This window comes from Nelumbo nucifera, chromosome 1, assembly GCF_055504915.1.
Source record: "Nelumbo nucifera cultivar China Antique chromosome 1, China Antique-T2T, whole genome shotgun sequence".
Taxonomy (NCBI): Eukaryota; Viridiplantae; Streptophyta; class Magnoliopsida; order Proteales; family Nelumbonaceae; genus Nelumbo; species Nelumbo nucifera.
The window spans coordinates 3061478-3169711 of record NC_142649.1 but is presented as its reverse complement, the minus strand read 5'-3'; the positions used below and the strand labels follow the sequence as shown (position 1 = coordinate 3169711).

Genomic DNA, 108234 nt, shown 5'->3' with positions numbered 1-108234 from the left:
GGAGAAATAAAAAAATTAATGGTACCGGTTCGATTTGCAAAAATTGCCCATAGTTCGGTTAACCGAACTGTGGACACCCCTACTTGGGAGTAGTATGTCCGAGGCACAGGGGTAGGGGTGCAAGCCAGGTTTTAGCTCAATCCAGGCTCAACACTAAGAATTGAGCCTAAAACCCTCGCCCGATGAGAGGTGGACTTCATCCCAAAGCTCCCGAGTGGTAACCTGTTTGGCCAACTAATAAGTAATAATCCCACCAACCTGAACTAAGCTTGTTCATCTTTGAAGCACCATTCAAGAGCTTGGCCATTTCCGTTGCTTGTACCCCAGGCAAGGGGCAAGTCACCCATTAAAATTTTCCAACAATGAATGAAAACAGTGTTTTGTAGAAATTCGCTGGTTGAGTTCAAAGGTATCTATCTAGGGTAAAGGCTTTGAAACCTTATCCCCATTCGATGTTTTTAATACCTACTTTTCTCTTCCTTCACCTAATCAACGTTTCGTCCAATAAGAAAACCCTCGCCGATCTCAAAAAATTAAGTGGAGTGCACTATGTTGAGAGGTATAAAGGAATAAGGAGTGTGACCTTGAGACTGTTCTCTAGGACATCCATAGTAGCCTAGACAGTTACATTTGAGCCTTCTATTCCCCCTTTTTTCCTTACCCTCTGAACCAAAGGCCCCATTTTGTCCTATACCAAAGTCCTTGGGTTCCTACAAAACTAGGCCCCCATCCTAAGGTGTGAAGCAACAGTAAGGTTCTCCCTCATCCTCTTTTAACCCTTAAAATAGCTTTGCTCATTGACCCTTTTGCCCCAAGATGGCCTTCTGGGCACATTGGAACATGTATTGATTCATACAGATGTATTCACCTCTAAACTATGTTGACTTGATCCCGAGGCAACATTTGGTACGAGTACAAACAACAAACTAGTGCGCATTCTCCGGTTCGGGTCTGTAGTTGTTTAGTAACACAGTAAATATACATAAAAAAATGAGTGAAGATTTACAAACTAATTGTACTTTGCATTGAAAAAGAGAGCAAAGTGTTCTTCCTAAAAAATCAACATAACACTTGCATTCATTTCCGATCGAGATAAACAATCCTAACTTTTTGCTCTCTTTAGCAGAACTCGAGATTTCACATTGAGTCCTAGCATAATGGTGGCTTCCAATATTGCACTACAATTTATGATCTCCTTTATTGCTCATTAAATATGCCCATTAATCTCACATTGAAGCCATTGTTGGGTAACTAGTTGCTTTACTCTAGGGCTTGAGAGACAAGCTTGTTGGTCATGGTAACTTCCGATCTAGTCATTGACTCATTGTAGCCAATGACAACACCTCTGATCTACTTAACTCCTTGCTCACGTCATTCTCTGATCTCGCTTTATGAAGGGTACTGCCGCTACTGGAGTTCCACCCTCCCACCTTTCTTGCAAAGTTCAAAATATTGATACATTCGTATGGGCGAATCGATACACATTTTAGTTGTTTTTTTATTTTTTATTTTTTTTGCAACCGGTTCAGGGGGGGTCGGTTTAGATCTTCTCTACCCCCTGAACCGGTCAGACCTCTGATACACTCACTGTAGTGGTGTATCGGAGAGGTCCCGGAACGATACGTATTGGTCGATATGGGCCAATACGTATTGATACTTTGAACCTTGCTTTCTTGAGACTAGCTTCTACTAATGAAGGGAGGTTTGCAAACTCAAAGACAAATGAACCCCATAAACCTCATTCTTATATCGGTTAGAGTAAAAACAAAGAAAATATATGGACAAGTTAATATGTTCAAGTAGCAACCAAATAGAGATAGGGAGTAGGGTTTCATCATCTTGCTCAAATCATCCCTCTCCAAGTTGGACCCAATGAGCATGGTGGCATCAGGGTTCCAACCCTCACACCTCTCTTCGGACCAGCCTCCTACATACGAGGAGAAGAGACACAGACCCATGGATGACGTAGACCAGTTTTTGTTGCTCCAATTAGTATAAACAAAGTTATAGACAAGAAGGGAAAACCAACGCTGGAGATTACTGTCTAGAAGGGCTCTAGGAAACACTCCTTGGAGCTCCAAGCTGTTTGGAGCTTATAGCTTCTGATGGTCAGGGATAGAAGACGACACCGATCGAGTGAGGCATTCTCCAACCTAAATCCTTAACACTGGATCAAATGAAAATTGGGGAAAAACACAAAAAGAAGTGAGGATAAATAGGGGTAATGGATGGGAAACGCAAAGAGGGGATGAGGGCGGATCTGCGTTCAATAGCACATATCGAATCCGAATCTGATCCAATAGCACATATCGAAGATCCAATCCGATCTGAAGATCTGATCAAATCTCACAAATGGTGATTTGAATCTAAATCCGTTAAAGGATGTTGGATAACTTAATATGATCTGATCCAATTTAACTTCTGAAAATTTTAATAAATTATTAAAAGAAAAAATATAACAATTTATATAAAGAAAAATAAAAAATATAAGTATTTTTTCAACTACCTTCTTATAAAAGTTTACAAAAGATACAATATAAACATATTTGTAAATAAATATATTAGCAAATATATTAATATATACATGTTTTTTATCCGACCCGAAATTTTGACATAAGCAAATCTGGCAAAAATAGATGATCCGATCCATTTGCACCCTTAATAAAAGGCTTGATGTTCAAGTGTTCACTTTTTTGCTTTTTGTGCAAAACAAACAACCAACCGAAATCAGCACATTATTTTTTCATGCAAAACTTAATCGGTTTTGCATTTAATTGAACCAACAAAATTTGTATTTGTATCCAAATTTTTGTTTTTATACTCTCACCAAACACATCCCAAGTAAATGTAAATAAATTGTTTATACAAGAATCCTAGATAATACAATTGTCTTCTTCTTGTACAACTTGCTTAATTGATTTCTTGCTCAACCACTTTCTTCTTAAAATATGTAGAATCCAAATTTTTGTTTCTGCACCACAAGCATGTGTTTTGATGATAACAAACAAATTACAATGAACTGATGATTGATCCTAGTCTTGCACCAAGCATTGGATTGCTATGTTCTATCAAAAAGAAAAGTCTCCCCGTAATTCACATATTGTGCTTTAAGTGTGTCTTGCGAAATTGGATCCGTTTGGAATTCAGATCAAAAAAATCAGATCCAATTTGACCTTTCACACAACACACACACACATATATATATATATATATATATAATATTATTTTTATAATTATTGTAAAATAACACTTGTACCCCATTTTAATATTTTGTTTTAAAAATAATATAATATAATTTTATTAATTATAAAAGTCTAAAATTGGAAATTTAAAAGTAAAGTAGTAAACCCTATCACCGAACAAAAGTACAGGGGGATTTGGGAAAATCATGGTTTTTAAAAACGAACCGGTGACCGAACCGAGGTCCGGTTACCGGTTCAAATAGTCTGACCGTTCGACCCGAATAGCCAGCCCGTTTTGACAAAAAAATAAAAAAATTGGAAAACGGTCAAAACCGTTCGAACGATTAACCAGTCGGTTCAATGATTTGCTGACCAAAATCAACGGTTTTGAAGGAAAAAGCGATTTTGAAGAAAAACATAGGTGACCGGTTCCTGGTTTTTCCGGTCCGACCGTCCAGTCCGGTCCGGTTTTGAAAACAGTGGGGAAAATAAACCTTATCCAAGACCCATTCTCTTCTTCTTCTATCTGTTCTAACTTCTAAACCTGAGAAGAACTGAAGAACCCTAGCCGCCACTATGTTGCTGACTGCCACCATCACCGGTCGTCAGTTGCGACTTGCCGTTCAGTCTTCACCATCGCCAGTCACCAGTTGCCTCGCATACACGTCTCAACCAGTCAACCATCTAAACGCTGCCAGTAATCCTTCGTTTCCCTTCTTCTATTTGTTTTTTTTTTTCATTTCTAAATCCACCAAGATCACCTCGCATGGTCACATTCCACTATTATTAGTGATCAATAATGAAAAAATTCCTTCATATTCATAGAGATAGGAGACATAATTCACATGGATATAGTAAGTCTCGCTTGGGCTGCATTAATGGTAGTCTTTACATTTTCTCTTTCGCGGGTAGTATGGGGAAGAAGTGGACTCTAGAAGTACTACTAATTGAGTTGAATAAGAAAACTGTATTAATTGTTTCATAGATCGTTCTGCAAAAAATTAAAAAAAAAAAGAATATCTCCGTTTCAAAATTCTACTGGAATCCAGTAAAGTAATGTAATATGGAATATATGAATAATAATCTTTCAACAAACAGACATTTTAATGATTCCCATATTCGTATTTTGAAAGTAAAGGAGATACAGATGATAGGAAATTTTTTCCAACCGAAGGAATTCTTCCTAAATATTCTATTTTGATGAATCGGCTCTTACCAGAATCATATATGGCTATTACAAGGAAGAGCAACCGACCCCTCTATTTTTTTATTTGTTTCCCTCTTTACTGTTCAAAGAGGAAGTCGTTCTGTTATTACGTAGATACATACTTTTTGCGGGAGACAAGATAGACATAGTGGTTGTCCATGAATCTAAGAAATAGTGAGAATTCTTGATATATCTCTCTCAATTCGAAGATCTATGATTCCCTTAATTGAATTGCAATTAAACTCGGCCCAATCTTTTCTTAAAAGGATTGAGCCGAATAAAAAATGGGGATCCTATTGCATATATTTTGCATTGCATATGGATAAAGTATTTATCTAGATATACAAGATCTTAAAATTTGAATTAGAATTAGAATTTGAATTCAAATCATATCTATCGAATCTAATTTGAATCTACCCCAATTTAAATCCGATCTGATCCATTTGCATCCCTATATTTATGTTATATATAAAACATTTAATTTTCAGAATTCCTCTCTCTCTCTCATCAAACTTAAAAAATAATTTTGATTGGATCAAAGTCTCAAATAAACCAGCCTAGGTTAGTAAGAAAATGTAAATCTAGCTAGTTAGGATAGAAGACATCTCCTGTAAATCTACCTCATTAGGGTAGAAGACATCTCCTGTAAGTCTAGCTCATTAGGGTAGCAGTCGAGACATATATTGATTACATTGCCAAACCAAAAACCAAGAGACATCCTTTTTTTTTGCTCCATGGGTTACACAGTAGTCCGGGGAGGGGGGACATCCCCAAACCCTAGTGCAGGCGGGATTTATAGAGGCGTTATCAACCAGCCAGTTGGCACCTTGCAGCAAGAGACATCCCTTGAGGCACAGGAGTGAGAGACATTCCCTCATCTTGCCAAGCTTTAAACATGTTATCACATGCATTTATTGCCTCTGTTGGCTTATCCAAATGGGACAAAAAGCGCATTTTTTGCTCTTGCAAATTGGTACTTCATTTAATGTGGTTTATATGATAGTACAAAAGGCATGTTAAAAAATGACTAGTTGGTTTGACCTAGCCCAAGTTTAGTTAATTTGAGCAAAAGAAAAAAAAATCAAATAAATTGTGCATATAAGAGAAAAGGTTAGACTGAGAGACTCAAAAACTATCTTGGATTTTGTCTTTGTCATTGGCGTGTGGCTCGTTAGGCACCGGGCAGTCGCATGAATGTACTGCAACTATGTTCACACAGGTTCACAATAGATCTAAACACAAAATCACCACAATAGATCTAAACTCAGTAACTGCTCAGCAGCAGTGTTTTATCTAACATCATTAGGCTACTAGCAGGATGCCAAAAGTAATTCACAAATGAAATGGTTGTGGACTTTCCAATCCTTTTTTTATTTTTTATTCAAAAAAGGGCAACATTTTAGGTAAAGACCGTGTTTGGATCCTCTATACTTGGGAATATGGGACATGGTTCAAAATTTTGTTACGAGTCGGTCAATATGTATTGTTTCTTCGGATTACCGGGATGGGAAACAGTTCTAAATTAATGGTACCATTTTCTTTTGTCGTGCTGAAGGTGTATCAACCCCGTATTGGCCACGTATCGGAATGTTTCAATGAGTTTTGGTTGTATATCGGTTGGTACATGACGATTTTACTATTACAGAAACACAAATAAAAATGGCCTTTGAAAGAGGGCTTCTAAACCCATTTCAGAGGTCCTCTTTCTTTCCCCAACCCTCCAGAAAGCTTCTTAACCTTCCTAGAGACTAGCAAAAATCCATCAAAACATCTACAATTGAAAAATTCAACAAGTTTTCAAGTTTGTAAAAAAAGGAGCGAAAATAGGTATGTTTTTTCAAAATCTTTTACACTTTCAGCCAATGTTTTTGGGTTTTTTTTAGTTTGGATGCTTAAAAACATCTTTATGTATGTTGATCTACTATTCTTCTGCAAAAAATCCCACTTATTTTGATGTTATATGTAGATCTTTGTGAATATTTGAAGAAATTCCAAAATAGTAAAAAATCTAGAAAAAAATGAAAATTTTAGGTTTTTTTGTGATCTACTTGCAGAAATTGATTATGTTGTAGATCTATGGATGATCTACCATGTCCATAGATCAATTGAATTTTTTTCTAAATAATTAATTTTTTTATTTTTAATTTTCAGAATAATTATATATATATATATATATATATATATATATTTCTTTAATTTTATATGATCTAACCCTATAGGCTGAGTATGCTGTAGAGATAAGGTAGATCTAACATAGTCCATAATTCCATACATCAATATATTCAAATATCATGTGAAAATTTTAATTTATTTTTTTATTTTTATTTTTAGATTATAAATATTTATTTATTTCTCTAATTTTTTGCTATGATATGAATTCTAATAATAAATATTTATAGTAAATATATGGATGATCTATTATATCCATATTCCATAAATCCATTCAATTTTTCTGTTACATATTTACTTTTTAATTTTAGTTTAATTTTTAGAATAAAACATGCAAAATAATTATTTGAATAAAAATAAATAACTATTTAGTTTTTAGAAAATTAGAATCAAACATGCAAAATAATTACTTGATCTATTATGTTCATAAACCCATTCAATTTTTCTGCTATACATTTACTTTTCTTAATTTTAATTTAATTTTTAGAATAAAATATGCAAAATAATTATTTAAATAAAAATAAATAATTATTTAGTTTTCAAAAAATTAGAATGAAACATGAAAAGTAATTACTTGATCTATTATGTCCATAAGTCCATTCAATTTTTCTATTACATATTTACTTTTCTTAATTTTAATTTAATTTTTAGAATAAAACAAGAAAAATAAATATTTGAATAAAAATAAATAATTATTTAGTTTTTAAAATAAACATGCAAAATAATTATTAATTTTAGAATATAAATAATAGATGTCCATGAGGCCATTCAAAAAATATTTGTTTAATTTTTAGAATGAAACATGCAAAATAATTATTTGAAAAAAATAAATAATAATTTAAAAATATATAGAAAAAGTGTTTGATTAAATAATTACAAATTTTACATAATTATTTGATTCAATAATTGTTAATTATTTAATTGGATTGGATAACATTTGGCAAAGTGTTTAAAACAATTAATAAGAATTTGTAACAATATTAAAATATGTTAAAAAATAAAAGGAAATGATATATTTCACATGATAATCTATAATTTGAATGTGAACATAATTATAGATAATTATTTGTAAATTTATGAATTTCTTTGTTAAATTAGATAATTTTAAATTTGTGATTAAATAAGTATATATGATGGATAATTGGTTATTTGGGTAATTAATGATTGCTATTTCTTAAATTATATAATTTATTTAATTACTTGTTAGATTTATGATTAATTGTTACTTATAGGTTCTAACATTAAATTTCTAAATTCTAATTAATTTTTGTGCATATGCTTTATGGTAGTGTAACACTTTGAATCTGTGAGATTATGACACATTGATACTTGAGAGTTGGGATTTAGAATTTGATCATTTAACCCTTCGACATGGTACCCAAAAAAAGGAAGAAGAAGATATTGGTTGAAAATATGACCCCAAAATATATGGAAATCGATTCCATACAGAATGCAACTATTGTGGGCAAATTGATTCCATTTATGCAACTAAACTTGCACTGACACTCAATTTATTATAGGGTAGGATCTGGTTTTAAATTCTTGGAACTGACCCCACCAAGCTGGTTCCAAGGTCTAAGGGTTTACCCTATCTAAACCAACCCGATGAACTAGCCTTGGTTGGTCATAGTGGAACCAACCTTGGTATTTTGTCAAAATTCTAATGGGCCCGACCTGAAGCCCAAACCCGGGATAGTGTAAAGTTGGGCCTAAAGCCCGGCCCGTGAACAGGTCTAGTTACAAAGGCCATAGTTTCACTTGACCATTGATCTACTTAAGTGATTTAATCATTTTTTTCCATTTTAATATTGGAATGTGTATAGTAAGTAATGCAAAAGTTAATATTTACAAAATTTAAACTATAGTGGTATAGTTTTGAATCATGTATTAATGTATTATGATAATCTACATATTAAATTACTCAATTTTATCAATAAAGATAATATAAGTTTTAAACTATATATTATATTTATTGAAAATCATGTTTTTAAAAAACATGTTTCATTTTTTTTAAAAGAAAAAACAGGTTCCATTGGTAGACCTTAAAATCAACCCTGTAACTGCCAAGGACAAAACCGACCTTTACAGGATAGGTTCTGATTCCAAAAACCTAGGCTCAACCCCTACAACGTAGGTTCCAGATTCTGCCATTAAACCAAACCAAACTGGCCCATGGTCACCCCTAGTGCTACTAATTAACCCACTCCATGGTGGAAGCAAAACAATTGACAGTAGTTTCTAAAATTGCTGAAATCAGTTTTATGGTCAAACCTCCATGTTCTTAATGATCTAAAACAGTATTTCCTAAACACTTGACAGTATAATATAAAGGGCAGTAGGGGTGGGGTTGGTTCCAGAAATTTGGAACCGTATCCTACCCTATCAAGATTGGTTCTAGGGTTGGTTAGCCTTGGTGGTTCCAAGATTGGAATTTGTTCTCTAAAAACTTTATTTTCAATAATAATAATAATAATAAATTGAGTAATTTATAGTTCAAACCTTATCATTATGATTTAAATTTTTTAAATACTACTCTTTACATATTAGACAATATTTTGTGAAGCAAATTCGATTCCAAGACCTGCTTCACCAAGGCCAACCAGGACCAGTTCTCTGGGTCAGTTTGGGTAGAGTAAACCCCCAGACCCTAGAACCGGTCTGAATGGGGTTGGCTCAAAGAGTTTGGAAGGAGATCCTACCTGGTAATAAATTGGGTTTGGTCTGTTCAAGGTTGGTTCCATTAGCCTTCAAGTACAATGTACCCATTTGCTCACCCTTCTATGTGGCATTACTAAAAAAGAAAAATGCCATTTTCATCCTTTATTATGAAATGCACCAAACTGATGTCATCTGTAATGGTAAAATATCCAGCTGGCAAGTGTGACAACACAGTTGTGCAAAAAAATGCCAAAGGTCAGGTTCGTATCCAGTCCAACCCTTCCAAAACTGACCTTTATATTATACTTAATAATTAATACCATCAGGCTGTGTTTGAAAAAAAAAGGAATTCAAATCCGCATAACCTATCGCTTTAACGTCCTGAAATTTCCAGATATAATAGACACAAATAAAGGATTCTGGACCAATTCCAATTCCTTCAGTTAGATTAAGGTTTATCTTGTCTGTATAGGATTGGAATCAAGAAACAATGATTAAAAGATGAATCGAAGCTGTAAATTTCAGAACTAAAATGGACTATTGTTACTTAACAGCTACCTCATTTTATTGGTTCCAAAGTATATATTCAGTTATCAGTTAACACAGTTGTGCAACCTAGAGATCTTACCTGTTTCATGCTAAGCTAAAGTTCACAATAGATTAATGTAATGATTCATTCCAGAAAAACTTGAATCCTGTCACCTACTGAGTCATTAAAATCCAACAACTTTCCTCCGGTTTCTCCAACTGCATCATCTAATAACGCCTTGATATTTACACCGCCCAAAGCTGTTTAACATAGAAAGGTTACTTTTTCCCTCAATTCCTGAAGTTCGAAAAATCAATCACTTGCATTCATTTTACAGTTAAAAAGTAGTACCTGGAACAATATTGGTGATTCCATCCAAGAACCCAGCCTGTAAAAGCAAAATTATGCCTTTTCCATAACATGGTTTTTATATTACAAAGTTGCACTTAAACATGAGAATGCAGAGCATATGATTTCATACAAGGCTGCAGAAGCATTCTAATTATTATATATGCAATACGAAGGCCAACAGGTGCTGAATCCAAGTCTCATAATTTCTGGATGTGCACATGTACATGTGACATTGATGCATCTTACAAAATACTAATATATGTATCTGAGAGTGAATTGCATTTACATTCATTTATTTATGTAGTTAACTAGCTTTGCATGAATCTAGTATGAATCTTTTTATCATTAAGGATGTTTTGTGAGCGAAACAAATTAATATAGGGATTTTGGCATTTCTACCCCCATGTTTTAGATATTTTGTATATTTCCTCATATATTTTTGGACAAAACTGCCCTTAAATCACCTGAAGTTGACAAGAAAAAAGATATTTTTTTCTTTTTGTTTTAATTTAAGAATCTTCTAATTTATGGTTGTCCAATTTAAACCCAAAATGTTCCTCTCTTATAAAAGTAAAAAAATGAACTACGTGAGTGGACCCTGGTAGACTATAAATCCACGTTTTTTTCCAATAATGGACATGGGATACTTTATCCCTTGCATGAGCAAGGGTTTTCCTCTTTTGACTCTTAATTGCACAATCAAGCCAATAAAGAAAATAGATACGAGTAATTGTATTTCCGGATTTAAGTGATATGGAGTAAGAGTTCTTTCAGTTTGATGTAAGCTGAAGGCCTGTTCAAAAAGTGTGATTAAGGATCCAATTCAACAGCTGTAAAAATGCTGTTTACTGTCCTTTCAGGCTAATTTAATAAATCAAGGGGTGGAAAAGCCTGATGGAGGCGATGAGAATAACATCAAGGAGAAGGAAGAGGATGTGGAGAGGGAGGGTATTATGGTTAGGGACAGAAATGTTAAGGGGGAGGTGGAAGAAGCCGTTGGAACCTTAAATACAACTAGAAGATTCAAAACTCAGAAGAGCAAGAGAGGCCAACAACAAATACCAGTTTCAAAGGTTTTTTTTTTAAGGATAAAAGGAGGAATGTTTGGCCTTGGACCTAACAAGAAAGTAAGGAAATCCAGAAGTGCAGCCAGAAGACAACAGGAAGATGGCAATCAAAAAATTAACAATTTAGATTTGCTGATCTGGCATTCTTTGGGGCTTGTTATGGGTATCGGGTGGGGGTGGTTTTTGTTTTGTTTTGGATACGATTTGTGCTTGTTTGTTGTTATGTGTTGTTTCTTTCAGCATTGTATGGGGTTTGATTTTGTGTGTCTGGTTTTGATGGGATGGTTTGGCGTATCTGGGTGTCTTAAGCTTTAGCCGGAAGTCTATGGGTGTTTTTATCTTTTTCATTTGGGTGATTGCTTATCACCTTTTCTTGTATCCTTTTTCTATTTTAATTTAATTTAGTTGTCTTCAAAAAAATAACGGATCAGTGCTGAATCTTTTTTTTTTTTTTTGATAATTGTAAGTTTTGTCCTTGTACATATGAATGTGTTGAATCTTGGTGAAGACCCATTGTAACTATAAACTCTCTAAAGTGTCTCCCACTGGAGTTCTAACATTAGTTGTTACCCCTTCACCCCTTCATACATATCCTTAATTAGGTCTACATACCTACTTTGCACCCATTTCTTTTCTAAGACCTACCATCCATATTAACACTATAGGAACTTTATCATATGCCTTTTCTAGATCAATGAACACCATATGAAGACCCTTCTTCTTCTCTCTGAACTATTCTATCAATCATCTCAAAAGAAATATAGCTTCCATGGTTGATTTCATAAAGCCAAAATGATTCTCTTTTACATTTGTTTCAAGTGATAATCTTCCTTCAATTATCCTCTTCCAAAGTTTCATAGTGTGGCTCATGAGTTTAATCCTCCTACAGTTATTACAACTTTGTACATCACCTTTTTCCTTGAATATAGGCACCATACTGTTGTCTCTCCAATCATAAAATCTTCTTTTCTTTCACTATCTTATTAAATAGCTTAGTTAGCCATAACAAGCCTACTTCTCCCATACCTTTCTACACTTCTATTGGAATCCCATCAAGTCCTAACACCTTTCCCTTCTTTATCTTATTTAGTGCCTCTTTTACTTCAATAAGTATAACTCTACAAAGGTACGTATTATTTTTAACACTACCAATATTGCTATATTCTCCTCTATTAACACCCTTTCCTTATTGTTCATCTAATAATTTTTCCATCTTTATTTGATTTCCTCATCATTTACCAAGACTTTTTGATCTTTATCTTTAATGCAACTAATGGGGCATGGATGTTTAGACAGCAGATGAGGGAGATTTATTGCTTAGCAAGGAAAGCTGGAGTAATCTTTATTTGGACAAGAAGGTCAGCCAATAGTGTGGCCGATACTTTGGCAAAGCAAGGGACTTAAAGGGAAGTTTTTTTTTAGGCTGTACTATAAATCTTGGGATAAAATATGGTCAACACTCATGTTGAGAGTGTTTGGAATTGCATGTTTCCTTTACTAAGGCTACCTTTGGCATTCCTTATTTTAAGGACTTGTCTCCTTTTTGTAGCTAAAAACTCATTGTTCATGGGGCGTTTTTACTGCAAAAAGGAGATAAGTCCTTAAAATAAAGAATGCCAAATGCAGCATAAATCAATGAAAGTTACCGTTTCCAATAAAAAAAACCTATAATGCAACTAACATGGTTTAAATTTCTACCTTTTCATTCTCTCAGCTTTGCTAGTGTAAAGAGACTGGGCCGAATGGGCCCTAACAGCCTTTCGTGTGATATCCTTTATTTTATGTTGATGGGCCTCACTTAGTGGGCCTGTTATTTGTTCTTATTTTATTTTCTTTATGTAACTGCCAAGCTGGCCGCCCACTTAAGGGTATACTTGTCATCATCAATTTTTAGAGATTAATAAAATAGGGTTAGAGGAGAAGGGTGATTAATTTCGACTTCTTCTTCTCTTACCACTTCTCTTCGCCATCTTCCTCTCTTATACAGTTATTCAGATCTGTTCTATTCTGCTAATCACTAAGTTTAATCTTGATATTAGAAGACTGATTTACATCTTGGTATCAGAGCAGGTTCAGTTCCTCTTCCTTCTTTTTTCTTTGTTCCTGTACACTCTAAAATCAAGAGAGTGTATGGAGAGATAGATTCTCTATAGTATAGAGAATCACTTGCCTAGTTGGTAGAAGGGTTTGGAGAGTTTAGTTCTGGCCAGATTTTGCCAAGAAGTGATGATGTTTTGCTGCTGCCCAAAACCCTAGCCAATTAGAGATTTTCAAGGTTTCCAGGAAAAGTGAAGCTCGGGGGTGGCGCTCTGTGCTTGGAAGGTGTCTTGTGACTACTAAAGGGGGGCGGTTCAGGTTTGGAAGAATTTGGGTTAGTCTGGTGGGTGCAGCAGTGTCTTCTCTCTTCCTCCCATCTGCTGGACGGAGCAAAACCCTAGTTTTAGAAGCACCCAAGTTCTGGTTTGACTTCAAGTAAGTTTACATAGTCAAAATTTTCTGTTCTTTGATTTCCGTTTGATTAATGGAGGCATACGGAAGTGAGTTCAAGCAGGTGCCAGTTTCTGGACCTGCTTTAGTAGATTCCATTTTGACTGGTGTTACCACAATTAAGCTAGATGGGACGAACTATCTTGTTTGGGCACGGTCTATAAAAATCTATGTTTGTAGTAGAGGAAAACTCGGGTATCTCACAGGCAGCAAGGTGAAACCCGAAGAGACAGACCCTAAATTTGAAAGATGGATGCAAGAGAACTATACTGTTATAGGATGGTTAGTCAACTCTATGCAACCCCATATAAGCCAACACTATCTCTGGATGTCTTCGGCTAAGGAGATATGGGACAATGTAACTGAGACCTATTCACAGAAACTGAATGTAGCCAGAGCATACAAATTGAAAAGTGATGTGAAGAACCTGAGACAGGGGGAGAAGAGTGTGGCAATCTACTACTCTATACTAAAATCCCTATGGCAAGAAATTGATGTGATGGAGACAGTGGTATGGGAGAGTAAAAAGGATGCTGAAATGTATAGAAAGCTAGTGGAGAGAAGAGTTTCTCACTGGACTCAACTCTGAGTTTGATATTATCAGACAAAACATTTTGGCCAGGGATGAGGTTACTCTTTCACAGGCATATGCTATGATAAGTAGTGAGGAGAGTAGGCGACAGGTGCAGTTGTAGAGTCCATTTACAGAACATTTTGCACATGTGGGAATGAAACCCAAGGGCCCTACTGAGAAAAGAGAGCAGATGTGTGAATATTGCAAGAAACCACGACATACAAAGGACACTTGCTAGAAGCTTCATCCTGAACTTCTTCCTAATAGGTTTAAGAACAATAATAACCCTAAGAAAGGCAGTCAGGTGGGAAAATCCAAGATTGCTAATGCTGCTACAGTGCCTGGAGGAGGAAGTAAGGAAAGCGAAGAAAAATCAACTATTGAGCAGTTGGCTGCAATGAAGCTGAATTTTGAGAAGTATGGGAGGCTCCTAAATCACCTGAAAGCTACGGTTTCTTCAACTCACCATTCCAACAGTACATCATCTTCATCGGCTTTTGCTCACTCAGGTACTTGTGCTTCTGCGAATCATGCTTCAGCTTCAGATAATCATAAAATCCCTTGGATTATTGATTCCGGTGCATCAGGCCATATGACCAGCCTATCTAACCTGTTTTGCTCATATCACCTTCTCCCTGGGAAAGAGAAAATATCCCTTGTCGATGGATCCCTTGCCCCCATCTCTGGTAAAGGTGATATAAAGACCTCTGACACCCTGTTCTTATCTTCTGTTCTTCATGTCCCTAAGCTTAACACAAACCTCTTATCTGTTAGTAGCTTAACAAAGTCAATGAATTGCAGCATAACTTTCTTTCCCACTCATTTTGTTTTTCAAGACCTGCAGTCTCGAAGGATGATTGGGAGTGGCCATGAGGCGAACGGAATATACTTGCTGGACACACCAAATCAAGCTTAGGGACCACCTCATGGAGTGGCCTTAGAGTCAGTCGTGTCAGAGTCTGTTAACAAAATTTTATTATGTCATTTTCGGTTTGGTCACTTGTCATTTTCTGCTTTGAGTCATCTGTTCCCATATATGTTTAAAGGAGTGTCTTTATCGAGTCTTCATTGTGAATCAATGTGAGCTGGCAAAGCATTGTAGACATTCCTATTCAATTAGCAATAAAAGATCATTTTCTCCTTTCCATATTGTTCACTTTGATGTGTGGGGGCCATATCACATGCCAACCATGGGGTTTTACAGGTACTTTATCCTTTTTATTGATGATTATTCACGTTACACTTGGATTCATGAAATCCAGGGATGAAGTACCAGCTATTGTGAAAAATTTTCATGAACTCATCCTCACCTAGTTTAATACCCGTATCAAAATATTCCGCTCTGACAATACTAAGGAGTATTTTGAGAGAACCCTCTCCACCTATCTTGAAACTTTTGGGGTTATTCATCAAAGTTCTTGTTCCTACACTCCACAACAAACCGGGGTGGCGGAAAGAAAGAACAGACATATGGTTGAGGTTGCCAGATCCCTCTTATTTGCATCCCATGTTCCTATAAAGTTTTGGGGAGATGTTCTTACTGCTACCTTTCTGATCAACCGTATGCCCTCCTGGGTCCTTGGCTTTAAAACCCCTTTTAGTCTTCTCTTCCCGGATGAGGATCTCTTTTCTCTTCCTCTCCGTGTGTTGGGTGTACTTGCTATGTGCATATTCATAGTCACCAAAGGCACAAGTTTGAACCTAAGGCTCATAAGTGCGTGTTTCTGGGATATGCTTCCACACATAAGGGTTATTGTTGTTTTGATTCAGTTCGTGGCACCCGCTTTGTATTTCGGGATGTCACCTTTGCAGAGTTGACTCCCTTCTTTAGTATTCCTCCTGAGGGGGAGAGATCTGATGAGTACTTTGCTATGTCTCCAGTTGTTCCTCTTCCCATCCCTTGTGAGTCCGATCATTGGGTGTCCACCTCTTCCACTGGACCTACCCCTGATGTCCCTTCTCCCCCTCTTGCTTTTGCTCCTGCTCTCCAAAGGTGGTACCAAAGGCAGAGATTCAGACATGTGCAGGTTGTTTCCACTCCTTCAGAAGAGCATCTTGCCACTCCCATCATTCCTGAGGAAATAGGTCAACTCTCTACTGACTAGACCTGTTCATGGGTCGGGTCAGGCTCGGGCCGAGCTTTTGCTCTTTATTAACATAAACTTTTCAGGCCCGAGCCCGAGTCCGGCCCGACCAACGGGCCTAAAACTTGGGCTTGAGCCCGGTCCTCAAAAAGGCCCCAAGTCCGGGCCCGAGCCCGAAGCCCGACTTGGGAGTCTGAGCGCCGATGTCGTCTGAGAGAATGGTGCCTGTTGAGTTCGCCGATTCCTGGGAGTCTGAGAGTGAGAATAGAAACCCAGAAAGTGAGAAAATAGAAGATGACAACAGTGTCGTCTAGAGAGAGAGAGAGAGAGAAAGAGAGCTCACCGCTCGAGAGAGAGAGACGATCTAGATCTGGTGGTGCCAGCCGCCGGTGCGGCGGTGCCTGAGTTAGCAGAATGAAAACGGTGTGCCTAAGTTCTGGTGGCGTCGGCTGAAGAGAGAACTGAGAAGATAGAAGACCTAGTTCTAAGAAGAGAGAAAACTGAGAATGAGAAGAAAAAAGATGAAAACGGTGCCAACTAGAGAGAGAGAGAGAGGGAGAGAGAGAGATCACCGCCAAAGAGAGAGATGACTAGTTCTGGTGGAGTCGACCGTCGGTGACTGAGTTCGCAAGTGTAGTTGGGTTCACCGGTTCTGAGAGTTGAGAGGGAGAAATGAGAGCCGCTTCTGAGAGTGAGAGTGAGAAAGGAGAATGAAAAGAAAAATTTTAAGTATTTAGGGTTAGGGTTAGGTAGTTTAGGAAAAGTCGGGTCGGGCCGGCCTCGGGTCGGGCTTTTTTAACAAATCCTGAGCCCGGCCCGTAAAATAGTCGGGCTCGGGCTTTTAGGCCCGATGTCAAGCCCGTGGGCTAAAACACATGCTCAAGCCCGTCCGGGGACCGGGCCGGCCCATCGGGCCATCCGGCCCATGAACAGGTCTACTACTGACCCATCTTGGACTGTTCCAGACCTTGACCTTCCTATTGCTCTTCGCAAGGGCAAGCGGAAGTGTACAACCCATTGTATCTCCAAACACTTATCTTATAGCCTTCTCTCCCCTTCCTACTACTCTTTTCTTGCCTCTGTTTCTTCCCATGTGTTACCCAGGTCTGTACCGGAAGCTTTATCTCAAGCTTAATGGAGGGAAGCTATGATGACCGAACTTGATGCATTGCATAAGAATCATACCTGGGATATTGTGGACTTGCCGGAAGGGAAGGAACCAGTGGGTTGTAAATGGGTGTTTACTATTAAATATCACTTTGATGGCTCTGTTGAAAGGTTTAAGGCTCGATTGGTTGCTAAGGGTTACACCCAAATGTATGGCATTGACTATCTTGAGACATTTGCTCATGTAGCTAAGATGACTTCAATCAGGGTTTTACTTTCTCTAGCAGCTACTTTTGACTGGCCCCTACACCAGTTTGATGTTAAAAATGCCTTCTTGAATGGAGAACTGCATGAAGAGGTCTATATGTCTCTACCTCCAGGAGTGTATGGGAAAGAAATGAAAAGCAAGGTGTGTAAACTACACAAATCTATTTATGGTCTCAAACAATCTCCTCGGGCTTGGTTTGAGAGATTTCGGGCTACTCTTGTCTCTTTTGGCTACATTCAAACACAATATGATCATACACTGTTCTTGAAGAGAAATGACTCTTTGGTGACCTTCTTGATTGTTTATGTTGATGATATTGTGGTTACGGGTAATAACATTGAAGAGGCCAGTAAACTAAAAGCATTTCTCAACTCTGAATTTGAAATCAAAGATTTGGGAGATCTTTGGTATTTCCTGGGCATTGAAGTTGCTCGATCTAAGGATGGTATATTCATATCTCAGCGCAAATATGTCCTTGATCTTCTTGCTGAAACTGGTAAACTTGGAGCTAAACCCATCTCCACTCCCATTGATCCTAATCATAAGCTTTCTGCTACAGATGGTGAACTTTTGTCTAATAAGGGAGTGTTTCAGAGACTGCTTGGGAAGCTGTTATACCTTTGCATGACTCTGTCAGATATTTCCTATGCAGTCAGTGTTATTAGTCAGTTTATGCATTCTCCCAGAGATACTCATCTAGCTGCTGCAGAAAGGGTTCTGTGCTACTTGAAATGTACTCCAGGGAAAGGTATTCTATTTGCTAAGCATGGTCACATGAAGCTGGAAGCCTTTACTGATGCAGATTGGGCAGGATGTATTGATGACAGAAGGTCCACCTCTGGTTATTGTGCTCTGGTTGCTGGGAATATTGTGTATTGGAGGAATAATAAACAATCAGTAGTTGCTAGATCCTCAATTGAAGCAGAATACAGGGCAATGGCTCATGGTGTGTCAAAACTAGAGGAATTGGGGGTGGACTACGAGAAACCAATGATGCTCTATTGTGACAACCAAACTGCTATCAACATTGCACATAATCCTGTTCAACATGACAGAACTAAGCACATTGAGGTTGATAGGCATTTCATAAGGGAAAGAGTCTCTTCAAGAGAAGTTTGTTTAACATTTATCACATCAGAAGAGCAACTGGCTGATATCTTGACCAAAGGAGTTCCCAGGGGGAAATTGACACACTATATAAGCAAGCTGGGCATGATTGACATCTATGCTCAGCTTGAGGGGGAATGTAAAGAGACTGGGCCGAATGGGCCCTAACAGCCTTTCGTGTGATATCCTTTATTTTATCTTTTATTTTATGTTGATGGGCCTCACTTAATGGGCATGTTATTTGTTCTTATTTTATTTTCTATATGTAACTGCCAAGCTGGCCGCCCACTTAAGGGTATACTTGTCATCATCAATTTTTAGAGATTAATAAAATAGGGTTAGAGGAGAAAAGGTGATTAATTTCGACTTCTTCTTCTCTTACCACTTCTCTTTGCCATCTTCCTCTCTTATACAGTTATTCAGATCTGTTCTATTCTGCTAATCACTAAGTTTAATCTTGATATTAGAAGACTGCTTTACATCTATATACTCCTTTTTCTCCTTCCTTGGTGCATAATTTATGGAGTTAAAAGAAAATAGGTAATTCAAAAAAAAAGGTGCATCTATCATATTGGATCATTTGATTGGGTTATTTTTTGTTCAACATATATACTAGCATCAGTTAGACAAAAAGTCACCATATGCAGATGTTTTACCATATATCTAAACCATTTAAAATTAAAGAGAATATCAATATGTGTATAACATTCATGGTTCTGTCATGAAGCTATGAATGTAATTCACCCAAGAGGATAGGAAAACATACAGGAATCCTGATATCAAGTTTCTCAAATCCATCCCTTCCGGTGATCTTCACTCTTAATGTGCGGGACCAAATCCCAGAGAATGGACCCCTTGGACCATCTGCACCATAGTTATTGTACACATCAGGAGTTATCACTTCAATGACAGGATCCTGCCGACTTTGACCACTTTCTCCAATAACATCTGGTGTGCTCTGCTGTATATTGCATGTATTGCTGCTTGATAGTAAAGAACCTAAACTTGAAACAATTAGGAAGAGAAGAGCATATCCATTTGGGCTAATATTCAAATAGTTGGTTTTAATTTGGGATTTGTGCTTTTCAGACTGACTATCTGTGTTTAACCTGGTAATATGCCATGAAATCAAATGATGCACCTCGTTGATCATATCACTTTTCCATGATTTTGGTCACCAGCAACACCAAATTGCTGAAGCCAAATTCCAAATTGATCAAAGATCTTCAACAATAACTTGGGTATTGTGAAATAAAAGATACAAGTTGACTAACCTCTCTGCAGAGAAAGATTATTAATGTTGGTAACATAATGCTCTTCTTCTTCAGAGTAAGCATTAAAACCTAGAATTTCCTTAATTTCTTCAAAAGATGGCAAGTTTCCAGGAGGAGGAATGCGACCACCTTTAATGGCTATAAGTGCATCCTGCAAGTAATAAAATAAACTACTATTGCTAATTCACAGTTAAAAGACGTGTTTTAACTCTAGAAAGAATAAGAGCAACATCAGAAAAATTCATTCAATACTAAAGGAAGAGGCATGTGCTTAATTTATCTGAGTCAATTCAAGTTTTGTGCTAGCTACTTCTATATGGAGATTATAACAATTTACCCCACAAATTTATACATTTCATAATTAGTACCAAATTAACATCATCTACATTGTACAAAAATCAATTGATTTGGTCACCATCGATAACTCCAGTTTTTCAAGATGTAAATCTTCTATATTTTCTTTTGCTGTTTATGAAATTCCTTAGTTTTTGTACAAGCTGATTTTTGAAAATGTATGTAAATGTATTGAGAGTACATAACATAATGAATTCAAGATACACTAGATCATAAAGAAAGCAAGGAACAAGTGTAATTATACTGTTCTTAAAATAGTAAAGAATATGGAATAAGCTGGCATTTAAGCCTATTCCACTGTTTTCCCCAATTTCCTTCTCTCCTCTTTTCACACCTCTTCCTTCTTCCTCCTACAATCTAATCTAATAGGTACCATACTATATTTCAACTTGGTATAATTTCATTGTAACATCAGCAACTGTAAGAATGCTCTCTCCTTTCGACAGTTTCAAAGAAGCTTTTAGGTGTTCAAAAACAAAATGTTCAAAGCATCCTTCCCCAATTTCTCAACTTTGCCAGGTACAATGTTTGCTCAGGGAATTCTGTTCTCTTTTGGGAAGATGTCTGGGTGGGAAATTCGGCCCTGAGATACCTTTTCCCTTCTCTCTACTCTATTTCCTTGTCTAAGAATAAGGTTGTGTCAAATTTTCTCCCCTCCCCCTTTTTGCCTTTGTCTTTAAGTTGGGATTTTGGGTTCTATTGGGGCTTGAGGGATGCTGAATTTGGTGATGTTTCTCAACTTCTTTTGGTTCTTGATAATGTTTGTTTGGATCCTTTACAGTCAGACAAGAGGATTTGATCCCCCCATCCAAAAGGCTCCTTCTCTTGAGCATTCTTTTTGAAGGCCCTTTGTTCTTCCCCCCCCCCCCCCCCATTCAAAAGGTTTCTGCAGAAGAAGAAACCTTTTATGTGCTTGCCCCCTAACTAGTGTATTCATTGCAAAGCTAATGGTGAGGACTGCTTCTACTTAACTAATTTCCTGCTCCTTTGTTGTTGCTATATGGTATTGGATTTTTGCCTTATTTGGATGCAGGTGGAGTTTGCCCACTAATGTAAGTCTACATTTCGATCCTTCAATCTTTGTATGGCCCACAAAAAGAGGAAGGATCATGTGGAAATGTATCAGAGCAGATTTATCAAAAAATGCATCAGAGCAGTTGCACTTTGGACAATTTGGGAGGAAAGAAATGCAAGAATTTTTCAAGAAAATGAACAAAGTCTCCCTAATATCAAAGGGTGCATCTTAACAAGAGCAATTCATTGGTTGAATGTTTAAATTTATGTTGATCTACATTTCTTAAATTCAAAATCACTTTTTTTTTTGTGTCATCAGTAGATTTATGGAAATTTCATGAAGATATTTGGGGAAAATATAAATTAACAAAAAAAATGTAATTTTTTTCTCAGCCTATAAAAACTAAATATGTTTTACATCTATGGATTTATCTATCATATCCATAGAGCAATTGACATTTCTTCTTTAATATATATATTTTTTATTTTTTTATTTTTAGATTTAAAAAAAATAAATAACAATTAATTATATTTTATCATTTGATCACAACAATTGAATATATTATAATTCTATGGATGATCTATCATATACATAGACCAACTGAAATTTCTTCTTTAATATTTTTTTTATATTTATGTTTTTAGAATTAAAAATAAATAATTAATAAATTATATTTTATCATTTGATCACAATGATTGAATATATCATAATTCTATGGATGATCTATCATATCCACAAAGCAATTGAAATTTCTTCTTTAATAACTTTTTTTGAATATATTATATAATGTTTATTTGTTTTTTATAATTTTTGGAAATGAATAATAAATAATTATTAATTATATTTTCACATAGAAGTTGTGCCAATGCATGTTTTATGGTTGGATAGGAGAGTTGGGTTTTTCTCATCCCATAAAACATTAAAACTTAAGAATTATAATTTATAAATTATAGTTAAGCATAGGATTTTTAATGAAACTATAATTAGCTATAATTTATTTCTTCATAAAACCATTAAAATATATTAATTTAATGTATATACACCTCCATGAGGTCTTATATTTAGTGTTGTTGATGTATTTTTATGATTTATTAAAGTATTTATAGTGTTTCCAAGCGTATCTATGCGTATCTTAGTTTTTCTCCGATACACATGTATCCAAGGCGTATCTCGATACGTCTCTTAAAATTGCCTTTCCGATACACTTGGCATTTCCGATACTTTGAACCTTGGGTGTTATAAGTATTGATGCACCTCTGCCGATACACAAAGGTGTATCAATACTTTGAACCATGGGTTCAATACAACATTTAACAATGTTTATGTTGATTAAACCCTAACAAATAAGAAAATAATAAAAAGAAATTAGTACATAAACACATAAAATGAGTATTCTAGTTTAGTAATGCCTATTTTATAATTATAGAGTCAAAAAATTAAAAATATAAAAATATTTTATAACATAGTGCACAAAACTACTTGGCAACTGGGCGAGGCAAGCCTCCAAGGGCACCTTGTCACCTAGGTGTCGCATTGACAACTATGACCAAAAGGTTGTGTAAAACTGAATTTTGATGGAAGCAGTCAAGGCAATCCAAGGCCCTCCAATAATAGGAGGGGTTTTTAGAGATGAGGACTGTAATATTTTAGCCTTGTACTCGGGCCCAGTGGGAATAGGAGACTCAAATAGGGTTGAGTTGTTGGCAGCTTTACAAGGTATTCAGATTGTTGGAAGGGTTAGGATCCACCATATGGATGGCTGAACCATGCTAGATGGTTGGACGAAATTTCAAAAATTTCCTAGTCCTTCTAGGAATCAAATTCCCTATGTTTTGAAAAACTGCATTTTTTCAGATCGGCCTTGCACTGAACAGGACCAAATTTGAAACCAAACAAAGAGGGAGATGTATACATGATACACATACCACACATGTAGATTCCAAGGCGGAAGTTCACACCCAAATCGGTCCTAAAACCAGCCTCCACTGAATATAGCGCAATGTTTAGGTGAAGTTGATTTAGCAACACAATTTTCAGCAAAACTAAGATCCAACTGTTTGGATCGAACTAAGGATGATGAGCCTGACATTCCCTGCATTTTTCTTGCAAAAATAAGAGGAAAAATGATCTAAATCAGTCCCAGATAGATGATGTCAAACTGGGAAAAAACTGGGAGACAAAAGGGTGCAAAGAGAATCAAAAACTACAAAAATATGAAGTTGTCTTGGAATGGTCCACTCCCTCCTCTTTTATAATCTCGTATGGAACTATAATCCAGATCTAAATCAAATCTGGACTCTAATTAGAGATATACCTTATCTTCTTATTAGATCAGTGTTTTAAAAGCGCAAGACGCAAAAAAGGCACAAGGGTCAATTTGCGCCTGAGGTGCAGGGCACAAGGCGAGGCATGTGCCTTTTTAAGCAAGGCGCAAAAATAAAAAAAAAGGCTAAAAATCAAAAACAAATGCCAAAAATTTCAAAAAAATGCAAGAAATTATTAAATATAATATTAATAAAAATATACTTTAATTTTAAAATAAATGTTTTAAAAAACCTATTATCTAATATAAAAATATATAAATATAACATGTAAAGCATATTCAAATGAGAATTTAAAAATAAAATCAAATATATAAAACATTTTCAAGCATATAAAACCCACAATCTCTTTTTTTTTCTCAGTTGCACTAATTCAAGTAGCTAATGTGATGTAAAACATATTACATTCCTAATTCTACAAGCCACCTTTGTACCACGCCCCTCGAGGCAAGCCCCAAACAAGTCCACGTTAGGTCTTAAATTCTTAGTTCTCACACAAAAAATAACGATTTTATAATTTTAATTGCTTTTTAAGAAGACATTTTATTAGGATGAATGAATGAACATTACCAAGTAGCTAATGTGATGTAAAACATATTACATTCCTAATTCTACAAGCCACCTTTGTACCACTTCCCCAGTAGAGCCATATTCCTTTTCTTGAAATTACCAATCCCAAGACCTAGTTTTTTACACCTAGTGACCACCTCCCAACTCACCCTATGATCTATCTTCACCTCTCCAAGCTCCCACAGAAAGTTCCTTATTAATTTTTCCAAAAGATTGGAAACCTTTGAGGGGATCTTAAACACTGACAGATAGTAGACAGGTAGGTTAGCTAGGGTAGACCTAATGAGAGTGACTCTCCCACCTAAAGAAAGACAATTTCTCTTCCAGGCCGCCAGCCTCTTCTCAAACCTCTTCACTATTCCAAAAGATTGGAAACCTTTGAGGGGATCTTAAACACTGACAGATAGTAGACAGGTAGGTTAGCTAGGGTAGACCTAATGAGAGTGACTCTCCCACCTAAAGAAAGACAATTTCTCTTCCAGGCCGCCAGCCTCTTCTCAAACCTCTCCACTACCGGAGCCCAAAAGCTAACACTCTTAGGATTATCTCCTAAAGGGAGGCCCAAGTATGTCAGGGGCCAGTCCGAAATTGCACAACCTAGCTCACCTACAAATTCCCTTAGGTCCCTTTCGTTCACATTCACTCCCGCCACACAACTCTTATCAAAGTTCACCTTGAGGTTAGATATCTGCTCAAAAAGTTCCCTTAGTACCTCCTCCCTTCCTACTCTCCACCCTCTTATCAAATTCCTCGAGTCTGCTCTATGGATCAATCTCCCAAGCACATCAACAATCAGGGTGAAAAGAAATGAGGAAAGAGGATCTCCTTGTCTTAGACCTCTCAACGCAGAAAAGAAGTCGACCACAATCCCATTCACTAGGATAGAATAATGACAAGTCCTAACACAACCCAAATCCACTTACACCACCTGTCTCCAAAACCAAAACTCCTCAACACCTCCATCAAGAAAGACAATCAACCAAGTCATAAGCCTTCTCCAAATCCAATTTGCAAACCACTCCCTTCTTCTTTGACTTCCTAAAGCTCTCCAAGCTCTCATTTGCAATGAGAATCTGATCGGTGATCTATCTTCCCTCCACAAAAGCACCTTGGTAGGGTGCAATAATAGAGGGAAGCGCCTTCTTTATCCTGAGAGACAGCACCTTTGCAATGATTTTGTACAAGCTAGTCACCAGACTAATAGGTCTAAAATCTTTTGGTTGAGATGCATCTTTCTTCTTTGGGACTAAAGCAATGAAAGTTGAGTTCAAGCCCGGATTTATTACACCCCTCCTGTGGAACTCCTCAAAAACTGATCTAAGATCATTCTCCAAAATATCCCAATAGTCCTAGTAAAAGGCCATTGTGAACCCATCTAGACCCGAAGCTTTTGTCCTTTCCATTGAGAATACTGCTTCCTTTACCTACATTAAAATCCCCTCCCACACACCAAGGTCCATCCCAGAGGCCTCTAATGTCACTTAATTCTTCCCATAATTTCTCCCTCTACCTATAGTCATTGGGACCATACACATTTGTTAGTACCCATTCATACCCATCGTCCACCTGTCTTAAATTTAGGGAGACAGAATGATCTCCAATAGCTCCTCCACACCTATGAGTAAATCTTCTTTCCACAAGGTCACAATCCCTCCTGAGGAACCCCACGAGAGAGCAGCCACCCACTTTATACCCCTAGAACTCCACACACTCCTTGCCCATCTGCAATCAAAATCCATTCTTTTGGACTCTTGAAGCATTATCACATCCGCATTAAACTTCTTAATTACCTCTTTAATTGTCGCTCTCTTCCTAATGTTGCCCAACCCCCTCACATTCCAACTTAGGATTCTCATTGAAAATTCTTAGCCTTAACCCTAACTCCTCCAAGATCTATTTAGACCCTTTTCTTCTATCCCCTTTCACTTCAAACTTTTTGTCCCCCTCAATATCTCTATTTAATCTCTCCACTTCACTCAGCTTTCTATTCTTCATCTTGTTGTCCTCTTTTTTTTGCATGTAGGCTTTTAGATCATTCGGGTTCTTCAGCTTGCACCCCAACTTTTTCTCAAACTCTACAACTGACTCTTCCCCACTAGGGAAGGGCTCAGCTAAATTTGGGTTAAGATCATTCACCCACTCCTCCCCCTCCTCCTTTCCCTCCCCCACCGAATCCCCTACGAACAAACAATCCAGGCTGAAAGAATCCCTGTTCTGTTCTTCAAATAGAGCTTCGTCTGCCGCACTACCTAAACTCCCACAGGCTTCCAATTTATCATCATAGTCAAAATCTAAGCCACATCTTATACAACCTTGGTCAGCCTCTTCATTCTCTGTTGTTCTAACTCTTAAATAGTGCAGGTTCGAGCGATCAGGAACATTGTGTTTTTGCACGTCGCCGGCTATCCATCGGACCCAGCACAGAGAACGACGTCCTTCTGCCTTGCTCACCATCTGAGCCCCTCCACAGTCGAGAGGGCAAGACCTAGACGATGATAGATGAATGTTGCCATCTATCATCGCCCCATGCCTGCCCCGCCCCACGTGATGACTTAAGTTGTCACGTGGGCTTTTAAAAAAACCACCCGATGCCTGCCTCGCCCCACGTGAAGGCTCACCCACTGACCCGTCCGCCCCAGCCTTCCTTAAAGCTGGTTCAGACAACGACTTTGAGCACAATCGAACCTTACCCATTTTAGCCACGTCAGCATAGGACAGGCCACCCTCTTTAAACAACCCAACTTCAAACAAATTTGAATTAGAAGCCTTAATAGGAAAGCTTCGAGACTTGGGGCACCCCCGCAATTGTTCCCCTTCCTCTGTAGTTCGTCCACACGCACCAGGCTTTCCCGCCAGCCCCTGAAGGCAATGTGTACACCAACCTGCAGACTCGCCAGCTCCTTCAACCTCTGTTCGTCTTCCCTAGAGTGAGGCTTCATCTTTTGAAGCTAACCAAACCTTGTACCAGGCATCTTTTGAGAGAACTTCGAAGGCGCACGACAAGTACTCTGTCTTGATCCCAGCAACCTTAAGTTCCACAGCTCACAAGTTTCTTAAGTTAACCTCCAACAGAACTCCACCCAACGCTCTGACAATTTTCCTTAGTATCTGATCATTCCAAAGGTTGAAAGGAAGACCGAGAAGTTTATCAAGAAGCTGCCGACTCTAGATTCAACTTCATTGCAAACTGGAGCCCAGTTTTGGACCCGAATCAAACTTCCCTCTACAAGGAATGTACTGAAATTCAGTTTCTTATCGCCAGTATCTAAAAAAGCTTTCTTTTCAGCAAAAGGCAACAACACTACATCTTCATCTAAGCCCAACCTCTCTGCAACTACTTCTAAAACCTTCCTCCAATCTTCTATTACCCTGTCTACCACTAGGACCATCCTCTTCTCCCAGTTCCCACTCCCTTCTTCCAAAGCTACTCGTTGGAGGACAGTCGAGCTAGACACCAAAACTTCAGGGTAATGCTTAAAGCAGGGCACCTGATTACACAGGACAGAAGGATTACAATCCTTCAAGCCAGGACTTCTTCCACTCTCCCTTCGACCTCCAGAAGAAAAGCCTGAAGATTAAAAGTGAAGGAAGCCCACCCTCTCCGCTTCTGGCCTTCCGGAATACACAGCACTTGCCTTTTGTTATTACCAAAGAGTTCAGTAACCATTATAAACCACCCATTTCCATTCCTCTTTAGCACAGTTTCGAACCTCTTACTCTCACAGGTCAACGAGTTTCTCCAACCTTCTTCCCGTAAAGAATTAACAGTTCCATCTACAAAACCTTTCAACCACACACATGCCTCCTCCGATAGGAGAATCGTCGCCCTGCTCCCTTCTTTGATTTTCAAGTGAACCTTCCCCTTTGTCCTTCCCTGCTCGAACATGAAAGATTTGGCTTCAATGATCAACTCCAATCTCCATATCCCCGCCAGCTTGAACTTCCTCTCCTCTCCCATGGTTTTTGGCTTTGCAAATAGATATCACTTACCTTCAAATAGAAAGATCTCACCATAAATCTTCCATCCCTGCTCTCTTTCCACCACAGACCATCTTCATAAGCAGTGGAAATCTGAATCTGCTCCAACCTATCCAGCAGCAAAACACATTCCTCCAGTTCTTGGTCGCGCAGGGGTCTTTTGAACTTAGGACTCCAAACCACCTTATCACCACTTACTTCATAGCATTGGGCCACAGAGACCTGATTGTACTGCTTCTTTCATAATAAGGTGACTCAAAGTTAGTAGTGGAATGGTTGCAAAAGGAAGACAATCTCCGAAACTAAATTTTTAATGTATCCCATTGATGTATCCTATTTTCCCCCTAACAGTGATGTAGAGTTTTATTCCCCTAGACCACTCAAGGTAGTCCAGACCATCAAAGGGAATAACAGCCATGGGGAAATTCATATTCATTCCCCCACTCACTCCATTGTGGCTCCCTGAAATCTCTGAAGTAGCAGAATTCTTAGATGACATGGTAAACACAAAGTTTTTTTTTTATCTAAACTCTCAACTTAGGATCCCTCCTTATATCGACAAAAGCTCCACACACAACAATTCAAATCTGGACTTAATCTGAGCACAAAAAACAGCACCAATTTCTAAAGAACTATGACGAAACTGATTTTCTGATCTGCATGAAGAACAGTCCCAGCCTACTGGTTTTCCAGTAAGTTCCACCACAACATTAATCAATAAGAGAGATCCTAACACACATGAAATCAGTCTAACGAAAAGAGAAATCAGGTCATCTATGACCTACAGTCACCCTTTCACAGGTACAGGATCACACGATCCAACAAATAAAAGAGGTATAACCCTCACAAAAGTCTGCCGACATTCAATGGTTTGGATTCATTTGTTCACCACTTGGTACACGACCAAAGAAAGAAATAAAAGAAGAAAGAAAACTTTAGGGTTGTACCAGTTGCAGATCTGATTTGATCAGCCCAGATTCAGCAACTTGAAGAGAAAACTTGGTCGCCCAGATTCAACAGCCTTGCTCTGATACCATCTTGGCAATAAATCCAATTGAAATATGAGGAAGTAGAGAAGAGAAGGGAAGAAGAGAGAAGAGAAGAAGAAAGAAAGGAAAAGGTTTGGAGCAATGGAACAGTGCTGGCGGCACCAGCTTCTATTATATTATATAGGGCGGCAGAAATAAGAAGGGAAAAGACTCTTGTGCCCCTGCTGTAAGTGAGTACAATAACAGAAAATAAAAAAGCTTTAACTAGCCAAACAGACCCTAACACAAATAATTAAATTATTTTAACAGTCTCTTTGATTAATTTCTTTATCCACACTTGTCCATTAAAGTACAATAATCCTTTCTAACTAATCACTACAACCAGGTGTTGTTGCAGTGTGTAATTTACAATGAACGCCTTAGTTAACCCTTGCTCATATGTAGAATGACCTAGTGTTGCATTAAATGATTCAGGGAACATATCACATCGGATTGGCGAATGGTTTTTTTGTCAGCTTCTAACCAAACTCTCATCCTTTAACCAAGTTTGGGACCAGCAGTGCAAGACAAACTAGTAATGGTAAAGTTATTGGACTAATACATCATTTCTCAAAAAAATGCATGGTAAGAAATATAACAAGTAATGGTAATCCAACACCATGTCTTACTTGTGGGATCAGAAACTCAAGGAAACCCAATAAATTAATAGTTACCTTTTTTGGTCAATATACTAATAGCTACCATGAACCATTCTGTTCAAATAAATCATACATAAACTAGTTAGAAAAAAAAAAAAAAAAAAACAAAGATATGAACTTTGACCTGCATGGCTCGAATAGAAACCCCAATCAAGGACAACGGGTAGCTCACGATTTTAAACCCCATCTCCTCAAGTTCAACAGGATTTAGTATTGGTGTTTTTCCACCTCCTTCAAGCATATTGGCCTATGCAATAAACGAAAAGGATCATTAATATGTATCGTTTCTACAACATAAGTACCAAACTACTTCTATATTCTAAAAGTGTTGCAATTAGAAAAAGTTAATTAGGCTATCAAATTAAAAGAAAGGCAAAAAACCCACAAGTAACAGAAGAGAGACAATAGTTGTTTAACCCCTTTCCAAAGTTCCAACTGTACCCAAATCTTGCACTAATTTAACTGCAAGACCCCCATCAATGACAATGAATTTGCATAACTTAGTAGTAGTATTAAGGCATAAAGTAGATGGATGGATTTGTAGTCTTATCTTTCTTTAGCATTCACCTAAAATATAGGCATAGATTCTAATCCAACTCAGTTTTAGTTTTTTAGGTGATGTACTCAATCTAAATTGGATTGATTTTTATTTGTTCTGGATTCTTTTTCTAAGAAAATCTAAATAACTCCAGTTTCCTTTCTTTTTTTTATTTTTTGAAACATATAATCAGATGAACATCTGTTTGGAAGTTTTTATTTTATCCACAAGTAGTGTTGCGTGGACACCATGATAAAACAACATGCTCTTGGTTGGATCAAGTTGATCCTCTTCGGAATCAGAAGCGAAAAAGAATCTACCAAATCTGAAAGGAAGAAAAGGCCTAAAAAAGTCTTCTAGCCTCATTCCCATCTCACAAGAGGTTCATGGGAGAAAATTAGCAATACCCAATGGTGATGCCCACAGCTACCTCAGCCATCCTCTAGGGCATTTTGATCAATGTAACTAGTAGACAAAAACTCAATAAGTGAGATATATTTGAAAACTCTTTCTTTTTTTTTTCTTTTAGTGCCAGTTGCTAAATTTCCCTATCTGTTTTCAATTCTTAGATTGTTAACAGCTCCAAATTCAAAAGCAGATGTCTTCCATTAAACTGATGAAAATGTTGCTTTGATATGATTTTTTTACCACAAGATAAGATATAAATTCATAAGAAGCATGAAGAGATTGTAACATAAAAACACTAAAAGTTTATAACCAAAGATTCAAATATCCAGCACTCAAAAAAAAAGATTCAAATATTGATATGATACACCCGATAAGGGGCATAATGTATCAGTATTGGGTCACACCAATACGAGATACACTACAACTTACAGTATATCCACTGAGTTGTGTGTATTGGAGTTCGAATCTCCTGCTCACAAGAACCCTACCCACACCTGCCCACGCCTCACTGCAGTTGTACATTGAGAACATCTCCCGTACTTGCATGTTACCATTCATGGGAAGATGTTCCCAATGTACAGTTGTGGTGTCATATGGGTAGGTGCAGTCTGCACGATTTGAACTCAAGTTGAATGCCCAAAATTTAAATGCATCCTTAAACCACTGAGCCACCTTTCATCTTATGATGTAAATGAAATAAAGTAACTTTATTAACTTTAATGTTCACATGCAATCCAAAAAAATAACATATGTTTCAACAACTCTGTTAGAATAATGTTAAAATAATTTAGTTGCAGATGTTAGGGCCTGTTTGGCTAATTAAAGTGTTTTTTTATTTCGTTTTTCTTTCTGTTATGTCTGTTATTGTACTCAGGGGCACAAGGGTCTTTTCCCTTGTTATTTCTGTCGCCCTAGATATATTAAAATAAAGGCTGGCACCGCCAGTACTGTTACATTGCAAAACCCTTCTTCCTTCCCTCCTCTCTTCTCCTCTTCTCTCCTCTTCTCCTCCTCTTATTTCTGGCCGGCCATACTGTCAAGATGGTATCAGAGCGGGAATACTGATTGAAGAGAGTAGATCGGACAACCTTACTGAGAGAACAGATCGAACAGACTAGCAGAACCTGGGCAAAACAGAAATCTGATTCGAAACTGAAAAAAATAGCTACAACCGATACAGTTCTCCCTGCTTTTCTCTTCTTTACCCTTCTTGGTCATGTGCCGAGTGGAAACCCTATGAGTCTGGGCGGCTGAATGCTGTCAAATCTGTGTACCCCTGTTTTTTTGGATCGTGTGATCCTGTTCATGTGTTAAGACAACAGTAGGTCAAGGATGACCTGTCTTCTCAATGGTTTGATTTGACTATAAGTAAGAAGGATCTCTCCTGCTGATTAGTGGCTGTTAGACATTCTGGAATTCTGGTAGGTTGGGACTGTTAAAACTATACAGGTCTAAAATCTGCCGAATAGTACCTCTGTTTTTGTCCGAAATTTGGAACTCATTGTGCTCAACCTGGTTGTTAAACCAAAGTGTGTGGGTGTGAACTGAGTGGAGCATTGTTTTGTGGAGTAAGGAGGGATCCTAAGTCCGGTGGTTGGGACTGATTTACTGTTTGACCATGTCGACTGAGAATTCTGCTACTTCGGAGATTTCAGGGAGTCGCAATGGAGTGAGTGGGGGAATGGATATGAGCTTTCCCATGGCTGTTATTCCCTTTGATGGTCTGAATTACCTTGAGTGGTCTAGGGGAATAAAACTCTACATCACTGCTAGGGGGAAAATAGGATACATCAATGGGAGAGTGAAGGAACCTAAGTATGGAAGTGCTGAGCATGATAGGTGGAACCAAGAGAACAGTATGGTGAAGTCTTGGCTCTTGGTTTCAATGCTGCCACAAGTAAGGAAGACTTTTATGTGGGCTGAAACTGCTTGTGAGATATGGGAATAAGTGAAGTCCACCTATTCAGAGCAGAGACACTATGCCAAGATATATCAACTACAAGCTGAATCCTCTACTTGCAAGCAGGGGGAGAGGAGTCTCTCGACGTACTATTCTGATTTGACATCAATATGGAAAGAACTTGATCACTATCAGAATGTGAATTGGAAGTGTGATGAAGATGCAAAGGCCTATAAGTCACTGGTATCACAGCAACGAGTGTTTGCCTTCCTCCTAGGGCTGAATCCGTCATATGAGTCCACCAGGGTGCAGATCTTGGGTAGTAAAGAGTTGCCATCAATCCAGGAGGTGTATGCCTTGGTGCAATCAGAAGAAAGCAGAAGAAGTGTGATGAATGGTGTAGAAGGGGAGTCAATTACCCTAGTTGTCCGGGGAAATTCAGATACAAATGTCGGAGGTGGCTTTAAAAAGGATGACACTAAGAAAAAATCAGATGATAAGAACAAGCTTTGGTGCACTCACTACCAGAAGGCACGACACACAAAAGATACATGTTGGGATCTCCATGGAAAACCTAAATGGGCACAGGATTTGGGTAAGAAGTCAGCACCTGATCAGAGCAAGAAACCAGGCCAGCAGAATAAAAAAAGGTATAACTCAGCTAATGTGGCATCAACAGAGACTAGTCCTTCAGTAACTCAAGAGAGACATCCCAGTTCTGACCGTAAGGAAGATACTATCAACTCCTTCTGTGAACATTTAGAATTGTATGGTAGGACTCTCCGCCAGATGGATTCTGGGCCTACTACCTCATTTGCGTCTACATCAGGTAATGCCACAGCCTTCCATGTGTCATCTCATACTACTGATCTCCTTGGATTATTGACTCCGGAGCCTCAAATCACATAACCGGTAAGACTAATTTGTTTCAGACATATAACCTTCTCTCTAGGAGAGATAAGGTAAGACTGGCTAATGGTTCTTTTTCTACCATAGCTGGCCGAGGCACCATACCTCTCCCACTTGGCCTTACTCTTTCTAATGTACTGCACGTTCCGAAATTACCTATTAATTTGTTGTCCATTAGTAGTCTTACTCACTCTTTGAACTGCTCAGTCACTTTTTTTCCGTCTTCATGTGTGTTTCAGGATTTGACCTCGGGGAAGACGATTGGTAGAGGAAGCATGGTGGATGATCTCTACGTGTTAGAGAATAATGTTGGTCTAGTGGCGACAGAGTCCACGAGTTCGTCAAGTGAGAGTCAAGCCTATTTATGGCATAGTCATTTATGTCACCTTTCTTTTGAGTCGTTAAAAGTTATGTTCCCAAAGTTGTTTGAGTCCTTGTCAGTGAGTCAGTTACAGTGTCAAACTTGTCAGTTGAGTAAGCATTGTAGAAGTTATTTACCTTTACGAAATAAAAGATCTGAATTTCCATTTCATATTGTTTATTCTGATGTTTGGGGCCCTGTTACTCTACCTACTGCGGCTGGCTATAAGTATTCTGTTACTTTGATTGATGATTATTTTAGATACACTTGGGCTTACCCTATGCGATCTCGAGATGAAGTGCCACAAATTGTGAAAGATTTTCAATGCATGGTGTTCACTCAATTCCAAACGGAAATCCATATCTTCCAGTCGAACAATGCCAAGGAATATTTCCATAGTGATCTCACGAAGTTCTTTGCTTCGAGTGGGTCACTTCAGCGAAGCTCTTGTGCCAGGACACCACAACAAAATGGTGTGGCTGAACGGAAAAGCCGTCACCTTCTCGAAGTTGCTCGTGGCTTGCTGATTGATATGAATGTGCCAAAACAGTTATGGATGGATGCAGTCTTGTGTGCGACATATATCATCAATCGCATGCCCTCTCGGCTACTAGAGTATAAGGCCCCACATCAGCTCTTGTTCCCTACAGCCCCGCTGTCCATTCCGATGCGTGTTTTTGGGTGTCGTTGTTTTGTCCATAACCTGTCCCCTACTCGTGGTAAGCTTGATCCTCGGGCTATTCCTTGTGTTTTTCTTGGTTACCCTTTATCTCAAAAGGGGTATCATTGTTATGATCCCATTGCCCGCACGTACTATGTTTCCATTGATGTCTCATTCTTTGAGAGTCAACCGTTTTTCTCGATTTCTCCTCAGGGGGAGAGAGGGTTGAGGAGAAACAGGTGACGAATCAAATTCAACTACCTCCTTTACCCGATCCTCCTCCATTCCGAGTTTTTCATCGTCGCCATAAGAGCCAGTAGAGTTCAAGAGCCGTGGAGCCGGACACTATGCAACCAACATCATCGAATTCACCCGAGGCAGATCCGTCTCATCAACCAGGTATATCTGCTCCTTTAAATGTTGATTCCCCTGTCACCAATGATCTTAATATTCCTATTGCTAAGAGAAAGGGTGTTAGATATTGTACCACTAATCATCCTATCTCTAATTTTGTGTCCTATGAGCATGTTTCGCCTTCGTATCGTGCCTTTCTTCTATAGATAGTGTCCCCGTTCCTAAGACTGTGGCAGAAGCGTTGTCATGCAATGTAGGAAGAAATTGATGCCTTACACAAAAATGGTACTTGGGAGTTGGTAGACCTTCCTGAAGGGAAGGAACCAGTGGGGTGCAAGTGGGTGTTCACAGTGAAACACAAGGCTGATGGAACTATTGAAAGGTACAAGGCTAAACTGGTAGCAAGAGGCTTCACACAGGTATATGGAGTGGACTATGTAGAGACTTTTGCTCCAGTAGCCAAGATGAACTCTATCCGGATTCTCCTTTCCTTGGCAGCAAATCTTGGTTGGGATCTTCACCAATTGGACATCAAGAATGCCTTCTTGAATGGTGACTTGGAAGAGGAAGTGTATATGACCCAACCCCCAGGGTTCTGTGCCAAAGGCAGTGAACAAAAGGTGTGCAGGTTAAAAAAATCCCTATATGGGTTGAAACAATCACCTCGGGCTTGGTTTAGTAAGTTCCATTTAGCAGTCCAACAGATGGGGTTCAAACAATGCTAGTCAGATCATACTCTGTTTGTGAAAAGAGGTGAAGATAAAATTGCAGCTCTTATTGTGTATGTGGATGACATAGTGATCACAGGAGACTGGGAGGCTGAAATCCAGAGACTAAAAAAATTCTTAGCCACTAAATTTGAGGTGAAGGATCTAGGCCCCTTACGATACTTTCTTGGAATTGAAGTTGCCCGCTCTCACAAGGGCATCTTTATTTCCCAACGGATGTATGTACTAGATCTACTAGAAGATACAAGCAAGTTGGGGGTAAAACCATTTGATTCACCTATTGAACCTAATCACCATCTGGGAGATAGTCAGGGAGAGTTTTTGAAAGATGTAAAGATGTTCCAAAGACTCGTGGGGAGACTTTTGTATTTGTCTATGACCAGGCCTGATATTGCCTATGCAGTGGGTGTCCTTAGTCAATTCATGCACAGCCCTAGGACAACTCACTTTGAGGCTACAGAGAGGATCTTGAGATATCTCAAGAAGTTTCCTAGAGTGTGTACACCATATGTCAGCTCAAAAGAACAACTTGCAGATATCTTCACCAAAGGTCTCCATCATGTGCGGCACAAAGATTTGTGTGACAAGTTGGGCATGATTGACATCTATGCTCCAACTTGAGGGGGAGTGTTAGAATAATGTTAAAATAATTTAGTTGCAGATGTTAGGGCCTGTTTGGCTAATTAAAGTGTTTTTTTATTTCGTTTTTCTTTCTGTTATGTCTGTTATTGTACTTAGGGGCACAAGGGTCTTTTCCCTTGTTATTTCTGTTGCCCTATATATATTAAAATAAAGGCTGGCGCCGCCAATACTGTTACATTGCAAAACCCTTCTTCCTTCCCTCCTCTCTTCTCTTCTCCTCTTCTCTCCTCTTCTCCTCCTCTTATTTCTGGTCGGCCATACTGTCAAGAAACTCCAACAAATGATTAAACAGAATAACATTCTTTTCTACCAAAATAATAATAATATTCAAAATTAGTATTTTATAAACTAATTGAATAAACAATCTATCAAATCCGCATTATATCAAAAAAAATCTCAAGAGATTTATACAAATGAAAATATTAATAATAGAATAACAACATATTTTTTATTTACAAAAATAAAAGTATTGTTTACAAAATATCCAAGAATATAATATAAATTGAATCTATCAAATCCACTAACCTATATTTATAACAAAAAAAAATGATATTTTAGAAAATTTATAGAAATAAAAATATTAATAATGGAATAATTATTTTAGTAATTAAAAATTATGAATTTACATGTGATATATATCTTAGAAGCTTTAATAGATAATGATATATTTTAAACTAAGATTATATGTTTGTTATAAATTATTAATTGATATTTTAATTTACATTTTATAATAACATATTTATTGCTTACAATAATAAAAATATTGTTTACCAAACATTTGAGAAATAATTTTTAGTTGAATTTTTTGTTAATGTTAAAAATTAAATATAGTAAAATAGAAAATAATTGATATAATAATTCAAATATAATAGTTGCATATATTTTGTGCCTTGGACTTCAATAGAAAATAAAATAATAATGGATTTGTGCATGTAGTAATTTGTAAAAATCTATCTACTATGTGTCTTGTACTCTTGATTGATGCATTATCAATAAAATTACAAGATATCTATGCATTCCACTATATTAATTGTAATGTATTTCTACATATATACCATTAAAATGTACATTTCTATGCATTTATACATTATTTGTGGCTATTTTGACATTAAATTTAGTGTTATTAATGTATTTATGTGATTTGTGCATTTCCCTAACGTATCCAAGCATTTCCATATCTTTTGTCTGTATTCATGTGCGTATCAGTATCCAAGTTGTCTGATACAATACCTAATACCAATACTTTGATCATTGTTTATAACAAAGTAAAACTATTAACCATATCCACAATGAATTGCTAACAGCCACATGTAAAAATTTTCAGAAACTTTATATCTGATTAATGTAGAGAAGAGAACTTTTATCTTGAAATTTGAAAATACCAAGATTTAATCCAAATATATACTTTATGAATGCAGATAGAAAACGATGTCATACCATTTTTGGAACAAAAGGTGAACCTTCACAAAAGATCTTCATCTCTTCTCTTGAAGCCAGTGCATCAATGAAGAGAACATCTGCTCCAGCATCAGCAAAGGCTTGTGATCTCCAAAGGGACTCCTCGAAGGATATTGCCTGACGAGAATCAGTCCTTGCTATTATAACAATGTCACTTCCACTCTCTTTTCGAGCATCAAGAGCTGCTTTTATCCGCATTATCGCTTCCTCCCTGGATACCACTTTCCTACCACGAGTGTGGCCACAAGCTTTTGGAGATACCTTTTAAGACAAGAGAATTATAAGCATCAATGAACTATCATGACAGAGACCACTTGTTTAGGTTTCAAAAAGCATGTCAATAAACCCCTTAGGTCACATAAAAGAATCATTTTCCATACATGCATGCATATACTAAGGAATATTAGTAATTTCCCGCCATATATATATATATATATATATATATATATATTTGGGTTGGGCTTAGGCTACCGTAAGAGCTAGGCCCAAGCCCAGCCCAAAAAATTAAAAAGCCCGACTTCTTCGGCCCAAGCCCAACTTAAGGACCAAAAATCCAAGCCCAGCCCGTGTAAAATTTCAGGCTGGGCCAGTTCGGGCTCGGGTTGGGCCTGCCTACGTTGCACCCCTAGTTAACCACAGTTTTTTTTATCAGTAATAGCAGAATTTATTAAGAATGAGAAACTTTAATTACAAGAGAAGGGGCCTAGTTAACCAACACTATAATGGTCAAAGAAAAATTAACAACTCCCCCTTGCGGAAATAGTCCCCTAAACAAAAGAAAAGTTTAAAAGTTTATAGTTCACTCCCTTGGGGAACTATTCCCCAATATAAATGATTTCTTGAAGCCCCTTGCTTAGTTAACGAGTCTGCTAGAGCATTTGCAGATCTTGGTACCCAAGCCACTGTGGCACCAAGAGAATTCAATCTTTCCTTTGCCTCCCTTATTACATGTCTATAGTCTATACCTCCAAGGGCCTTCTTGATTTCTTTTAAGCCATCTTGTACCTTTCTTTTCTTTTTAATATAATTAAACTTGTACTAAGGTAAGAGAACCGAAAGAAGATTTACCCAACCTTTGATAGCCAGTCCATGTTAAGTGCCCATTTGGGAGAGCTGAAGCACAGCAGCTTCTGGCTGTCCGTGTGTGGGGCCTACAGACATACTATAAGCTATGTTTGGTGAAAAATCCAGAGAGACAAATCAAATGACAATTAGCTAGCTGAAGAGCCATTGCCTCAGCCAGTTGTCAACAAACATAGCTTATGTTATTTATGCATCTGGAGTCTGAACAAGTTTAATGCACGTTTGGGAGGGCTGAAGCACAGCGGTTTCTGGCTTTCAGAAGTGAGCCCCACATGGACAGCCTATAAGCTATGTTTAGTGAAAATCTGGAGAACCCAAATTTGATGTCAGTCAGTCATTTGAAGGACTTTCCTCTTCAGCCTCTTTGAATAGTTTATTTGGAGTGCTTCAAAGCATCTGAACCAGCATAGCTGAATCTTCAGCTCATCCCTCTGGAACAGGCCCTTAACTGAAAAGTACACTTCAGAATACAAAGAGATTCTGCACATCAACGCCAATGCCCAATTGGCTACATGGGATGCCCAAAAAAGGCTGTCCTATGTCTCCACAGAAATCTCTAAACATGGAGAGCCAAGCCCTAATAAAGTCAAAAGAAGAGTCAATACAGGAATTTTCTTCTGTTCAGAAATTCTGATATTTCTTTCTAACTAAACTGCAAAATAACAGCCACTGGAATCACCATGCTACCCTTCTTACTCATACCCAATACCTGCCACTCTCTAAGAAGTCCAACATCCGAGGAAAGCACCCCCAAAGCTGAATAGCTTTCTGATAATGATGCCAAATTTTGATGGAGAAAGGACAATGCAAGACGACTTGCTCACTCCTGTTGCTCTTCACATAGAGGGCATGCGGAATTGTCAAGAGTCAAACCCCTCCTGATTAAGCTCCTATTGGTCACTTGCCCCCCTTTTATAAAGTAACATAAGAGGAAGAGCTAATAGAAGAAAGAGAGCCACTCAATGATCAAAAAAAAATAGAAGAAGAGAGGAAAGAGATTGAAAAAAAAAAAGATGTTGTCAGGCCACTCGATCAAGCTCTGATACCGAAAAAACACCTGTAAGTAGACCTTTTTTTATCAATAACAGAACCAATTTTATTAAAAGAAGTAATTCAGTACAAAGAAGGGGGAGGGATAAACACCTCTAAGTAGATCTGAACACGAGAAAAGAGAAGAGGGAGAACCAAAGCTGAGATAAACAAAATCTCCCAAGCCCCAAGTTCAGTAGAGACCTTTTTACATTAACATCCCTTTTTATGACGAAATAAGGAATTAAGGACTGATGTTTCCTTATTAAATACATCAAAAAGACAAAACTACTCTGCCGCCCAAAGAGTAATAGATAACACCACAAAAACAGAAATCTAAGACATCTAACACTCCTTAACATATTTTCAAGGTTCAACCCAGCTAAGAATAGCCAAATTTCTTTTTCTTCTTTTTTTCATGGCTCAAGGATGCTTGTTGCCTTGACAATATGCTCTTTCATTCTTTCCCTACCCATTTGCCAACATGTAAAACAGTGATTAAGCTTGAACATTCCTACATGTCTTTATATACATTTTTTTATCAGTGAATTGTCAGATTTATTAAATGAAAGCCAAAGATAGTACAATTTAGGGAGAGGCACGAGATGCTACCTCCCCTTTAAGGAGAGGAGATGTAAGAAACCATCAACCCTTTAGTTAAAGAACATAACAAAGGATAAAGAAAATTACAGAGAAGCTCAATACAAGGAAACCCGAGTAGCCCCTTGTTTAGCAAGATAATCAGCCAAGGCATTAGCCGATCTACCCAACCACTGAAATCTAACTGTCATGCCCCTCAATAGCCATTTGACCTTTTTTAAAATATCCTTAAAGTTCCAAGTGACAGTACCCGGGTCAGCCAACAATCCTACTACCACCTTGGAGTCTCCTTCAATTATTAAGTTCTGCACTCCAAGTTGATAAGCAATCTGTACCCCCTGTGCCACAGCTAGGAGTTCAGCCCTCACAGAGTCTACATGTCTTTATACACATTGAAGAACTTGAAATTCTTATTTCCAATTTTTACTCTAAGTCAGCCTTCTTTAAAAAAGTATACAGCTTAAGGAAAAAACCTGAGGCTTAATCTTGAAGTTCACACCTTGAGAAATCATATGTCAAGAACAAATTTTTTCTCATCACAAAATCAAATTAAATACCAATTTAAGTTTTACGATAATGTTGTAACTTGTTTAAATACATGGGGTTTTTATCACCCATTTGATGCTCTGATTTACAAACCAAGAGTTTTCTAATGGACTTAGAAGAATAAAAAATCACTGCATTCCTTGTTTATATGATGATAAATGCAACTATACACTGTTTTTGTATTTAAATATGGTCCTTAATTTATATGATGACTAATGCAACTATATACCTTTTTTGTACTTAATATGGTCCTTAATTCTGTACTTCATATTTTCTTTCTAGAAAAAATTAGATTCATGAGATTTAAGCCCTATGCAAAATCCCTAACACCTTAATTCATTCCTCCACCTTTTAAGATATTGTCTCTACCTTTGCACAACCTTAACCATATGCTCCTTTTCAGTCGCAGAAAATTGCTCTTCCACTTACTTTCCCATTAAGTTCTTCAATCTCCTTGAAATCTTTATTTTCATTCAGTTAAAATTTCCAAATGGCACCAAACTCTATGCATTCAAACTCTCCTTAATGGACTTAGAAGAATAAAAAATCACTGCATTCCTTGTTTATATGATGATAAATGCAACTATACACTGTTTTTGTATTTAAATATGGTCCTTAATTTATATGATGACTAATGCAACCATATACCTTTTTTGTACTTAATATGGTCCTTAATTCTGTACTTCATATTTTCTTTCTAGAAAAAATTAGATTCATGAGATTTAAGCCCTATGCAAAATCCCTAACACCTTAATTCATTCCTCAACCCTTTAAGATATTGTCTCTACCTTTGCACAACCTTAACCATATGCTCCTTTTCAGTCGCAGAAAATTGCTCTTCCACTTACTTTCCCATTAAGTTCTTCAATCTCCTTGAAATCTTTATTTTCATTCAGTTAAAATTTCCAAATGACACCAAACTCTATGCATTCAAACTCTCCTTAGTGACCTTTAGTTTATTCTCATATTTCTTTTCGAAATGCAAGATAGGAGCCAACCGTTGAACCTTCAAATAGGATCACAAACTCCTATTCCTCCAACCACATATTCTCAAGAAAAAAGAAATGGCCCATAATGAAGGGATGTTAGTTAGAGAGAGGGTAGACAGAATCATAACCCTCAAAATGGCTTGTGGTGATGGACGCTCCTGCCCCAGAAAAATGGCAAAATTACAACACTCACCAATATTCTCATTACTGACAGATTCTTGTTTTTACATAAAATGTGGCCCTTCCAGAAAATTGTCCAAGAAGCAGAGAATTCACGCATACTAGAAGAAAACCTGCCTCATCCCTCCCCCGAAGAGATATAGAGATAAAGAGAGACCACATTGAAATTTTGTCATATGTTCCATAAATGGAAACATATATCTATGCTCTGTCCTTTTCACTCATCCCATAATCTTTTCCCTCAGTCTTTGCCTACCACTTCACTCATGCACCAAAGAAAGCCCTTAACAAAACCATCATCCTAGTCGATAAAATTAAAATGGAAATTTCACCAACTCCCAAATATAACTCTTACACTGTAGTGGAGTCCAAAACTACTAAACAATCCCATAATCCATATGAAACGAACCACTGGTAAACACCTGCCAAAATACCTTCAATACAACATGAAAAACTGCATATCTGCCTCTAAAGAGATTGAACACCACATTTATATTAAAAAAAGGAAAATGAAAATGAAAAGCAGGCTACAGTAGGTGCATTGGAACAATTAGGTCGATACCACTGGCTCAGATTAAAACAAACTTCACACACCGACACTAAACATAGCCTACATAGCTACTCAAAGAAAAGAAATGCAAGTTACAGAATATGAACCTGATCTTCGAGAATAATCCCTGAAAAGCCAGCCTTTATGAATCCTTTGACAGTTCTCTTGACATTCATTGCATTCCCGTATCCATTATCTCCATCTCCAATTACAGGGATAGACACAGCTTGTGTGATCTGATGCCCCTGATCAACCATTTCTCCGTAGGAAATAAGGCCCACGTCTGGTAATCCCAACCTAGCAGCAGAGACCGAAAATCCTGAAGTAAACAAGAGCCAGAATAAGAAACTTGAGCTTCAACTTTGTTTGTGCTATTTCTTTTTTTTTTCTCCTCAAGAGAGAGAGAGAGAGCGCAAACAAGATGAAGATGAAAATTTCTAGTAAATATAAATCTCGTCCAAGTACCATTAGGGGGAAGACATTTCATTTCCCTAACAACATCATTTTCAAACTTAAATGTTCCAAATTATTTCTTTTGGTAGTTTCTTCTAATAGAAATTCTACCCCTACTTTCTCTTCTGCTTCTTCACGTGATCACATTTCTTCTGGGTCTAACCCCTTATATCGCTAAAAGAGAATCCAAAATACATCAAAAATACAGAGTCCCTCCTTTTGGGAAATGGTGGTAAAAATTTAGAGAGAAGTCAAGAAAGTTCATCAAATACAGTATAAAAATACAAGGAAATAAATGAAGCCCCAAGATTTTCAAAGATAAACAACGAAACTAAAAAAACAAATCCCTGAACCGCGATGTCATGCGTAAAAGTTACTAAAATATCAAACTAGAATAAAAATCAAGCACAAAACTTTATCTTAGGAAACAACCGGAATAAAAGCCTTTCCGTTCCTTGTCTAAACAAGGCTGGAAGAGCACTAAAATGTATAACCAAACACATACCACTTGTAAAACAGAACTCAAATCCTGCTCTTTCCACCAGCTTCGCGCTGAGAGCATCGAAACAAGCTGGGCCCTGATGAATCCCTGGAGACTCAAGAATCCGTCGGAGTTCTTTTGTTGGAGAATAACCATCAGCCATCTTTTCCCCAAAACAAGCTACGGTGGTTTTGATGCCCCATCTCGCAGAACTCCTGTTAGGTTGTTCTCTTGAGGGATTTGGAAATGATACCAACCGCTGGAACGGTGAACCAGTTCTAAAATATGAAACCGGAGCTGCTGTTAATTGGTAGGTCTTATGGGGATAAGAGAAGAGACCCATGTGAGTAGAGATGATAAACTGATTGAGTACTGAAAGTTCCATCATCCTCCATACCAGGAAGGAAAACGAACGAGAGATCAGTAAAGCAAATGACACTGCCTCTGTTATTGGTAAGCTCCGATACGTATCGGTTACGGATACGCTTTTCATATTATTTAAAACTCACCATAACCTTTTCACATTTCTCTTCAAGTCACCGTTGGGGATAATGACGGTTCAGCCTAGGGTCAAAATTTTTAGGCACAAAGTTGGGTTGGGTGTCGGCTCGGAATTGATGCTAATTTAAGGCGGGCATTGATATATAGAATAGGGGGTTTTGACATTTTGGATGTTTATAACTCCGCATTGAAAATCAAAAATCTGCATTGGGCCTGTCAGTACTTCTCCCTATTTTTTAAGCATCTATGGAGCATGGAAATTATCATTATAAGTTTTTAATCAATTTGTATGATCAAACTACTCTGAAGAGTAAACCACTTTGATGGAGGGTGATTTGGCCTGACCTCGTAGCACGGGGACACGTGGGTGTGACCTTGCTTAAGCGATGATTCAGCGTGACAGCACAGCAAGTGTAGTCGCAACTCGGTGGGAAGGGCTCACCAAGTTTAATCTGGCAACTCGGCGGGTTAGGCTACTCGCCGAGAGTCGTCTGGCTTGCACCTTCTTCCCAAGGCTAAGGCGCTCCGAACTACCTCCGAGCTCGGGGCCCCCTGACTTTTCCAAATGCCCGAGCTCCTCCTAGTGGGTTCTAGGCCATTCCCAAAAAGGAGCACCCCGATCCGCCTCTAGACACCTCGGGTCAACGCCACTGGTGTAGCTCGCCACAGGTAGCTCGACAGAACTTACCACAGGCATCTCGTCGCTCGCAGGGTAGCTGGGTACAGGGTAGCTCACAGAAGAGCAGTTTGGCCTATCACAGGAAGATCTCCTGCCTGACAATTGTATCTGGCAAACCTGGAGACTGCGACCACGTCTTTTGTCAGACGGTGTCGTGCCCGCCACCTCTGGAAGATGTCCTACATCTAACAAGTACGTACCCTGCAGCGACGGCCTCGCACGTGCCACCTCAGCCCTGGCTATAACGGCTGCGGCAGGACGATAGTGGCGGTTATACCTGCGCTGACAGAGGCAGGTGAGCATGATTTGGCAAAGTTCTATTATAAGTAGTCCAATCCCAAAGGGCGGGTGATCTCTTGACACCCACGCTATCTGCACTCTTAGCCCCCTTTATTCTTCTTGCATTTTTCATAGATCTCTAACTTAAGCATCGGAGTGTTCCCGTCGAGCAAGTCCCCCGGGAATTCCTCGTCTTCTCCATCTCAGGTGCCACCCAGGAGTCACGCAACCGCCAGCTAGGAGTGACTGGATCGCACACCATCATTTGGCGCCATCTGTGGGATACGCTTCAAAAGCCTCCCCTTAGTTTCTACAACTCCTTTTTAAGACTTAGCACCCATGGCTTCTTCAAGCAACGCCGGACACAACATGGAGATGGACATCGCCGGGGAACAACTCCAGGTTCTTGTGGTCTGCATTGGGCAGTTCACTATTCCCTTCTTCGCGGATGGAGTCCCCAACCTGAACGTGCCGCAAGTAATGGCACCCTTGAGCGTCCCCCTACCTTTCTCGGTCGGGACAACCTACACTGAGCCTTCTATCGTCCCCCCGATGACAGGCCAGAGCCAGCTCGACAACCTGGTGCAGTCCATGCGGGCCATGCAAGCCTAGATGCATCAGTTTGAGCAATTTCAGCTCTACCAGCAGTAGGTGTTGCACCAAGTTTCTCAATATCACTATCAGTAGCAGTCCATGCGGGCCATGTAAGCCCAGATGCAGCAGTTTGAGCAATTTCAGCTCTACCAGCAGCAGGTGCTGCACCAAGTCTCTCAATATCACTATCAGCAGCAGTTCCCTCAGCTGCCTTAGCCTCAGCCTCAGCTCCCTCCTCAGCACCCGGCCTTGCGACAAACTAGGCCTCATCGCCAGAATGAGCGCCCTTCTCGCCAAGAAGAGGCTTGCCAGAACCCCCCTAAGAGCCAAGCCTTCTTCCGCTGTAGGAAGGAAAGACCAGCCACTCCGGTCTCGCCGCGGGCAGTCAGGTCAGGAGGATCCCAACTTGCCAGGCCTACGTCACCCCAGCAATCGAAGTTAGAAGCCCCACTTCTAGAGAACCGGTTCGAGATCTTGGCTGCAGACTCTAAGCAGGACCCCTCCGTTCGCAGCTATCACCAGCAGCCTGAGTCGCTTCCTGCGAAAACTATTCCTGACAGTACGGAGGCGAGCAGCACCAACGCGGAGCCCGCCAAGAAGCAAAGACGCCGCCGCCGAGCTTGCTGAACTGCCACCTACAACCTGCCCGAGCTCAAAGACAGGGAAGAGGTAAGCTCGGGTGAAGTAAAAGCTCCTCTCCTTTCTGTTCCATCACCTGTCTCCCGAGCTCCTGGCTGTTCCAATGCCCAATGACTTCAAACTCCCCTCTCTCGATAAGTATGATGGGTCGTTCGACCCAAATGATCATGTAGACGCTTTCCAGTCACAGATGCACCTGGCAAGGGCCAGTGAGTCTTGCATGTGCGTGGCCTTCTCCACCACTTTCAGAGGAGTGGCCCGCACGTGGTATCGAAACCTTGCACCTGGATCGATAAGAAGCTGGGCACAGTTCGCGCAAGCCTTCACGTCCCACTTCGTCACCAGCAAGCAGTGTCCGCAAACTGAGAAAAGCCTTCTCAGTATAGTTCAGAGAGAGGGAGAGTCTATCCGGGGCTACATCAAGCGGTTCAACGATGCATGCATGCAGATACCGCGCCTAGACCCTGCAGTGCGCCTTGCAACAACCAAGAAGGGCGTGACGCACAAGAAATTCAAGTGGCACATGGTTGTCAACCAGCCGGCGACCATAACTGAATTTCTCAAGCTCGCAGACAGGTTCATAGCCACGGAAGAGGAGATCAACCAGAAGGGCAAGAGCGCGCCCGAAAAGAGAAAGAGATAAGGGGAACTTTCCAACCAAGGAGACAGCCGAAAGAAGAAGGACTCAGCTCGGGGCGCAAAGCCAAGTTAGCCATTTCGAGCCCCTGTAGCGGACCAAACTAACTACACCCCACTGAATGCTAAGCGGGCCGAAATCCTGATGGCAATCAAGGATGCCCCGTACGTGAAGTGGCCACCCCGCCTGAGGGGGAATCCTAATGAAAGGAATAAAAATTTATATTGCAGCTTTCACAAACACCACGGTCATAGTATCGAGAACTGTAAGAATCTCCGGAAGAAAGGCCAGTTTGGGGCACCATCCACATGATAATTGGAGGCTCGATCGCTGTGGGTTGTACCTCGGCGGCAGCTCGGACATCAATTCGCAAAGCTGCCAGAGAATAACAGAATCCTCTAAAGCGGCCGAATACAGAGGAACCAATCTTCTTCACGAATGACGATACGTGCGGGGTCTACTACCCCCCCGATGATGCGCTCGTCATAAAAGTAAGGATCAATGATTTCGAGGTCAAGCGCGTCCTCGTTGACTCAGGTAGCTCGATGGATATCCTCTTCAAAGCCGCGTTCAACCAGCTTCAGCTGCAGGGAAGTGACTTGAGGCCCGTGAATACTCCCTTGGTAGCCTTCATTGGAGAAAAAGTCAGGCCCCTGGAGAAAATAATAGTACCTGTGGAAGTCGGCACATGGCCCAGCGTAGTAAGGCTCAACCATGACTTCTTAGTGGTCGCGACCCCCTTCCCGTACAACGCCATAATAGGCCAACCGATTACCCATGCCCTACGGGCGGTGGTCTCCACTTATTATTTGGCGATGAAGTTCCCTACAGACTTTGGAGTGGGGGTAGCATGGGGCAACCAGCTTGAGTCTCGCAAGTGCTATGTCGCCGCCCTCAAGGGAAAGACCACGGTGGCCAACAATCTCAAACTGGAGCGACCTACGGAGCAAGGCGAGGAATGAGCTGCACCCACGAAAGAAACAGTTGCTATTCCGACTTTAGCAGAAGACCCAGCTCGGACACTTCAGATCGGTGTCTCAGTCCAGGAACCCCTGCGATCCGAACTATTAGGCCCGTTAGACAGAAAAATGCAACCTAGCCCCAAAGCGATGGAAAGCAGCGGACGAGGAGGTCGGGAAGCTCCTCGCAGCCGACTTCATAAGAGAAGTCCACTACCCGAGCTGGGTAGCCAACCCCGTTCTGGTAAAGAAGGCTAACGGCAAGTGGCGCATGTGCGTCGACTACACCGACCTGAACTGAGCTTGCCCAAAAGACTGCTTCCCCCTCCCAAGAATCGACCGCCTAGTGGACGCGACCTCAGGGCACGAGTTGCTGAGTTTCTTAGACGCCTATTCGGGCTACAACCAGATCAGGATGGACTCGGTGGACGAAGAAAAGACTGCCTTCATAACAAAGTTTGGTCTGTATTGTTACAAGGTTATGCCCTTCGGATTGAAAAATGCTGGGGCAACCTATCAAAGGCTTGTAAATAAACTATTTGAGCCATTAATTGGCAGAAAAATAGAGTGTTATGTAGACGACATGGTCATCAAAACCCAATTCTCACATGAATTAATACAAGACTTACTTTCTGTCTTTCAAATTCTGCGACAATTTAACATGAAGTTAAATCCAAACAAGTGTGTCTTCGGTGTTACCTCGGGTAAATTCCTAGGGTACATCGTCAACCGACGTGGCATTGAGGCCAACCCGGATAAAATTAAGGCCATCCTAGATATGAGACCACCCCGAAAATTGAATGAGGTCCAGAGGTTGAATGGCCACATAGCCGCCCTGAGCCGCTTTATGTCCAAGTCGGCAGACCGCTACCTACCTTTCTTTAAGGCAATTAAAAGCAAAGGGTTTGAGTGGACCCAAGACTGCCAACTCGTGTTTGATGAGCTCAAGAAATACCTCGCTAGTGTACCAATCTTAACCCGGCCCGAAGAGGGCGATGTTTTAGAGCTGTACCTCTCAACAAGTGACGAAGTGGTCAGCTCGATACTGATAAAGGAAGTAGATCGGGTCCAACGACCCATCTACTATGTTATTAAGTATTGTAGGGAGCAATGACGAGATACCCTGAGATAGAGAAGCTAGCCTACGCACTGGTCATCGCAACTCGAAAGCTCTGCCCGTACTTCCAAGCTCATACTATTATCGTCTTCACCAACAAACGATTGAGGCAAGTCTTACTTAAGCCCGAGGTCTCTGGTCGACTAACGAAGTGGGCCGTTGAGCTCAGCGAGTACGATCTCCAATACAAGGCGCGAACTGCTATTAAGGCCCAAGCCTTAGCAGATTTCATTGCGGAGTGCACTTTCAGCTCCAAAGTCCCTAGGCCAGTTGAGCACGAGGCCCCCAGTTTGGGCAAGCCCGGAGCTCCTAGGCCAGTTGAGTCCGAGCCCCGTGAGGTAGTAGCCAGTGCAACATCTCTCCTAGTTAGGCCAAGCACGAACTGAGATGAGGAGCCCTGGATCCTTCACGTAGATGGCTCCTCAAACCAGTAGGGCAGCGGAGCCAGAATAGTTCTGCACGGTCCAAGTGGCACAAAACTGGAGTACGCACTACGCTTCGAGTTCGCAACATCCAACAATGAAGCGGAGTACGAAGCGTTGATAGCCGGGCTAACTTTAGCCAGAGAAGTAAAAGCCAAGGATATCGTCATCTGCAGTGATTCCCAGCTTGTAGTCAACCAAGTCACAGGAGATTACCAAGCTCGCGAACCAACCATGATTGCCTACTTAGCCAAAGTAAGAGAGGCTATACTCAACTTCCAGTCACACTTCATCAAGCAAGTCCCGAGGTCGGAGAATGTTGAGGCCGACGCTCTGTCCAGTTAGCCAGCACCAGCGATATCACCATGAGAACATGTACATAGAGGACCTGCCACGACCTAGCATTCTCGAGGGGACAGAGGAGGTCGCTCCCATCGTCCAAGCAGAGCCGAGCTGGATTGACCCGCTCTCGAGCTTCTTGCTGCATGGGACCCTTCCTGCAGATCGCAATGCGGCCATAAGGGTAGAGTGCCAGGCGGACAAAACATCATAATAGACGGACGGCTGTACCGAAGATCCTACACGCTCCCCTACCTGCGCTGTTTGCGGCCTTCTGAAGCCGAGTTTGTACTTCACGACATTCATGAGGGTCTGTGCGGCGGACACTTGGGGGGCAGGGCCCTTGCCCAAAAAGCACTGTGACAGGGGTACTACTGGCCAATGATGAAAGCAGACGCTGTTGAGTTCGTCAGAAAGTGTGACAAATGCCAGAAGCACGCCAATATCCACCATCAGCCCGCTGCCGACCTCAAGTATCTTACCAAGTGGATAGAAGCTGAACCTCTCATAACAATCACAGCCCGGAACATCCAAAACTTCTTTTGGAAGAACATTGTGTGCCGCTTCGGGTTACCTCGGGTACTAATTTCTAACAATGGCAAGCAGTTCGAGGACATCAAATTCTAGAACTGGTGCCAAGACATGGGGATCCGACAGAATTTCACTTCAATCGCACACCCTCAAGCAAACGGTCAAGCATAAGTCACGAACAGAGCCATCCTCCGCGGACTGAAGGCACGTTTGGACCGAGCTAAAGGATTGTGGGCAGACGGGTTACCTAGTGTTCTATGGCTTACTGAACCACGGAGAAAACCGCCACATGAGAGACTCTCTTCAACCTCACCTACGACACTGAAGCAGTTATCCCGGCAGAGATCGAAGTACCTACGCTGCGACTGGAAGCATACAATGACAAGACAAATGAAGATGAGCTACGTGCCAACCTCGACCTACTCGACGAAGTAAGGGACCTCGTGTACATCAGGACCGCAACTTACTAGGAAAGAGTAGCTTGGTACTATAATGCCAGGGTCAAGAAGCGAAACCTCCACGTTGGTGACCTGGTCCTTTGTAAAGTTATGGTACCTGAGCCCGACGTTGGCAAGCTCGGGCCTAAATGGGAATGACCTTACCGAGTGAAACGAGTGCTCGGGGAGGGAACATACGGGCTCGAAACCCTTGAAGGGAAACGAGTACCTCGGGCATGGAATATTGTCAATCTAAGGCAGTATTACCTGTAGTCGCTGAGTAGACCACGGGTCACTCAGAGCCCAAGGACCGAAACACTGAGCTGACATGAACCTCGACAACATATGAAGACCAGCCCGCCCCTTCGGCATGGGTGGATAGATTGTAAGTCACTCCCACCTGGCTTAAGAGCCAAGAAGCCGAGCTGGTAAGAGACCTTGGCGCTGCGCACGACTTAACCGCCTCACTTTGGTTGAATGTGCACTGAGCGATACATAGCCCACCTCGACATATTCCAAGAGCGAATATCAGCCGAGTAGACAAGTCGGGCACATGCCTTACGGTGTCCACCTCGACGTATGAAGTCTACTTGTAAAAAATATATACATATAATAAACAGTCCAGAGAACAGTAAAAGAAAACCGTACGAAACATGTACTTTCATTAATTCTACAAAATTCTTTACAAGGAATGAGGAAGAAAACAAAAACCGAGCTCGCAGGCTCGGGGTACAGGGACTGAACTACTTCGGAGGCTCATCGCCTTTGCTCGGGACCTCCTTAGGGGCATCAGCCAGATCGGTGGCCTCTACATCATCATCGGCGCCTTCATCCTCGGAGTCCGGATCATCCGCTAACTGACGTACCATGTCATCAATGATCCGCGAAGTGGTGATGGCACTTGTATCAAGACGGGGGTAGGTGTGCCTGATTAACCACCGACTGAGCTCGAAGCCCTTATGGTAGGCCTCAGTCATCACCTCGTCAAACTTTGGAGACTTGACGTAGTCAAGGACAGCCTGGACCTTTGTCTCCTTGAGGGCATCTTCGAAGATACCGGTCTTCTCTTTGATGTCGTCTCTGAGGTACTCCACCTCATACTCCAACTTCCCCTTCGCTTCCTTGAGGCCCTGCACCTCGAGCTTTAGAGCATCCCGATCTGCCTTGAGGCTATCCACCTCGAGCCTCAAGGCCTCTTGGCCAACCTTGAACCCGTTCACCTCGGCCCTCAATCTGTCCTTGTCTCGGGCCAGCTCACTCTTCTCTGCCAGCAGTACCTTGATGAAGCTCTTCTGAGTTAAAGCATCACTCTGCAAGCAGTGGGTTTGACCACGAGCTGCCCTCAGCTCGGTATGGGCTGTGCGGGACGACTCCTCAGCTGCCAGAGCCCATTTCAGGTGCCAATCAGATTGAAGGGTCAAGGTGCGCACGACTGAGTTCACCTACAAAAAGAAGTCCAGTCAAAAAAAAAGGAAGGAAAAAAAAAGAGAATCTTTCATAGGGAACTCACCACCATAGTATGAGTAGCAGCTCGGGCACCGAGCTGACCAGGAGTGAGATCAGCTCAGTCTGTGACCTCCTCTGGGTATGCAGCCTCCTTACTCTTCTGGAGGCTGCACTAGGGGTTCAGAATGCTTGGACTCTCCTCCTGACTCCCCGAGCTGGATACCGCCATCTCTGCTGCATGGGTTGACTCCTCGGAAGCTTCAGCGGCAACATCAGCAGGACGAGCTTCGGCTATAGCCTCTGCAGGGCGAGTCTCAGCAGCAGCTTCAGTGGCACCCCCGACAGCAGCCTCGGCAAGCTTAGTAGTGGGTTCTGCCGCCACCCCGGGCTCCTGAGGCACCATGTCTCCCTCCAAGTTGATCACGGGGGAGTGTCGCGAAGCTCGGGCTCCGAAGCCGGGACTTGTGGAGGCTGGGCCTCAGTAGGAGTCTGCGGAGATTCGACGCGCGCCTTCTTGGCTACGTGTTTCTTCCTCTTCATCTGATGGAATAGCCTCTAACTTTCTATCTTCTCCGCCTCCATGGGACCTGTAGTGAAGCTTGGCGTTAGTAACTCTGAAGTGAGTATTTAAACGAAAAAGCCAAAGTAAAGACAAACCTACCCGGGCTCAAGCCGGCCTGGATGAGCTTCTCCTCGGCTGTGAAATCCTTGTAGTTCATCCTGAGCTAAGCCCACGACTGTAGTGACTTCTTGGTCTTCCTATCAAGGATAACACCGGGGTCTTGAACGGCCACCCTCCAGTCAGTAGGGAAAGGCCACCCCGTGCTGCTCCGAACTATGAAGTAGTCCCGCTTCCAGGCCGGGACTTTACTCGGGAGCTTGTGCATTAATTTAAAGCCCGGGCGGGGTAGTAGGTCCGCTTGTGCCCGGGGAGAACGCCCGAAGCGCTCTTCTTTATTGACAGGATGGTACAAAGAATGTCTAAGTCTATAGGGAAGGGGCAGTCAAAACAAAGGGAAATGGTCCCGACCATGTTACGTATAGAATTCGGGTGGAGTTGGTCCAAGGTAATGTTGAAGTGCCCCAGAACCTCAACGATCACGGGGTGAAGAGGGAGATGGAGTCCGACAACTAGTTGCTCCCTAAAGATCACGATCTCATCAGGACTGTGCTCCCATGAGAAATCGCCGGTAGGAAGGCTGTAAGAATACTCCCTAGGAAGGTGAAACCTCTGGATGAGATCTTGAAGTCTCTCCAGAGTCATAGTAGAAGGGCCGAACTGATCTGGCACCCGACCTCGGTGGGAGGTGGATGCCAGATGGCCCGAATCCACCCGTACCTCGGACGGCTGGGCGGTAGAAGAGGCACCCTGAGCCGAGGTACCCACCTCGAGCTCATCTATGAGACTGTCTACACTAGACATGAAAGCATGGAAAAGAAAAGAAAGTTTGGAAAAGGAAAGGAAGCTCGGGAACTCACCGTAAAAGACGCAACCGAACTAAGGAAATGACTGAACTGGAAGACCCGAGCTGGGAACCTCAGATGCGAGCTCAATACAGACACTGAAGACTTTGTGATGAAGAAAATGACCAGGGTCCCCCACTATTTATAGCCGCTGTATCCGGGCTTTGACGGTTGAGATTGAGACGATCCTACGACTCTCAAAGAAACCGGCTACGGGCTCCTCGAGGTGAAATCAGTTTAGCGCATTTTTTGGCGTCCGCGAAGTCCAAATTGCATGACGTCCGCGCGTAAGCCGAACGCAGCTGGGTTTCTTTTGATCGAGTCGGGCACTGGACCGGTCTGGCCAGACGAATCGCCCGACAGAGGGGCATGAGTACTGAAGTCAAATCCACCCGGCGCGTCATGAACTCCCCGAACTGGGTCAGCACCTCCAGCATAGGGAGTGGGGGCAATTGATGGAGGGTGATTTGGCTCAACCTCATAGCATGGGGGCACGTGGGTGTGACATTGCTTAAGCGATGAATCAGCGTGACAGCACAACAAGCGTAGCCGCAACTTGGTGAGAAGGGCTCATCGAGTTTAATCTAGCAACTCAGCGGGTTAGGCTACTCGTTGAGAGTCATCTGGCTTGCACCTTCTTCCCAAGGCTGAGGCGCTCTGAGCTACCTCCGAGCTCGGGGCCCCCTGACTTTTCCTAATGCCCGAGCTCCTCCCAGTGGGTTCTAGGCCATTCCCAAAAAGGAGCACCTCGATCCGCCTCTAAACACCCTGAGGTAGAGACACCTCGGGTCAGTGCCACTGGTGTAGCTCGCCATAGGCAGCTCGACAGAACTTGCCATAGGCATCTCGTCGCTCGCAGGGTAGCTTGGTACAGGGTAGCTCGCAGAAGAGCAGTTCGGCCTATCACAGGAAGATCTCCTGCCTGACAACTGTATCTGGCAAACCTGGAGACTGGGACCACATCTTTTGTCTGACGGTGTCATGCCCGCCACCTCTAGAAGATGTCCTACATCTGACAAGTATGTACCCTGCAGCGACGACCCCGCATGTGCCACCTCAGCCCTAGCTGTAACGGCTGCGGCAGGACGACAGTGGCGGTTATACCTGCCCTGACAGAGGCAGGTGAGCCTGATTTGGCAGAGTTATGTTATAAGTAGTCCTAATCCCAAAGGGTAGGTGATCTCTTGACACCCGCTCTATCTGCACTCTTAGCCCCCTTTACTCTTCTTGCATTTTTCACAGAGCTCTAACTTAAGCATTGGAGTGTTCTCGCCGAGCAAGTCCCCCAGGAATTCCTTGTCTTCTCCATCTCAGGTGCCACCCAGGAGCCACGCAACCGCCAGCTAGGAGTGACCGGATCGCGCACCATCACACTTCATGCCAGCATGTACAATGATAGTTCTAAGTTGTTTTGTACATAGTATTGGAAAAGTGGGTTACATGAGAAGTTTCTAGGCGTATATAAAGATATTGTTTTTAGAACATTATTTTCTCTCATTCATTTAATTGAGTTGTTATTGGGTTATTATCAAATTCATTCCTAATATACAACAAAACACTGGATGAGAAGCTACAATTAATAAAGTTGAAAATTCTCTAAAGAAATCTTCAGTAAAACAGTAATAGATTAAATTGAGAGACAAGTGTATTTTGTAGTGAGAAGTAAAAACTTATGTGTGAAATCCGGCTTGATTTACATCCTTTTATAGATTCTGGAGAGTCATCAAGAGGAGTGTGCTCATGTAAAGAGACTCTTTGTACAGTCACAAATTCAAATTTTGTGATTGTTCATAGTTCATTAATAGTTAATGGCTATTAATGTTTGCATAATGTCTCTTGATCAAGGCATGGTTATTGGATTAATTTAAAACGTCAATAGTCATGATTCGGCCTCCAAGACTCAAATGCACCCTTATGTGTGGTTCAAATTAGAAGCGGTTTTCCGAGTGGCTATTTATAAATCGTGAGTTGCAACTTGCAATTTTACGATTTTGCAGATGAAATAACTTGTGATTTTGTAGAAGGCTTACAACTTGTGATTTGCAATTTTGCAAAAAACTTACAAAATTACAATGCAATTTCACAAAATACTTGCAACTTGCGATTTGCACTCTTGCAAAATCGTAGTATGCAATTTTATACTATGTTATCGTAAGTCATCTCATCACATTAGGTGTCATCGCACCAAAATATAATTATTTCACGCAAATGCAAATAAAATGCGCTTCATTGTACTGCATACATACATACACATGCATTGCACGATAGCAAAGTCTTTATACTCTCATCTTTATAATTCTAAAGAATGTAAATAAATTCTTACTTAAAAGCTCAAATAAAATTATTTTCCAATGTAGGACAAATCTTAAAAGAAGAGAAAGCAAGTTAAAATAAAGAATTTTTGTTGCAACATTAGAACAATTCTTTAAATAGATGTGTAGTTGTCCTTTGCCGTATAATTAATCAAGCAAACTCCTAATGGATTTAATCTCTAGTGAGATAAAAGTCCAAGAGATAGTACCCATGAGTTGTCCAGATCAATACCATTCATCCCATTCAACACGAATCCACTTTTGCTATGACACTGTCGTAGCGAAAGACAAACAAAAAATCATGACTTAGGATCTACTGCAGTGGCCCCTCCAAGAAGTCACTCCATCTAATTCAAGGTGAGGCGAACGGGCAATATCAACAAATCAAAGGCTTTGATTTAGTTGTTTCAATACTGGGCTATGACAATATTATAGCAAATGTGGGTTGATTCAACACACCCTGTTTTTTACTTTCAAATAGGGGTTGTGGATACCCAACCCCTTCAAGTCCAGAACAATGACACCAAACAGTAAGAGTATAAGCTGAGATATCGAATTATGTACGAATAAAAAAAAGTCGAACGGTTAACAAACGAGAACCGCAACATCTGATTCTTGATCTTGTCTGAATTGTAATCAGATGTTATGATTTTTCATCCAAATTTAAAATGTGGAAAAAACCAAACATAAATCCCCAAAAATAACCCACAAATATGCAACTTGGTCCATTTTTCATCCCAACATAAAATGGGCTTGACCATTCTTATGGAAACATCAAATATGGGGTTGCATGCGCCCTCCTCCCCTCACCTTACAATGTCAAATAATAGCTTAATTTGGAGAGGGGACGGTACCGGTCATGCCTCCGCGGCCTGTGAGTCCTCAGCTAGATTGAAACATGTAAGATGAGATTGTTTTTGAGAGAATGACTGATCAGTCCAGTTCAAAATTCTTTAGCCCCAATGCCCCACTGTAAGGGAGATGAATGCCAAATCCACGGGCAGGATGCAATTTATAGGAGGGGGGCTGTAATTTCAGAATTCAGCATTGGGCTGTACTTCTCCCATTGTTTTTTGTACTAATAGTTACACGGGACAAAACCGGAACAAAGAAATCCGCTTCCTGTGAGTTTAGCGACGGTACGTATTCTGTCGTGATTTCCGCGAATGCAGACAGAGACAATAATCGGAAGTGGCAAATTTCATTCATATAACAGAAGAAAAAAGCGCCAAGTTTGTTTGCAAGGAAGTATCAAAAGAATCTCGGATTTTATTGTTTAAGTATGCCATAATATAATTTTTTATAGTCACAATGAGAAAAGCCATCGTCGTTCGTACACAATAACAGCTGTAAGGAACAAGCAACCCTACAAACTTTGGAAACCAAAATGGTTTATTACGAGGAAAAAGAAAGCACAAAGATGAATAAACATATCGGCATATGCCATTCTTACAATAACTCTCTACAACTTCAACTAGCGATCTAAGAATTACAGCTTGGAATGGAAGAGCGCTGCAAGGACTGACGACTGGAGGAGCATCGTAAAAAGGATATGAAGTTATCATAAACTCACAAGGGGTCAACAACATCGATTCCTTTAACCAACATTTTAGGTGTATGGGTAAGATGACAAGAACTCATCTGTAACCACCATATGGTTGTTGAGTATAACCACCTGTCCCCATCATTGGATTGTAGCCACCTGGCATGGTTGGTAATCCAGTAGGAGGACGCATTTGGACAGGCTGTCCCATGCCCATATTCATCCCCATACCCATGCCCATGTTCATCCCCATTCCCATAGGTTGATTTATGCCACCACCACCATAGCCTCCCATTCCCATGCCAGCACTAGGACCATTCATGCCCATGCCCATGCCCATGCCCATGCCCATGCCCATGCCTACGCCCATTCCAGCACCCCCACCCATGCCCATGCCTATGCCCGAATTCAACATAGGGTTTAGAGGAGGCGTAAGGACACTTACACCAGCTCGGCCGATCCCAGAGCCAGATCCCATGGCCTTACCCATGGTAATGGTAGAAGTTACAGGATTTGCAGCAGGTTTCTCCTTTAACTTCTCCTTCCGGTTAATGGACTCAAAATCGATCCCTATATCTGCCAAAGGATTAATTTTGGCTGCAGTGAAAGAATTTGAAATTCAGTATTGTGGACAAAACAAATGTTAAAAAACGGGAAAGGTGTGAAAAGGAAACAAAAAAGATTGAAAACATTCAACATCCCAAAGGCCCAAGTAAAGATGCAAGCACTTACGTCCAGATATATTCAAATTGACAAGCCCTCTGCTTAGTGTATCAGCCCAAACTGTAGACTTGGTCTCAAACTTGTCTTTGGATGGTTGAGGCTTAGCTGTCGGTCCTGTTGATACAGAAAGAGATGCCTGTGAACTTGTTGAGGCAGTTGGTCCCATCTGTGGTAGCACACTCCCCATAAGATTGCTGCTTTGCTGTGAAGGTAGTCCAGTTGGGGCTTGAAGAGTTGCTTGTGAGGCTACTGGTCCAGTTGGAGCATGGAGAGCTGCTTGTGAGTCTACCAGTCCAGCTGGAGCTTGAAGAGCTGCTTGTGAGGCTACTGGTGATACAAATCCCAACTGAGGGGCAAAGTTCCCAGAAATGTTACTGCTTGGATATGCAGGTGGTCCAGTTGGAACATTAAGAGCTACTTGTGGTGCTAGTGGTGTGGGTCCTGACTGTGGAAGGAAGCTTCCAACATTAGTGCTTGGTTGTGCAGGTAGTCCTATTGGACCAGTGAAAGCTGGCTGTGGAGCTATTGGGGCTGTAGGTCCAGATAGTGAAAGGATATTTGCCAAAACATCAGTATTCTGGTTTGAAGGTGGCAACTCTGGGGGCAATAATTGTGGAGTTGTTGAAGGGAGCTGATTGGTAGAGATGTCAGGAGGTGCATAAGTAATGCCTTGAAATGTGTCTCCAAAGTTGAAGTTTGAAGCATTTTCCACCTTTGAAGCAACTGGATTGAGAGGTTCAGCACCTTGACTCGTGATTGGTTGGACAGGACTTACAAGGGTGATCGGCTGCTGCTCTAGGACACCATTTGGAGATGGTGTAGCCTTGAAAGGAGAATCACCAAATGGATCGTCAAAAGGCTGTAACAAAGTTGAAAGATGATAACATATTTTAGCTCAACAAAATAAAAGGAAAGGAAATCATTATAGGTCAAGGACAACAAAATGTAGGATTTTTCCTCATCAGAAATGGATTTCAAACCTCACAGAGAATCTTGGAGAAAGCAATAAAAGGTCTAAACCCATATATTAAAAAACCTATTGTTAATACCTGGTTCAAGACAGTTGATGCAGAAGACAATGCCACAAATGTGGATCCAGAATTTGAATTCAAGTGTTGATCAGCTTCAGAGATTGTGGTTGAAGTTACTGGCACGAGGGCCAATGAGTTTGATGAAAATGACTCTGATAAGGAGCCAAGTAAGTCCATCTCTGCACTACTTACAGTAGGTGTGACAGCTAAGCAAAGAGAAACAATACATCAATTACCAATTGCAGAGTGCTTTTTGTGCAATTATACATGCTGAAATAGCATATCATAAAATGATGAAAACCAGAAACATTTACCAAATTAAATACAATAAATTAGCCTAATATATAATTAATGCAATAATCCTGTACTGATGAAATCCTAGCTTGCAACATGATCAGCTAATCGAATAATATCGAGTTCTCTGAAATCACAATTCATGCTGAAAAGTGCCCCCCCAACCATATGTCATGCCCCTGGAGGGAAGAAGAGATCATTGGAAAAAGCAGACACACCTTTGGACCAGCTGGATTTTTTGGGAGATCACTCACTCGTACTGTGAAACTAATCATATTACTGATCAATTAGCTTCTTTTAGTGTTAAGAAAGAGGTTTAGGAGCAATTCAATCAAATTAGTCTTTCATTTTAGATAAATGCAATTATGCTGGAGTTATAGGAGTTCTTTTGTAATTTTCACCATCCTTATATAAGTGAAATAGATGGGGCACATGATCCAAGGCAGATTTACAGCCCAGTCTCTCACCCTTCTCATATTTTTTTTCCTTATTTCTCATCTTCAAACCTTTATTTTCTGATCTGTTTACTGTATTGTTTTAATTGCATTAAAATCACTACTTGGTACTGTGTCATTTGGACAACAATGGTGGTGTTCATATGTGTTTCTGGTAGCTGTAATTGGTTTCCTTACTCATAAGCATTGGTCTAATTCATCTTATAGGTGTTTTGAACCATGGGCGTTTATTTTTATAAACACTCCACATCAGCACTAAGTAAACATGGGGTTTCACCACCTACCTTTTCTGTTTGGTTGGGGTGTTTGTAAAAATAAATGCCTACTTTAAACACCTTGGTTTATGTGGAAGCTAGCATTGCAAGAAACATTATTTTGGTGTTTCTTGCAATGGTGTTACCGTTTTTTACCTTTTTGTCTATGCGGCACCTAGTGCACCTAATGGTGCCTAACTGGCTTAAACAAATAATAAAAAATGTGCACATCATCCAATATCACTTTAACGATTTCCAAGGCATAAACGTTTCATGAAAAAACACCCACAGTACCAAACAGCCTCCTTATGTGTGCCCTTTATTGTGTTTCATAGTCCTTGTGGTTCTTGGAGATGGATGCCTCAAAAGACATAAAGTTAGGAAACTGTAGCTATGTAGGAACTGGTAAGAGTTCCACTGTCCAGATACAACCGTGAAGTTAAATGGTAGATTGGTAATAATTATTTGGAATGGACAGAGTCAGCTAAATTGTCTGTTGAAGGCCAAGGAAAGTTGGGGTATCTTACCAGGAAGGAACCCAAACCCCAGGTGGATGATCCTGCATATTCCTGATGAGAGCAGGAAAATTTATTGGTTATGTTATGTGTGATTTGTTGTATGCAGCCCCATACATATAATAAGGATTAGTGCTACCTATTCTCAGGGTGATAACACTGCCTGGATTTATCAGCTAAGGAAGGAGGCAAGTAGCACTACACGGGGAGAGATTTGCAAGTATGTGCTCTCTTCATTACAGACAATTTGGGAGGTGGATCATTCAAAGGCTATTGAATGGAGGATGTGGATATTGATCAGTATCTGTGAGACATTAAGAATAAAAACCATGTATTTGAGTTCTTGGGAGGGTAAAACCGAAGTTTGATTTTACTATACAACATATTCTAAGTGCACTAAGCTTATTCTATAGTTTAGGGGGAGGAAATCCATAAGGCTGCCATCAGCCAATTTCTTGAGAGAGATCACCCTGCTCTTGCCACTTCTAGATACAATCTGAGAATTTGAGGAAAGAGTATTAAGAAGGCAGGAGTTGGACCATTGAAAGAAGCCCTGGCACATTAGAGATTGTTCATGGTAGCCTCATCCCCATTTGAAACTAGAATGGTTCAAAAGTAGGACAAAGATTAGTGCTAATATTGATACGCTTCAGAAATAGTTATCAAGGCGACACCTAGATGACAAGGCACCCTTGGAGGCTAGCCTCACCTAATCACCAAACAGTTTTGCATGTTGTCTTGTGTTATAAAATACTTATATTTTTAAGTTTTGAGATTATAATTATAAAATAGACATTAGTAAACTAAAATATTCATTTTGTGTATTTATATACTAATTTCTTTTTATTATTTTCTTATTTATTAGGGTTTAATCACCACAGACATTGCTAACTGCTGTATCGAACACTCAAAAACCTGAACCAATAAGGAAGAAGTTAAAATTTTGTCTAATCAACACATTTCTTCCACCTTATCTTTTCTTCTTTTCCTATAACAAAAATAAGGGTTCAGCCCCTATATTTTTTGAATTTTCTTTTCTTTCTTCCTTTTCTTGTTTATACTTTTCTTATGGAAATTATGGATAATTATTAAGGAAATATGGTTATGGAACCTAGGGAATTACCCTAGGATATATTTTTTTTCACTTAAAAAACCATCACGTAGGCACCCCCACTGTTGCCTGGTCTCGCCTTGGTGCCTTGAAAACTATGGCCTCAGACTGCCTCTACTCATTCCATAATTGGTATGTTATAGGAAATTTATAGATTTGTTGGAGAAGCTCAGAGAGCTTCCACCTCTTTTGGACCTAGTGCTTCTTCCAATTGCCTTTGCCAAGTCAGGTAATGTAATTATTGGGTGTACTCTCATGCCTCTACACTTAAACCTTAGATAATTGATTACGGTGTTTCTGACCATATGTCCACTATGACTTCTTATTTTGTTTCTTATAAGTGTACTCTAATAGGGGAAAAATCATTATGGCAGATGGATCTCATACCCCAATATCAGGTCTGGGTGAAGTGCCAAGTGATGGTGTCTCTATTAGTTTCATTCTTCATGTTCCACAGTTCCACAGTAATCTTTTATCTAATAATTCTCTTACAAAAAATCTAAATTGTTGTGTAACTTTCTTTCCAAACTGTGTGTTTTTCAGGACTTAAACATGGGGAAGACAATCTGAAGTGAACATGAACTTAATGGTGTCTATCTTCTGAATCAGCCATTTCAACAGATTTTGGCATCAGTCTAAATCTCCTAGTGTCAATTTTGACATTTCCTTTTGGTCTAATAAAATTATGGCACTGTTTCTCTTGGTATTATATCTTTTGACTCCTTAAAGTCTTTCTTTCCAGTTTATTTTTGTCTTATTCTAGTCAGAATGCCCAATATGAAGTGTACCATTTTTCCAAGGATTTTAGAAATTTTTATAATATGGATGATTTCTCAAGATATATGTTATATTTGATGAAGAGCAGGGAGAATTGTTAGGAATTTTTATAATATGGTGGAAATGCACTTTAAAAGGAGAAGAATATGATAATGCCAGTAAGTCTTTTTTTGTTGGATAACGGTACTCTTCATCAGACCTCATTTGGCCATACACTCAGAAAACAGGCAGAAAGAATAGGCATGTTCTGGAAGCCGCTAGGAGTTTACTTTTCTAACACATTAAGGTTTTGGGAGGATGCAATTCTAACTGCAGTTTACCTAAAGGGCATTTGGCAAGTCTTCCCGTGGGGTCTTTCAAGCTTTTCAAACCTTGGAAGACCACAATTTGGTCATTATCCATTTGGCAATAAAAGACAGAAAGCCAGAAAGACCTGCTCCCTAAAAAGCTTGTGGAAGCCCAAAACAACTGAAAATCAAGAAGCTTAAAATGAAGCATTTTGGTCTTTCCGCACTTCAAATATCCTTCTACTCCATTTTTAATAGCCTGGTAGACCAGGATACTTAAAAAACGGTCTTGATCTTTAAAGACAAGTTCCAAAAAGATCAGTACATCTTTTGGTCTACTGGGCTCTTCAAAGGTCTAACTAAAAAGACTTGTCAAACACCTCTTAATCAACAAATTGCCATCATGAGTTTTGTAGCTATAGTTCCCGCATCAGCTTTTGCATCCAGATGATCATCCTTTCCATTTGCTTCTAAGAGTTTTGGTTGTGTATGTTTAGTCCACAATTCTAGTCCTAATTGTGTGAAGTTTGACCCCAAGGCTCATAAGTGGTGTTTTTCTTGGTTGTATTTCTACTCAAAAGGGGTATCAATGTTTTGATTCTAAGTGATGACTAGTCATCGCATCAACTAGAGAGACCAAAACAACTAGTCATTGCTTTACCACATTAGTAACACTACTTAGAACTTACCCACTTCATCCTTACAAGAGCATCACAGGGTGGGGTGATGCAATGTAGATCTTTGACTAGTCAACAAAAAATAGGGACTATACTAAACACCCTGCGGTCAATTCTACAAGTGTTTTTCATTCTCCTTTAATTGTTTAAAGTAAAATAAGAAAATGAAAAAAAAGCATTCCCATCGCTCTGTTATCAAGGACCAGTAGACCACATACCATTATGAAGAGTGTAATATAACATACAAAAAAGAAAAAGGAATGGAGGTTCGATTCCTGTGTAGAAAGAAAGAAGTTCAATAATAAATCCTATTCAGAATGTCAATTTGAAGGCAGAATTATTTTATTAGTTTACAATATATTCTGCTAGGGGACACAAATCGAGCTTTTCACAAGTTAATCAAGCTCAACTCGTCAAAAGCACAATTTGGCTCGATTTAAGCCGAGCTTCGAACCAAAACCAAGTCCAATATGTAGGCTTGTTTGCTAATCGAGCCAAGCTCAAGCCTAATGAAGCTCTGCACATGAGGTTTACAAACCTAACTGAGCTTATATTATATATAACATTTTTAATTGATATATATATATATATATAATAACAAATATATGTATAATTTTTACTTTTTTATATGTACAACAAGATATAATTTTTATATGTATATATACATATATATAATTTTCAAATTTTTATATGTATAATTTTTTACAATTATACTTTGTTATCTTTCATATGAAGTGTTAGCGTAAGGGTATTTCTGTCTTTATACCTAGATTAATGTTGCTGATCTGTAATGTTATGTTGGAACCAGTGCTCCTAACTTAAATAAGGGCATATATGTCTTTTCAATCATTTTTAATAATATAAGTTCTGTCTGGTCGACTGGGAGAAGGTCATGTTGAGACTTCCAGTTCGAACCAGAATTTCCCCTTCTCTCTTTCTCTCTTTCTTCCACCTTTCTACCTCTTTCTACCTAACCAATCTCAGACAGATAGAATTCCAAGGCAAGCTGAATCATAACATGGTATCAGAGCTTATTGAATCTGCCTAGATTTCTATTCTCTGCACACCCTATCTAGGGTTTCTCCCTTTTTTTCTGCATTCGACTAGAGATAAGGGAAAGGGCTGAAAAGGAGTGATCGCCCTCTTCCCTTGGAGGTTTCTATGCCTCTAGTCAGGTCGTGTGTGGTCGGTTGCTGTGGTTTCTAAGATCGCCCTCCCCTAAACAATGAAGAATAGAGGGCAAATCTGTGTGGTGCAGTGGCTGTCGTGTGTGGACTGATTTCCTGTTCGTGTGGTTGTTACTTCAGTGATAAGGTAAGAGATCTCAGTGCATGATATCTGTTATGGATCAAATAGGAAGTGTTTCAGACCATATGCTAGGGTTTCAGACAATAATGTGCTAGGGTTTATGCTGGTTTTTGTGTATTTCGAAGGAAGAGTTATTATCATATAGTGGTGAGATTTCAGGTAGTCGTAGGAGTAGGGTTTGTGGTGTAAAGAGCACACTTTTCAGCAACAACAAGTGCTGAAACCAGTGTGACAGGTGTGATCTAGTTGTGTGCAGTGTGCAGAATCGGTAATAACATAATGGGAGATAACAGTGATTGTAAACCTAGTGTGATGGTGCCTACAAACTACCTGAATGTTCAGATGACCTCCATTAAACTAAATGGAGAGAATTATGTGCCATGGGCAAAATCCGTCAAAGTCTTTCTGAAGGCAAAGAAGAAGGTAAAACACATAAGAGAGGAGAAACCCTCCACTGACTCTCACGAGTATGAAGATTGGGAGCAAGAGGATGCTCAGATTATCACATGGTTGTGGAATAGTATGGAACCCAGGATTAGTGTAAACTTCATGTTTCTTGACACGGCCAAAGATGTGTGGGACCATGCAAAGAAATTGTATTCGGGTCAGGACAATACAACCAGTGTATTAGCTATATCAAGAGTACTTTAACCTGCAACAGGGCAATCAGAGTCTTGAGGAGTACTATGCCAACATGAGAAACATACGTAATGAGTTGAATGTCTATCCCCCTCTCACTTCTGATGTCAAGATTCAGCAGCAACAGAGAGAACAACTTGATGTGACTAGATTTTTGGTGGGACTGGAGTCTGAATATGAACCAGTACGGGCTCAGATATTAGGAGGATCAGCTCTTCCCTCCTTAGAAGAGGTATTTGCTCGACTCCAGAGGATTTCTATCGGATCTACTGAGAACTCTAATATCTCAGATAGATCTGCCTTTGCTGTATCGAGAGGTCGTGGTACTAGAGGTGGAGCTAGGGGAGCTTAGTCTGGCCGTGGTGGTGGTAGTGGTTCTGTGTATGGGCGAAGTGGCAATGGTGGGCCTACTTATAATCGTGGTGGTGGTCGTACTGGGGCAGAGATTCAGGGGGATCTCGTGGCTCAGGCCCGAGGAAGTGCACTCATTGTGGTATGGATGGACATAACATTAACTATTGTTATGATCTACATGGTCCACCCTCAACCTGGGCCAATCATGTCGCGACTGGTCAAGCTCCAGCTTTAGACAAGAGAATCATTCATCTGATCAGATACCTCCTACACCCACAGATGGTCCCGTGAAGGAGATGGTGAGTATTCCCCGTGATGAATATGAGAGGTTTATCCAATCACAGCAGAACACGACAACTTTCGCTCACTCAGGTATGGCTTGTCTGGCATCCACACCCAATCCCTGGATCATTGACTCTAGAGCCTCCGATCACATGACTGGAACTCCAAGTGTGTTTTCTTCCTTATCTCATTGCTCAACATCACAATCTGTCACCCTTGCTAATGGTTCCACATCCTCAATTTGTGGTGTTGGTAATGTTGACCTAGATCCTGTATCCCTCTCCTCAATTTTGTATGTTCCTAAATTGCCTTTTAATCTTATGTCTGTCAGTAAGCTGACCAAATCACTTAACTGCTCCATTACCTTTTATCCTTCTATGTGTGTTTTTCAGGATCTCAAGACGGGGATGAAGATTGGTGGAGGGCATGAAGCTGGTGGACCGTATTATCTTGACGGTGGTGGTGGTAGAACTTCAACAACTCTCCAGTCATCCCTTTCTCCTCTCTAGTGGCACTGCCGATTTGGTCATCCGTCGCTAAAAGTCTTGAAGTCTTTGGTTCCGTCCTTGAGTCAGCTGTCTGTTTTGGATTGTGAGTCGTGTAAATTTGGGAAACACCATCGTGTTCCCTTTAGTTCTAGGGTTGATAGCCGTGTGTTGAGTCCTTTTTCTTTAATTCATTCAGATGTTTGGGGTCCTTATAAAGTGATGTCATATAATGGATACAGATACTTTGTCATTTTTGTAGATGATTTTTCAAGGATGACGTGGCTCTATCTAATGAAAAAAAGAAGTGAATTGTTTACCATTTTTCAGAAATTTTATGCTGAGATTCGTAACCAATTTGGTACCCACATCAAAGTTTTCTATTCTGATAATGGCCGCAAATATTTATCCTCATCATTTCAGGAATACCTGGACCAACACGGCATTATACATCAGACCTCATGTACCTACACCCCACAACAAAACGGGGTGGCTGAGAGAAAGAATTGCCATCTCCTGGAAACAGCAAGATCCCTCATGCATCACATGCATGTTCCCAAACCCTTTTGGAGTGATGCAGTGCTTACCTCGTGCTTTTTGATTAATCGGATGCCCACGTTCATCATTGATGGTCATTCTCCGTTTCAGGTCTTGTTTCCCGCTTTGTCTTCGTTTCCTCTTACACCGAGGGTATTTGGGTGTGTCTGCTTCGTTCATAATCTGGGTCCTGGGAATGACAAGTTCGATGCTCGTTCTCTCAAGTGCATCTTCCTTGGCTATTCTCGGACCCAGAAAGGGTATAAGTGTTACCATCCTAGTTCTCGACAGTCCTTTGTGTGTGCTGATGTCACATTCTTTGAGTCTACTCCGTTCTTTTTGGGGTCCGATGATGCTTCTTCCTCCTCATCACCTCCTCTTCCACTTCCTGTTGTCGACCCTCTTCCCTTGGTTCCAGCCGTGACCAAACCCTTGCCTCCGGTACCACCACCTGTTGAACGCCCACTTATCCGTCAATGTGTATACACATCGCCCACGCATACCAGCTACTACTCCTCCGGCTACATCTCCGTCGACGGATCCGGCACCAGACCCGCACTCAGCATCTAAGCTTGACCTCCCCATTGCTTTGCGGAAAGGTAAACACACTTGCACCCTTCATCCTATTTCTAATTATGTTTCACTTACTCACCTTTCCGCTTCCCATCGCCAGTTTGTCACCTTGTTATCATCAGTTGTTGTCCCTAAGGATGTCCAGGAAGCCCTTGCCTCTCCAGGGTGGTGCCGAGCCATGGAAGAACTCTCTACCCTTCATCATAATCATACTTGGGACCTCACTGCTCTTCCTCCTGGGGAAGCAAGCTATTGGTTGTAAATGGGTTTATACGGTTAAGTATCTGCCTGATGGTAGTGTTGAACGCCTGAAAGCGCGATTGGTTGCAAAAGGGTACTCCCAAACCTATGGTATTGACTACACAGAGACCTTCTCACCGGTTGCTAAGATAGGGTCAGTTCGTGTTGTGATCTCTCTTGTAGCCATGTATGAGTGGCCACTATATTAGCTTGATATCAAGAATGCCTTTTTGCATGGTGACTTACTCGAGGAGGTCTACATGGAGCAACCTCCAGGGTTTGTTACTCAGGGGGAGGATGGTAAGGTGTGTAGACTAAGGAAGGCTATATATGGGCTTAAACAGTTTCCTCGAGCATGGTTTGGTAGGTTCAGTGAGGTGGTAAAGAAGTTTGGTATGAAACAACAAAGTTGACCATTCTGTATTTAATCATGACTCTCCGGGAGGAAAAATACTGTTGGTGGTGTATGTAGATGATATTGTTATTACTGGAAATGATAAGATGGGTATTGACAGGCTAAAGACTTATCTGCAGGATCATTTTCAGACAAAGGATCTAGGTAAGCTGAAATATTTCTTGGGGATAGAGGTAGCAAGATCCAAGTATGGTATTAACCTGTGCCAGAGAAAATATGTGCTTGATTTGCTGGAAGAAACGGGCTTGTTGGGTGCCAAACCAGCTGAAACACCCGTGGACACATACCAAACTAAGTAGTGATATGGGTGAAGTGTTTGAAGACCCTGGCAGATACCGACGACTTGTGGGTAAACTGAACTACCTAACCATTACTAGACCAGACATCTCATTTGCGGTTAGTGTGGTAAGCTAGTTCATGCAAAAACCTCTGATTCCTCATTGGAATGCAGTTCTGAGAATTGTGAAGTATCTAAAAGGGGCTCCGGGTCGCGGTCTGATATACAAGAGTGGCGGAAAACTTGAAATAGAAGGGTATTCTGATGTTGACTGGGCCGGTTCTATGTTTGATAGGCGGTCTACTACAGGCTATTGCACTTTCCTGGGAGGTAACCTGGTGACATGGAAAAGTAAGAAGCAGACGATTGTGGCAAGAAGCAGTGCAGAAGTAGAATATAGAGCTATGGCGCACACCGCTGGTAAATTAGTGTGGCTAAGGAACCTTCTAAAGGAAGTAGGGTACAACATCAACACTCCAATGAAGCTCTATTGTGATAATCAGGTTGCAGTTCATATTTCCTTTAATCCGGTGTTTCATGAAAGAACCAAGCACATTGAAGTTGACTGCCACTTTGTGAGGGAGAAGGTGTTGAATGGAGAACTAGACACTACATATGTTAATACAGGAAATCAGTGGACTGACTTATTTACAAAAGGCTTGAGTCGGGGAAGAGTGGACTGCATATGTAACAAGTTGGGAGTATATGATATATACTCACCAGCTTGAGGGGGAGTGTTAGCGTAGGGGTATTTCTGTCTTTATACCTAGATTAATGTTGCTGATCTGTAATGTTGTGTTGGAACCAATGCTCCTAACTTAAATAAGGGCACATATGTCTTTTCAATCATTTTAAATAACATAAGTTCTGTCTGGCCGACTGGGAGAAGGTCATGTTGAGACTTCCAGTTCGAACCAGAATTTCCCCATCTCTCTTTCTCTTTCTTCCACCTTTCTACCTCTTTCTACCTAACCGATCTCAGATAGATAGAATTCTAAGGCAGGCCGAATCATAACATGAAGCTTGGCTTACTATCATGCTTGAGCCAAGCTGAGCTCGAACATACAAGCTTTTGAGTCAAGCCAAATTCAAGCTCATGTCAAGCTCGAATTGAGCACAAGCCCAAATTCAAGCCTGATGTTTTTCTACCAAGTTGAGCTTGAATGGCCAGATGTTCGGTTCAGTTCAGCTCAAATCCACCCCTATATTCTGCACATAACTTATTTCAGTGTAGAATTACAATTAAAGACATCAAAGCTAAGACATCTCAATTTTGCTCCAAATTATATACTCACTAGTGAATAAAGAAAGATAGCATGATCCTTAATGAGAAATTATCTTAACAGTTTCAAAGGTCACGCAGTCTCCTCATGGAGGAAATATTTACAACTAAAATTTTGAGCTTTACACTCAAAACTGCAAAAGATAGATGGTTTTTCTTAATTGAGGTTAAGGCCCATAATCATGCAGTGCTACAGTAACAAGTGGTGCAAACATGTGTTAGACAAGATAGTAGGAAAAAAAGTGAAATAATTGCCTCATTGACAGTTAATTCTGCAAAATCACACTTAGCCTATGGAACAAAATAGCGTATTAGACAATGCATTTATAGGATAACTATGCAACAGCAGTCTTTGGCTCAGCAATTGTCTCTAACCTACTAAAATAGCGCATCTAGAATAACATTATCCTGTCTAACGAAGAAACTAAAGACTGCATTGCCACTATTATCTCAAATTCATAAAGTCAAACTCAACATAGTTTTTGCCAGGATCTATGTTCAGTTGGGCATATGGATCTCTGATATATTGATTATTATGTCCTTAACAAGAAAATCTTGAAGTTTCTTAGATAGATAATCACAGCAATGTTGTTTACTAGGTTTACACAAGACATTCCCTGGTATAACTGGCAGGAACAATGAGAAACCAGTTGAGCCACTGAAAAGAAAAGCATAAAAGAGTGCTTGTAAAGATAAATTCAATCTACAAAAAGACTATTCATTAAGGACCTTGGCATTTTCATTAGGAGAGACCATTAGGCTAAGTACCTTGTATGTTGATATATTTCTTTCGGCTATCAAACATACAAAGATTTGGAGTAAACCTGCCCCGCATAGGGTGGGTGGTTTGTGCCGGGAAAGGCACCTGGATAGAATTAATATTTATGACTTATGAAATGCTGCAAAGAAAAAGACCTAATTCGTGCCTTTCCCGCCACTAGTGCTCCCTCTGCAAAGTTAATGGTGAGAATTGCTATAACTTACTAATCTCCTGCCCCTTTTCTTCTTCAATTTGGGAATGGTTCTTTTCTTTGTTTGGGTGTAGGTGGAACCCTCCGCCTAATGTACAAAGCTTATTTGCTCCTACGTTTGTAAGATGGTCAAATAAGAGGGGAATAATGCTCTGCAGGTGTACAAGGGCAGTGGTTTGTTGGACAATTTGGGAAGAGAGGGACCAGAGAATATTTCTTAAAAAGAAAGAAGTGGAGAAACTATCATTAAAGCTATTACCATGGTGGTCCACTGGGTGAAGTCCTTGGGTCTATTCAAGGATGTCTCTGGAGAGAGGCAGTTGTTTCTGCCCTCTTTATGGAGGCGGTCCCCACCCCCTAGAGGTTTTATTAAGCTCAACTTTGATGGTAGCAATCAAGGCAATTCAGGTCCATCTAGCATAGGTGGAGTGTTTAGGAAAGAGGAGGGAAATGTCATTCCCTTCTACTCAGGTCCAATTGGAATTGGGGACTCTTTTAAGGGCTGAAATTGTGGTGGTTATGGAAGAGATTCAAAAGGCTAAGGAGCTGAATATCAGAAAATTGTTAACTGAAGGTGTTTAAAGCTTTAAATAAGCTGGCTCCAAAAAGAAGAGGAGGCTGGATGGTGGTGCTATACATGTGAGAAGAAGAAAGCCATTAAATTGTTACAACAGAGGTGGCTTGCAATTGGGTCAAAAGAGATGCAAATGCCTTTGCTGATACACTAGCTAAAAAACGGGAATAGTTTATTTTGGGTTGTGTTGTAACTCTATTTTATGTTAGGGAGGGCTAACAGTGTTTATCCCTTCCCTCTTCCTTTCTTTTTTATTGTACTGAATTTCTTCTTAATTAATGAAGGTGATTTTATTTTTTTGATGAGTAAATGAAAGTGATTTTGTTAATGATATATATATATATAGAGAGAGAGAGAGAGAGAGAGAGAGAGAGAAAGAGAGAAAGAGAGAGAGAGAGAGAGAGAGAGAGAGAGAAAATGCTTTCCACCTTTCCATAAAAATAGCATAAATTCCATGATGACAATTCATAGATGAGACATCAATCATGGAGACATGGACAGCATAACGAACATTGGCATAGCATCCAACAAAAAGCAAACAGAGAAACATCAATGCCTGAAACTAGGTACTTTTGATGGATACCCTAGAGCAACCTCTATAGAGAGAACCCAACCAAATCCCACATACCACAATGACCATGTTATTGTACACATGGTTTAAAGTATCGATACAATACGCCCCGTATCGGGCGTATCGTATCATATCTTTTGAAAAAGATACGGTCCGAAACGCCTGTTTCCAGGTGTTTTGGACCCCCAACTTTTTTTAATAATAAAAAGCACGTTTTAAGCTTCCCAAAAAACCAAACTTTGAAAAAAAGGTGTTTCGGCCGTTTCTAAGTACCGATACGATATGGCCGAAATGTGTATTGTATCAATACTTTGAACCTTGATTTTACATACAGGAAAGTTATGCACCAATGTTGCTGAGGCTTCAAGGGGAAACCAGGCCAAGTTTAGTCGGAGAATGCATCAAGAGTGATAGCAGCTCTAGTAGTGGTTACAGTAACACTACCAACCAGGTCACTGAAATGCAGAGCATTCCTGGATGGGCTCAAATGCTATATCAAATCTAATCCCAGCACACAGAAAGCATCATAACAGACTAAAGCTTCTTGGTAGATTTTGCGAAGAGGACAAAAAAACACAGTACATACCCACTAAACGAGGAAGATATATATGCTCCCAAACAGAATCAAGTAGAATAACTAACATGACTTCAGACAATGGGGATATGGTGGCAGATGGTCTATCCAGACAAGGGGCAGAACCTCAAAATTAAGAAACCTTCTGGAATTGGTTACTTTTGCCATAGAAAATAAAAGGAACCATGTTCATGGATAATTCAGGTCTCCCTGATATGGGATAGATGTCTTCTTAGTATTGGTTTTCTACATTCTATAACAAGTCAGGCTTGGGTTTAAGGTCCATGGCCCTCTTTCAACATTTATGTACTTTTTTCTCTTTGGGGAAGGGAAGACTTTTGAGGTTAACACATATGGGAAATTGGGTTAAGGCACAAAGGGTTTTTCATGCCCAAGGCGCAAGGCACATGGCAAGAGTGCGCCTTTTGAAGCAAGGCACAAAGTTCTTTTAAAAACTCAAGAAAATTGCAAAAAATAAAATAAATAAAAATATTAAAATAGTATTAATTAAGAAAAATGCAAAGTTAAATTTGAACTAAATCTTTTAAAAAGCCTATTCAAGGTTCAAAAAATCAATATGATACGCCTCATATCGGGTGTATCGTATCGTATCTTTGGGGTCCCAATACGCCTGTTTACAGGTGTTTTGGGACCCCACTATTTTATAATGAAAAATATGGGTATTAAACTACCCAAAAACTAAATTTTGAAAAAAAAGTAAAAAAATATTTCTGCATGGTTCAAAGTACCGATACACCTCTGCCGATACGCAGAGGCATATCGATACTTTGAACCATGAGCCTATTGGCTCAAATTAAATTACATAAACATTACAAAATTAAACATATTCAAAGTGAAAATGTAAAAAGAATTTCAAGCATGTGAAACTTTTAATCTCCTTATTTCTTTTCCAATCACATTACTTTAAATAGCTAATGTGATGTTAAACATCTTGTACTCCTGATTCTACAAGCTGCTTTACACTGAGCCCCTTAAGACAAGCCCAAACAAGTCCATGCTACAGTTTAAAATTCTTAACCCACACATTTAACATTGACTGTGTAATTTTAACTATAGTTCCTTATCTTTTGAAAAAAAAATGTATTGTATTAAAGGATGAAGGAACAGCATTAACAAAAGGGGCAAAAAGTGCAAAATTAGACCAAGGCACATGCCTGGTCTGAGGCACAAGTCACACCACACACATGCCTAGGCACACCAAGCTCACAGCTTTTGAAAGGGGCTGCGCCTGGGCCTAGGCATGCCTTTTAAATCACTGATAACCATTATCCCTTTGTCTCATATAACTAATATTTTACGGTGGCCAATCTCCAGCTGTAGTAAATTTAAGGACCCAGAAAAAAAAAAAAAAAAAAAAAAACACTACCTGAAACTGAAGCACGTGGATCAAATTCATCAAAAGCACTAACTTTCTGGTCTGCAGGAGATGCAGAAGTACCCGGCACAGCAGCACTGGTTTGAATCTGACTTGTGCTTCCAGGTGGAGATGATGTTTTAGGAAGGGCTGCTGTTGCAGTTTCTCCATCCCTTTAATTGAGAAGAACATTAGAAATAATTAAGAATGGCTGAAATTAGAAGATAATGCAAGATAACATACCTTTCAGTGTGAACAGGACCACGAGCATCATTTATTGCTTCTTCATAACTAGGAGGAGCACCAATATTTTGTTCAGAGAACTTCCTCTCAAGCCGCCTGTTAAGGAAAAAAATACAAAGAAATTATATGTGCTGAAAGATCTAATTGCATTTATGATTACCTTGAAAACTGGAAACATAACATCCAAGAAAGTAGGCAAAATGGTAGTTGGCATGCAATTCTAGTTAGAGCTTCACCTTACATCTTGAGAATAATCCTCAGCCCTGGCACCACTGCTTCTATAATAAGAAAACAAAACAATTGAAATGACCATGAAAGTCAACAAAATAGAAATAGCAACAGTAAGCATATTATTGACTCAAAGAAACCACAACATAATGACTAGACCTGTTCATGGGCCAGGTAGCCCGACGGCCCGGTCCACACCCTGGTTGGGCTTGGTCATGTAGTTAGGCCCGTGGGCCTGACCTCAGGCCCAAAACACCAAGCCCGACTAATTTATATAATATAAAATATATAATATTTATCATAATATATATATATTAATAATTTAATATATACAATTTTTATTTTTTTCTTTATAATCTCTCTCTCTCTGTTCAGCCGCTTCAGCGATAACAGCAGCATGAACTTTAGACTTCAGGCTCGGGCTCGGGCCTTAAAAAAATCTGTTAAGAGTGAAAGCCCGGCCTGAGCCTGGCCCGAGCCGGCCCATGAACAGATCTAATAATGACATGAAACGCATCTAATGAGACACTTATGCTGCAATCAATGAATTAAAAAAGAATTGGTCTCCACAATGACACTGCAAATGAGAGTTAAGTAGTTCTATAAACATAAATGCAAATGTTTTTTTTGTCAGAACAGTAATGGAGACTGGTCATGGAAAGTAGATTTATACCGAGATGAATAACGATTATCATCATCAAAGGTGCGTTCTTTATCTCTATCAGAACTCCTACTTCTTGAGCCGTACTGATAGTCATCATTGTTTTGACTTCGACCCCTGTAATCATCATTCCTGTAACCATCTCTACTATAGTGGTCATCATAGTCCTTGCTATAACGATCTCCATCCCTATATGAGTCCCCACCTTTACCATAACGGTCATCATCCCTATGGCCCCATTCTTTTTCTCTTTCTCTCCCATAGCCATTTCGGTCATCATCTCTACTTCCATAACGGTCATCATCATAACGATCACCATATCCTCCTGTAGGCGAATATGAACTGGGCCTATACATTCCACCTGTTGAGGATACACTGCGAAACCTACGAAATATGAACATAATGTCAGAAATATCTCTCTAGACAACTGCCAGTAAGGTAAATTCAAGCAACACTTTAGAAGCCATTTATTAGATAAAAAACATAGGTAGTTTACTCATTACATTATAGACACCAAAATCAAGGAAATTATTCAAACAGTTCCTAATATCTATAGAATGCTTAATGGGGAGAAGAATCAATATCTTCGACAAATCTCCTGTGAAAGTATTTTATCATTTTTAAATTAGACATTGTTTAGAAATTTGTAGGAGTTTCTGATAAAGCATATAAACAAAAACATTCATCAAAGTCAACCATAAAAGTGGACTTACTTGTCCCTGTTAGCAAAAGCCTTCTGTCTAACTTCTTGAATTCTTTCTTTATCATTCACTAGTAAGACAAGACTCTGAGATTTCTTTCTGACATTGCTCCCTTGGTCCCTCCCGCTAGAATCAATGTATTGAAAATCAGACAATGTCTGCAAAATGAGGAATAACTTCTCATTATTACCTCAAGTATGTAGACAACTATCACCATGTAATAGGCAAAAGTTGCAGAAAACTCTAATTATAAGATTAAAGTTATCAAAAAGGAACTAAGGAATTATTTATCAATAAAAGGAATTAAAGAATTAGAAATTACTGATATTTGGTATGCATGTTCCCTGATCTCATCTATGACACGTTCTGACCCATGAGCCACTAGGTATTCCAAAACAGTCAGTGCCTGAAGCCCCATATGAAGAGTTATTCAGCACCAGCAAAAAAATATATATCTTTTGTGCTTGTTGATTGTGTAATCAAATTAACAAACGATTAAGTAATAACAAGAATTCACTAAATGGCCATGCAGATACACAAAGTCCAATGTTGCAAACCTTGTACACATGCCGCCAATTCTTGCCAGTGTCATTTATCCTCTTCCAGATGACTGCCATTATCATCTGGTATTCATGACTGCATAGATTCACAGAAAATAAACACCTCTAGGAAGAAACAATAAGAAAGGCCAAATGGCAAATATTTTCTTGCAGAAACTTACTAATTTCTGGTAGCCTGTGCAATATCTGCTAGGTGAGATCCATGAGGACCCCATGGTTCATTGCTAGTAGCATCAAGAACCTGCAAAATAAAACAAGAAAAACATCCATGTTTTATGCCTTTGACCTCGAAGAACTATAACTTAGAAGCAAAAGTTGTTGATTGATCCATGTTTTATGCCTTTGACCTCGAAGAACTATAACTTAGAAGCAAAAGTTGTTGATTAGACAGCAATATAAATAAACTTAGATGGATCAATTAAAATTCAAGGTTCTACCTTCTGTTCAATTCCAGGAACTTTCAGAACTTTCTTGTTCACCTCTCTCTTGCTGCAAACAAAGAATACCATTAGTTCTAATGTTGCTGGACATATTTATACACCACATAGACAGTCATACCAAGATGGAAAGAAAGAAAATACATGCAAAATAAATAAATAAATAAAATGGAAGGTCCCCAATCCAGCCATGAGAAATTTAGTTAGCATGGTATTTCCATGTTAAAAATCCATTATTTTATCAGTGCACATCTGATACATTTCTTCCTTGCTTTTTCCTTTCTCTATTTCCAACTTTTCTGTCTAAGCACCAGTTTTAGGGCTATGAAACATATCATATTCTCAATGTAAGGCAAACTTCAATATCATGCAGCAAATGAGACTAAGAAAGTAAGCATTATGAGGAGATTTTCTTACAGGTCTCTAACAGTTTGATCAAATGCCTTCTTCATGGTCACTGCAATCTAACTGCACAAATCCCTTGAATTGAATATCACCAGAAATTTTGTGCGCTGCAATACAATCTCAAAGCATCACCTGTAATAGAAGCTATTTACAATTAAGCAACTAGAAAGAATTACCAAGTGACTAAAAGACGCAACAAGCAACAAAAGGTTTTCCTACAAGCACCATAATGTTGAATAGAAAGCTGCAGAAAGAGAAATGAAACAAGTGTTGTTGAAGAAAACAAAAACATATAGTAAATCCCCAGACAGACAAATTCATCTACAACAGAGCATAAGAAAAAGAAACTACAAAAGAAAATATGGTAAAAACAACTCCTAGATAAGAATAAGCAAAATGAAAATAATTCCAATCAAAAAACAAATGAGGAGTGAAAGAAAGCATATTGTACAAAATAAACAAACAAATACCTAATCTTAACCACATCATTATAGAAGCTAGATTATAAGGTAAATTTAAAACGGCCCAAAATCATGATAGCCTTGTTAATATATTGATCCAAATAAATCTAGATCCCGTTAAAACACTGGTATCTATTGAAAACCAATACAACTCTGACCAATCCTCAAACAAGCACCTGAAGGAAAGTAGCAAAGTCTCAAGGTTATGAATAGTTTTTACTGCCACCAACTCACAAACAATAAGTCTTAGCTGAATTACATAAAATTACAGTAACCACAAGTTTAGAAACCCCAATACCAACCAAATCTACCAAATGTTTAAAACAAACCACCTCAAACTATAAAAAGCAAGCACTTAAACCCATCCACGACCTAGACTAAAGATGAAATGGTAGAAATAACAAAAATGTAAATAGAAAGGTCAAATCAAGAATCAAAACCATCTAAAAATAGCTAGTCAAAAGCAAAATCTACAAAATATCATTGGGGAAATGCAAAACAAAAGGAAAATCATGTCCGATCTGTAATTTGAAATATTTATATCAAATAAAGAACTCCAAATCACTCGAATCAACAATAGATCAGTTGCGAGATGGACAACAGCAAAAATCTTTATCAAAAAATGGGAATTGAAATCATAACAAATCAAGAATAAAATATCTAAAACTAGCTAATCCAGAGCAAAATCTACAAAATATCATTGGGGAAATGCAACACGAAAGGAAAATCATGTTCAACCGCAATTTGAAATATTCGTATCAAAGAAGTAATTACAAACCCCTTGAATCAACAACAGGTCAGTTGCGAGATGAACAACAGCACACATCTTTATCAAAAAAGTAAGAATTGAAATCATAACAAAGTACCAAACCCCGAACAAGAAGCAATACATCAGGAGCTAAACCTCCAAGAAGCTGTTTTTCCAATCAAAACCCTAGAAATTCTGTGTACGAATGCAGAAAACAAACTCAACGCCAAAAAAAAAAAAGGAAAAGAAGACGAGATCGAATTCGGACTCACAGAAGACCAGACTGCGAGAATCAAAACCTGCAAACAAGCGTCGGTGGGATTAGAGGATCGAAGGACAGATCTGCCGGTGGAGATCGAAGAGAGATCGTATGAAACAGAATCTAATAGGAGTGAGCGAAAATCGCGTAACAGCTCTCCAAATCGTATTGTTAAGGGCTTTTTTTTCTCTTCTCTGTCATAGAATTCGGAGATGGAATAAAGTATTAGACGCGACCAAGACAGCGCACTGTGAATGCGGAATATTAAGACAATTTTTTTAGGGGTCTGATTTGGGCAGCAGGGCACATCTCATTTTTTGATTGATTAGGCTTTCTACCCAAAAAAAAAAGATTAATTGAGATGTCATATTATAATATATATAATTGAGATGTTATGTAAATATATAGATTTTCAAAACATATATACATTATTAGATAGATATATAGTCTAGAGTACATACCATTCCAACATCCTCCCAACACAATCGAACACCCAACATCTTCACTTTTATGATCGGTCCCAATTTCATGACAAGATGTGCAGTTTCATATTGTGTTGGGAGGGTGTTGGAAATTCTTATATTTTACCTGTCAATAAATTACGTTCCAACACCCTCCTAATATGAAACCATACATCAGCAGGAGGGGTGCGCTCTTCCAGCAAATGGCATCATATAACGACTTCATAGGTTATTTACAACTTAGCCACCGCTATTAGGCTGAAGGAAGAAAATAGGGTTGTAAAGGTTTTCTTACAATTCCTTTCCTTTTCCTATTTTTTCCTTCAAATCAAACATAGAGTTAGGGAAGGGGGTCTCGGAAAGGCTGACATGTGGCCTCTCACTGTGAAAAGGCAAGTGGGATCTCTTTCTCTCTCTTGGTAAATAAATGGCATGTCTAGATTCTTAGCACTATCTATTCGGCCATGTTATTTTAATCACTCCCTCTTTCCCTTTCCCTCACCTCTCTGTTGCTATATCTCTTTCTCATTTTCTGGCGTCTCTTGTATCTCTTTCTCTCAGTCAAGAGTTTGTTTGTCTTCCTCAACATTAGGGATGCTCATAAAAAATTGAAAAACCAAAAACCAAATTGAACCGAGAAAATCAAGCAGAAATATGCGGTTAATCAAATTGATCATCTCAGTATTTTGAAAAATTGATGGACTAGTTTGGTTTTTGGTTAACCTAAAAAAAAAATGGTGGCTAACTAAACCAATATCTATCTATCTATCTATCTATTTGCACTTGGATTAAGTTGAGTTCTAAGTTACGATGGACTTGGGTCAAAGCTTGATTGGGCTGGGGACTAAGTTGGGCCTGAGTTAGGATGGACTTAGGTCTAGGCTGGCTTGGATGCTAGGTTGAAATGGGTTTGGATTTAAACTTGTTTGAGTTTGGGACAAAGTTAATTCCAAGTTAGGATGGGCTTGGGCCTAAACTTTCTTGGATGCTATGTTGAAATGAGCTTTGGTCTAAACTTGTTTGGGTTTGAGATTAAGTTGGGCCCTAGCTTAGGATGGACTTGGGTCTTGGCTTGCCTAGATGCTAGGTTGAAATGAACTTGGGTCTAAACTTGTTTGGGTTTGGGATTAAGTTGGGCCCTAGGTTAGGATGGACTTGGGTCTTGGCTTGCTTGGATGCTAGGTTGAAATGGGCGTGCGCCTAAGCCTATTTGGGTTTGGGACTAAGTTGGGCCCTGGGTTAAGATGGGCTTGGTGCTAGGTTGAAATGGGCTTGGGTCTAAACTTGTTTGGGTTTGAGATTAAGTTGGGCCCTAGGTTGGGATGGGCTTTGGGTCTTGCCTTGCTTGGATGCTAGGTTGAAATGGCAGTGGGCCTAAGTTTAGTTTGTTCAAGGTTTAAATTGGGTTATAGTCGAATTGGGCTTGGGCTAGAACGAACTCAGGCCTTAGTGAGTTACTAGGTTGAGATGGGTTTGGGCGTAAGCTTTCTTGGCTTTGGTCTTGGGCTGGGCCCTAAGTTGAGATGGGATTGGACTTGGGACCATTTGGCCTTGGCTGAATTGGACTTCTAGGTGGTAATGGGTTTGAGCCTAGGCTTAATTGTATACTACGGCAGAATGGGCTTGTGCCTAAGCTTATTTGGCATTGGCCTAGGTTAGGCTTCTAGGTTGCTATAGGTTGGGGTCAAGGCTTAGTTTGACACTAAGGGGAAATGGGCTTGGGCCTAAGCCTATTTGGCTTTGACCTAGGTTAGGCTTCTACAATGCTATGGGCTCATAATTTAAATGGGCCTGGGTCTAGATTTGGATCTTCACCTTCTAACCCTCTACTTTGCTTCTTCATTTTTCTTTTCTCTATTTTGTATTTTTTTTGGGGGGGGAAATCCTAAAGAACTAATCATGGCAGAATTTTAATGACTCTATGTTTATACATATTCCACCTCACACACTAGCTAATTTCCTATCTTACCTCCCTAATTTGCCATCTCATTATTCCTTTTCTCACTCCTTTCTTTTATTTTTAATGTTAGAATTAGGATTGGTTTCAGTCCATATCATGTGACTTTGTCCTGCAAATAAGGCCCGAAATAAATTTGATTAAATTAAGCTCCCAAGGCCTTCTCATGATCTAGGAATCCTTATACCCAAACACTTTAGTTCACCCATCTTCAAAGAGAAAATCAGCTCTAGACGCCTCTCTTATCTCCCCAAACCAATGATTGATCCAAAAATTATTTTTGTTTTATTTCTCTCTCTTTTTAAGCAAATCCAATTTGAATTAGCCTCCCTTTTATTTATTTATTTATTTTTTTGCATTTTCTACCAAAAAATTAAGTTAAATACTATCCTAACATAAGCCAACTACTTGCTTCAAGCAACCTAATAACATCTTTCTTAAAGTTAAACTATTACCTAATGATTTATTCTTACAACATTGAGCATATAGTCTCAAGCTTGATCAATTAGATAATAACATCCTAATAGCCTCAAGCTTGATCAATTAACTAAAAAAAACCTAGAACATCCTAACCTACCCCTACTTTCTTCACAGTTTTGCTTAACTAAATATCTAAAACTCACTCCTAATCTATCCAATTTTATTCTTAATTTCTACCTTCTATCTTTTCTCTTTTCTTTTTTTTTTTGGTTTTTTGTTTCATTTTAACCTTCTTCAGTTGCTCATTCTCTTGGATTATTTCAGCCATATGTATCAAAATTATGTTCCCAAGGAAGCTAGACTTAAGGGTGATCAAGTCAATGCTATATGTCACTAGGTTCTCATGTTATGAGTCTTGAAAACAAAAAGCATCTCACTTCAACATGTATTAAGTACCAAGTGTCATGCTTTTTTTTCTAACATGTTAACTTCAAATGATTGTACATTATACATAATTTCAACACAAAAACATTCAATCAAGCCATCATACCATTCACATGTTATCCAACAAACTTCAATTCAGCATAATCATAATTCTTAACTACCCTTGATAACATGCTATTTGCACAATTGAGCATGAGTAAATGACCTGTCCATGATAAGGGAATGCAAGCAATTAAACTAACATGGATCTAAGACCATAAAACATTCATGGAATATAACATTCCTATTGACGTGTATGTCCTAAACCCATGCCAATTTAATGCTTGAAAAACCCCATACCATACAAACAATTCAAGCATTTCAAATAAACAAGCATGTGTCACTTGCATAGTTGAGCATGAATCGAACTTCAGCAATAATGAGGAATTTCATTGCAAATCATCAAGTCATCATGGATTTGAGATTCTAAAACATCAATTGAATGTCTCGTTCCCATTGATATGCATCCCTCTAAACCCATGTTAACTTGATGCGTGAGGAGCTTCATATCATACCAATATTTCTTCAAAATTTCAAGTTGCAAAAGAACTATTGAGGGAAAATGAGCTTACCTTCTAGCAGCCCTAAAGCACTAGCAAAAAGCAACAAGTGAAGAAGACCCAAAACTCTCCAAATGCTATGTACAATGTCCACAATGCAGCCACTCATTGGCAATTCAAAATATGCCCATATTATGTGCTGAAGAAGAGATGTGAGAAACTTGTGATGATACAACAACATGAATATGGAATAGAAGGAAAGAAATGATGGAAGAGAAAGATATGCAATTCAGCCCCAAATATTGACAGTTTCTAGAACACTTCAAGAAACATGATATTGTTCCAAAAAACACATGAACAGCCCTCCTTAAGTAGAAAGATTTAATGGATTTCCATAAAACAAAATAGATATAAGTGAGGCTTTTCAAAGCAATATTGACTCATTATTGACTAGAAAATACTATGTAAACACCACTTTTGTTGATAGTGCCTATCTTGTTTGGAAACAAAAAAGGAATATATATTCAAGAAAACAAGTGATTCTTTTCCCAAAACAAGTTTCCCTTCATTAATCCGCAAATTGAAATACAAAAAAAAAACAACATAAGGAGTCCAAAAAGGTAATTGCATTGCAAAAAACAAAAAAGGGTAGGGAGGAGTTAGCAATGCGGCTAGTTGTCGACAGTCCAACCGGCCTCCGGCCTCTTTCTCATGCTTGAAAATACGTTCCCAACCCCAAATTCAAGAAGACAAGAGGAGAAAAAGTAAATAAATATAAAATCCATAACTTGCAATTGAGAAACCAATGGGAAAAAAACAAGTAAAGAGGTAGGGGCAAGAGGGTAAGTGTTCATGCATCCAAATAATGTATCTCTCCCTTCCAAAAGGTAAATATATATATATATATATATATATATATAAAAAACAATAAACAAGAATCCAAATACAATAGAAAGCAATTTTTTGTGAGAAAGACAAGAACATTATGAAGGCTCAAGAGTGTGTGTTTTCTCCACTCAAGGGGAAGAAGGGAATGACATACACACACCTTCTCTCATCCCCAATTGAGTCACCAATTCTGAGCACCTAATTGATTTGGGGCTCACTCCATTGCTAAATTCTAATGGAGCTGCCACTCATCTATTGAAAGGCATGGGAGTGATGGGCCTTCCATGCTTAAAAACACTAAGAAACAAGACTGACATACCCTAATAGAATCTCTAGGCACCACATGGGAGGGGAGAGGGAAGGTGTTAGGCACCCTTGTCGCATAATTTAATTTGTGTATAATGCAAATCCCCTCAAATAATAATTAAAGAAATATAAAGAAAAGTTCCAACAATTCCAGCATGTATACTTAGGATTTTTCTCGTTATGAGTGAAAATCTATTAAAAATTATTGCTCCTACACTTTTATATCCAAGGAGTTTCCTACAAGCAACACCCCTTTTGGAATTCCTAGAGGGAATCAAAGTGATTGGGAGATCTCCTCCCAATCCTTTTTTATTCCCTTAGGTTGTTTTTAGAAATGATGCAAATAAGTGTGAATGCAAATATGTAGAGTGTAAAACGGTTCATATAACTTGTAAAATTGGGTTAGTTTTGCATTAACAAATTTACCTTCTTACCAAACAGACTTTTAACTGTAATAGATGCAAACATGAATTTCAATAAAGCATATGCTTTTCTTTTTATCAAAAGCCCAGTTGAATGCAAATTTGCTTGTATTTTATTTGATGTACTTTTACATCTTATTATCAATGTAAATACGCATCGGTCATTTGTCAATACATAAATGTAATGTTGCCAAATACAGGCAAAAGTGAACCAGAGTGCAAATTTACCCTGAACCATTTGCATCATTTCCAAACGCAGCCTTATAGGCTTCCTACTCATAGGCGTCCACAGATGAGTAATTTTCAACCATCATGCCTCGGAGAATTCGCCAACATACAATAATTAGGATAGAGTGAACAATATGAAACAAAATGGAAAAAAGTATTTCCAATCACATGCAAGAGGGGGACCAATGGAAACAAGATATAGAAACATCAAATGAAAAGATGGATACTCTAATCCAAATTAATTCAGCCACGGTGAATGCCAAACTAAAATCTAACTCTACATATCGAAGAATCAATTCCTACATCACTCTATGTGACAAAGGGAAATTAGAAAGAAAAAAAACGGAAGAGAACTAACGTAAACAACTTAAAACCAAATCCATACAAGGTCCTAACAATGTATTTTCATGAACACCTATATGCTATCTTCATGCATTCTCAAGGAAAGCATACAACAAATACATCAACATAGAGCAAGCACACCCTATAGAAATTTGGCCCAGGTTATTTTAATATGTAAATTGATAAAAAATCCCAGAAAAAAATAGTCACATGAAAGAGGAGGAGAGGAGATGGGAAGAAGAAATTCGGTTAGGATGGTGGGGGTTTAACGATGGAGTCTCTTAATGAGGAGAGGTGAAAGAGAATGAGGCTAGTTTTGTTAGGGACCTTTTTAACCTACGCAGAGAGCTATTTTTGAATTGAGAATTAGTAGAGGGAAGAGACTTAAGTTGGGGAAACCAAAGGGCTAAGGTAGTGCTATGTGTAGGGGGCCTACTTGAAATCCAAAGATATGAGGGACTTAATGGAGAGGGTCTAAAAATGAATTTTGAGAATATGGAAGGGTTCAAAAAAGAATGGTCGTCCAAGATCTGAAGAACCATTTCCATGGAAATCCAAGGGTGGAAAATTAAACCCATATGGCTAATATGTGATGGAAATTTTTATGGAAGGGTACTTAGGTGTAGTCAAGCCATTTGGAGGGGCAGAAGGTGTTGGAATCATGGGGAATGTGAATATCAGGTATTTCGGCCAATAAGAACGCGCAAATGGAATTTCTGTTGATAGAGGGGCAAAATAGGGAATTCTGTGATAAGATTTGACCTGGGGTATTGTGGGGTCTAAATGAGGTGTCAATGGGTTTTAATAGTTTTGAGGATGCCTTAAAGCAATAATATGTGATTCAAAGGATAGCGAACAACGAAAGCTAACAGATCAAAACTTTCCTTAATGGAGTGGTAAAATGGATATTTTAGGTTCAAATTTTGGCCGATGGCCCGTTAGGAGGTTTAAAAGGGTGTTGATAGTTTTGGAGTCATGGAATATGTGTCGTGATGAAAATCTTGAATTTGGATAGGTGTGACTAATGAAAATTTTGAATTGGTATAGTTGTGATGAAAATCTTGAATTTTGAAATCATTGTATACAAGGGGTAAAATGGGTATTTAGGGGTATGAAATTAAATGGGTGGTTAATAGGAAGGCCTAGGAAAGTAATTTGTAGGGTTTTAGTCCTAGGAGTAGGGGATGTGCCACGATAAAGATCTTGAATTTCGATAGTTGCAATTAATGGGAGTGCTTGATTTTGAACCTTTGTATATAAGGGGTACAAAGGTCTTGGGTGTTATTATGAAGATCTTGGATTAGGACTAGGAGTAGGCATTCGATTTATCCAATTAAAAACTGAATTGTATAAACTGAAATAATATATAGTATATAATATATAATGTATACTTAAAACTACATTAAATTATATTATGTGTAGGATGAGTGGGGACAAACACATAAAAATGGAGATTTTTGGGTTTAAAATTTGTTGGGAGGTTGATCGGGAGGTTTAGGAAGGTAATGGTAAAATTCAGGTCCTTAGAGGTGTGTTGCAATGAAGATCCTGCATTTGGATAATTACGACCGAGGAAAGTTGATTTATAATCTTTTTATGTAAGGGGTAAAATCGGTATTCATAGGTCTAGAACATGATGGGTGATTAATCAAAAGGTTTATAAAGGTAATGGTAAGGTTTGGGTGTCTTGGAAGGTGTTTCACAATAACAATATGAAATTATGATAATTATGACCAATGGGAATGGTCAATTTAGAATCTTTGTGTACAAGGGGTAAAATGGGTATTTTAAGTTTGAAATTGGGGGGGATTAAAAAGGTATTGGTAAGGTTTTGGTGCTTGGGAGGTGTGTTGTGATAAAGATCTATAATTTCGAAAGTGGCAGACGAGGAAAGTAGTTGAATTGAATTTTTTTTGTAGGAAAGTGTAAAATGGGTATTTGGGTCTAAAATTTGGGCAATGGGTATTTTAGGATACTTGGAGTTTAATGGGAGTGTTCAATGGATTTAGAGGTATTGGAATCATGGGAATCAGGGACGTGGGTACTTCGACTAGCGAGAGAGCTTGAACTGAAATATTAGTTTGATAGAGAGATAAATAAGAGAATTTTGGGTTGTAATTTGGTAGAGTTGCAAGGATTTGGGTTACCAGACTGGTGGAAGGGTTCAATTATGTCAGGGATGTATGGATCACAGGATTTAGGCTTGAGAATCGACATAGTGTCATATCCTTCAAAATAGAATCATTAATGGATGGATGATGAAAACTTGGAATTTAAGGGGTGAAACTTGAGATGATTGGATGTTTAAATGTTTCATTTGATTTGATGGAGTCTGATCATGTGATAGGTGTGGGAGGGTGGCACAATCGTGATCGTTGGAAGGGAATTTTATAGATTTAATGTTAGTCTAAGGGTATTTGTGAAGGGATGAGATCCATCGTATGGATGGCCGAACCCCGTAGGAAGGTTGGGCGAAATCTCAAAAATTTATCTCTCTCACATATGGGAATCGCATTCCCTATTTTACAAAACTGCATTTTCAATGATCAATCTTAAACCAAACCGGACTAGAACTGAAAGAAAAAGGGAGGAGAGGGATGTACCTGATACGGAGTAACAATAACTCCTAATGAAGGTGTTCACGCCTAAGGAGAAAACAAAAAATTGCTTCCACTGAAGATGACACAGTGAGGGGTGAAACAGAATTAGTAGGACGACTCTTCAGCAAGAACCGAATTCTTCAGCAAGAATGGGGTAGAGGGCTGGTAAGCACGACTTCATATTGCTTCTTCTACCAAGAAGCAATATCAAGAACAATTCTTGATCACTCCCACAAGTGGAGATCGAACTGAGTAAGGGCGGCAAGAACAGGGAAAAACTCTGCAGACTGTTGTAATGTCTGTTGTGTGTGTTTGCATGTCCGCCCTGCTCTCTTATTTATAGCCTTAAAGAGACAACCTCCTAATCAGATTAGGAGTTTCCTAATCCAAATCTTTATTTGGATCTGGACTCTTTAAGTGATAAGGATAATCCCTTATCTTATCTGTAGTTTAAGATCAGCTTGATCCTAATCAAATTAGGAGTTTCCTGATCCAAATCTTTATTTGGATCTAGACTCTTTAAGTGGATAAGACTTATCCTCTTATCCTTATCTACTGATCCAAACCCAGATTTGCCCCTATTTAATTAATCTAATTAACCCAGTTCGAATTGGGCTTTAGACCCATTAAGTTTATGTACTCACTTAACCTCCTAACCTGCTGCCCAGTTGGCTCTCTTTGTTTGGCGTGGGACCCAAACATTGATTTACACATTAGCCACATGGGTTCAGCCCAGCCTTTGTTACAAGGCTTGGCCGAATTCATTGTAGGAAACAGTGAACCCCCGAGTCCATCACCATGAGCTCTTAATGGGCCCAACATTTACACTAAATGGTCCTTAGGTCCAACCATCTTATGAAAACCCAAGGACTGTGGGCAAATGCAAGATTAGCCCATAAGGTATTACCCTCAATGGTCTTACACTTCACCTCTTAGCCCATAATGATCAAACATTGCCCGACAAGAGAGGACCTCTCCCTCGACTGCAAGGAACAGTGCTGCACTCTCTACTCACATGGATCTCGGGAATTAAAACCATTTGCAAACATTTTGAAACCATAATATATATGTATATCTTTATATAAATATATTTTGCAAAAACACATTTCAACGGTTGAAATCAACTGCCGACAGTTTAGGTTTCCATCAGAGAGAGTGCATCCCCGGTCATTCACTTTGTCCGACAAAGGGGCTGATCCTATCACTATGATCACCCACTCAGATGAATTCTCAGACTGTCCCAACATACCCAGGTTTTGACCCCCTCCAAGGATCTCACTGATTGACATATCAAAAATAGCACAATCCGACACCCAGTGCAGTACCATAATCGAGTCTAGGGGTCAGGTGTAATATTCCAGTTTTGCCCATCTATCTCCAAGGTCTAGGGCAATACTGGAATTTCATTCTGGTTCAGGGTTTCAAGAAAACCCACACTGCATGTACCTCAGGTCTCACCCTGGCAGCTGAAACAAACCACCCCAACCACCTTGGCGGTACATCAGTGTCAGTCTTGTAAGGATAAATCTCCCCAGATCTATCCAACGGCTGTGAAGATTCTAAACTAACATGAGTATCATAAGTGTCTATTTTAAGGGTATTACACAGAAACACACAAGAATGACATGAATCAATTATGTACTTTATTCATTTACAATAAATGTCAAAAAGTACATCAATCTAATTGGAACTAAGGGTATAAGTGTCTAACAATTTGAGTCGAGATTTCATTTCCTAGGATTTTAACACATTGTAGAGAGAATGGTAAAATCATTTTTCTCTTGAGGTCATTTGAGGTTATTTAATGCAAGTGGCTGAATGCTAAGACTTACTAGTCAAATGCTTGTAACAACTTTCACGCAAGTAACTTACTACATTAATTTTGGTAGTTGACTGCTTGTAGCAATCATTCTAAATCCTTAACCATTCCTAGGTTTTACTTGGCCCCCAAGTGCTTTTAGGAATTCTAATCACAAGTGAGTTACATCCTTGGAATAAAATCTAGACTCTTAACAATTCAAGGAATCAAAGTTCTTAAGATTTATACATATTAAGCATTAAGAGTCTTATTATTACACTTTTCTAAATATTGCCTTTTATTGAGTGACCATTCAGCTTAGAATACCAACCTAAATCCATCAAATGCTATGTACTGGTAGACTTTCTCGCAACATTCCCCACCGAAGACCCCTTAGTAATTTTAGAAGAGATACTAGGAGACATGCGATTAATCGTAGTTGTTGAAGATGGGGAGTGGAAATTAGCCGCCTTTGATGGGAGTTGCGCTAATTCCAGTGCACAGGAGCAAGAATAACCCTAACCTCACTCTCCGGAGCAACTACAACCAATTCCCTCAAATTCTAGTTCCCCCATTCACATGACGTTCAATAATATGAGACATTTATCCTAGGGTTGACCATAGCAAGATAGGGCACAAAAGAAAATAATGATAGTAGGTGTCTCATAGCTAGTCATTGGGTAGATGGATGGAATAACCATAGTGAAAGAAATTTCCCTTTTACCTTATAAAACCCTCACCCAAAAGCTAACCCAAAACCTAACCATCAACAACCAACACCGAAATCGTACCAAGAATCGCTACATAGATGCCTTAGCTATTTTAGGCTTCAAGTTCCAATCCTGTTAAGAGAAGATTGTGATTTATGTCCAAATTCAAGGGGAACCATCCAAAGACAAATTGTCCCATTAAGTAGAAATACAAGATAGAATCGAGAAAGAGGATTGGATACATTCCATATTTTAGAAGCTTAAAAACCCTACCTCCTAACCACAAGATAATAAGGTTTTCTTATGATGTCAATTAGTGAATGAGGTACTATAATATAATATGGCTGACGGGGTATGCTTTCGCTGCTTAGGCATTGAAGAAAGTAAGATTGTATTTGAGAGAAACCCATGAAGCATGCTAAGGAAGTGTGATTGTGACATTGTATAAGAAATTGTAGTGCATGGGGTAAAGCTAGCCAAATATGGAATTAGATGCAATGAAGGTGCAAAATGACTAGGAGAAATGCATACGAAAGACAAACAAGTTTGAATGCTTGGCAGTCGGAGTAACTGACGGTAGGGACTCTTACATTGCATTCTTAATAATAGGCGTCCTATTAGCAAACAAGACTTCCAAGAAAAGACCTGTTTAGAGTTAAAAGGTTCTACATCTAGGATGGATTGCTTTATCGAGGATCCTTCAATGACAGACCCTTAAGGTGCATAGAAAGGCACAAAATCCCACAAATTCTAGAAGTAGCCCACAATAGGGAGCCGACAATACACCATGGTTAGAGTGCCTTGTGCGACCACAAGCTCCATCTAAGGTGCTATCAACCGATAAGGCTTAATGATACAACTGAGCATGTGAAAAAGTGTTACATCTATCAAATACATGCGAGAAAAATCCATCAACTATCAAATATACCTAATTGGCAAAAGAAACCCACCCTCTAGATGTTACTGCTTCATTATAATCACCATTGACTATTTTACAAAGTGGGTCGATGCCATCCCCTTGAAAAGAATAGAAACCTCAAACACAACCAAATTTTTGTGCCAACACATCATTAATAGATTTGGGGTACTCATGAGAATCCTGACTAACAATGCACTATCTATCAAAAACTAAGAAGTTAAAGACCACTCGGGACAATACGAAACATTCCTTCGCATGTCAACAACCTATTACCCCAAGGGAGTGGCAAGTTGAGCCACAAACAAAAGGTAATTAAGATTGCTAGGCAACAAGGTGAACGAACATGGACAAGATTGGGCAGAGAAACTCTTTATTACACTATGGGCATACATAACCTCAATTGGAAGCTCTTGCCTCGATTGAAAAACAATTTTTTTTTCACTGCAACCAAAATTTGCAAGAGAATCTGCCCACATGTTTCCTTCTCTTAGAATATGAATGAAAGTGATATCAAATTGAGAAGAATCCTCATGGATGGAGTAAAAAATCCCCATCATATGCCACAAATATAAACATTTACCCTTAAGAATGTCTATGGCTGATGTATCAATTTTTTGTGCTAAGTACCTTGTCATTTGATCTGAGCTGGAGGCAGATTAGGTGCCGAGTTAACTGGGCCGAGCTGGGCAGGTTAGGTGCCGAACTGATTGGGCTGAGCTAGGCATGTTAGGTGACGAAATGACTGGGCCGAGCTGGGCAGGTTAGGTGACGAGCTGACTAGAGTGCTGAGTTGCCTATTAGGTGTCGAGCTAGATTGATTGTTAAGCTTCGTCGTTCTTTAGAGACCTGCGAGGAATCAATGTCAGAGGACCCGGAGTGGCTAACCCGACGAGGTCGCTCCGATGCTTAAGTCAATACTCTCATAGTAGACTGCGAGCTAAAAATCATGAAGTATGAGACCTAGAATATGTTTACTTGCCCCCCCCCCCCCCCCCCCATGTCATTGGAGTTGGTGCCTTTATATAGGCATTGTTTGGCATGGGCTTCACGTACCGTATCCGAGATTTCCGCAAGGTCGTCTAAGTGGTTCAGGATTCCCGGAGGCAACCGCCATGCACGTTGACCACCCTCTAGAACATTCGATACGTGGGCCAACTTCCAAGGATCATGGGAGTGTTTGGATATGCATGCCGAATTTGTCATCGAGCACGTCTCGCAGGGCTAGGCTGCCAGGTCGCGCCAAGGCCAGGCTGCCAGTTCACGCCTGCGCCAGGCCACCAGATCGCACCAGGGCCAGGCCGCCAAGTCGTGCCAGGGCCAGGCCGCCAGGTCGCGTCAATGCCAGGCTGCCAGCTTGCGCCTGTGCCAGGCCAGTTCGTGCTAGGGCTAGGTCGCGCCAAGGCCAAGCCGCCAGGTCGTGCTTGGGTCGGGCTGCCAGTTCGCACCTGTGCCAGGCTGCCAGTTCGCGCTTATGCCTGGCTGCCAGTTCACGCCAGGGCCAAGCCGCCAGGTCGCGCTTGTGCTTGGCTGATATCATTGAAGGGCCAAATCCACCCTCATCAATGGCCACCTTCAGGTGGATATCTTTTTCATTCGCCTAGATGTCCATAGCCAACAGTGAAGGGTTGTTGGCTAGTAAATTCCACTAGATTTCCTTTAACAAAGTGTTGATAGCGAGAACTATAGATGCGGTAGGATGGGCACTATCCTCTATTCACCTTATGCATCTTTCCTTTCACACTTTCCATATAATCAACATAGTTGTAACTCCTATAACTTAGGCTACCTGTGAGTTGAAACCAATGTTTCAGCCTTGACCGGGCCAAATGGTAATAGATTAAAGGCACATTTAGCACTACAGCAAAATGGGTCCGGAATTTAGTGGCTATTAGGCCATCAACTATAACATGGTTTATATTCTCCATAGCCCAAGATCCAAAACAGTTGCAAGTCGAGGCTGGAGAGACTTTCAGCTTTTGAATGGTTTCATTAGTTATAATATTTTCCTGAAAAATCTTCGAAGTAAATAAAGATATTTTCTTAGGTAGATCCTTATTCTAGATGGGCACTATCCTCTATTCGCCTTCTACATCTTTCCTTTCACACTTCCTATATAATCAACATAGTTGTAACTCCTATATCTTGGGCTACCTATGAGTTGAAACCAATATTTTAGCCTTGACCGGGCTAAGTGGTATTGGATTAAAAACACATTTACCATTGTAGCAAAATGGGTCTGGACTTTAGTGGCTAGTAGGTCATCAACTAGAACATGGTCCGTATTCTCCATAGCCCGAGATCCAAAAGAGGTGCAAGCTGAGGCTAGAGAGATTGCCAACTTTTGAATGGTTGCATCAGTTGGAATAGTTCCCTGAAAAATCTTCCAAGTAAATAAAGATATTTTCTTAGGTAGATCCTTATCCTAGATTACCTTGGTCCAATCTTTTTTAGGACTAGCTCACCTAATTGCATGCCGAGCTGATTTGAAAGTAAAAGCACTGAATGTATTTATTGTCCACAACCAAACACCCGCATTATCAGAGAGTTTGAGGCCTACATTTTCAATATAATTCATAATTTCATTATTCCAATGCCCATTAATATGATGATAGTCACAAGCTCGATGTGCATTCAGAAATTTATTGACCATTAATGTGGTGTCAATTTGTTCAAAGTCATCTACATATTGAATTGAATGAAAGGACCCATGTCACACCATTTATCAAGACAAAAGGATAGGGATTCTTCTCTGATATGCCAACAGGAGTTTTCAACTATTAGACTCATTAATTTGCAATTTGTTTTCCATGTTGTAGAACCTTTGCTTGTATCAATAAAATAACGATGTTTGTTGTGAAGAAGCTTACTTGGAAATAATCCAGCCATAGCCTACTCTTTGTGAGAGCTCTCTATAGCGCCTTAAGTTTGAAAACAATGTTAAACAGTTTTCCGACTTACCCAACAATGTTAAACAGTTTGATCCATCAATTTTTGAAGAGAATTCCCGGATCCCATAGTATTGTCAACATAGAGGCAGTGAGAAATCCTTTTACATCCCCAAGGAACATGATAATACAGATCTAGGTTATCCTCAAAATAGCTTCTGTAATCCTCTACTTAGCATTTCCTCGGCAATGAAGAGATAATTTGTCTCAATCCCCTCGAAGATTGGTAGTAACCCACTAGGAAACCATTCATGTTAATGGAGAACCAACGATTTTCAACCACTTTGCCTATCTAGCTCTAGAAACAATTCATGTGTTATAAAGATGTTATCCATGAAACTTCTGCCCTTAACAAACACACCTTGTTGTTCCTTGGAGATGAGAGAGGACAAGAAAGGAGCAAGTCTATTCACAAATAGATTTGCTATTATTTTATAAATGAAATTACATACACTCATGGGTCTAAAATTTGCAAAGCTACAAGGGTTTTTAATTTTAGGCACCAATCTAATGTATGTTGGTGTGTAACTTGATGATGCGCAATCTGGCCACTCCTAGCTAGAAGTGACTAAGCTCCTATCTAGCGACGGGCGAGAGATACCTGTGTGAAGAGAGATGAAGGAACCCGGGGTTGCTCACCCGGCGGGAGCACTCTGATACTTAAATTAATGCTCGGTTGCAAGCTGAAAGAGAATGAGTTTGCAAGAAGATGAGAAAGCTAGAGAGTGGTGAATATGCGATACCTTGGCCCCTGGGGGGTTAAAGTCTTTATATACTGGCATCCTGACAGGTTTGGTGGGATTGATCCTGAATCTCTATCGCAGTGATCTGTTGTCAGATAACGTTTCGAAGTGATTGGCTATTATCGTCAAGACTGGGGAGCAGGTGGGCTAATGCGACTGTTGTAGGGTATGGTCCCGCCAGGCAGGAGACAACCTCCGGGGTTGGCAGGCACGACGCCGCCAGGCGAGAGACATGAGTGCAGTCCTCAAAGTTGGCAGATACTGCGCCACCAGACAAGGGACGTGGTGCAGTCTTCAGGGTTGGCAGGTACAGTCCTGTCAGGCAGGAAGCTTCTCACGAGACGTCGGGCTACCTGACAACGAGCAACCTTGTAGCGAGCTACCCGTGACGAGCTGCTGTTGGCGTGCCGCGGTGATTCTGCCCGAGGCAAGTCGTCTTCGAGGTGGCCCACTTGCTTGGGTTCGGACTGCTGAGAACTTGGTGCTGTTGTTTTAGTTCGCGTACTAGGATGGACTCAACCCGAAGTACCTTCAGCACGGGACATTACTGTACTTGAGCTCGTTCTGTAGCGAGCTGATGGAAGTTAGCACTTAGTTGTCATGAGGTGCCAGGTGTCATAATGTCATTGTAGGGCCAAATCCGCCCTAATCATTTGCCCCCCACTTCCGAGCTGAAGATAACTCGGCGAAGGGAGTAGATTTCTCCTTTTGGCCCATAATTCGACGAGTTCGTAAGCGCTGGTTCAGTTTCTTAGGCTCTGGGAACGACTCGCAGTCCACTCCTGGATTTTGCCCATGCCGAAGAGGTGATTGTGTCTTAAGAGGTGTTGAGGTCTTTGCCAGTTCGGTTCTTTAGCCCTTAGGTTTTGGGAGTGACTTATAGTCCACTCTTGTTGATTTTGTCCATGCCGAAGAGGTGATTATGCCTTGAGTGCCCATGCCAAGGAGGCGGATAGGACTAGCTCGCCCATGTCGAAGAGGCGACTGGGTCTTAAGTGTCCATGCCAAGGAGGCGACTGAGTCTTATGCAGTATTGTAGCCCTTAGGCTTTGGGAGCGACTCGTAGCCACTCCTGGACTTTGCCCATGCCAAAGAGGTGACTAGGGCTTATGCGGTGCCGAGGTCTTTGCCAATTCGGCACTTTAGCCCTTAGGCTCTGGGAGCGACTCAGAGTCCAGTCTTAAAGTTTGCCCATGCCGAAGAGGCGACTGGGTCTTATGTGGTGCCGAGGTCATTTGTTAGCTCAACCTTTTAGTCCTTGGACTTCTGGGAGTGACTCGCAATCCGCTCTCCAGTTCGGCAATCACAAGTAGTATTGCCTTAAATTCCTAATGTTCCACGCTCGAAGTACTTGCTTTCCTTATAAGGTTTCGAGCTCGTATGTACATTCCCCAGGTACGTGCTTTCTAGGTAGGGACCTTCCCTCTTTCGTTTCTCCGCCGGGGCTTCAATCTTTTGATTCATCTCCCCTTCAGTCCTGATGAACTGATAGGCGAGCTTGAGGAATTTGGTGATGTCTTTAGGCTTGTTCACCACCACGTGCCACTTGAACTCCCTGTGGATAATACCCTTCTTTGCTGCTGCGAGTCTTATTGTGGGGTCTAAGTCTGGGATCCGCAAACAGGTGTCGTTGAAGCGTTTATGTAGCTTCGAATCGATTCTCATTCCCTCTGGACTATGCTAAGAAGGCTTTCCTGCAACTTCGGACACTTCTTGCTAGTAACGAAGTGCGAGGTGAATGCTTGTACGAACTGTGCCCATCTCTGGATTGCTCCGGATGGGAGGTTTCTATACCATGTGTGCGCTACTCCTCTAAAGGTCGTGGAGAAGGCAACGCACATGCAGGCTTCACTGACCCCGACGAGGTGCATCTGGGACTGGAAGGAGATCGGGGGAGAGGGGAGAAGGCACCGAGAGGAGAGGGGCGGTCTTCGCAACTCCCGAGCTCGCTCCCGTCTTACCTTTGGGTTGTTTGGGTCGGTTGGGCTCCGCGAGCTGTTCAGGGATTATCGCATGGCACACCTTGGGACGTCGTCTTGGCTGCTTCTTGGCGGGATCCGTGTTGGTGTTGCTTGCTTCAATACTATCAGGCCGGGTCTTGGCCTGGTGAGAATCAGGCTAATACTGGTTTCCGTGAACCGAAGGGTCTCGTTCAGAGCTCGCGGCCAGGACTACGAATCGGTTGCCCGTCAGTGAGGTTTCCGGTTGCGCGCATTGGGTGGACCGGCCTTGGCGGGGCGAGTGTCTTTTGATCCGCCTCGTTGCCGCGAAGCAGTGGGAGCTCTTGTCTCTCTCCTGCTACGGGATGAGGCTTGGGAGGTTTCTCCTCTGTGAGGAGGGCGGCTATTTCGGCGGCGGTTGAGCGGCTGTTGGTTCTGCGGCGTTATTGGGCACCGCGGTGGAGCTGGTTGTCGGCTTTGCTGCAGCGTTGGGAACGGCTGCTGGTAGAAATGACACAGGACTTGCTGCTGGTACTTTTGAAGCTGTTAGACTTGCTGCATCTGGGCCTAAATGGCCCGTACGCACTGTACTAGGTCACCCAGCTGGTTTTGCCCCACTGTGGGCGGAACCACGGAGGGTTCGATGAAGGTGGTGTTCACCGCAGGAGGGAGTGGGGTGTTCACCGCCTCGGCGGCTTGGGATAGGTTCAGCATGGGGACCCCAGAAGTGCTAAGAGGTACAATAAACTGACCGATACGCACGGTGGGAGCCTGGAGTTGCCCCTTAGAAGTGTTCATTTCATTGTTCTGCCCGGCGTTGCTAGGAGACGCCATTGATGTTGGTGAAAGTTTGGTAGAGAAGGCTTTTTAAAGCGCTTCCCCCAAACGATGCCAATTGATGATGCGCAATTCGGCCACTCCTAGCTGGAAGTGACTGAGCTCCTAGTTGGTGATGGACAAGAGATACCTACATGAAGAGAGATGAAGGAACCTAGGGTTGCTCACCCGACGGGAGCACTCCAATGCTTAAGTTAGTGCTCGGTTGCAAGCTGAAAGAGAATGAGTTTGCAAGAAGATGAGAAAGCTAGAGAGTGGTGAATATGCGATACCTTGGCCCTTGGGGGGTTGAAGTCTTTATATATTGGCTTCCTGACAGGTTTGGTGGGATCGATCTGAATCTTTTCCGCAGTGATTTGTTGTCAGGTAACGTTTTGGAGCGACTGGTTGTTATCATCAGGACTGGGGAGCAGGTGGGCTAATGCAACCATTGTAGGGAACGGTCCCGCCAGGTAGGAGATAACCTCTGGGGTTGGCAGGCACACCGCCGCCAGGCGACAGACATGAGTGCAGTCCTCAAAGTTGGCAGACATTGCGCCGCCAGACAAGGGACGTGGGTGCAGTCTTCAGGGTTGGCAGGTACAGTCCTGTCAGGCAGGAAGCTTCTCGCGAGACGCCAGGCTACCTGACAACGAGCAACCCTGTAGTGAGCTACTTGGTGGCGAGCTACCCGTGACGAGCTGCTAGTGGCGTGCCGAGGTGATTCTGCCCGAGGCAAGTCGTCTTCGAGGTGGCCCACTTGCTTGGGTTCGAACTGCTGAGAACTTGGTGCTGTTGTTTTAATTCGCGAACTGGGATGGACTCAACCCAAAGTACCCTTAGCTCGGGACATTAGTGTACTCGAGCTCATTCTGTAGCGAGCTAATGAAAATTAACACTGAATTATCATAAGGTGCCAAGTGTCATAATATCATTAGAGGGCCAAATCCGCCCTCATCATAACTCAATGGGATTTTTCCTCCCTCAAAGAAAAATTGAACAACCTTAATTACATATGCAGCCACTATATCCCATTAGTAAGTAAAAAAATCCAAAAACCCATCTGGTCATGGGGAGGTGTCCTTGGAAAGAGAGAAGACTACCTATTTAATTTCATCACTCCTTGGGATATCCAGCAAGGAGTCATTCATTTCAGTTGTTACAGAGAGAGAATAACCTCTAGCAGCTCATCATGTTAAATGGTGTTTTGACATTGAAAGGAAGTGCATAAAATTCCTGATAGCCTCCTACTTGATGTCATCAGCATTATCCATAGTAGTTCCATAATCATAGTGTAAATTATTCAAATAAACCTGTTATTAATTTGCTTTCACTTTCGCATTAAAAAACTAGTGTTATTATCACCTTAGGCCAGCAATGAACCCTTGATTGGAAGCTGAGGGAGAGAGATCGAAACTGGAACAACTGAGGGTTCCTAGTCGAGTTCCATTCCTGGAGTCCATTTTAGCATTCTGAACAGAAGGCTTTGATCACGAAGACCCCTCAAAACCAGACTCTCAAATACTCACTTTCTATGGAATATGGTGAGAATCTAAGGCAGTAATCACCATTGCCTCTCTCAAGTGGAAAGTTCCAACAAGAAAATCCCTAATCTCTACAAACAGTGGTCTGCCATGAATGCATCTACCTACTAGGGAAAATCTCAAAGGGGACAACACAACTATTTCTATATATCAGCTTCAGAGAACTCGATTGCTGGTTCTCCCCATTTCAGAGAAGGTTGCTTCACTTCAATATCTAGCACCAAAGGATCTAAGCAGGCCAGAAATGGATTCACACTAGCAGTTAGGATGCAAATGAAGGAGGGTTTCTTCGGTGGTTTTCCTGGAGGCTCTCCCATCGATCACTCCCTAAAGAGCGGCTTGGTGCCCATTTGAGTAATATTCACTCAATCAGTTACTACTAATCAGCTTCTTAATTAGCTCTAACTAGTTGACTTGTTGAGTTCATAGAATTGAGATTTTTCAATATTTTGATATCTAACATTTGGGAATCAAGTTCTTAGGCTCCCAAAATGTGTAAATATGATTTGAAATCAACTATTAATCCTAATAAGATTTGGAAACATGCCTATTGGTTTGACTAAGCTAATAATTGGTTTCTAAGTCATTAGTTTAACCACGGTTGGTCCTGTTTGAGCCCAAATTATGATTCTTGTTGTTAATTACATCAAGTTCCTAAAGATGGATTTTAACTTTCTTGAAATTGATCCTTCTTCTTCTTCATGAAAGGTCCCTTGTATTGCTTTCAAACATTTTAGCTCATCTAAAGTAGATTCACAAGATCATGGTTTTTAAAAATGAATCGGTTAGCGGTCTAGTTATCGGTTTGAATGGTTCGACTGTTTGACCCGAATGGCCAGCCCATTCTGACAAAAAATAAACAATTAAAAAAATTGGAAAACGGTCAAAATCATTCGAATGGTTAACCGGTCGGTTCAGCGGTTTGTTGACCAAAATCAATGGTTTTGGGGGAAAACGGAACCGGTTAAGTGACCGATTCCCAGTTTTTCCGATCTAACCGTCCGATCCGGTCCAGTTTTGAAAACCATGCACAAGATTGTCTACACACTTAGATTCTAGGTCTAATTAGAAAACACATAGGGTCAACAAGCCCAACAAGAAGTTAAATCTAAATGCGGACTTTTTGTCTTTTAAGTTTGATTGGAAATCATCTATATACCCAACCAACTATAGTGAATTACCCTTAAAAATAAGACAATAGTCTTTTGTTCTCTAAAGGTATTTAAGTGTATATTTTTCCCAACAATCCAATTCTCTGGTTATAAATTTAATTAGTATCTACTTACTATACTTATTATCAAAGTAATGCCAAATTGGGTGCATAACATGGCGTACATGAGACTCCCTACATTGGAGACACCTTTACCCAAATCTCTTGTGATTCAAGAGGGAAAGAGATGAAGACTTTTTGCTATCTAGGTTTGATTGGAAATCGTTTGTATATCCAATCAACTATAGTGAACTACCCTTAAAGATAAAACATTAATCTTTTTATTCTTTAAAGGTATTTAAGTATAATTTTCATAGCAATCCAATGCTTGGGATATAGATTCGACCGGTATCTACTTAGCACACTTATTATTAGAGCAATGTCAAATTGGGTACACAACATGAGGTACACGATACTCCCTGAATTGGAGGCACATTTACCCAAATTACTTGTGATTCAAGAGGAAAAGGGTGGAAGAGAGAGAAAGATAAAGATGGACAATAAGACGTAAATTAATGGGTGAAGTTACACACACAGAGGGGTGTAAGAAGAAGAGTATTTTCCCTGTTACTAGGTTTGAGTAGAACATCTATTCCTATTGTTGTTGGGCCAAAAAGGAGAATCGTTGTAGCAGAAGAAAAAGAAATGAAGAAAGAATGAGCCTTTTGGTAAATTTACCTTACTGTAAAGACCGTTGAGAGGGAAGGATTGGAGTGTTGAAACTTAAAGGTACAAGCTGCCTTATATTCAACTTTTTAGGGCATAGGCATTTCTGGCTTCTTCTCTTTCATTTCCCAATGGAGGAAGACCTGATTTTGGTCTTTCAAGCTTGAAACACCGCACTAAAAAGCTTACTAAATGCCTCTAAATTTCTTTGCTAGCCGGTTTAGATGTATGTGAGAGAAGAGATATCCTAATTATATATTTATTTTACTAATTAAAAAGGGATCTTGTTTTATCACGACTGTGGCATCAAGAAAAAATTGTATAGTTTTTATCATCTTGAAAACTAATTTTAGAAGAAAATTTGTAACTTTTTTCCAAAATATATACCCACTATAAGACATCTAATAGACAAATTATGTTTGAAAAGAGGTATTTTAGTGAAATTTTAATATTAAATGTGGGAAAAAAGTAAAGGGGGTAAATAGATTGACTCCATCTCAAGAATTCTGAATTCTTTTACATACTTACAACAATTCAAAATTTTAAATACCTTCAGCTAAACATTAATATCCGCCTTATATTAATATCAATTCTGAAGTGACACCTATCCAACTTTACGGTGGAGCTAAGATTTATAAAAATAAAATAAACATTAAAAATCAAAAAGTAAAAAAAGTCGCTTGGAGTTTGAGAAAATGTATTTTTCCTAGAAGTCTATTAATCAGTAGAGAAAGAATTTTTTAAAGAGAGGTACGGATACAGCCATGCAGAATTCTGAATTTCAGCCCCTATTACTACTAGCCCTCTCCCCCTATAAATCACATCCTGTCTGTAAATTTAACATGAACTATAAAATTATGATCTGGGCTGATTGATCATTATCACAATTTTTTAAACAAATATAGGAAAATGATTTGGTAAGGCGTAATGCATTTTTTTCTTATACAATAATATAACTTATTATGTGATGTCATGTCATGCATGTCACCATCCTTTGTCCATCTTACATGCACAACTGTCATCCATTGCATGCAAAACCTTTACTTCCCTTCAATTAGTTTAAGATAAATTTTAGTTTATTTTAAAGCTGTTAGCTGCTCCCTTCACAAACTAAAGCCCATCAGTACGAGAGATTGGTGTCACATCAGTCATTGGTCCCAATCAACTCCCAAATCCGGTCTTTCAAGTTATCTTCTTTATTTTTGAATCATCGCTTCAAGGCTCTTGTCCCAAGGTTCATCCACACCAATCACTAGTAAAAGTCAATAAATAAACAAAGAAGAGAAGGATCAAGGGAATAAGAAGTGAAAGCAAAAGCAAAAGCAAAAATGACAGAGTGACCCCGTGAATATAATATATAAAGGTAGAGCAACAAATAATTAGTAATTTTAATCAGGAAATGCCGAAATGGACCACTGGACGGTTCTTTATTTATACCAATATAAAGAAAAAGATCGAATTTATTACTCTCGACAAAACACAACTTTGGAGATCTATTGCCACTTACTTCATAATCAAATAAAAAAATTCTAATGTAAAAGCCAGTTATAGTCAAATGATAAAGGGTAATGTGCTTAAATTTCTTGTGAAGGTTTTGGTTGATGCTGAAATCTCCATTCAATAGTTTCGTAATTGCAATTATCTCCTCTGAATTTTTTAATATATTATTAATAGATTTTTTTTGTTAAAATTATATAAAAAAAGGTATGAAAATATTCAAAATACGTATGCAATTAATTTTGACTAAAAATACTTATTTTTTCAAATTTTCTCTTCACATGAATTCTATTACACCACGTGGTTTTCACAAGTAAATGGGTTAAAATTCATCTAGAAATTTTTTCCGTATACCTGTCAATCTCTGTAATCTCTGTACAACTGGCAACTGCTGGCTCTCTTTCATGTATTTATATACCTATTGTAAATGAAATAGAAGCAAGAATTCTTTCCATTTTCACTTCCTCTGTGTCTGTTTATATGGTAGCAGAGCCTTCTGGTTCCCATTCATTCGTTGCAGAATTCCAATGGGCATCTGGCAGTACTTTCGTCATTGGATCTGGGATCAGTGATGCATCAAATGATCCCACCTTACCATTTTACCTCCATACGTCAGACAACTTAGGCGCAATACTCGTTTCCAATGTTTTCAAAACCGAACCGGACCGGATGGTTAGATCGGAAAAATCGGGAATCAGTCATTTGATCGGTTCCGTTTTTCTCTAAAATCGCTTTTTCTCTTAAAATCGTTGATTTTGGTCAGTAAATTGTTGAATCGGCCGGTTAACTATTTGAACCGTTCGAACAGTTTTGACTATTTTTCAATTTTTTAATTTTTTTGTCAGAATAGACCGACCGTTCAATCAAACAATCAGATTGTTCAAACCGATAACCGGACCCCTGACCGGTTCAATCACCGGTTCGTTTTTAAAAACCATGCTCGTTTCTTAACCATCAAATGTAGAAAATTACTCCACCTGGAGACGAACCATGAGAAATGCGCTATGGGCAAAGAACAAATATGGTTTTATAGATGGAACAATCAAGAGACTAGTCAGACTGATGAATTGGCATAGAGAAAATGCAACTCCATCGTTATTTCGTGGCTCTTCAACTCATTAGCAAAGGATTTCCATGAGAGCATTGCCTACGTTGACTCTATTAGTGAGATCTGGTTTAAGCTAGAGCATAGAATCTCTCAAGGCAATGCTCCCTGTGTCTTCCATCTAAAGAGAGAATTGGAGATTCTCAAACAAGTCAATTTGTCTATAATGGCCTATTTCAGCAAGATGAAAGCTATATGGGACGAAATTGTAATCTACTCTACAATTCCTACATGTTCTTGTAATGCCTGTTCATGTGGGGTGATAAAGAGAATTAAATGATATTCTTAAAGTATTTTTGACTTTTCAAATGTTATTTAATGGCTGATTAACGGACTGATTAAAGGTAGGTACTGGATTATCACATTTTAAAAGTTTAAATACTGAAATGTCACATTTTAAAAATTTGGATATTAAATTATTGCATTTTAAATACTGAAATATCACTTGAAAAGGCACTGATCCGGAATTTTCCCATAATTAAACGAGACAGACATTTTGAACCGTCCAATTGAATCATTGAACCACTTCAAACACATATGGCACTTACTTCATAAATGATTTTTAACTACCTAACCTCTCAGGTCTTTTGTGTGGGGTCAACGTCCATGGATGGAGCTTGAGATATTAAATTACCGACTCACCCCACCCAAAGGGCATGCCATTGAGCTTTGATGTCAAGCTAGGAGTAGGAAAAATAGTGTGATTAATCAGAAAAATGAAGGGCATTTTTGTCTTCGTAGTCTCAAATTTCATTTATTGTTTAACACCAATAATGAGGGGAGCAGGTGACCATCCTATTAAAATAACTCTAAGACAAAGAATAAGCCACAAAGTAATTTTAAAAAGCAATAACAGAGTACATGTGTGGTTTGAGTGTATTATTGGATGCTAAACTGCTAATACAGCAAGAGGCATTTTAATAAAACATGAGGTGGTGATTAATACATAGTGGCACAAATCACCAAGAAAAGCATCACTTTCTCAAAGCTAGAACATGCTCCTTCGTAGATAGAAAAAGATTCAGTAGGGGTCATTTGGGGACCACAACGTATAAAAATATAAAATAAAAAACGTGCTCTTAATTAAAAAATATATATAAAATAAAAACATGATTTTGGTAGATAAAATCAGTTGTTCGGGAATATTTCAAAACCAAGACAGATTAGAAGCTTCAAATCAGGGGTGGGATTGTCTTCTTGTGTAATCCTAATACCTTATTATATTTATACGTTAGGTACCCAAAAGTACTTTTTATATTAAATGGTCCCAATGGCTAAAATTATTATTTTAATTATCCTATAACTAATTCCTTGTACATAAGAGGAGAGTTTCACACCACTTGAAATTCTTATAATTTATCTCATTTGCCTTTTGTTGTGTTGTGTTGTCCACTCTCTTTTTTTCTGTGTCATCTGATAGTGCGACGTGGCAAGTATATTAAAATGAGGAAAATGCATGAAACTCTCTCTCTACTTTTTCTTTTGGTAAAGTATAATTACTCAGAAAAAAAATTAACTTTTAATTAATAAAGGAAAAAAAATTAATAATCAAGGTTGAAAATTTTAGCAAGGTATCAACCCTACCGGTTGGTTGGTAAGGTTTCTTGTTAATTGTAATGAAAGACTTGAGATCGAATAAAAATTTAAAATTATGACTCAATTTGGAAACAATACAAATACAAATATATACGGTGCAAATATGTACCGTGTTTTGGTATTTGCACTTATAGCAATGCTTCGGTGATACATTAGGTATACGGTGTAACGAGCCTAGAATTTGATAGTATAAGAACAAATAAATGTGGCCATGAATTGCAAATAAGCTTTTCCGAAAGGAAAAGAAATGTGAAGAAAAAAATGAAAGAGAAGAGAAAAAAACGAAAGAGAGGCGGCTTTGATCCAAATCCAAACAAAAGGTGTAAATGCTATACAACAAAAATGATAATAAGCAGAGCGGTAGTGGAGTACGAGTAGGCCCCACTTCATGCTGGGGGTAGCGGGGAAAAGTTGACAGAAAGAAATTCATTTTGTTTTTGTCCACCCTCATATATAAAATTGGTTTACTAATTTCACATTTTAAATACCAAGAAACAAAAAAAAAAGGTAAAATATAAAAACCTTCCCTAAACTTTTAAAAGATCTAGTCCAAAACCTTCCTTCCATCATTGATTTAAATGAAAAACCAATAAAATTATGAAATTGTCCTTAATTAATTAATTGCTAGGGAATCAATAAAATATGGGAGAATGACAGTTCAGCCCAGGGTCAGAATTGTTAGGCCCAAAGTATAGTTGGGGTGGGTGTTAGCTCGGAATTGATGACTCTGTAGTGGAAATCAGAAATCTGCATTGGTCCTGTCCGTACTTCTCGGAAAAATCTATGTTCACATGTTTAATCTCACAGATCATATTAATCACATTATATCCTAACTTGAATTGATGGTTTATAATTAATTGTCGAAGCCCCTCCCTGAAGTTTCTGACCATTGCCGAAATTTTCCTGAACTATCTAACATAGTTGTAATTAAATCCCATTTATTAGAATCAAGGCATGAAAGTGTCCAATATAATGCAGTTAATTTTGACCAAAATGTTTATTTTTCAAATTTTCTCTTCACATGAATCGCTAGTCCAGACCCATCCAATCTCTTTTTTAAAATTGATTTTTTTTTCAAACTCATCTTCATATTAATCACTCAAATGTTCTGTTTGGTACCATTGCCAATTCCACTTCTAACGTTTTTTGTTGTCAATACAAATGTTATGAGAATACATTTTTTCTACCACAAATGGAATCATTGCCACTTCTTTAGGAAATGTCAAATTTGATGCTTCTACTATAAAAGCCAACACCCAATCCAATGCCTATATATTTTTCAGTGGAATTCACTAGCAAATGTGGTTTAGCAAGATAATTTCTCAAAATTTTGTATCCATAAACTCCAAATGTTCCTTGTAGAAACATCAATGATACCAAATACAACCAAAGGTAAAGTTGCATCTATAAATTCTCTAGTTTTTGTTGTTTATAAATTTTGTATATTTCTTTTGTATAAATCAGCCTCAATAGATTGCATAGATATTTTGAACATTTTCGTGCCTATTAGGGGGCATTCTTTTTTTGGATTTGGAGAGGGGGAAAGTTGGTCAATGGGATTTTGGTTCCCATTGACCAAAAATCCCATACTTTTTTTCACCTCTATGTGGGGACCAGGGAAATTTTATTTTCCAGGGTATCACTTATCCAAAAAACTGATATCCATCTCTTAGATAGGTAAACAACTTTCTCAAATAGGAGGAAAGTTGTCAACACTTGAATGGGACAAAAATGTCCATTTTAATAATGGATTTCTATAGCTAAAATTGTTATTGCCTTATTTACCTAAGAAATAAAATAACATGAATAAATGCATTTAACTGAATAGAAATACTTACCCAAACAATTGCATTTACCCGAATAAATAACTTACCAAAAAAAGAACAGGATCTAATTAAAAAATTAATTAGAGAAATCTACTTGCAAATGTATTAGAAACTTCTGGAGATGTGATGGGAGGTTTCATTAACTTACCCTAAATCTTAATTATTAATATAAAACATATCCATGAAAATAAGGTGGAAATGGAAAGTTAGACTTTAATTGAGCTCCAGCTCCAGTTTCTCCACTACGTGTAGGATTTGAAAGATCATAGAGGAAAGCTCAATAATGACCTAACAAACAGACAGCTCTGAGTAAAACAATAATTGGTGATGCGAAGAAAATGAAAAATGCCGAGAGTGGGTCCAATTAACAAATGAAGCCATCCAATCTTGATGGTGATGTTAATTAATATTGAATCACGGGATTAGTTGAGAAATAGGTGCGTTGTTGTTGAAGAGTCGTTTTCCTTTGGACCATTGCAGTATAATTTGGTGAGATATGTATGCATAAAGCATGCCAAAGGATTGAAGGAACCTTGGCATCTCGGATCTTTCTTTTGATTATTCGTCACTGAGAGTCGGAGAACCTAATAGCTAGCCAAGCTTTAAAATTGTGGGGCATCTTTGATTTTATTTTATGAAACGGAGATAACGAGAGATATAGCCTACATCGAGCAGCCTATAAAGAAATCTGTCCCCACTCATCCCTATCGGTCAAACTAGTTTCACGTGGGCTGCCGGCAATAAAGTAAGAAACTAAGAATTGAGAGACTGCCGGCACGAACACAGACCGGAGGATTTGCCGTGAGTTGGGATTAATCAATTCACGTTAGGTTCAGTTTGTACTAATACAAATATGTAGAGCGTAAAATCTTGTCTTTTGTATTATTTTATATATTTGCATTCTATATATTATATTTGTACTCTTCCCAAAATGAGATGAACGATATAATAGTAAGGATTTACTTAGGTAGATTTTCACCACTAACCTAATTAGATTTGATTTATATTTGTAATTAAATTTATTATTTGGGTATTTAAAATATTAAACATATTATTAAGCATTGAACATCTTTGAAGCCATGTTACACGTATTTTCAGACAGGTGTCTCGGAAAAAGATACTGAATTCCACTCTAGAGTTGTTCATGGGTTGGGTTGGATTGGTTTAATATACTTATTCAATCAATTCGATCTGGTTGGATTACTTAAAGAGCAAATTCAAAACGACCTACCATTAAGTAAAATCAATCCAAACATGAAGGATCGGTTTG

The 108234-nt window shown here is 39.7% G+C and overlaps 2 protein-coding genes across 5 annotated transcripts; both read right to left on the bottom strand.

The window, feature by feature from the left end:
• Positions 1 to 9759: 9759 nt before the first annotated feature.
• LOC104605327 (Phosphoenolpyruvate carboxylase family protein) lies at positions 9760 to 44448 on the bottom strand. Of its 2 annotated transcripts, none has more exons than XM_088896233.1 (8): positions 43884 to 44448; positions 43033 to 43244; positions 37928 to 38209; positions 30114 to 30236; positions 20065 to 20215; positions 19557 to 19789; positions 10097 to 10133; positions 9760 to 10005 (listed from the first exon to the last, which is right to left on the bottom strand). In XM_088896233.1, exons 1-8 carry the CDS (start codon positions 44350 to 44352, stop codon positions 9890 to 9892), a joined length of 1623 nt encoding a protein of 540 aa, XP_088752359.1. In that variant the 5' UTR covers positions 44353 to 44448; the 3' UTR covers positions 9760 to 9889. The 2 variants fall into 2 exon arrangements, with proteins under 2 accessions (XP_088752359.1, XP_088752360.1); XM_088896234.1 differs by having other exon boundaries at positions 19557 to 19654.
• A 13016-nt stretch (positions 44449 to 57464) lies between these two features.
• LOC104605283 (ENTH/VHS family protein) lies at positions 57465 to 79392 on the bottom strand. 3 transcript variants are annotated; one of them, XM_010269989.3, is made up of 14 exons: positions 79056 to 79392; positions 77587 to 77706; positions 77170 to 77221; positions 76894 to 76973; positions 76730 to 76808; positions 76495 to 76578; positions 76185 to 76330; positions 75484 to 75855; positions 74819 to 74860; positions 74583 to 74678; positions 74352 to 74512; positions 59531 to 59718; positions 58491 to 59340; positions 57465 to 58355 (listed from the first exon to the last, which is right to left on the bottom strand). In XM_010269989.3, exons 2-14 carry the CDS (start codon positions 77619 to 77621, stop codon positions 57853 to 57855), a joined length of 2688 nt encoding a protein of 895 aa, XP_010268291.1. In that variant the 5' UTR covers positions 77622 to 77706; positions 79056 to 79392; the 3' UTR covers positions 57465 to 57852. The 3 variants fall into 3 exon arrangements, with proteins under 3 accessions (XP_010268291.1, XP_010268293.1, XP_010268292.1); XM_010269991.3 differs by having other exon boundaries at positions 79083 to 79369; XM_010269990.3 differs by having other exon boundaries at positions 77587 to 77718; positions 79056 to 79182.
• Positions 79393 to 108234: the final 28842 nt, after the last annotated feature.

Coding starts and splice junctions, on each gene's coding strand:
- LOC104605327 (XM_088896233.1), bottom strand. CDS start 44,352: ATGAAAAGCGTATCCGTAACCGATACGTATCGGAGCTTACCAATAACA. Junction 43,245..43,883: donor TGAGTTCTGTTTTACAAGTG/GTATGTGTTTGG, acceptor TGTTTACTTCAG/GATTTTCGGTCTCTGCTGCT. Junction 20,216..30,113: donor TTTCTATTCGAGCCATGCAG/GTCAAAGTTCAT, acceptor TATTACTTGCAG/GATGCACTTATAGCCATTAA.
- LOC104605283 (XM_010269989.3), bottom strand. CDS start 77,621: ATGAAGAAGGCATTTGATCAAACTGTTAGAGACCT. Junction 76,974..77,169: donor TTCCTGGAATTGAACAGAAG/GTAGAACCTTGA, acceptor TTTATTTTGCAG/GTTCTTGATGCTACTAGCAA. Junction 59,341..59,530: donor CATCAACTGTCTTGAACCAG/GTATTAACAATA, acceptor ACTTTGTTACAG/CCTTTTGACGATCCATTTGG.